The 134086-nt window shown below is 36.9% G+C and overlaps 20 protein-coding genes and 1 pseudogene across 25 annotated transcripts; 7 read left to right on the forward strand and 14 right to left on the reverse strand.

Moving 5' to 3' along the window:
* Positions 1 to 3393: 3393 nt before the first annotated feature.
* LOC137744202 (alpha carbonic anhydrase 1, chloroplastic) lies at positions 3394 to 9480 on the reverse strand. Its single transcript, XM_068484065.1, has 6 exons — positions 9243 to 9480; positions 6429 to 6637; positions 5442 to 5548; positions 5028 to 5130; positions 4007 to 4189; positions 3394 to 3908 (listed from the first exon to the last, which is right to left on the reverse strand). Exons 1-6 carry the CDS (start codon positions 9319 to 9321, stop codon positions 3777 to 3779), a joined length of 813 nt encoding a protein of 270 aa, XP_068340166.1. The 5' UTR covers positions 9322 to 9480; the 3' UTR covers positions 3394 to 3776.
* A 5051-nt stretch (positions 9481 to 14531) lies between these two features.
* LOC137745250 (uncharacterized) lies at positions 14532 to 20828 on the reverse strand. Its single transcript, XM_068485168.1, has 12 exons — positions 20307 to 20828; positions 19541 to 19605; positions 19120 to 19192; positions 18944 to 18962; positions 18124 to 18243; positions 17317 to 17386; positions 16904 to 16947; positions 16742 to 16783; positions 16442 to 16501; positions 16222 to 16289; positions 15275 to 15332; positions 14532 to 15143 (listed from the first exon to the last, which is right to left on the reverse strand). Exons 1-12 carry the CDS (start codon positions 20606 to 20608, stop codon positions 15051 to 15053), a joined length of 1014 nt encoding a protein of 337 aa, XP_068341269.1. The 5' UTR covers positions 20609 to 20828; the 3' UTR covers positions 14532 to 15050.
* A 12019-nt stretch (positions 20829 to 32847) lies between these two features.
* On the forward strand, positions 32848 to 33336 carry LOC137744580 (uncharacterized). The gene has a single exon (XM_068484358.1). It carries the CDS (start codon positions 32848 to 32850, stop codon positions 33334 to 33336), a length of 489 nt encoding a protein of 162 aa, XP_068340459.1.
* A 2480-nt stretch (positions 33337 to 35816) lies between these two features.
* On the reverse strand, positions 35817 to 38303 carry LOC137746116 (heme-binding-like protein At3g10130, chloroplastic). The gene is made up of 8 exons (XM_068486186.1): positions 38037 to 38303; positions 37839 to 37925; positions 37602 to 37672; positions 37376 to 37477; positions 37105 to 37209; positions 36605 to 36740; positions 36192 to 36301; positions 35817 to 36072 (listed from the first exon to the last, which is right to left on the reverse strand). The coding sequence occupies exons 1-8, from the start codon at positions 38257 to 38259 to the stop codon at positions 35998 to 36000; spliced, it is 909 nt and encodes a 302-aa protein (XP_068342287.1). The 5' UTR covers positions 38260 to 38303; the 3' UTR covers positions 35817 to 35997.
* A 2626-nt stretch (positions 38304 to 40929) lies between these two features.
* LOC137745851 (1-(5-phosphoribosyl)-5-[(5-phosphoribosylamino)methylideneamino] imidazole-4-carboxamide isomerase, chloroplastic-like) lies at positions 40930 to 44429 on the reverse strand. The gene is made up of 8 exons (XM_068485882.1): positions 44279 to 44429; positions 44120 to 44184; positions 43772 to 43979; positions 43271 to 43356; positions 43046 to 43147; positions 42565 to 42698; positions 41779 to 41827; positions 40930 to 41308 (listed from the first exon to the last, which is right to left on the reverse strand). The coding sequence occupies exons 1-8, from the start codon at positions 44403 to 44405 to the stop codon at positions 41132 to 41134; spliced, it is 948 nt and encodes a 315-aa protein (XP_068341983.1). The 5' UTR covers positions 44406 to 44429; the 3' UTR covers positions 40930 to 41131.
* A 2237-nt stretch (positions 44430 to 46666) lies between these two features.
* On the forward strand, positions 46667 to 58415 carry LOC137745363 (uncharacterized protein At5g03900, chloroplastic-like). The gene is made up of 14 exons (XM_068485308.1): positions 46667 to 47177; positions 47400 to 47507; positions 47576 to 47679; positions 47766 to 47849; positions 47987 to 48074; positions 48169 to 48234; positions 49180 to 49269; positions 49819 to 49884; positions 55993 to 56135; positions 56229 to 56315; positions 56397 to 56460; positions 56667 to 56810; positions 57359 to 57522; positions 57887 to 58415. Exons 1-13 carry the CDS (start codon positions 46782 to 46784, stop codon positions 57500 to 57502), a joined length of 1584 nt encoding a protein of 527 aa, XP_068341409.1. The 5' UTR covers positions 46667 to 46781; the 3' UTR covers positions 57503 to 57522; positions 57887 to 58415.
* Positions 50689 to 52085, forward strand: LOC137746251 (uncharacterized). The gene is made up of 2 exons (XM_068486327.1): positions 50689 to 51637; positions 51958 to 52085. Exons 1-2 carry the CDS (start codon positions 50689 to 50691, stop codon positions 51990 to 51992), a joined length of 984 nt encoding a protein of 327 aa, XP_068342428.1. The 3' UTR covers positions 51993 to 52085.
* A 93-nt stretch (positions 58416 to 58508) lies between the features above and the next one.
* On the reverse strand, positions 58509 to 61774 carry LOC137745364 (uncharacterized). Of its 3 annotated transcripts, none has more exons than XM_068485310.1 (5): positions 61564 to 61774; positions 60701 to 60750; positions 59800 to 60542; positions 59249 to 59441; positions 58509 to 59017 (listed from the first exon to the last, which is right to left on the reverse strand). In XM_068485310.1, the coding sequence occupies exons 1-5, from the start codon at positions 61638 to 61640 to the stop codon at positions 58992 to 58994; spliced, it is 1089 nt and encodes a 362-aa protein (XP_068341411.1). In that variant the 5' UTR covers positions 61641 to 61774; the 3' UTR covers positions 58509 to 58991. The 3 variants fall into 3 exon arrangements, with proteins under 3 accessions (XP_068341411.1, XP_068341410.1, XP_068341412.1); XM_068485309.1 differs by having other exon boundaries at positions 59800 to 60525; positions 60615 to 60750; XM_068485311.1 differs by having other exon boundaries at positions 59800 to 60525; positions 61564 to 61653.
* Positions 61775 to 64026: 2252 nt separating this feature from the next.
* On the reverse strand, positions 64027 to 65832 carry LOC137744581 (glucosamine 6-phosphate N-acetyltransferase-like). The gene is made up of 2 exons (XM_068484359.1): positions 65720 to 65832; positions 64027 to 64489 (listed from the first exon to the last, which is right to left on the reverse strand). Exons 1-2 carry the CDS (start codon positions 65830 to 65832, stop codon positions 64027 to 64029), a joined length of 576 nt encoding a protein of 191 aa, XP_068340460.1.
* A 109-nt stretch (positions 65833 to 65941) lies between these two features.
* Positions 65942 to 68147, reverse strand: LOC137745344 (large ribosomal subunit protein uL1-like). Its single transcript, XM_068485288.1, has 6 exons — positions 68034 to 68147; positions 67893 to 67935; positions 67132 to 67351; positions 66867 to 67032; positions 66557 to 66762; positions 65942 to 66189 (listed from the first exon to the last, which is right to left on the reverse strand). Exons 2-6 carry the CDS (start codon positions 67895 to 67897, stop codon positions 66136 to 66138), a joined length of 651 nt encoding a protein of 216 aa, XP_068341389.1. The 5' UTR covers positions 67898 to 67935; positions 68034 to 68147; the 3' UTR covers positions 65942 to 66135.
* Positions 68148 to 69180: 1033 nt separating this feature from the next.
* Positions 69181 to 71127, reverse strand: LOC137745346 (cytochrome b-c1 complex subunit 9, mitochondrial-like). Its single transcript, XM_068485289.1, has 3 exons — positions 70912 to 71127; positions 70140 to 70187; positions 69181 to 69462 (listed from the first exon to the last, which is right to left on the reverse strand). Exons 1-3 carry the CDS (start codon positions 71029 to 71031, stop codon positions 69412 to 69414), a joined length of 219 nt encoding a protein of 72 aa, XP_068341390.1. The 5' UTR covers positions 71032 to 71127; the 3' UTR covers positions 69181 to 69411.
* Positions 71128 to 72300: 1173 nt separating this feature from the next.
* Positions 72301 to 76463, forward strand: LOC137745343 (protein CIA1-like). Its single transcript, XM_068485287.1, has 10 exons — positions 72301 to 72736; positions 72824 to 72970; positions 73189 to 73407; positions 73552 to 73616; positions 73980 to 74045; positions 74167 to 74235; positions 74683 to 74745; positions 75029 to 75104; positions 75583 to 75666; positions 76250 to 76463. The coding sequence occupies exons 1-10, from the start codon at positions 72551 to 72553 to the stop codon at positions 76316 to 76318; spliced, it is 1044 nt and encodes a 347-aa protein (XP_068341388.1). The 5' UTR covers positions 72301 to 72550; the 3' UTR covers positions 76319 to 76463.
* Positions 76464 to 79525: 3062 nt separating this feature from the next.
* Positions 79526 to 80291, reverse strand: LOC137746269 (protein BIC1-like). The gene has a single exon (XM_068486344.1). The coding sequence runs from the start codon at positions 80170 to 80172 to the stop codon at positions 79693 to 79695; it is 480 nt and encodes a 159-aa protein (XP_068342445.1). The 5' UTR covers positions 80173 to 80291; the 3' UTR covers positions 79526 to 79692.
* Positions 80292 to 84588: 4297 nt separating this feature from the next.
* Positions 84589 to 86710, forward strand: LOC137744583 (pentatricopeptide repeat-containing protein At4g33170-like). Its single transcript, XM_068484360.1, has 2 exons — positions 84589 to 86505; positions 86603 to 86710. The coding sequence occupies exons 1-2, from the start codon at positions 84589 to 84591 to the stop codon at positions 86708 to 86710; spliced, it is 2025 nt and encodes a 674-aa protein (XP_068340461.1).
* Positions 86711 to 87391: 681 nt separating this feature from the next.
* On the reverse strand, positions 87392 to 91742 carry LOC137745209 (cell division protein FtsZ homolog 2-2, chloroplastic-like). 2 transcript variants are annotated; one of them, XM_068485125.1, is made up of 8 exons: positions 91547 to 91742; positions 89983 to 90718; positions 89591 to 89890; positions 89310 to 89400; positions 88866 to 88990; positions 88168 to 88260; positions 87929 to 87994; positions 87392 to 87842 (listed from the first exon to the last, which is right to left on the reverse strand). In XM_068485125.1, the coding sequence occupies exons 2-8, from the start codon at positions 90634 to 90636 to the stop codon at positions 87723 to 87725; spliced, it is 1449 nt and encodes a 482-aa protein (XP_068341226.1). In that variant the 5' UTR covers positions 90637 to 90718; positions 91547 to 91742; the 3' UTR covers positions 87392 to 87722. The 2 variants fall into 2 exon arrangements, with proteins under 2 accessions (XP_068341226.1, XP_068341225.1); XM_068485124.1 differs by having other exon boundaries at positions 91528 to 91741.
* Positions 91743 to 92754: 1012 nt separating this feature from the next.
* Positions 92755 to 95134, forward strand: LOC137745755 (iron-sulfur assembly protein IscA-like 1, mitochondrial). The gene is made up of 3 exons (XM_068485758.1): positions 92755 to 93094; positions 93205 to 93322; positions 94757 to 95134. Exons 1-3 carry the CDS (start codon positions 92905 to 92907, stop codon positions 94854 to 94856), a joined length of 408 nt encoding a protein of 135 aa, XP_068341859.1. The 5' UTR covers positions 92755 to 92904; the 3' UTR covers positions 94857 to 95134.
* Positions 95135 to 95718: 584 nt separating this feature from the next.
* Positions 95719 to 98304, forward strand: LOC137744063 (F-box/LRR-repeat protein At1g67190-like). Of its 3 annotated transcripts, XM_068483925.1 has the most exons (3): positions 95719 to 96044; positions 96434 to 97571; positions 97662 to 98304. In XM_068483925.1, the coding sequence occupies exons 2-3, from the start codon at positions 96657 to 96659 to the stop codon at positions 97905 to 97907; spliced, it is 1161 nt and encodes a 386-aa protein (XP_068340026.1). In that variant the 5' UTR covers positions 95719 to 96044; positions 96434 to 96656; the 3' UTR covers positions 97908 to 98304. The 3 variants fall into 3 exon arrangements, with proteins under 3 accessions (XP_068340026.1, XP_068340025.1, XP_068340024.1); XM_068483924.1 differs by having other exon boundaries at positions 96523 to 98299; XM_068483923.1 differs by having other exon boundaries at positions 96434 to 98297.
* Positions 98305 to 98498: 194 nt separating this feature from the next.
* LOC137744584 (NDR1/HIN1-like protein 10) lies at positions 98499 to 102643 on the reverse strand. Its single transcript, XM_068484361.1, has 2 exons — positions 102585 to 102643; positions 98499 to 99164 (listed from the first exon to the last, which is right to left on the reverse strand). Exons 1-2 carry the CDS (start codon positions 102641 to 102643, stop codon positions 98513 to 98515), a joined length of 711 nt encoding a protein of 236 aa, XP_068340462.1. The 3' UTR covers positions 98499 to 98512.
* A 4851-nt stretch (positions 102644 to 107494) lies between these two features.
* On the reverse strand, positions 107495 to 108112 carry LOC137744585 (NDR1/HIN1-like protein 3). The gene has a single exon (XM_068484363.1). The coding sequence runs from the start codon at positions 108110 to 108112 to the stop codon at positions 107495 to 107497; it is 618 nt and encodes a 205-aa protein (XP_068340464.1).
* An 11607-nt stretch (positions 108113 to 119719) lies between these two features.
* On the reverse strand, positions 119720 to 122212 carry LOC137744158 (NDR1/HIN1-like protein 3). Its single transcript, XM_068484028.1, has 3 exons — positions 121522 to 122212; positions 120379 to 120451; positions 119720 to 120126 (listed from the first exon to the last, which is right to left on the reverse strand). The coding sequence occupies exons 1-2, from the start codon at positions 122080 to 122082 to the stop codon at positions 120416 to 120418; spliced, it is 597 nt and encodes a 198-aa protein (XP_068340129.1). The 5' UTR covers positions 122083 to 122212; the 3' UTR covers positions 119720 to 120126; positions 120379 to 120415.
* A 1276-nt stretch (positions 122213 to 123488) lies between these two features.
* On the reverse strand, positions 123489 to 125682 carry LOC137744104 (protein ABSCISIC ACID-INSENSITIVE 5-like; annotated as a pseudogene).
* Between the last annotated feature and the right edge of the window lie 8404 nt (positions 125683 to 134086).

Below are 134086 nucleotides of genomic sequence, written 5' to 3' on the forward strand. Positions count from 1 at the left end.
GAAGTTATGCAAGTTTCAAAATTTTCCAGAAAAAAGGGTGAGATTTGAGTTGCAGATGGCGGCGCCGGCGGTGGAGGACAGCGGCGGACAACGGAGATCATCGAAGAAGACAGGGAATATTCCGTCAAAGTCAACATAATATTCTAACAGCGTCAGGTAATGCCGTTAATCTTTGTTAAGTTTTTAATGGAATATTCTTAACGGTGTCAGTCAAACTGATGGCACGTGCCTGCGCTTGGGGTCGCGTCTAGCCGTGCCTTGGCCAGTGCGTGAGGGCGCGTGCATGGTCCAAAAATTTATCTGAAGATTTGTGTAGGTCCTTGACGTCGAGTAGATCGATTTCATGTATTTAAACCCTAGGTTTGAGCAAACTATAGGGGTTTTATTTAAGTTTCCATATATTTGCTTTAAATAATTCTATTATAGTTATTTCACATATAGGGGAAACGTATCCCGAGGACATACGGGGTCAGGTTAGGCATGGGGTCTATGACCCGACGATGTACTTGTGAGTGGGCTGTTTATTTTATACCTATACATATTTATAGTTTCCCTAAATGCGTAGTTACTTCACTTTTACGCTTATATTGCCAAGTATTCATTATTGTGATATAAATTGTGATAAATGATGCTATATGGTTGGGATATTACTGTCATGACATTCATACATATTTGTACATGCTCATCTGCTGCACCCCGGTGTTAGTACTCCGCCCAGGGCCAGGGCCAATCATTTACATGTATGTTCACATCTGCATCATTCGCTCCCCCTTGGATCCAAGTTTTGTGCTAGTCCTGTCGTACAGATTGCATAGGAAATTCTAACTCGTATGTGACTGCGCCTCGACGCCAATCTTCACGTGGTCGTAGTACTAGAGTGTATTGATTACACTCAGTTCTGTCATACAGGTTGCATTATGCAACTCCGACTCATGTGCTAGCATGGATTGATGAGCCATTGATTATACTTGTTTATCACATAATTATATTATTGTGGCATTTGATATATCATGACTTGGCATATTTCTGGTTATAAATGTTGGTGTATTATTGTTTACATACTTACGTAGTATGTTTTAAGGAAACTATACTTGTTTTAAGGCAAGGGGTTAGGATGTTCAAAAATAAAGGTTTTCGTATGACCGTTGTTTTGCTGGTCCACTCAACTTTGTTTTTTGCCCCTCCAGGACCTAGATAGCTGATTTCTTCGTCGCACTTGAGGAACCTTTGGCAGTTCTGACATTATCTTCGATTTAGACATACATCACAGTTGTGTAATAAGTGTACTTTAGCTACTCTGACTACTCTTTGGTAGTCGTATTGTCTTTTAAGCTCTAAATAATTGTAGTGGATTATTCCTACGATTGCGCACTCTTTCAGTGATTAGTATAATTAGTTCAAATTAGTTTTAAATTTATTCACTTTTTCACATCACATACCCTTAGAGCACTTCCATTGGGGGTGGGATAGGCCAGCACATAGCCAAAAAAATGGCCCAGCACCTAGGGAACTCTCTCCAAGCTAGCCCAAAATTGACTTGGGACCGGCCCATCTGACGCCATGCTGATGTCAGTCACTTTTTTTTTTTTTTTTTTTTTTGGACCGGAAAGTGATGGCCCTAGTTTGTTGGAAAATCTGAAGAAGAAAAAATGCACCAACAGCATGTTTGCACCAACACAAAGGTTTCCAACACAATTTATAAGTTAGAAACCATAAGAATAGGATTGAGAACTTACACAGGTGCAATGCAAGATATTTCACCGAGAATTGGACCTTGAACTCGTTGGAGTTTGTCAGTTTTCCTTTGTCATAATCACATGCAAGGAATTAAGCCCTCGAATTAACCACAAAAATTGCAACACAACAGGATTTAAAGCTCAAGAACACAATACCGTGATAGAAACATCACCTGGGTTAGAGATTGAGAGCTCAAGCTCTCGGCTTCAATGGTAGGACCTCGCACCATGCACCGATGCCGCATGCAAGGCCATGGTTGGGTTCCTTGAGCTCCAGGGATTACAAAAATAATATTTTGTGTTTGATTTGTTGAAGGGTTTGAAGAGGAAGGAGAGCTCACGGGAGTGAGCTGGAAAAGAGAGAGAGAGAGAGAGAGAGAGAGAGAGAGAGAGAGAGAGAGAGAGAGAGAGAGAGAGAGAGAGAGAGAGAGAGAGAGAGAGAGAGAGAGAGAGAGAGAGAACCGGTGGGAAAAAGGAAAAAGGAAAAAGTGATGGGGATGTTTGATGGATTGGGTAAGGAAATAGGTTTCTAAAACCTATTAAAATCATTATTTTAAAGGTTTAATTGGAAATGCATTTTATTTAATTATATTTTAATAAACCGGTGGGGAAAAGAGAAAAAGTGATGGGGATGTTTGATGGATTAGGTAAGGAAATAGGTTTTTAAAACCTATTAAAATCATTATTTTAAAGGTCCAATTGGAAATCGATTTTATTTAATTATATTTTAATAAAATGGACTAGGCTGTTTTTTTTTTTTTTTTTTTAGGAGTAAAGATGTAATTGGCATATTACTGTTCATTGGGATCTATTACTATTCACTGAGTGGAAGAATGCACTGGGTGCTGGCACATTTTTGTTAGGGGTGGAATTGCTCTTATGGTTACGTCACCTCACAATGATGGCCAGCACGGCGACCTTCCTAGATCAGGATGTGTCATCCTCTCTAGATCCTCTTTGTGGGAATTTAGAAAATCAATCAATCGTGTCCGTTCATCATACATCTTGCCGTTATAAATTATTTAAAATTTAAAATTGAATATAAATAGTACCTAACAAAAATTGGTTGCACGATGTACATTAAACAGATATGATTAATTAATCTTCATTCCCATAAAAAAAATATCCGAAGAGGATCCTTGTCCATAAAATATAGTGCTAGTTTATCTCATCAACTGTGTTCCTTTGATTATTTATTCTTTTGGAAGCACGTTAATTTAATGATAAATACAGATGATTTAGTAATCTGTAGTTCCTTAATTTGGTAATGAAATTAAGGCGTATATTCCGGAAAAGAATGAAGCAAGTTGGAGCACTCCATCAATCAAATTGAAAGAGATGGTCAATTGACCCAACTATACAATCCACCCATACCATCCATGTGTGTGTGTGTGTGTCCCTTTCTGCTGATGAATCCCTAAAATAAAATATCTTATGGTGCTAATTCCGTAGTTTTGTTAATGATCCAAACATTTGTATTTTAGCATATCATTCATAGGTTATTTTTACAAAAAAATTACACAAATTCAAACCATTATGACATCCCATTATAGTGAAGGATATAGACAAATAATGTTTTCCACAGTCAAATGGTTTCAAATTTGGATGTTTTTTTGGAATAAATGATATTTGAAAAAAGATCTCAAAGATGGACGGTTGAACCGTTGAAATACAATTTGGAGTGTGTAAAGAATCCCTCAATGCAAGGGACTGTTGCATATGTATCCCTCAATGCAAGGGACTGTTGCATATGTATTTATTATCAACTTAAAAAGAAAGGAAAAAAAGGTACACAAACTTTTCTTTCTAGCTAATTACTTTGCCTAACTAGTAACTATAATTGATTCACTGATGCTTCAACATCAGTGGATCATGAATTATTCACACGGGTACAAATCCAAAAACAACGACAATAGACATACGAGGACTCATTTTCCCTACCTACGACTCATGCATGTTCCTTTAATCCAAGCCACTGCCTATGAGTCATCGCGGCTCATTCTAAATGAATGTCACACGTCGACTAAGATGACACATTTACTAGTGCATAAGCTCATCGTAGAGCTCAATCTTGCGTCCATTTGGAGATTGAAGAGGTCTTGAGTTGTTTTTGCAAGATGCATCCAATGGTGCTTTTAGTGCATCTAACTGATGTTTGGAAATAGTCCTCACCTGCATGCATATTCATGAATGTCAAACTTTAGGGTTGTGTATTTATATTTTTATGTGTGCGCGCGCGTAGAAAAATTAATGAAACGAATAATTAGTACCTTTCCGAGAATGCTCCAGACAACATTTTCGGTGCATGGAGGAACGGTGAGAGAGCCAACGTATCTGTAATATTTGCGACTCTTCTTCTGTAACTCGTTCAGATCAACAGTTCCAACGGGAATGATAGCATCTTCATCTTTCTTGCACGCCTCCTTGGCCAGCTCGGCCAGCTTGTTCTTAATCTGTATGATGAATTGTAAGCCTTAGACTTTCGAAGTAATAGATAAGATCGAAACCTTGAAGAGAAGGTAAAGCCCTCTAAGGAGCTGCCCATGCAAATTCCCATTAATTAGTCACTAATAGGTGTTTTGGAGTAATTGTAGCAATGGTCCCTCAATTTTAATCAAATGGAGCAATGGTACCTCAACTAAAAATCCATTATCATTGGTCCCTCAACCCATCAAAACGTGTAGCTATAGTCCTTTTTGTTAACTCTGTCAAAATTATGTCAAAATGAGTTATGTTGGAAGGACCATTGCTACAATTGAGTTAAATTTAAGAGACTGCTTCAATTGGGTTAAAGTTGAGGGGCAATTTCTCCAGTTTGATTAAAGTTGAGGGATCATTGATACAATTTGACTTATTTGATTTTCCATATTTGCCCTTTGATTCAACCTCACGTGCATGACACGTGATTTATTTTGACGGAAGTTCTACCGGAGTTGACGAAAATGACCATAGCTGCACGTTTCGATGAGTTGAGGGACTATTTGTAATAAATTTTTAGTTGAGTGACTATTGCTCCAATTGAGTTAAAGTTAAGGGATTGTTGCTACAATTTACTCTAGGTGTTTTACCTAGCCATTTGTAGACTCTTAACATTTGTGCAACTAACCTAATCTCAAAATGGACAAACACCTCGAGTCGTGAACTTTAACCATGAGCTACAGATTCATGTTCAGGGCCCAGAGCCTTGGGCATGAGTCTTGATTCCTAGACTCAAGCCAATGTTAATCTCCCCCACTCAAACATTGATTCAATTTCTCAACCAAACAAGGGTTTAGGGAAACTCTAACGTACCTGTAAGAGGATGATATCTTCCTTGCCGAAATTTAAGAGGATCGCCACAACTGCGAAGCTTTGATCAGCTGCCTGGTGAACCAGATGAAGCTCCGCTGGAAATCTGTAGCAGTTATTGGCATTGTTATATACCTCTAAGCTGTTGCAGTTTTGCTAATTACAAGGTCCAAAACCTAAAAAGTAAAATTTTCCCAACCCCGTCTAATATTTCGTCTAATTTTGTAAAAACGGTTTCGGTTCTTCATCGCAACAAGTTTACACTTTAGATAGAAACACTTCAAGCCAAATACTTTAGACATAATAATGTTGGTTTGTTGAGAAAACAAGTTACAAGGGCCTATCTCTAACGAACCATTTTCATTTTTTCGCTTCACTCGATTTATTAGATAAAAGAGAGAAGGAGAATGCACATACTGGATTCCATTAAGGCGATGCTCAGAGGGAGTGTGCCAGTGCAACTGCATCAAGTTGTAGTTCTTACCATCCACATCTAGTGTTCCCCCATTTCCTTCGAAACGCAACTTCATAAACAAAATCCATGCATATATAAGTTAATGAGGTAGCGTGGAATTGAACGCATGATCTCGAGTAATGAGAATCTTAATAACTTGAACTACAAACCCGTTGCTTCTTGTTCTAGGCTTCTTGTTCTAGACTAGTTGTAATCTGAGTTCAATTACATAACCCCTTATTGAGCAAGGAATTGAAAGAAAAAAAAAATGTAACCACTTCCAAAATTTTGAGCTCAAACAATTGGAAGTTTCCCAATAAGTTTTTCAAATGGGATGATCACTTACCAAAATAATAAAAACAGAAAAAAAAATTCTAACATATTCTTACCAAAATAATATGGTAAAAGTATGAAAAACAACCCTACAAGATAATCCGACAATAGCTACTGAAAGGTCTTTTATCCACCTATTAATTACTAATAATAGGTTCTATCCATTCGTTGCAACTAGTGTTTAAAATATAGACGAAATTATCAATATTTTCATTAAAATATTTAAAAAATCAAGGATTGATATGGAAAATGGGTGAAATGCAAACTTCACTGTATATTGCCGAGATATAGGAAAACCATTGAAATATTTACCGATTCATTACAGAAAATTTGTCGGAGTCCATTGCAGATTTCGAACTTCTAAATTTTTTTGATAAATTTTTCTCTAATTTCGACCAAATCTGAATGAGTTGATATACTCATCCCATTAAAAAAAAATTTATAATTTATGTTGAAGGCAACCGATGTCGATATCGATATATCAATCGATATTCTCGTAAATTTGCATACCAATTTCTCAACTTATATCGATATTTTAAGCAACTACTATTACTGATTTTTTTTATTTTTTCTTGGACTGCAAGCATCTTAAGAAGGGTGATAGAGGAACAAATTACCCCAAGGTTAAAGCCGTTGTTAAACAATGTGGCATTTGAAGTACGGTAGACTCTGGTCAACGGCATTAGTTTTTTGTTAGGGGTAAGTACGCTCTTGACGACGTCAACCGGAGACTGCATCTTCCCATTTGAGCATGCTGTGTTATTTGGACTCAAGCTTCCCCATTTCTCAGGACCAGTTTGACCAGTGTAGCTAAATGAGAGTGTGTCTGCATGCACGTAGATAAACATCAAACACACAAACAAAAAATTGATCAACAATATATATACACATTCAACCATTTACTAAACAACAATATAATTTTGACACACGAAATTCACCGCACATTGCTAACACACTTTAATAGAGGTCGGCCCTATCATTGCATGCGGGATAAGATCCATTTGTATTAGAGAGTGTGAGTAACATTGTTGGTTTTCTTTGTTTAAAAGAGATTTTTTTTCTGATTTTGATGGCAATGCAGATAACAAACATAATTTGCATTCCTAAAAATCATAACTATGTAACATATATAGATCAGTACATTCAAAAATCAGTGTTTTAAAAGTCGCCTATGCACTACACAGTGGCCAACAGTCGGGATTAACCCGTAGTCGAAAGAAAAATCGTAAAAAGAATTAAGCGGGCCCCAAAATGACTTAGGTGGGGACTGGGTGCCCTAAACGGTCTGGACATTTAAGAAGAGAGGAATAAGAGAAAATGAGTCTCTCACTTCCATTCCCACCTGATGACCACACTCACCCTTTGTTTATTAAAGATATGACTTTAAACCCTAAAACTTAATTTTCTCCACATAAACTCCGACATAAGTTTTTTACTCTAATAAAACTCATTGATTAGATTCCACATCAGCAAATTCATTAATTATATTTGACATTACACATTTAAAAAAATTTGATGCCTAAAATACCCCTATTTGAATGTTTGATGTACACAATTAGTTCTACACGGGTTGTAAGGAAGATTTAATGATTTTACAAAAATAAAAATAATAATAAATTTATTGCCAAATGTATAATAACAATAAAACATGCCTAATATATGTAAACATATATGCTTAGTTTAGTCAATGAAATTATATTTTACAAATAAATGTAGGTAAATTATTTCTCTCTCACACACACACACATATATATATATAACCAAAAAATAAGCATGCCTAATATCGTAAAATTTCATTCGAAATCATTTACCTACAAAAATAAATGTTATTTGATTTAGTGCACCTACTGTTCAAATTTTACAATGTTAGATGCTTAAAAAAAGCAAAATAATTTACCCAATAAATGTAAAGTACATGCAAAATAATTTACCTACATAATAAAGCAAACCCAATAGATGCAAAATAATGTACCTGCATAAAATATAATATATTTTTATTCAATACTAGTTCACCTATTATTTGTACATATAATAATAAAATGTGCCCAATATATGATATACAAAATAAAATACCTACATAAGGAAGAATGTTAGTTGATTCAAAATTAATTTACTTACAAAATAAAGCAATTCTATTTGATTTAAAATTAATTTACCTATTATTTGTACATATATCTTATAATAATAAAATGTGCCAAATATATGTAATAATACATGAAAAATATATTACCTACTAATTAAATAAAAGAACGTTATTTGATTCAATATTAATTTACCTACAAAATATATGTTAGTTGCTCATCATAAATTTACATATAGGTAGATTAATTAGTATAATATGTTTTAACATATATGTAGTACTGCTCATATGTGTGTGTGTGTTGAGCTTATGGTAGTACTATATACATTTGAACATGTGTGTGTATATATATATATATATATTAGGGGTAATAATATGTGTAATAACTATTTGTTCATTGTAATTAAGATGAGTAATTACATTTATTGATTTATTTTGAATATTGTGGCACAAGTTGTAAATATCTTGTAATAATAGGTCAATTATTTTTCTACTTGGCAATCATTTTCAATTTTGGGTTTTGTTTGGAAGTTTATAACTAGAAGAGTATTTGTCTAGAAAATAAAAATTACAAAGGTCTATATCTAAATAACCTTTTTATTTAATATTTTATAAAATTATTGTCCAAACAAGTTGGGACAGCTAGCGTTTTAATAAACATGGTTGAACGTGTATTGAGTATTAGTGTGCCCCACCTCCCTTCTATGCGTCCCAGTATTCCACTTCACCAAGTGCTTACCACCCCGCATACACTTTTATTTCTCTCTAATTTCACCGTAAATTCGTATGATTTCTAAAAAATATTTCGTAAAGTACTACAGACTTCAATCATTTGAACTTTTATTTCATACAATTAAATTTGCTAAAGTACTAAAGATATATAATAAATTTAATTCAATTCACTTAATCTGCTTAGCTCGCCTAGGCGCCTTGATGCCTAAGTGTTAAGCCTTAACATGTTTCCAGACTAGCACCTAGCATCTTTTAGAAGTTTGCCAAAAACAAAATGAAAAGTGGGAGAAACTAATAAAGTATGTTGTGGCAAAGTATTTATGCAGAAAACTAAAATCCTTGGAAAGAAAATGGCAAGAATATTAAGCATGCATCTTAAAAGAAACAGAACCGGCTCTTTTGTTCCGTCACTTGTAAAAGCTAAAAAAATAATGACAGTCGAAGTAGGTTATGAGTTCAAATCTCGTGCACGAAAGTTGCTTAGAAAGAGAGGTAGATAAGATAACATTCAAGAAAACAAATAGGGGAAAGAAAAGCATGGTTCTATATCAGAAAACAAAATCTAAACGCGCAAGAACTGGTTACATATGGATATGTTAGAGGGAGAGAGATTTCGTACCATCTTGGACAGAAGCCGAAGGGCCGAAGACGAGCAGCAAGGCTATCACAAGGAAGGAGAAGGAAACTCTAAGGGCCATAGTTTAGTTCAATCTGTCAATAATACAAATGAAACAAGAGACTTCTGCAGGTGGCTTATGTTTTAATAGCTTGTGGCTTCTTTTGCTGCTAACTTTAGGCGGGCGATCTCTCGCTCTCTCTGCTAAATAGCCGTTGTTTCTCGAGAGTCTTGGAGCACCTTAGCTTTGATGTCTTTGCCTATTTATACACTTGCTGCTACTGCTGCCTTCTGTTGCATATATAACCTGCAGTTTGGGGTTTTTATTTGTATTTAAATAACTAATTATGTCTTTATTTAGAGAGCTTCGATATATTTGTCTGCTTCTTTTTGCTTTAGGGCCCTTGGAATTTAGTGAAAGTGCACATTTGACCTTTCCAGGATTGTGTAACAAAGAGAATTATAATATACTGAGAAATGCTAAGGGACTCTCCATGGACTTTTTGCCACCTCACTCTTTAACGTCAATTCTCATGTCAATATTACAAAACAGGGAAATGTTAAAGACTCTGAAAGTGAGACTCTTCATGGACTCTCTTCCACCTCATATGTTTGACACAAAGTTTTATAATGTTGGCACATGAATTGTGCCAAAAGCATGAGGTGATAAAGAGTCTCACTTTTGAAAATGTCTCCTTAGCATTTCTCAAATAATTTTTTGGTTAAGTAATTAACTATTTCGATACAAGTGATGCTGGGAGAAAAATCCAATACAAAACTTCATGTGTAAAGGTAAATGTTGGGAACCCGCTTGACGTACAATTCATCTGCTCTTGGTAATCAAATTTTACGTTTAAGAGGGGTGGTCTAATGATAAAATAAACAATGTGGAAAGTTATTAAATTTGATTTCTATAAGGCATATAAGCATTCTAATTTACTTGGTACGTGTGATTTGTAAGTGATATTTGTACATATCCAAAATTATCCTATTTCCATCAAAATTATGAAATCGACTTTGAAAAAAAATCTTTATATAGTCCTCAATTTTGATGTTCTACTTGTCTTTGATATTACATGGTCTTTTATTCTTAAGATATGCGGGAAATTTTAGTCTAATATAAAGTAGGAGTGAGGTTCGAATTTGGATACAAAGGAATTTACCGTCTCGATTTTTTAGATGTGTAATTGTTCATCTCTCTCCCATCCACACATTGCATAAACAATAACAATCGTGTTACTGTTAGGGCTTAATAGTGGAAACACAAAATCTGTTGCCCTATTTTAAATTTTAAATTTTCTTCTTGACGCGTGGGTTTAAATTTGAAAAAAAAACAATGTTCTAAGTGCATGGTCACGTATGCCCCAGAGCACCGGGGAACGCCTTAATATTAAACTATAAATAAAATAATTTTTCCACCGCTACCCGTTGTGTTTGTGGACTAATTCTGTAATAATTAAGAAATTATCCTTAAATTATAATTGTTTCTATGCTAATCTATAAGAATGGATCAATTCAATGACCGAAAGATAATCTTAATTTAAGAATTCGAATTCTTTTTGGACTTTAGTGTCTGCAGTTTAAGAACTAAATAATTTGAGTCCTTAGTTTGTGTAAAAGAGAAAGTTGAGCTCTTAGTTTGTGCGAGATAGACTAGCGTAATGAGTTAATGAAGACCGTCAGAATCAATTTGAATGATTCAGATTTTATGGTCCTTGATTTCCGAAAGATCCAAAGTGGATCTCTTTCCTTAATTTGACACCATCTATTTGTAGTTACTTTGGTGTGGTGTTTATAATTTATGTAATGTGCTTATGAATATATAAAGTTGAATGTCTAGAAACAAAACTCAATTTAACAGCCGGCACCATGTGAATTAGTCTTTCATTATCGACAAATGAATTCGGGACATTTTTTAATAGAGAAATACTAATGAAACTTTCTAAAAGTATAACTCTTTATGAATTTTCTGTCACTTTACCATTTAACACAAATTCTCGTACCAATATCAGACAAAAAATATAAGGTAGTAGAGAGGATATGAAAATTTTCGCTTCTAACTTTTAAGAAAGTCTAGGGTTTAGCATTTCTCATTTTAATATTAAAAAAAAATATATTACTAAACTATGAGTTAGTTAAATCAGAGGATGTGACCGACCATGAATAAATGCGTTTTCAACGTGTAAACAACCTTGTCGAATATAGAATTACAAAAAGAAATTGTTTTAAAATATTTGCTGAGTGGGTAATCTTTTGAAATAAATTAAAAGTAGAAAGGGTAAGGAAAAAAGAAACACATAATGTGAAGGCTTTTCTATGGAAAGCTTCAAGACAGACATTATAGACAGCTAGTGGATCCCTGTCATATATATGGGGACCCCACTAACAAATATATATTTTAGTTTCGGTAACTCATTATTTACGAGATTTAAAATTATGATATTTCACTTATTAAAGAAAATATTATTGAACTGTAGTGCTGAGTAGTTAGACAACATTATTTGAAACTAGTGGATTGGACAACGTTCCATGTCAAATTTGTGGGGAACACCATAACCATCTTGGTTCTTTTGATTCTTGAGGTCCAAATCTCTAAGTGGCACATAACCCAAGTTTTAGGATATGTTAATGTTTTAATATACCGTTACAGTAGCGTACGGAGCCTAAACGCAAGTAAAGTTTATCTTCTACTACAGATCAAGCATAAAAGCCAATCACTAATCTCTCAATTACCCAAGTGACGCAAACAAGGAAAAGAAATGAGTAATGGTAAAGCTCTAATTTTCATTAGATTTATTAAACTACGAGAATGAGGATTCGAACTTAAATACAGAAGAGGAAACGCACTGTTCTAACAAACTTAATTGATACCAAACTTACTTACGGCCGCCCTAACATTTCTATTTTTTTTTTTTCCATTAAAAATCACTTGTACAAGGAGGAATACAATACATGCATCAAATGTTAGGAAGGGCTAGTCAAGCTTGGTTTTTTGTTTTAGTCGAAAAACGTCAATTGCATTGAACGAGCCATGCTTGGGTCTTTTTGTAGTATTTTTTTTTTTTTTTTCAAACGACAACCTTCCCCATAAACCCACTCACCACCCCACTAAAAAAAAGGCACCAAGGATGACCATTTCCTCGACAGATTAACCCACACCAGTCTAGAAAGCTCAGATGTAATTTTTTTTAAAACATAAACGAGACTGAAAATTATTTTTCGTATAACAATTTCATTGGCAGATTAACCCGCACCAGTTAGAAAGCTCAAATGTATTTTTAAATATTAATGAGCGTGCGGAAACCATTTTCCGTGTATTTTCATTCAAAACCTTCCCCCCCTAACTTTATTTTGGAGGACAGATACTACCTTACCCAGATACAGATGAATTTTGGTTCCAAATTGGTGTTGGGGTCCCCCAACAGCCACCAATGGCAAACTGTGCACACTTTATATGGGAAGATAATGGGTTTCTGGTCCCCTTTGTTCTGCAGTTTTCTGCTGTGTTATCCAAACAGGTCACTATAATTTTAGCTCCAAATGTCACAAGAACATAGATATCCCATATCCTGCAACAGATGCTCCTTCAAGATATACCATAATCTATTTCTCTTTCAAATCTTTTGAAATATTGTGAAATTTCAAAACCTCATCTATATGCGATTCTACGCCTAAAAAGTTTGAAAGTTTGTTTGACATAAATATTATTGAAACTCCAAAAAAAGTCGATCTACAATCATCCCCTTTCAAAAATTTAAGGAAACTGCATATGAAAAAGAGCACGATGACCTTTAGAATGTCCAGTAATTAAATTCCTTTCTGATAATAGATTTTTTTTTAGTCAAAATGATCCATGCAATTGATATAACTCCTCACTTTAGTCCATAACAATGAAAATCGATAGAAGTAATCCTTGTGTTTGCCCACTATAAATCATTTTGGTTCTTTCGTGAAAAATTTATCAATATCCTCATTAAGTAGAAGGATTAGTTTGACAAAAAATACCCTTCAAAAGGTGATCAAGTGGTTGCTTCCGTGACAATTTAACGAGGATATGACTGATTTTCTTTTAAGGACCAAAATGATTTACATAGAAGGAACAAAATGATTTATGATGGATAAACACAAGGACCACTTCTATCGATTTTCATTGTCAGAGACCAAAATGAAGAATTATGTTAATCACATGGACCATTTTAGCCAAAAAACCTAATAAAATACAACTCATGCTCTTCATGTCCAATAGTTAGAAACAAAACTCATGCAAATCATGATGTATTTGCAAGATTATTGCCATAAAATAAGTACCAATAAATGCAGGAAGACGAACAACCCCATAATTTTAGGAAAACTAATAAAATTGACTTGAAAACTTTGAGTTTTAACGATAAGGACAAAATAAAGAGTAATGTAAATAGTACCGAAATTGACTTTTTAGTGTAAAAAAGTGGTTTTTCGTTAAAGTGAACAGTATCGGAAGCTTTTCGATAAAGTTCCCCATAATTTTGCCTTTGAAACATTTCCAACAGTCATATGCACCATTTGACAGGACCTGCCATTAGAAGTTAGAGGAAGCAAATAGGTGATAAGTGGCATCTGGTAAGTATATTCCCCACTAACAAACATGTAAAAAACATCCCCAGTTGCCACAAAAAAAGTGGCGGATTAGGAGCTCACCTGTTGACAACTCTTTTCTTCTCAGCTTCAGAAACAAAGACACAGAGATTCTCCACCAAAAGTTAAAGAGGATCCACTTTGGATATGCACCATTTGCTTCAGTCCCCACATTGTGAGGATATGTCACATACCTGCAATTTGCTTTTGGTACAAATTTCTTTTGCAGATAACCTTCAAAAATCGTTTATGCTAGGTCGAAAGTTTGATTAATTGGAAGATTAGCGGGATTAGGGGCAGAAGTTATAGCAGAACCAGTTTCTCTAGGAGGGCGACACAACTCAAAATCTGGATTCGATCATTTTGTTAAGGAGTAACAAGATAATGAACTACTCCAGAAACGTTCTGAAGATACTTATTCCTAGGTTCAACAGTGTCTTCACTCATCTACTGTACATTTTCTCTCGGTTGCATAACATTTATCGTCATTCAATCTAGTCGATGAACATATCTACACAACCAACAAGGATCTGCAAACAACTCTCAGATAACAGTGGCAAAACTCTGTCCGAAGGAACTTCGACATGTTTAAGAAAAGCTGTCAAACAAATTCCGGAAGGCAAGGGAAAGACACAAACATCTCTCCCAAATTGTTCGTTCTCTCTTGTATTGACTTACTAAGGAACAACATTGGTGACTTCTGATTTAACGCAATAAGCAGATATAAATTCAACTTCATCAGAAAAAGTTGTGAAAACAACACAACAGCATAACTTTCCTTAAAGCCGGCATTCTTTAATAGCGATTTAACAATGTATGAATAAAAGGGTGAGTAACGTTCATTTTCGATTAAATTTTCAGTATCCAATAAGGAAAATGTAACAGGACAATATCCTTCCCCTTCTATTGCAGTTTTTCTACAAGTAGGAGGGAGCTAAAGTCTAAAATTTACAAAATCATTGATAAACACTACGATAAAACTTCAAGCATACGTACTGCAAGTATCGAAACATAACTCTACTGCATCATGTCACACGACAAAATATTCAAACAGACAGAACACGAAACTAAAGCTATTCAACACAAAATAAGCCGAAGCCATAAAATTTCATAGTAACATAAAAGCGTGACAAAATATACAAAACAAAATTATAAAATATATAAATGAACAAAGTGCGTGCCTTAGGAAAGCATTACTTATTGTAGAGCATACGTTGCTTTTAGATATTCTACAATCTCTGCACTTTCGAACATTTCCACCCCCGTATTTGGATCTTCTAAGTAAGGAGCCTGTCGAACAAAATGTTAAGATTGAGACTGTCAAGTTACCAATCCACGGCATGTCAAACAGAGATGAAATCTTTCATTCTCTTACGATAAAACCACAGCCGCAGGAATTCATTGTAGGTTATTGAAAGTACCTGAAAACGTCCGGTTTTCTCAAACAGTATTTGTCGTTTTGGACTGCCACGAGCACAGCTGAAAAGAGTATTCATAATCTCTCAGTAACATACTTTACATCTTTGTACACAAAAACAGAAACAGATGACATTGAAAGGAAGGCTAAATAAGTTCTTCCAAAACATGATGGGTCGCTTTGCATCAGAAAAACCTTGAAACAGGCAATAATCCTGTACAACACAATGGAAAAATAATGCTCTATACCCGAGTTTAGAAACAACAGAGATATATTCAGAGAGACGTGGATAATAAAAAAACCCCTAAGAGAGTGCGAAAGTGGAAATATTAGAAAAATTAAATTTTCAGAAAACATGTTCAAAATTGACGCCAAAATGTAGCTTCAAATAGATAGAAACATGTTAGATAAATATGAATCATATACACGAGCACACAAATGCAGAATCATAATACCATGTAATTAATAGGGGCTAAAAAGAGTACACAGCAGATAAATGTAACAATAAATCGCATCTTCCCAATACGCAACCTTGGAACGATACAACTGTAAAAGTACATACATTAACATAGATATAACACTGGGATACAAAATACCACAAATTTACGGGGTTTGGATTAGGGTTCTTATGTTCACCTAATGTTTTTGCTTGTGAGTGTATCTGCATGTGCGTGCGTATTCAATCACATTCCTATCAAAAACATTGTGTATGTACAAATGAAGCGTTGTTACTATGGTCTTATAATATTCTTCATGTGCACCAGAGATAGTTTTATCAATATTGTAAGACTTCCTATACAAAAGCCAAAACCAATGCTATCATCACACAACTGCCAACAAAAAAGATAGTTCACAAGTAAAAAGTTCACTTAGAATTGTGTGCTACTTGATGAATTATGAAAATTAATAATAACGCAAGACCTAAACATAATTATTGTTACTCATATTTACCTGCGATATATGTGAGGCAGTTCTAACTCTACAAGTACTTCACGCACAAGTTTGCAAAAAGGAGATCCCTGAAACAGACAAAAATTTCAAACTACAACTTGGCATGTGTGTGATGTATCAATATATATATGTAAAAAAAAAGATCAAGGCATATCTATCTTTATCTTAATAGGGACCTCAAATATGTTAGGACATAAAGTACAGAGCATGACAGTCTAACCTCATATGCCCATACTAAAAGTGGTTTGGGTGGTAGTTTTGATGGAGAATAGCGAGATCCCTGAACGGAATTATCAAACAAGAGATTGATCAATTAAGTTTGTAAAACAAATTACATATAATAGCGAAATCATGAAAATCTAACATGGGCTTTCAATGTGGGCAAACTTTAGTGTTTGATGCATCTTGCAGTTAATGAACTAGGCATATTCTAGGAGGACAAACACCCCCTACTCACAACGAATCAAAAGAGAGAGGTTGTGAAAAGAATTACAGACTTGAAGAATTCAAACAAGCTAACCTTTCCTGCACGACCAATCATAGCAAAGCCTGCAGTCAAAGTCTGCAATCGAGAGTTGAAATAAATAAATAACTAAAAACAACAATTTTACAACCAGAAGAATTAATTAAAAATATACTTGCTAAAGATAAAATGAAAATTTGAGACGAGTCAAATGCTAACCGTTAACAAACCAAGTGACAATGCAAGAGGAACAGTTCCATCACCTGCACAAACATTTGGGGGACCGGGGGTAAGAAATTTTAAAAAGAATTTGGTGTAAAATGGTTGGCATGAATGAATAATATAGTTAGTAGAAGCTCTTATTCAAGAAAGTGTAGCTTCTGTAAAAAGCAAAGAAATAAAAAGCGAAAATGCATTGCGATATAGAAGCATAATTTGTAGAGCCTAGGTATACTGCTTCCATAACAAATAGTTACCATAAACTTAACATATAAAAATGTACCCAAACATCATAGTGCAGTTGTATTATGTATCTATCCCCTATCATGTCTGCATATACTGTAAGATGAAGGTAATACAATAAACATAATGAAATAACGTGATTGTAGCAAGATGAGCGTGACCACACGCACCATATTTCCCAACCAAGTACTTGATTATGTCATCTGATTCATACATTGAAACTCCAGTGTTCGGATCCACCTGCGACCAAACACAAAAATTGCTATGTAGCTGCCACTCAAAGCCATTGTGATATGATAATGAGATGAAACTAAGGTATATGTAACAACAGGCATAAAAACAAAACTAGTGAATGATGCAGAGAAGTAAAAACTAAGATAGCTATTCATATTTCATTGTGTGAAAGATTCTTATCATCATAGCCGAGGAGAAACTTAAGTGTTAGCTTCATGTTGTTAAATGTTCTTTAGTTGACGGAATCATTTAGCTATAATTTCAAAAGGTTATATATAGCACTTATGATCTATTGGGTTTCCTTTTTTATTATAAATATCTGCAAATTCCCTTCTCTTGGAAATTTTCCTATGAGATTCTTAAACAAAAAGTCTTCAAAACAGCACTAAATCGTCCAAACATGGCTGAAATTTTACACCTCTAGGAATAGCCGTAGGTTTGTAATGATACAATGGCAACAAGCAATAATCTCAAAAGTTAAAGAGTACACGAAAAATTGGAGAGAGTTTTGCTAGAGATATTTCATGAAAGACAGAGAAAGCAACTTGATCCATCTTATTGGTAATACATTGGAGCTGCTAAGCACTACATTAATACTTTAACAATTCTGCTTTCTTTTGAATCTAATTATAAGTCTACCATTATTAAGGATTATTTACATTATATCCCTCTCAAGGACAAACGCCCCCCCTGACTGCGATGATAAAAAGGAAAACAATAATTTAAAGAGTACAGTATCTAACCATGTAAGGGAACTGCTGTTTTCCGCCCATCTCAGCAACCTTGCGACGAAAGTTTGGACCACCTTGTGGGCAAGGATAAAATAGAACATCGAGGTCCAATACTGCAACAATTTCCCTAACCTATACATACATAAAATGTCAATTCATAAATAAAGAAAGAACATGTAACGGTAATGTATTCATCAAAATACATAATAATCAATTGAAAAGCCATCGATGACCTTAAGAGCCATTGACGCACATATTTAACCAAAATCTTGACAATTAGAGGATCCCTTAATTGGCCAGGTAGCAATGAAGCTCAAAAAGTGTTTATCTTGGATGAAACAGAAGGTCAATAGCCTGATCCTAAATTACACTACTCAATACCAACATGGCTAAAACTAAATGCCTAAAAGCAAACTAAACACCTAACCTATTCGTGACCGCAGATTTCAACATTACACCCATCAAAGAATGATGATGCACTGGATTAAATGGGACAGTGCAGTAATGATATCATGTGTATGGTTTGTGACATTTGCTCCGTTACTCAAGTCATACAGAGAACACTACGGCAAAAATAAAAAACGACCTTTCATATGGATATGGGAAGTGGTTTTCACACACCCTTTTTAGCCTCTTACACACCCCTGTTTAATCCTAGCCGCTGATTCCGTTTGATTTATTCAACCCGATGGCCATAAATAAAGAGAGGTGCGTGAGAAAACTAAAAAGGGTGTGTGAAAATCACTTCCCTATATATATATATATATATATATATATATATGCGTGCTTGTATATTTATAAACTACATGGAAATTTCAGGGGTTGAAGTTACCTTCCGGCAGAATGGACACCTGTGCATTATCCGTGGAAATCATATATGCCAACAGAAAAAAAAAAAATACATGCAGTCAGTTTTAGAGTGGTATGGATAAAACTCGGGGGGACTAGAAATTTCTACCAAAAAGAATTAAATTACAGAAACAATACAATGGGATGAAAATACAGTACCCTTCAAACTCATATATCTCAATAGGCTTCGCCGGACGGGGGCCTACTTTTGAAGTCTCTTTGACCTTAGAATCTGTTACATCAAAATTGGACAGAAAAAAAAAAAAAATAAATGAAACCTCTTACACTCGGCTACTTGAAATTATCAGATCTCTTGTTTACTGCTAAAAAAACTGTATTAAAACAAACCAAAAATTCGTATTCACAACGACAACAAAATGCTTGATGCCAAAAACAACTTTCATATTACGGAAAAATCATGATGGCCAACATAGGAAAACTTCTTCATAACTTGGAAATAGTTACTTCTTAGTTCTGATTAGACTCAATATACACTAATACCAGCCGTTTAACAACAATTTCTTAAATCATCTTCATTTAATTCATGCCATAAATCATATCAACTCAAACTAACACGTACCATTAAACTCGAGAGCATACTGGTCCGAAGGAATATCATTTTTCGAAACGAAAGAGAAAGAATATCTGCCATTGTACAACCAAAACAAGAAAGCAGAAAAAAAAAATGAAGTCAGAAACTGTCTACTGCCAGCACTATACTGGAATTTGGTACTTAAAATACTCAGTGTAGTTTATTATAACATATCTAATTCAAAATTTCATCTTAGTGGTGCATTAGCATAGTTTGAAAAAACGCGCAATACATATAGCGCTATATATCCCGTCACGTAAGAGATTTTGCAGTATAACACAAAATATCACGATAGTCTAAAAAAATGTTCAATTTTTATGCGATATTCAGCGATATACCACACCAAATGCCTCGTGATCGTATTGCTATGACAATCACAACATCCATCCATTCAATGAAAATGACTATACTACGAGTTTATTATGCATTAATGTGAAATTATTATTAAATTATATGTGTTTTGTTGCAAGTATCAAATAGCTTACGCTATACATTTGTCGAGACTAGGAGTTTATCATATATATTTATCAATACTATTTTACGCTATACAAGTCTCAAATAGCTTACGTGAAACCGCTACGTAGCGCGACATTGCATAGCGAAACCGCTCACGAGAAGCGATTTCACACTATGCTAAACAGCACAAATTTAATGGTAAACAAACCCAAGTGCAAATAAAGCAACAATCTTTAAATTACTGAACAAAAAGATTAATTTAACGAAATTTTTTTTAAAAAATTGAAAATTTGATTACCCAGAAACGAAAACGCCAGTCCCCAAACGGAAGAACAAGGCAAGAGCAGCCCCTAAGACGTCCCAAACTTTGTCAGGCCTGACGCCGAACCGCTTCGGCTCCGGCGGCTTGAAATTGGGCGGAGGAGCAAATGTTAACGGCGGCGATGAAGGTTCTGGTTTGGTTTGAACAGAAGCTGAAGTTTGGGGGGTCTCAGAGGACTCTGTAGTAGCTCTAATAGTACAGAATTTTCTTTTGGGTATTGTGGGGGATAAAAAAGGCGGGAAAATTGAACTGGGAATTAGGTTTAGAGCTTTGGCCATGGCTATTGGGGGTTATGGGGGGGAAGGGGAGGTTTGGAATTGGAGAGATTGAGTTGAGAATTGTGAAGTATGTGACTGTGAATCAGTTCACTTTTGGTGAACACTGGAGAGAGACAAGTACCTGCACTTGCTAGATTTCCAAAGCAAATGATTGGTTGGAACTTGGAACCGAGGGATGATGGGCTCAAGCCATGATTTTGTGTTTTGGAATCCCTATTGGAAGCACTTGGTCATGAACTTATGGAATTCTATACTTTTAATGAGAATTGTTCACATTATTTATCATTATATGTCTTTAGAAACCCAATAAAATATGAGATTGTTTAGAACTCGTTTGAAAGTATTTTTAAAATAATTGAAAGTGTTTTTAGAAAAAAAAAGAAAAAAAAAATTGGGTTCTAAAAGCACTTGAAAGTGTTTCCTACAAAATGTACATAACTTGTGTTTCTTCCAAAAAGTACCTCAAGTGCTTTTACAAGATTCATTTGAGTTTTTATCAAGAATTGGTTCTAAAAACATTTTTGCCAAAAACACTTTCAGTCATTTTAAAAGCACTTCAATCGAGCCTTTTGTCATTTAACTGTACAAAATCAGATGGTTGAAATTGATAAAGCACTAAAAACCGTCTATCTATTTGTTGCAGTTGATTAAATAAAAGACCTTAGTTTTAACTGATTCTTTACAAAAATAATCTTTATTAAATAAACAATCTTAATTTGAACGATTCTTATCATGAGCAGGAAGTTCAGTAAATCGACCACAAAGTATTTTAACAAGAAATTCCTTCACAATTTTCTGAAACCAAACATTGTTGTTTAAAATAAGTTTTTTTTTTTTAATATAAGGTTTAAAACATGTGATTGGATGGCAACAATGCAAAACATGCAACCAAGTTCAGTCATATGCCAATTCTTAAATGAAATATCTCAAACTCATTGAGACAATTGTGAAACTAACTTTTCAATACAACTCCAATATGGGCAATTAGGCATATTACGATTCCAACCATGCATTTCCAATTATAAGGAAAAGATAAATTAAATTAATAAATTTGAGTTTCCTTTGCTTGTGGTGGAGAGATTTTTCTAGTCTGCCCAAAACATTACATATCATTATATAATTGGAGGATTTTTTTTTCTTCTTTTTTTTAGTGTTACTCTCTAATTTTACGATGACATGTGGTGTTCTGTTCTGTATTTTCGATACATTGAAAATCTCTCCTCTCCTTCTTGTGTTGGATGTGAAGTTAATACTGTTTTTTTCAGGTCGTTGCACCACCTCCTTTAGTTTGAAAGTTATTGCTTTTATGTTGTTTGGGATTATTTTTCTAGTAATGCTTGTTAGAGACACAAATTAACATACTTATTAATGTACGTTTATATACAGGTAGGTCTTGTAGACAATGGTAAGGTCTATCTCTATTAGAGATTGTGTCGGCATGTTGTTTTTATGTGTCCAAATAAATTTATTGTTTCTAATTTACCCTATCATGTACCCTACAAAAAGAGTGATAGTTTGTGTCTAACCAAATTCAGCACAAGCACGAAATCGAGTCCTCTTTTTCAAACCCAAACACAGTTTTATTAAACATGTTAATGTTCATAAGTACCAGAACTACTCATAAAATATATTGTATACATCAAATAAACGGGATAAATTTTCATTTCATCATTAGTTTAAATGGGTTATCTCTTGTTATTCAAGTTATATTGATTGTATATGAATTACGTAAACATGTAAGAGTTTGTCATTTTTGAATTAGGCGAGTTGACCTGAAACACAAATTGGTTAGTAATCGTGTTAAACATGTTGACACAATTATGGTGCAGACACGATAATGGCCAACTTGAAAGTGTTTTATTCATATTGTTTTTTAGTCAAGTTGTCATGTTTGTTTCTTAATACTCAAATATGGGAGGTCAACAAAGGACCATTGGTATGATGGCAGTGTAAATGTGAAAACAACAAGATTTAAGTAGTTCTCCCGAATGAACGTGCTATGTCTACTCAAAATGTATGTTATATATTTGTTGGCTGTTACAAAATCTCTCAACACAAAGTAGTAGAAATCTTCCCTTCTCTCTCTCTCTCTCTCTCTCTCTCTCAGGATCCCACCCTTTTCTCGAGTCCCTCTTCAAGGCCGAACGGTCTTGGGCTTTAAGTATCGAATCCCCCCACTTGGTAACACTGATCCCGCTGCAGGCTGTCTCCTGCAAGTAACTAGGGCTGGGTTCGGTTGGCAAACTGTGCCAATTTTTTTATGCCACCTGCCAGTTACATATACATAATTAACGAAAATCAGTTACCGCTAACCAACCGTCTTCTTGCGGTTGTCAAAAATTAGTTTAGCTAAAATTATTGCTGGTTCGGTTGGTAAATGGCGCAACCGGTGGTTTCCACTTCTTCCTCTCTATCTTCCAGTTCCAAGGGCTCAATTTGATTTTCAGATTGGGGTGCTTGTTCGGTTGCATTGTGTGGTTCATTTTGGGTTAATCCATGTTGTGCACTAGCGGTTGATTAGCTAGACTCCATCATCCTAAACATAAGCAACACATATAAATTCAAAATCATATATACGTGTATATATACTATCAGTAATCATCATGCTATCAATTTGGTTAACAATATTTTCTATATTTATTATGCATGGCATGAATCATATACATATACATATATTTTTTAAACCCTAAAACTAAAGAGTCATTTATTTTCTAAATCCTAAAAGTGAGGAGTCAAGCATGTAAAAAATACATAAACTATCTAAATAGAAATATATATATATATATATATATATATTGGTAGGTATGGCATACCGCGGCATACAAAAACAATTACCAAAACCATGCCATTACTTGTCGGTTTGGTAAAATGTCAACTGATATGAAAAAATGCCAAAACTATATCATACCATTATGAACCGACCCGTATGGTATCGGTTTATGGCACAATTTTCCACCCCTACAAGTAACCACGACGTTCACCGGAGTTGATGTCTGAGAATGTCTACTTTTTGTGGTTCCACATCGAAAAGTTGTAAGACGCATCGCTCGTGTATACATTTTCTGAAAATGGTCAAATTGAGCCCTCTTTACGGCTAGTCCTTAGGAAAATATAATATTAGCCATAGCTGAAGCTTTAATTAGGTATAAGAAAAAGGTTTTCTTTTTTGGCACGTTAGAGAAATATGGGATTCCATGTTCCAACAAAAATATGTGGAAACTTACCCAAACTCTCAACAACCTAACGGGATCTTTAGTCTAATGTCAACTCTTTCATTGGGACAGGGAAGATAGCCCCTATTTGGAGGCACTCAAAGATTCAAACTCCAGTACAAATTAACAAAGTCACTTCATCTGCAGTTTTATAGCAACTGCTTCTGAGAGGCCACAGTAATGGGGCGGCTGACTTTGGTTGCCTTCCCCCACCCGTCACCACCATGAGTGTCTCATTCAATTGCTACTCCCCCCTTTTGATTTTCTGGATGGATAAAGAGAATAATAAACAGACTTCCCATTTTTAATTTCCAGTTTCAGCACTATTTTATAGCAGTAGGCTCAGACCACTGGTTATAAGTTATACATAAAACTAGAAAAGCTTGCATGACCTGTGAACGAGAGCTAGCCTACGCGTACGTACGTACGTACATGCATGCGTATGGATATATACCCTGACTTCAAGATACAAGCTTTATGTCTTTTCATCCAAGTAAAATTTATAAAATCCACTATATATCACTTGTACTTGAATAATAAATAGGAATACAGTTATTGCTTTTGAGAGGATCGATATATATTAACCCTAGTGTGATAATACATAGTATAGAAAACTAAGATCGATGAAAAATTTTATGTTCATGGAAGACTTGGTGCAAAATTGAGCATTGTGGCGTTTTAGAATTCATACAACCGACCTCACTTCGTGGGATAAGGCTTGATTGTTGTTGTTGTTGTATAAAAGGGCTTAGGGTTTGGAGGGTTTTGAATCATATCTATAGGTAAGAAATTAGGGTTTATATATATATTTATATATTTATCTATAAGGGAACGTTGGATAACTTTGCTCATGCACCGTCTACAAATATTCAAATGAAATTCAAACGAAGGGGCTAATATCTGTGTAGGTCTGAACTTTACTGCTTCCATGATGAACAATGCAAATTAACACCATTATTTTTAGAAAGTATTTGCCTACTTCTTTTCTCTGGGCAATTTGTACAATTTTTTTTCTTTTATTTAAGAAGGAGGACAACTGGTGACAAGTCATGGTTATCCATCCCTTCAGGGGGTTTTTTCTTTTATTTAAGAAGGAGGACAACTGGTGACAAGTCATGGTTATCCATCCCTTCAGGGGGCCGAGAAGACTCATAGAGGTATTTTAGCATCTCTTTGGCCACAAGTCTACCTTCCACACCAGCAGTAGGTTTCGAACTCGAGACCTCCAGTTTTTAATTTGAAGAAAGCCTTGCAATTCACCTTTTACCATTGGGCCACCAGCTCGTGGTTCAATTTGTACAACTTTCGATTTATTTATCATTTTGGTTGAATATAATATGATATAATTAATTGGTATTAATTAGGCATCAGCGTCCAAGCTGCCATGTGTGCATGTCTCTCAACATATTGAACCCCATTCAAAATTTACATGACATACCAGAACTTACGAAAATGTCGTAAGGAGAATATAGAAACCTTGCCTACACCAGGCGGGGTGAATACTCATTTTTCTCTATATCTCATCGCACGAGAAGAGAAACATAACCACTTGTTAATTCTGCGTAACTCAGTAAGTATGAAGTTTTATACAAAATTCCGATGCAGTTAATAGTGAAATCATGTAACTTCACAGATTACCCTTGCCTCCCAACAAATACATGCGAGATCTGGCAAGGATATATGAATGACACTTGTCATTCTCCAAGTGACTAATCAGACACTTAATTATCAAGTAATCAGGTCAAAAATAACAAGCCAAATGATGGTAATTCTACTAGGGTAGCACCGTCCAACCATTGAGAGGCAAGTGTGGTGCTTTGGGCTGCCATGTAAGCCGACCATGGTCCCCCTCCTTGGAAAGGGATCCTCTTCGGATCTTTTCTTCTTAATCCACCAAATCAAGGAATCTGTGCTATTGAAATTTGATCCAACGGCTACAAATAGGGATCCACTTTAAAACTTATAATAACTTCAGTCATTCAATCAAATTTCAATGACACATATTCTCTGATTTGATGGATTAGGAGGAAGAGATCCAGAGAGGATCTCTTTTCCCCCTCCTTGACCCAATCTAGAAGCCACAAAGTAACAAGAGAAAAGGAGGGAATGTCGGAGGGAAATTAAGCCGAGGAAGCTGCTTTTGTCTAAAAGGAGAAGTGCTTTTAGACTATTTATCAGAGAAGAATGAGAAAGGAATACTACTGTCTCAAATCTAATGAGTAAAGTGCAGTTGCCTTTCCACTTTGGGTTCAGAAAAAGACAATAATTTTCCTATGTGAAGCAATTAAAAGAGGACCTTCCCTCTTTGTCAGATAGGATCATATATAAGGCAGCTCCAGCAGCAGGCATATCTATATAAAATATATATTATGCAAGCCAATTATTCTTTGTTCACAAAGAATGTGCGTGTACTTCATATGCCTTAGAGTCAATACGTATATGTTACAAAGCAAAAGCATGGAAATTTGAAAGAAAAATGATAAAGTTTGTGGAACAGAATCATGCAAAAACATATAAAAACTCGTACCCCTATAAATGGGTTGCTGGAAAATCCCTACTTTTGCAAGGTAGATGGAATTATATAGTAGGTCTTTTTCTAATGCAGGGGTGGCAGAAAGGGATTTGGATCCTCTTCTGAGCTCGGGGGGCTGCAGCCTTCTGAGCAAAGCACGTGAACCGTTAGATTTTGATTCAATGACTACAAATAAAAGGATTCTTTAAAAGTTATAATAATTATAGTCGTTTGATCAAAATTCAACAATCCACATGTTTTGCTCAGGAGGCTCAGTCTCCTGAGCTCAGGAGAGAATCCAAATCCAGCAGAAAGTGCTTTCATTCATCAGGCTGACGTAACAATAAAGGCACCATGCATCTTAACTGTACCAACCCTTATTACAAGAATCAATAGGGCAAAAATTTAATTAAGCTCAAGAGCAAAAGACCAGCGTTGTATTCTTGCGTGCATTCTACGATATCTTCAAGTTTCAAAACTTCTAGGGCTTGGAGTAAACGACAGAGATTTCATGTTGAAAAGCAGCCATTTGCCAAATGTGTACACACACACTATTATATTATTATTATTATTATTATATCTCTACTAATTAATAAAAAACTCATTGTCAACCAAAACCCTATAAAATTATCAGTTTAACACTCTAATTAAAACAGAACATGAATAAGAAATATGGGGCAGAAATGTAGTTTCATACATCCAAATTTTGTTGTTTTTTTTTCAAAGTTTCATCTACATGTAATCCTAACATATCTCTAATTAAAAAAAATATATATATTCCTACTCCTACATTCTCTATCACTCTCTTCGTCTCTCCTTCTATTTCAAAAACAAAAATAAAAAATTTTCTTACGCACTTTGTGTGTGTGTGCCCGTATGCTAGTTATTATTAAGAAAACCCTCATTGTCAACTTTTTTTTCCTATTTTGACCTCACTTTTGATACACACGGTTGACAAAAGGAGGGTAAAATAGTAATTTTGTACCTTTTGACAAAATGACAATCATATCCCTATTTTTCCTATTTTACCCTCTTTTTTTTAGATAATGACAATCATATTTTTCTAATTTTATCCTAACTTTTGATACACAATATTTACATAAGGAGAACAAAAAAGTAATTATGTAATATTAAAAAAAATATGCACTTATTAAAATAAATTGTTCACACACACACAAAATATGTGCTCTCTGCTAATATATATATATATATATATATATATATATATATAATTACTATACATAGTCAGTTTGAACACAGCTCAAACAGTCTTGAGAACGGTTCGAATATTGCTCCAAGGATGTCGATCGAGAGGGCTAGAGTTCTTTTCGATCGACGGGGCAACTATGTTTCTAAATTTTGAAAAAAGTGGCTAGAAAGTCTTTGTCAAATGTATTAAAGAAGAGTGGTGTTATCTATATATTCCATTTTACTTCTTATGAGAAATTTTTAGTATGCTCAAAATACAAAGCGAAAAACATATGTCATTATACAATTCGAGGAAATATTTTTCTTTTCAAGTGTCCCTTCAAGTGTTTAATGACATGTGGTGCTCCGCCCCATGTTTCACTTTACTGAAAAATCTCTCACCTCTCACACACTGCTCTCAACTTCCGATCATCAAATCAAATGAATTGAAGAAGTGAAATAGCACAACCATTAAAGAAACATGTTCTTTTCAACACGAAGAGACATACAAGTTGAGGGATATTAAAACTGGGGGTATATATCGTCAGTGCTTAGGATAGATTTCCATTTTCACTTCTTTATTAATGTTTATGGAAGAAAGATTTTTCCATTTAGAATATAATAAAAGTTCCATGGTTTCTTTTTCACAGTTTCACTATCGAGCTCTTGTGGTCTACTAAGCAATCTTTATCTTCTCTTTGTTAATTTTAATAAACAAATTTAATTATTGAATATAGTCAAAGCTCTTCCATTTTTATAATATAAAAAGTTAGTATTCATCTTTCTAAGTTGAAGCAGAAACGTATCAACTTATGTAAAAAAAATGATCGAATCATATTTTCATATTTCAATATTAGAAAAGATATGAAGTTCCTTCCCAGTAGTGACACGGACACCGTAAATATTTTATACTTTCTCGTAAATTTACCGTCAATTATTATAATTTGTTTTCAAACTTAAGCTACCACTAAAATATTTATCAAGGGATTCTAAAATGAAGTTTAGAAACAAAAATTCATCTTCACTACCATCATCATCATTGCCATTATTTCTACCGCCACCATGGACACCGCCACAACCATTGCTTAGCACTGGCTCTGCCAACTTCCACCACCTCCACCCTAACCCTTACCCCCCTTAACAATGTCCTTGCCACCATCATCACTTTTGCCAGGGACTACCATCGTCACTAGGCCAGAACCCCGAAAGTACCAACACAATCAATTACCCCCGTTATCATAATACTTGAATTAATCAAATGTAACATTAGAAAGCAGGTATTGCTTAATTGGAGAGAAAATAGTTTTTATTGACCTTTAGTTTTAAAGGATAAAATAAAATGATAATTAATTAACCTACGTCGAAATATGAAATTATTTACTGAAAACAAATTTCCTATTATACTAAACATTTTATGCATACATCATTCAAATTAAGTCTTTTTTATGAGAGGAAGAGAACAAAAAACTAAACACATCACCCAAATGAAAGCGACAAGATCAAATCAATGTATTTAAAACTTCTTTAGGGGCATGGATAATGCCATCATCAATATAAGACTTGACTGGGTCAGCTGTGAAATGATTAAATTGTAAGACATAATTATTAAGCGTAAAACATATTAGTATTCGATCTAATACAACATTAAGCACCAACTCTTGAATTGTTAAAAAAATGTTTTTAAATATTGTTTAAACTATATATTCAGAATAACTCAATGGCATAAGCATTAAGCAATTAGTGCAATTCACTCCTACATTTACATGTCTTTTCTGTATCCTTCATTCTTTCTCATTTTTATTCTGAATAAATTCCTGATTTTACAAGAACAACAACCAAGCTTTATACTATTAATTAGTTGTATGAATCTTAAAACACTACTGTGGTTGGTTTTGTCTAGTCTTCCGTTGCTTCAAGTACTACATATCTTTTTTTCTTTTTCTTTTTTATGTGGTTTTTTATTCCAAGTCTTCAAAGACTTTCCTCCATCTCTTTTTTCTCTAAACCCTCCTAAGTTGATGAAGACCTCAGAAGACTTTGAAATATAAACTAAATAAAAACCAAACAAGAAAAAGTTAAAGGCAGCAAAGTGGGCATTTCCCTCATGTTAGATATCAAAGCAGAGAAATCATTGTCATTTTTTGCTTTTCTTGGTATTTCTAAAGTAAAAGATGATAATTTCTTTTTCCACTAGTAAAAAGGTGAACTGCCAAAATTCATATTTCAAGCATGCGTGTTGACAGCATCACTCACCACAACTAAGAAGAAAACTGATGTTACTCTTTTTATCACCATGATTCATGCCATATAGCTCTCATCAAGTGGGTCTCCGTCCCTTGTATAGCTCATCAAGGACTAATTTTATTTCTTTTTCAATTGACCAAATTGTTGTTCCAAATCACAATCCCCACCCTTTTTTGGTGTGAGAGATACTCGACTCCACAAAATCGTGGAGAAAAGCGTGCATAAAAAAATTCGTGACAAATTCACATAACTTTATGGTTATAATCGGAATCGTTCAATTACAAATCATTTATGAAAAAAAAAAAAAATATATATATATATATATATATAATATCATTTAGTTATCGAACTGTATAATATGATCAGAATTAGTAAAGTATTACGAATCTTCTATTTATTTGCTATAGTTGATTAACTAAACAACCTTAATTTCAATTTGATTTTGTATAGAGATAAATCTTTACATAATGTTTTTTAATATGAATAATTCCGATCATAAGTACGAAACTCTACGAATCATCCACGAACTACTTTGAGGAGTTACTCCACAAAGTAGTGGAACCAATTTTCTCTCTTTTTGTTTTACCATTTGATTTTCATAGGAGAAGTCTGTACATGCATTGAGAACAATTATCACGCAATATATCATCCGACGTATCATATAATAACATTAGGTAGCCGTGTTCCGAGCATATGAAAAACTTTCTCGTGTTTGGGGTGAAGCAATCAAGTTGCGGGGCAAGTAGAAAATGTTGCGGTTTTTAGCCAAAATAGTCATTGAGATTTACATAACTTTTCATTTTGATCTCTGAGATCTGAAATCAATAAATTGGTCCATGAGTTTGTCCACAATCAATCATTTTGGTCATTTTATGAAAAATCTCCATAAAATAGGGGTAAAATGACAAAAATATCTTTTTTTTGTCAAATCATTTTGATCTATTGTTTATTAAATTAAGGGTAATTTAGTCATTTTGATCCTTATTTAACATAATTTTTCACCTAAGGACTAAAATGATTGATAGTGGATAGTCTCAGTGATTATTTATATTGATTTCAAATCTCAATGATCAAAATAAATAGTTATGCAAGTCTCACGAACCATTTTTGTTGAAAAAACCAAATGCTACAACAGGCTTAACCTCACTGGGATACCTGAGTGCGCCTCAAATGGTCCAGTGTGAGCCGCGAGCGGCAGAGCAATGCCTAACTGACACGCATTTCTCTTGACAGGGACATTTATTTAGGTAAAAATCGAAAAGCACACAAGCCTTTCCCATCCTATATTGTCTTTGTGGGGACACGCATAACAAATTGGAGATCACATTTTTTGGGGTAAGAAATATTTATTACCCTCCATTTAATTATTTAATCAGCACTCCTAGCGACAGTCGTGTATGAGCGATTCGTGACCACCTATATTGTGTCAACGTTAAGATTTCCTTACAAACGTATAGACAATTAACTGTAGCATTCTTCAACTTTTAGCAATGCCCTAAATTTTGGCATTTCCCACTTTGTTCTTCGAACTTATGCCACTATCCCCAAACCATCGGTTTCAGTTCTGTCACAATTTTACATTAATTCTATCTTGTGCAATGGACGACCAAATGCATCAAGAAAATGCTACTTGGAAGAATTGATTTATTAGAAAAAAAAATATTGAGAAGAATTAAAACTTAAAACACCTGCCACAAATTCAAAAGCTTCTATTGTGCACAATGGACCAAGAGTTAACCTTCAACTTGACGAAATAATTGACAGAACTAACTGCAAGCTTGCAAGCAGGACATTGACACAAATTAAAAGTTCAGGAGGCAAAAAGTAGAACAAGGCTATAATTTATGGCTACAACTAAAAAAAATCTTATTTCCCACAAGAATAGTATCTCATAATTTACGGAAATTTCTTACATGCTACGAGCATTGGATGACTTTGATTGATTTGAATTATTGTTTTTATTGTGATCTCGTGAATACAAGTTATCTAATGTTCGTAGCATTTAATGCACCGATGTGAAGCCCCATAATTAACCACAAAAGCTAGAGTTGGACATGAACCTTAGAATTGCGTTCAAGTAGAGGCTTTTCTGGATTCATTGAACGGACAGAAATGACCATTTATACACATGAAAGATGCCTTCCAGTTTGGCATCCACACCGAGTGAGACACAAAGGGGAAATAGAAAACGGTTTCTGTGATTTCATCATGCGTTCCAGGTTCCAGCCATACCAACCTCAGTGGGGAAAGTTTTAAAGCAACTGCTGGAAGCAGCTATATAAAACATCAAGTGTTGCAAAAACAAAATACGAGTCTAGGAAAGTAGTCAACCACTCAGGTCCTTTTGTTATAGTGGCCCTACACTGGATCTTTTACTGTGTGATGGAGTCTGGTGATAACCCACTCAATTAAACACTGATTTGGCTCGGAATATTAATTATAACTCGGTGAGTCGACTAACACTACATGAAGAAGATAATAGGAGAAACTCTCTTGTAACCCGTGTCACCATGCAGCAAGCATCGTGCACTTATTGAATACATGGATGAACGATGTCATTAGGATTATATTATATCTTGGTTGCAAGAGAGTTTTTTCTTGTATCATGAGGTCTGGTGATAATCGACTCAATATACTTATTTGACGTGTTATCTTATTACTCGGTGAGCCGACTCACACAACAACAAAGAGACAGAAGGATAAATAGATTTTTGCTTTAATCATTGCAGATCTTGCTTAGTACTAATCCTATTCTAAACTACCCATGATGTTTTAATTTATTATTTACTTACCACTTCTTACTCACCAACCATTTCGTCCATCCAAATCAAGTGTGTATCCAACATCTATGATTACTTCACCCACTTGGTCATCAACCTATAGTTTAATGCTCCAAAAAAAAGGTGGGGTCCAGAGAAAAACAAGGCATATTTGTAATATTAAGTAATATAAAGGGGAGGATTGTAGCCATCTCCTTTATATACAACCCATCTATATTCCCAAGTCCCAACGCCCCTCACTCACAATACCCAACTTTTCTAAAGCCAAAATTTTTTTCTTACCAAGTTGTGACAAGCAAAAGTATGGGGAATTGCTTGGTTATGCAAGAAAATATAACAAAGATTATGAGACCAGATGGGAAAATCTTAGAGTACAGAGCAGACATGAAAGTTTACCAGGTGTTATCGGAGTTTTCTGGCCATGCAATATCCGAGACAGCTCCAGTCTACCAGCATCTCCGGCCAGACTCCAAGTTGCTTGGTGGTCACCTCTACCATCTCGTACCTCTCCCTCTGCCACCGCCGAAAAAGGCTTCCCAGAAGAAGGTGAGGTTTTCGGAGCCTGAAGCCGAACCTGAACAAGAAACAAAAGTCGTAAGGATTAAGCTGGTTATAAGTAAGCAAGAACTGCAGGAGATGTTGAGAAAGGGAGGAGTTGCAGTTCTTGATGAAATGGTCTCTCGGCTTCAAAGTGAAAAAGGCGTAGAGCAGAGTAATACCAACAGCTTCAACGACGATGGTAACTGTGAAGGGTGGAAACCCGTTCTAGAAAGCATACCTGAAGTAAACTAGCAATAGTATAAACGTTAGTATGTAGAATTGTATACTAATCTCTCCTTTCAAACAAAATGAAATATGAAAGAAGAAAAGAAAACAAGTATCTCTCCGCATGATCGGTTTTCTGTAACATACATATAAAGTAAACAAAGATCCATGAAAAATACAGTTTAGCTTTTCTTTCCCTTCTCACATTTAAGTTCTTAATACAACAATAACAACAAAGCCTTATCCCACTTAATGGGGTCGGCTGTGAATCTTAAAATATTACTGCGCTCGGTTTTGATACAAGTTCTTAATCTGTTCTCTAATTGGTATGTTGCATCCTAATCGTAGAATCTGCGCGTCATTCAAAACCTTAGTCTCATGCATATCTCTAGTACACAAGAATCACAACCAAGCCCCAACAAGAAGAAGGAAGAAAGCCTTATTTCACTAAGTGAGGTCGGCTGTATGAATCCTAGAACGCCATTGAGCTCGGTTTTGCACCAAGTCTTCCGTTAGCTCCAAGCACTCCATGTCTTTTCTTAAAATTTACGTCCAAGTCTTCTTATGTCTTGATCTACCATTTTGCCCTGAGCCTCTCATAAGTGAAAAAAGAAAAAACAAAACAAAACGTCTAAGAGAAAAAAAACACAAAGTTAGTTATAATATAACGGTTCAAACTACAGAAATGAATTTCCAAGAAATTTCATACAACTTGGTGGTAAAGAGGGGAAGAAACTGTCGCAGCATAATAAATATCAACGCGAGTAAACAGTTTTCTATATCAGGTCGAAATACCAACGAGCATGTAATATGACGAAAGGATGATGTAGCAATACATATGCCTCTATGAGTTGGCCCCTTGAGCCTCCAGCCTCACCTGCCAAATCACAAAAAAGATACCAAAAAAATACAAAGCATATCTTATGTTATTGGCACGCCAAAATAGTTATCCTACACTCCACCTAAATGAAAAAATGAGGAAGGAGTGCCCTTTTAAAGTGTTAATAACAATTCCAGCTATTGACACGTTATCTTTTCTATACATCCAAATTATTACATTTTTGTGGTGGTGGTGGTGGTGCTAGTGCTCCCATATGAAAGCCTCTTGCAACTTCCCATAATGGAATGATAGAATAAGTCAACTAGCTCTAGTTAAATTGCTTGTGTGTGTGTGTGTGTGTGTGTGTATCATGGAAGAATGGCTATAAGTTACCTCTACTATACTTCATATACCAAATATGGTGGTTCCGGTAGCACTTCAAAACTGTTTTACTGCTGCTTAGGAGTATTCTTGACCAATCCAACCTCTTATAAGATCTTGTAAGGTTTCTCCTTTTACCGATGTGGGACTCTTTTATCTTCACATCCTCGCACGCTCCCTCACGTGTAGTGAATTTTCAAGCCAAACATGTGGACAACACAAATTGGGTGATCTGGAGCACGTGTAGCCATTGGGCTTCACACATGGGCCAACCTGCTCTACTACCATAAAGAAAGTTGACGTTCTACCATAAAACCAATTGGCAAATGGGGAGTAACTCAACCTGTTATAAGACCTTGCAAGGTTTCTCATTTCACCGATGTGGGACTCTTTTACCTTCACATCCTCACAATAGATACATAGAGTCCTTGTTGCATCATTCTTACAATCAAGTATGTAACTGAACTCTAGGTAAATGAAAGCCAAAAGCACTTTTCATTCAGTAATTATCTACTTGTTGCGTTCAGTAACACATTCAAATTACTAAGTAAGACACTCTACAGTCTACAAGAAGAACTAGTTGACCATATAATATTGCAAATTATGCAGAAACTTATTAGCCAAGTTGTCCACTGAAACGGTCTCTATCTACCCTTTATTTCCCATATCAGCTTCTCACAGAACAAACACAGGTCCCTCCTTGTTGATAGGAAACCAGATAAGGAAATAAAAGGTCCTACAGAAAAGCACAAGTACTTTAGATTTCTTTACAGCACATGGTTGTGCTATTGGCATTTCAAGTTTGAATTATAGCTACTCTGTTTCGTCATACTAGGACATGTATTCTTATCTAAACTCTAAAGAACAATAAGGAGGCCATGTTCGATCCCTTTTCGATCCCAGTGGGTAGTCATACATTCAAACTTCACTATAAGCACTATAAAGGCTGAGACTGACTAGGTTGCCATTACTTATTTTGGCTTTAATCATAAAGCACTAGGCACACTGGGAGTAGCTTAGTTTTATATGTTGGTGGGCACGTGTGATGCAAGCAAGAAACAATGACGTATGCATATCACATTTCAGTTAAACAACTCTCACTTCTTATGCACCAATAAGTATCTCAAGTCAATTAACAGCATTCCCCCTCCATAATCATCTGAATGAACAATGAATTTATATACCGCTGACTATATGCACGCATAAGCAACAACTTGAAGAGAATGAATGAAAAGGAATAAAAGAGAACCGGATGAACATATTCAATGGCACCAGAAGAATAGGTGAAGAGAGTAACCAATATACATATCAGAAACTGGTATATCACAAACTTTATGTAGTCCCTATTACTATATTTACATACCGTATGACGTTACATAATATATTTGATTAGCAGATATCCAACTCACTTTAGTTTCTACTTTCTTTACAGGAGAAATGGTGTATAGTCGATAACCACAAGATTGTAAATTTCCGTATAGAAACTACTATTCCTCTTTACTTTCAACTTCCAGACTGATCTCATTACGCCGTTGAAATGGAAGTGTAAATGGTGGATTATACTGCATTCATATTGAAAGGGAAAAGTGTAAATGGCATTTTAAAAGACAATGTACATAAAGTACCTTGAAGTTAGATTGTTCTGACATTTTTCTTATTTATAATGCAGTGAAGAACGTACCTGTGCAACTTCCACTGAAGTTCCTTCCTTCACTTGGAACTGTCCATCATTTTTCAGAGCTTCCCTTAGCTTGGATTCTCGTTTCTTAACTTCCTCATTAGTAACAAACCCTGATTTGACATTGCGAGCATAAACTGTCATGATACAGTCGAAAAATCTAGACTAAACAAACCATAAATTACTCTCAGTGAAATTGAAACTGCAATTATTACCACAAGTTTCCTGCAATTAAGTAATACTTAACTAAACTTCAGCTACAATAGCACACCACATGAACTAGATATAACCATGCTTATCAACTAGCGGAATCTTGGACTTGAATGCAATTTACCACATAGAATCATGTACTTTCAATACAATAACCCAAATTCACAAAATATCTACATAGCTGATAATATAAGGAGAAAACAGACCTGAAAAGGCAACAACTGCAACTACTTTCCTAGGGACCTCTTCGATCCTTACAGATGGATCTTTAGGCAATGGCGTATTGGCACTGTATTTCGAGGGAATGACAAAGGACATCTGCCATTTATCTTGATCTCCCAGCTAGATACAATTATAGAGAAAGTAGATCGTGAAAAAAGAAGGATAAAGACTAAATATAACATATTGGGAAAGAGGTCAAAATACCAATCCAGACTTACACCACCAAAACATATATTAAAATTAAATATTCAATTCCAAAATGGACTAACTAAATGAGACAACCATGGCCAACTTCATGAGCTAATATTTTGGTGTCGTGAGTTTCTTGCAACATTTTTGCACGGATAATTATAAGCATTTGAAACTTACACGAAAGAACATGTAATCTCAGCAGAACTTCAGGTATAACATCTTAGTTTGAATCATCAGCAAAATACACATGGTGCCAGATAACATTAACATAAGATGAGTGCATAAGAGTTACCCTCTTTGTTATCACAGGAGTTGTCATTTCCATTTTCTCCCCATCCGATTGAACTTTACGTGTATAAACCGGTGTGGTCATCTCCATTTTCTCCTTGGTGGTATTCTTAACCGGCATAAGAACAAAGTAAGATAGCCAAACAGGGTTAGATGGATAACAAAATCACATTAAGTGGTTAAATAAACAAAATTATATATTAAAGACCAAACCATTGCGAGAAGGAAATAAATAAAAACCCCGACAAGAAAAGGGGGAAGAAATTTCAAAGTACCTTACCAAACAGGTATTCAGCTAAGACATTGAAGGATTGAGATGCACCATTGAAATCAAAACCAGACTTTCCAGGCATTGTTGTCTCTGCTATAATGTAAGCCTGATTCCATACACTCACAATCCCAATTCGTCATTGCTTACATGAGACAGTGAATTACAACTAAACTGAATAATCTCAAGAGGGCGAAAATGGAACCGAAAAAAAATGAAGCTTTTAACAATACCTCAATTTCTCTAATCTCATACTGGTCTCTCCTACTCAGAACTTTGAACTTCACCGTTTCAATGTCCGGAACTACACCAAATATACACCGAAAAATTAATTGAAAATAAATGCCGCATACGTGGTTAGGCCAGTTAGCCAGGGGCAACCTGTTCCCGGCACCCAAGTTCGAATCCCCATTCCCGTCTATTAGAGTACTTTAAAATATCGCTTTTTCAAAAAATGCCCAAAAGATCACCTGCCATGAGGGCTTCTTCGAGAGTACGAGCCTCAAACTGTTTGGGGAAGACATATTTTGCAGTCTCCGTGGCCAACTCGAGCAAAACTGCACGTTAAAGGGCCAAAACGTTGAAACAAAATTGTTACCAGGGATCCAATTTTAAATCTTTGAAAGCTTCGAGTGTGTGTGTGGGAGGAAGTTGATTTGAACATTTACGTCGCTGGGAGAGAGACGACGCTTGAATAGCGAGAGCGGCGACGAGGGAGACTCGGGCTTCTAGAGCGGACATGGTCCTCCTCCGCTGCTGCGGCGGGGAGGGGACTGCGGCCGCTCGGTCCGTCGCCATGGAGATGGTGGTGAGTCGTCTGTAGATGTTAGGGTTTCCGGAGAGGGAAGTGCAGGTTAGGGTTTTGGAAGGGTGCGTGTGAGTGAACGACATTGAAAGCTTTTTTCTTGATTTTTTTGAATTTTCTGTTGCAGAGAGGAAGTGAGAGAGGGAGTAGTGGTTATGATTTTCCCGGGGATGGATGTTACTTTTAATGAAATACCATATTCGCCCCTCACTGTAGAGGGATATTGCAGGTACTGACCCTCAGTTTATTTATTTTATTTTATTTTTTGGTATTGTGACCTTACATGACGACGTGAGTTCAAACCATCTCGGTGACTAATCTAACATTTAACTTACTAACGCTATCGTTCAACTCAGTTTAGTCATTTGAATTGGAGATGGAAAACTATTTCTTTAAAAACTATATTTTTAAGGATAATACTTGTCTACTCACAATGATGAATACTCACTTTTTGATTTTGTCCGAAAATAATTTAACACTTATTTTATTGTTTTTTTTTAAATTGACGACTTATTTAAAAAAAAAATTTTACTTAAAACAAAGAATATGTGATATCTTTTATTGGGCCAACAATAATATAAATTGAAGATAAGAACTCTTAATAAAGATTGAGCTTAGCCTTACAATGGATTAACAATAATTTGAATCGAATATAAAACCTCACTTATAAAGTAAAGAGGAATACTATTAGTACTAAGTGACATGTATTGTTCTATTTTGAATGTGCTATATTTAAGAGTAGTGGCTAAATATAGCACAATCATTGGAGATGGTTAGTAATGAGAGACTTTTCAGTGTATCGGAAACACGTTTTGGTTTACCAAGTGTCATAATAACTTATTGGATACTTGAAAATTATTTTAACCATTTGCATTAGGATACTTATTATACAAGACCGTGTTTTTTAGCACACTAAAAAATTCATCTTTAGTAACCCTGTTTTGACATGATAAACACACGAATAAATTGTAGCAATGGTCCATCAATTAAAAATCCATTATTATTGGTCCCTCAACTTATCAAAATGTGTAACTATAGTCATTTTTATCAATTTCGTCAAAATTTTGTCAAAATAAGTTATGTTGGAATGACCATTTATACAATTAGGATCTCTCAACTCATCAAAGTGTGTAATTATGGTTCTTTTCGTCAACTACGTCAAAATTTTTGTCAAAACGAGTTATGTTGGAAGAACCATTATTACAATTGGGTTAAAGTTAAGGCACCATTTCTCCAGTTGAATTAAAGTTGAGGGACCAATGATAATGAATTTTTAGTTGAGGAACCATAGCTGCACGTTTTGATGAGTTGAGGGATCAATGGTAATGAATTTTTAGTTGAGGAATCATTACTCCAATTGAGTTAAAGTGAAGGGATCATAACTACAATTTACTCTAAACACGCTTATCAACCAAAAAAACTAGTATTTCATGAAAATTGCTTTTTCTCTCTTTTTTTTTTTTTTTTTTTTTTTTCTCAGCTTGTTTACTATTGAATGATTGCTTCACTTGGATAGCCTGACAGTGATACAAACAGAAAATTATTATTGTTGCTACAGAAAATTCTCTTCGTAGCATGTTATTGCATTTTCTTGTACAAATTTTTTTTCTTCTGAACATTTTTGGAGGCTTGAAAAAAATCTTCATGATATTCTTGCCCGTAAGACAATTCATATTGAGCAAGTTTTGTACGACTCTCTTCGCAAAAATTTGCATGGTTTTTGCTATAAAAGATATGAAAGTCTTAGTTGTGCCATAAAATGTGAGAGAAAGTGTATAGTGATGAATGTTAGAGTGTAAGTTGTATATGAGATTTTGGAGGAAATTAAAATTGATTTACCAATTAACGTGGTCATTTTGGGTTGCACCGTTCTATTTTAAAAATATATAATCAATATGTGTAGTACGAAGTAGACGTTATCATTGCTATAAGTGATGATAAATACAAAATAAAAACAAGAATTACAAAATAGTGGATAAGAAATTCACCATGTAGCAAAGCTAGCTAATACCTCTCAAATAGTATCCGTAGATGTAATAACCATAGTTATTCACCCATTCAAGCTTGATGATTACATTTATAAATGAATTATTATAGGTATTACTCGCGAGTACAAATGTATAAAATTAAATCGTTTATTTTGTGTAGCAGAGTTAAAGTTTCTCACGATGAGGCCAGGCTGTGCACTCTCAACCCCAATCTGATAGCTGAAGTAGCAAATTTAGAAAATATTCTTTGGTTTGAGCATCCTACTCGTGTGAAAGATTTAAATTGAAATATTTTTTAATTTTCTTTAGCAAGACCCACCACCAAAAGATGCAAGTTTTTATTCACATTTTTCCAACAAAAATGAATATTTTACATCTCGTCATTGGATGCAAGTTTTTATTTAAATTTTCCAACAAAAATGAATATTTTACCTCTCGTCATTGGAGAGATTTCTGGCCAACTAAAAAATACATCTCTCAAGGTTTTTTGCATCCCATTGGAGATGCATTAATTACTTTATTTTACGAAAAACCTACCTATTAATCCAAAAACTATGTTTCTTTCCCATCACTAACAAACATAAAGAAAATTTTCATTTCCTATCCCCTAGGAAAAGCATGGGAAATCATCTCCCATGAATAAACACAGCCTAGAAGTAATACATGACAAACTCTGAGCTTAATTTTATATCTTAAGGCTCCAATCTTGATCTGTATCTTAAGGCTCCAAACTCAGTTTCGGCACATTATCCAGATGCAAATTTTCACTGACCCAAAAAAATAATAGCTCATAACTTACAACGCGGCATTTGTCGAAGTTACAGAGCTGAACTCTCCTATGCAATGAATTTTCAAAATACATAAACCAGAATAACCTAGATGTCAAAATAGTGCACACATAGAACCGAAACCAGAATAACCTAGATGTCAAAATAGTGCGCGCACAGAACCGAAAGATAATGGAAATGCGCTAAACAGTCAAGGACTCCTGCTGGGCATGCCAAGCAACGACGTCTTTGTATGACAAGTTGCCTCCAAAAACATCCAAAGCGCTGCCAACAGTAACATCTACGTGTCCCAGTCCTGCCACTTTAATCCTCTCTAAATCAGCCATTACAGTCACACCACCAGCATAAGTTACAGGAATCTGGCACCCAAAAACATAGCCTATAAGTAATTTGAACATGTACAATGCATGAACGTAAGAATTTCAAAATGTCTGCTCCCCATGCCTGATTCTCTACCATAACATGAGTGCAGCATGTAGCCCCAAGCCTTCTGGCTTAATCAGAATAATAAAGTCTCATGCTTGACGGCTTTGTACCAATGGGGCATATGCATTTGAATAACCATTCACTATACAAATGATTTAGATCACAACAATCATGGCTCAGTTCTCTGTCTTTCCAAGGTCATCTATGTGCAGAATAAAATAATATTTCGACTCTGTTCAACTGAGCATAAAACAGCCAACAGTAGTCTAAATAGAAATGTGGAATATTTTTTTGGTGAAATGATGAGATGGAGCTACATTTCCAGCAACAACCTATATGATTTTAAAAACCTGTGCAGTTAGCAAAAGACATAAATGTGCCATTTTATTACAAAGTTACCAACCGGTGAATGCTTTCCAAGCAACGTCACAAGCTCCTCATCAATGCCCAGCCTGCGATAAGCAAATATAAGATTTGTTAGAACTCAACAGATAAACATGTTTGCCTTTTTCAAATATTGGATGTCAGGTTGGGGGTTTGGGGATGGTACTCATACTGATATGCAATTGTAAGCTTTCAACAAGTATAGTAATTAACTAAACAAACAAATTAGCAGACCATCTGGAATTGGCAAATGTATTATCAGTATAGTTATTCTAAAAATTTACGGCCAGCAATAAACTTCAAATGAAATTATAGCAGAAGCTAAATTCAAAATTGGATCTTCTTTAAACTCGATCCATCAGAAATGGAAGAAAAATAACACATTATTATAAATTAATCCATCGTTTACTTGAATAGTGGATTTGACTCAAAACTCAAAAGTGATATAGTTTTATCTGTAAATAGGGGGAAAATTCTTGATATCAGAAAAAAGTGTGAATGGGAACAAGAAAGGATATAGGAAAGAAAAAGAAAAGAAAAGCATTTACCAAGAACACGATGCATCAAACTCATGGACCTTTAAAAATTGCATTTCTCAGTTGTCAATACGAGAGCACAGAAAGCTAAAGCCCCAGTTAGATTTCTCAGGCAAGGAGAAATCATTTAATTCCATTATGGAATATCATTTTCCTTTAACTACTAATTATAGTCGAAACCTCTTTTTAAGGCATTAATATTGTAAAATTCGGTTGGACCAGCGTATCTCTTGAAGCAATGGAATAAAATGGCAACATATATGACTTACTTTTTCCCTTCAACATCAACACCATGTACCAGAAATTCATCTGCAAAGTTGGCAAGAAAATTCAATATTTCCTCATCAAGATTCACGTCACTGAACTTCTGCCATCTATCCGTGACGATTGCATATTTACCATCCTGCACATTAAAGCAATTCATATATGAAAATTAAGACCAACATTTAAAAGCCTAGAAAATAGGTAGTCAAAAATACTTAAGGAAAACATTAAGAATAAGAAAAGCTCTAATAATGATTTGATATTTTTAGTGCTGATATGAAGATTTGCAATTGTCTCTGAAAATTGCTACTCTAGTCAAACAACACCAATATGATCTCAGTTTTCATTAAACTCGGATTACAACGAATCAAATACACATAAAAACTGCTTAAGATGAAAGTACATAAATAACTCTGCTTAGCCTTGAAAAGAAAATAAACAAATAGACAATAACAAAGGAGGTATGGTTCTTCGTTAGCTTCATACCCTCTTTCTGCAGCTAAGGTCCAAAACAAGCCTCTCTTTTCCAACAACAAGAACAAGATCTTTAAGCCTTTCAAGGTCCATTTGTCCATTGTTAAATACATACTACAAAAACAAAAAAAAAAACACCATGCCAAATGTAAAGAAATGATTTCGTGACACAAATTGATCTAAATAAATCTTCTTTAATATATAGGTGTAAAAGGTGGAAAAAATGTGGTAACTTACCGAGGTGACGATGACATGGCTAGCCCCTTCTTCTATGTAACGCAAACAATTTTCTGAATTGATCCCACCTCCTACTTGCAAGCCACCTAGATTATACCAGTCCTCGCAGCAAGGTCAGCAGAGGAAAATCTGTAAGTTCCAAACATATCATCAACGATAGAGATTAAGGTGAAATAGCATACTCCCAAGGCACTCAACCAACTTGAAAATCTCAGTATCTGCAATAATAATTAGACGCCGATGTTTTTGCAGAATTGCTAAGTATCTGAAGCTAAGTAACAATCTTTTGATCTAATTTACACTCATCCAGCCAAACTACTATCTCTTGAACTGCACATTGAGATTCGAAACTGATAGATGAATCCGATAAGAATCACTTCTCTAATATTACCAAAATAATTACTAGACGACTAATTTTAATCTTTTGATCCGAAAATTGTTAAATAATATCTAAAACAGCAACAGAATATACAAGAACAAGAAGGCAGGCAATAGACCCACCAGGATAGGCATGCAAAGCTTCAATGGCTGCAGCTCTACTAAAAGGGTCAGCTCCAAGCATGATCACATGACCACCTGTAAGCCCATCTTCTTTATACATCTTTGCATACTCCGCCGCGGACTTATCCGACACAAAATTGGTAACAAGAACCGACCCATCATCCTTCGAATCCGAAAGGGTAGACCCAACAATCTGCTTCACTTTACCCTGAAGTAAAAATCAAATAACAAACTCAGAAATCCCAAAAGAAAGATAATTCAGCTCATCACAAAAACATATATAACCGACTTACAGAAAACCCCAAATGATTCAAAAGAATGAGATTTGATAAACTGAAGTTGCAGTACCTTGTGTATGTCAATGCAAGGCCGGAAGCGAACAGCGCAGCGGATCGAAATCCGCCGGGTGAATCCTGCACCAGATAATGGGAAAATGCGCGTTGAATTACTGTATGAAAAGGGTAAATACCAAAGTAGAAGATGAAACGGAAGCAGAAATATACTTACCGGAGGCCATGGAAGGTCTGGCAGTCAAAATTTTAGGCCTTTTTGCGCCGAAAATTGAAGAGCTCGGAAGCCTGTGAAATGTACGAACATCGGAAGAGAAAGCGGCATTGAAGGTCTCAACTTTCATTCTGCTTCTGTTTCAGTCCAGGTTGAAGGCTTGAAGCAGAAGAGCGTGACTTGGGTTCCGATATGTATCCAAAGGACGGGGTATTTATGTCAAATCACCCAAGGTTGGGTTTTTTTTTTCCTTCCTTCACATTGGCCACCATGTTTTTAATTTTTACAATCCACTCCCGAAAATTTTACAACTGCATCAGTTTATAGGAGGGTTTTGCGCGTATAAGTTTTTAAGCCATTGTTAATATTAAGAGACTTTTTATATTAGCTTCCCACCAAATGTTGAATGCATTCCACATTAAAATTTAGTATTAAATGACTTATTTACCCTATTATGCAATGACAATTTTGACCTTATTAAGCTTAAAAAAAAAAAATCTATATACCAAATCACTTTTAACGTGTTATTTACCTTCTTCAAGTATCAAAACCATTCCAACCCTCTATTGTTGAACAAAACTCTAACTAATGAAACTACAAACATGTTGATTGAGAAAAAAAATTTGATGAATGAAATAAGAAATCGATGTTTCGGCAGCTTCACATGAGGTAAGACTTCATATTTTTTATTGTTTTAGTGATTTTGATGACATCGATAATTATTTTATTTTGCTTTTGATGAGTTATTCAAGCTTCTAAATTTGTAAGATCCCACATCGTCCAGGGAAGTGGATCATGTAAGCTTTATATGTAAATTCCTATCTCTACCTAGCACGAGGCGTTTTGGGAGCTCACTGGCTTCAGGTTTCATCGGAACTCCTAAGTTAAGCGAGTAATGCGCCAAAACAATCCCATAATTGGTGACCCACTGGGAAGTTCTCGTGTGACTTCTCATAAACAAAATCGTGAGAGCGTAGTCGGGACCCAAAGGAGACAATATCATGCCACGATGGAGTCGAGTCTAGGATGTGGTGGGAGCCCGGGCGAGGATGTGACAAAATTCGTATTCATCTTTTAGGGATCAGATGGATTACATGAAGAATGAAACACCAAAAACTACCACTAAATATTAAAAACTGACAACATGGGTTTTAATGATGGAATTGAAAACAATCCACATATGCTTTAAATCTCAGGCGGCATCTTTTGTCAAAATTCTAGTATGAAATTTTTGTTCAAATTAAAAGTTTTATAAGATTTAAGAAATGTGGGGGGGTGTATAGAAAACATGGGGAGCATGTAGAAAATGTAAGGTGTATATTAAGAATGGGGGTTGTGATATGTATTATGGGGAAGTATGTGAGGTATATTAAGATAATTTTAATTGAAAAAAATAAATGTGGGATGTATTAAGTATTTGAGGTTTATTCAACAATTTGTGAGATGTTAATATAATTAGTCATATTAAAAAACACTTCAAACTGAAACACATGATTACAAGTGAACATTTGAGGTGAATGAAGTTGAACTTTTACCGTAAGATTAATAGATATTTTTATTAATTAATGAAATCCTTTTTATCAACCAAAAAGGATGAAAAAACAATTTAGTCTTCTATCACAAAAAAGGCAATAATGTAATTTCACATGTCCAAATTTTATTTTATTTTATATTAAAACCTCATCTACAGGTGATGTTAAAATATCTGTACTATTTAAAATTAAAAAAATAAAAAACAAAAAACCAAAATCCTGTCACTCCCCCCCACATTCTCTCTTTCTCTCATTTATACATACAAAATATGTGACGAATGATAGTATAGAAATTAATCGAACTCTTTATAAGGATCATACTATGCAATGTCCACTTTTCTTTCTGATCGAATATTCATATAAAAACTTATAGTCGTTAGGGTATTTTTAGTTTAAATATGATTTCCAACAAAACTTTTTGTTAAAATACCATAAGTTTAGCTTAGGTACTGAGAGAAAAGTCAAGCAGAACATATTCATAAATACTACTATAATTCAAAATACTTACATGATCGATACTTTATCTAATCGTGTTTTTCTTGACTGGCCAACTTTTTTATGTTGCTGGATGAATCTTTTCATATGTTTCATACTTTTGTTGTATATACATGTGATAAACAATAAATTTACACGATAAAAATAATTTTTTTTAGTAGATCTATATTTTTACACTAAAAAAAAAAGAATTTGACTAAATTATACGACAAACATAATTAAAGATGAAAAAGTTGCACCAATGGCTATATTTTCTATTTCATTTTTCAGTAATGACAGTTTTTAATAAAAATTTTCCGAATTAATATTTTCCAAATTAATATTTGTCTATTTTATTTTATTTTGGTTGGTGAAACTCGATAAGAGTCCAGCAGGTTCAATTCGAAGCTCTGCAATTCTGAGCCACTCGCCAAGAGTTCCATGGCCACAACAACTTAGCAAAAACCCACACAACTTCCGAACCAAAATTCAATCCGTCAATGGCGTCGATTGCCACCTGCTTCACGCTTCCGCAGAAGCCCCACTGTCCTCGCCGTCGCATCTTCAAATCCTCACTCCTCCCCATCCCTCCCAGAACCTTCCGTCTCCACCCGACGCCAGTTTTCCCGGGATTTGGCGCCAAGTTTCGGGAATCTAGGGGTTTGGTGTCGGCGGTGAAGTCGAGCCTCGACGCCGCCAGCGCTGCAATCAGGCCCGGCGGAGCTGTGGAGAGCGATAAGTTGCCTTCGGATGTGAGGAAGCGAGCGATGGAAGCTGTGGACGCTTGTGGAGGGAGAGTGACGATTGGTGACGTGGCTGGCCGGGCTGGGCTCAAGCTTAACGAAGCTCAGAACGCTCTGCAAGCTCTCGCTGCTGACACTGAAGGATTCTTGGAGGTAGTTATTTTCAAAAAAGTTTAGAACTTGGAGTTGTTTCGAAAATGTTTGTGAAGAAAATGAATGGGGTGTGTAGGATTGTTTAGTTATTTTAAAAAATTTATGAACTTGTAGTTGTTTTCCAAAATGTTTGCGAAGAAAATGATGGGGGTTGTAGGTTTGTTTAGTTATTTTTTCGTTTGTGGGTGAGTGCAATTGTTCTTTTCAAGATGGTCCCAACAGGTTTCGGATGAAGGCGACGTGCTCTACGTTTTCCCCAAGGATTATCGGGCGAAGCTTGTGGGAAAATCGCTTAGACTGAGAGTTGAGCCTGTGCTTGAGAAGGCAAAGGTAGTAACTTTGTGGAATTTTTGGCTATAATGTTTGGCAATTGGAACTAACATATTGCGTTTTTGCAGGCTGGGGTTGAGTATGTAGCGAGGGTTTCGTTTGGAACTGCCCTAATTGCTTCCATTGTTCTTGTTTATACTGCAATTGTTGTTGCTCTGTCTTCTGGTAGAAGGTAAGTTTCCAGGGTAAATGTTATTATCTTATTGTTAAATGTTTTCTTTATGGGCAGAATGGTTGACACTAGTATTTTGGTTACAGTGAAGATGACAATCGTGGAAGACGTGGAGGAAGGTCATATGATTCAGGGTTCACTTTTTACATGAATCCCGGTGACCTCTTTTGGTAATACCTTCTTCTATACTTCCTTGTTAAGTACGTTTTTCATAATACTGTGGAATGGTTTCAGATTTAGTTATTTTAGTTGTTGGAACTTGTAAGAGACTTTTGCTCACACCTTGTTTACTATTTATTTCATTAAGGTACTGGGATCCATATTACTACAGGAGGCGACGAGTACAAACAGAACGAGTTCAAACAGATGATAACAAGATGAATTTTGTTGAATCTGTATGTGATGGATTTAATCATCTTTTTTCTATTGTCTCTTTGCTAGTTTTGTATTTGAAGAAGAAAGTATTGACTTTATGATGTTGTCTTTTAGATTTTCTCATTTGTATTTGGCGATGGTGATCCAAACCAAGGAATCGAAGAAGAGAGATGGAAGTTGGTAATAATCGAGCACTGAGTTCAGTGGTTTGTTGCTTTCAACAATTTGTTTCATTTCATTGGTTGTGTTGGTATGCTTTTATATGTAATTAGATTTCTGTCTTGTCAGACTAAACCAGCATATAGGGGTATTTATAACTCTCTCTCTCTCTCTCTCTCTCTCTCTCTCTCTCTCTCTCTCTCTCTTTCTCTCTCCCTCTCCCTCTCTCAATCAAGCTACATTCACATAGTACCCCCTCTTAAAATCTTGCAAGGACCTTGTAGGCTTGACTTTGAAATAGGATATGGTATTTTGTCATAGATTCTTATGCTATCCTTGATTTAATACTTTGAAAGAATATACAGGAATTTATGGCTTTCGTTGAGGTCAAATACAGGAGTTTACGACTTTAATCATCTTTTAAAGCATTATATTTATTTAACAACAATCTCTTTCATGTGTTTATGTAAAATCCAAAACAAGAAAGAAAAAAGGGAATTATTAGGTTAAAGTAGTGCGCTGAATTCGTCTATGACTTCAGTTGGTAAAAATGTGGAAGTTGTAGAAATGGGGATTGTGTAATTGGCGGATAGCTTTTTGACTAGATCAAAACAAGAGAACTGCGCTGGTCTTGTGCTTGGGAATTGTCATGATTGTTTTGAAGCTGTTGTTACATCCCCAAAGCTATATATAAACTATATGATGTGATATTGGAAAATGTAGGATTTTCACAAATACTGAAGGTAATTGGGGATCCTCTCTTTGAAAAAATTGTCGTCCACCTATGGTATAGTCCTAGAACTTCCGTAGTTGTATGACTCTTTGTGTTATTCCTAAAGTTTGATAGTCTGTTGCTACTTATTATCTCAGCACTGTTTTTTTTTTTTTTTTTTCTTGTCATTAAAAATTATGATAGATATGTATGAAAGTATAATGAGAAAATTATCCCTTGAATTGTAAATGCAGATCGGACAATACATATCCTCTAAAGGTGGTGTTGTTGCAGCTGAAGAACTTGCTCCATATCTTGATATAGAATCTTCAGGGGATATTCTGGTAAATATATATATTTTTTTTTCTGTTGTCATGTTCGTTTGAGTTTCCAAACTCTTGTAATGGAGTTTTTCTTGTATTTGGAGAATCTGTTACTTCCAGCTTAGATTAGATTATTTATGGTTAATAGTAAGCACTTGCATCCATTGGTTAGTTAATTTAACACATCAGAATATTGGAGAAGTTCAGCATGCATTGCATTGTATCCGTGCTAAGCACTTTCATCTGTAAAGTCAAATCACGTTTGCATAATTCCTCATAAGAGATTCGAACAAAAATTGTTCAAGTAAATGGTGCTTCAAAACTTCATACTCAATAATGTAGATAATAATCATGATCTTTTATTTGTTTCTTTATAAATGAAAAAGCTTCCAAACAACTGTCGAGTTCACCTATTTTGTTTTTGTGTGGTTGGGCTTTTTATTGAGCACTTCAGTCAGTTCAAACTCTACATGACCTTGAAGTTTTCAGTTTCTTTTACTATATTCAGCATTTTCCTTTTAAATTTTTATTATGCTGCTTGACATTTTTTTTACTTTCTGTTAATTTCAGAATGATGAAACATACATTTTACCTGTTCTGTTAAGGTATGAGGGTCAGCCTATCATAGATGAAGAGGTATGTTTAACGTTGCTGTTTTTAAATAAATGGCTTCTATTTTGTCTTCTTTCTCCATATACATAGGGGTGGGCCATCGACCAATCCAAACCATATTGGTTGGTTTGGTTTGGATTGGTTTTGACCAAGAAAAAAGTCAAACAATTTAAAAACCAAACCGAATCGACCATGTTAACTGAAGCAGCCAGCCATTGTAGACTTGTAGCAGCCAGCCATTGTAGACTTGTTAACTAAATCAGTCATTGTTGACTAAAGAATTAGGAAATCAGACATGTTTTCCATTGTAATTAATAAAGTAGTTGTAAGCTGTAAAGTTAGGTATAGGCAGTAGTTTCATAGCAGTGTTTTTATGACTTCTTGTACTGGTTTCATACCTGATCATCATTGCTTGTATTCCTATATAAATCCTCCGATTGGGAGATGAATAGATCAAGAAATTAACTCTATTTTGGCATGGTATCAGAGCCATTCTGATCCAAAAGGAGTTTCTATTCTGATTAACCTACTGGCACTACTGCCATCTACCCCATAAGACCTGCAGAATAGCAGGCCTTCTACTTTCATACGAATCCAATCTCTCTTTGGCCATATCTGCCAACATCACTACCCATATTGAGCTTGTTAACCATATATATTCCGCTGCATCTCTACCTAAATACTACCCCATACCCTATAAACCATACCTGTTGGAATCACCCAACAAACCCGTGCCATTGCCTCTTCCTCCTTGCATTTTGTTCCTGCATCTCTCTCAGTGAGACTGACTCTCTATTGTTTCAATAAAGAGAATTCGTTGCAGTAGTAATGGGTGACTCCAAGACCACTGTCTCAGCTGCTGTTACACAAAAAGATATGTCTCTGCATATCACCCCAGACAAGTTGGATGGGTCCAACTATTCCTCGTGGTCCCAAAGTGTCCGCATCTACATCACTGGCAGAGGCAAATGGTCTTATGTCAGTGGAAAAAATAAGGCACCAGCAGAAGCCGATGCATTGTATGCTATATGGCTTCTCAACTCCATGACTAGAGATTTGCGGGCCATTTTTCTCCAACTCTCTACTGCAAAAGATGTTTGGGATGCTGTTACCCAAACTTACTCAATTGAAAAAGATGCATCAAAATTATATGAACTTCGCCGTCAAGCACTGGCGACTCGCCAGAATGGTGAGCCTTTATCTGCATATTATGGTAAACTCCAGCAAACATGGCAAGAAATAGATTTCTTACGTCTTGGAAAATTGAAATGTGCTGATGATATTGCTGCTCGAGAGACAGAAATTTCAGAAGAAAGATTGTATGATTTTCTGGCTGGCCTTGATCCTCATTTAGATCATGTTCGCAGTCAAGTTTTGACTCAAACACCTTTGCCATCTGTTCGTGCTGCTTATGCTCTTGTGAATGCTGAAGCAAGTAGGCAAACCATTATGTTGGTTGGCCCACAAGTGGAAGGATCAGCCATGGTAGCTGCTTTGTCTCGATTTCCCCGTGGAGTCTCGAATTCTCGATCAGGTGGATCTAAAGTTACTGATACAAGGAAGTGTACTTATTGTGACAAGGATAAGCATACTAGGGACACTTGTTTTAAGTTGCATGGATATCCTGATTGGTGGGTTCAAAAGAAGGAAAATCAAAAGAAAAGCATTGTTGGATCACAAGCACACCTGTCTACACCAACGCCTTCCGTGCCTCGAGTAGATCAATCTGCTCACTCAGTTTCTCCTACTACTGCTTCCACTTCCTTAGTCGACGCAGGTAACTTTGGTTTTGCCTTGAACACCACATTTGGTGCTCCAAATAAACCTTGGATCATTGATTCGGGGGCTTCTGACCATATGACCAATAACTCTTCATGGTTTGCTTCTCACACTACTCCACCTTTAAATACCGTTAAAGTTGCTAATGGTATTTCCACTCCAGTGCTTAGAGCAGGCTCCATCTCATTAACACCATGCCTATCTCTCTCATCTGTTTTACATGTTCCTAATCTTTCTCACAATTTGCTTTCTATTGGTAAACTCACAAATCAACTAAACTGTCTTGCCATCTTTTCTCCTACTCATTGTTGGTTTCAGGATATTCGAACGAAAGCGTTGATTGGTCATGGTAGAGAGAGGGGAGGTCTATACTACTTGGACTTACCACCAGATTGTGAGAAGACAAGTTACAGTTGTCAAGTGGAAGCTAAACAATTTGAAGCTTCTGAAAAAATTTGGTTATGGCACAAAAGATTGGGACATCCTTCCTTTCAGTACCTGCAATATCTATTCCCTTCTTTATTTTCTAAAGTCAAGGTTTCTAATTTTCATTGTGAAACTTGCATCTTTTCTAAAAATCATCGTGTCTCATTTCCTTTAAGCTCCAATAAAAGTGATGTTCCTTTCTCTCTTATTCATTCTGATGTTTGGGGACCATTTCATATTCCTACTCATACTGGTGCTAAATACTTTGTCTCTTTCATTGATGACTGCACTCGAGTTTCTTGGGTATACTTACTAAAAAATAAGAGTGAGGTTATGTCTGTTTTTCCAATATTTCATCAAATGATTCAAACCCAATTTAATGCTAAAATTCAAGTTGTTCGATCTGACAATGGGAAAGAGTATTTGAATTATGGACTTGGAACATTTTTTCAACAAGAAGGTATCATTCATCAAACATCTTGTCCACATACTCCTCAACAGAACGGTATAGCAGAACGTAAAAATCGTCACCTCTTGGATGTGGCTAGATCTTTATGTTTTGCTATGCATGTTCCTAAACGTTTTTGGGGTGATACCATTCACATAGCTGTTTTTCTTATCAATCGCATGCCATCACGTGTTCTCTAATTTCAAACACCTATCCAAACCCTTTCTCAGTATCATTCTCTTCCTTCACTCCTTCATATTCCTCCAAAAGTGTTTGGTTGTGTCTGCTATGTTCATGTCCACATGCAAAATCGTGATAAGTTGGATCCTCGAGCCATCAAATGTATGTTTATTGGCTATTCTGCTACTCAGAAAGGGTATCGATGTTACTATCCTCCCAATGGGAAAATTTTTGTCTCTATGGATGTTACCTTTCAGGAACAAGAGGCTTATTTTTCAGAGGGAGATTCGGTCACTTCTCTTCAGGGGGAGATGGGGAGTAAGGAGGAAGAGCAGTGGCCACTTGACATTGGTGGTATGCATTTTTCGGATGAACACTTGTCTGATGCCGGTGATGGTCCAAATTTGCCTAATGATGAGGCAAAGAGTGAAAAAATATTGAAGGTATATGAGAGGACAAGAAAAAGGGGAGATAAAGGAAAAGAAAAAGAAAAAGTGGCTGATGAGATAGACCACCCACATATATATCCCCTCATTGACCAACTCTCTGACCAATCAGCTACTACTCATACGAATTATCCTGAGGTAACCACTCATTCTCCTTCTCTTCAGCCTACTATATTTGATGAGTCCAATCATGAGATTTCATTAAGTGCTGATCCAATTGAACCACATCATGAGTCTGTTTCTCGTTATCCTATTCGAGAAAATCGAGGGATACCCCCTGTTCGTTATGGTTATTCTTCTACAAAGGGTATTCAATATCCCATATCTAATTTTGTTTCATCTCATCGCTTGTCAGACTCTTATATAGCTTTTGCAAACCAATTGTCATCAGTCTCAATTCCTAACAAGTTACAGGATGCTCTTAAAAATCCAAAATGGAAAAAAGCTAGGATTGAAGAGATGGAAGCTCTTCGAAAAAACTCCACTTGGGAACTGGTTAAACTTCCTGAAGGCAAGAAACCTGTTGGGTGTAGATGGGTGTTCACAATAAAGCATAAAGTTAATGGTTCAGTGGAGAGGTACAAGGCCAGATTGGTAGCCAAAGGTTATACTCAAACCTATGGCATTGATTATCAAGAGACATTTGCGCCGGTAGCAAAGATCAACACTATTAGGGTTCTTATGTCATTGGCAGCAAATCTGGGGTGGCCTCTACGACAGTTTGATGTGAAAAATGCATTTCTACATGGAGACTTGGATGAAGAGATATACATGGATCTTCCTCCTGGATTCACTACCACTTGTGATATTGGCAAAGTATGTAGGTTGAGAAAGTCCTTGTATGGATTGAAGCAATCACCAAGGGCATGGTTTGGCAGGTTCGCTCAATCCATGAGAAATTATGGGTTCAAGCAAACTCAGGCTGACCATACCTTATTTCTTAAGCATGATAAAGGTAAACTTACAGCCTTAATTGTTTATGTGGATGATATGGTGGTTACAGGTAATGACGTCGAGGGAATTCAAAAACTTCAAATGTATCTAGCCAAGGAATTTGAAATGAAGGACTTGGGTACTTTGAAATATTTCTTGGGTATTGAAGTTGCAAGATCAAAGCATGGCATTTTTCTTTCTCAAAAGAAATATGTAATAGACTTATTAACTGAGACTGGGATGTTAGCTTGTAAACCTGCAGACACACCAATTGAGCAAAACCATAGATTAGGAGACTATCCTGATCAAGTTTCGGCTAACAAGGAAAGATACCAAAGATTAGTTGGGAGGTTGATTTATTTGTCTCATACACGACCTGACATAGCCTATGTTGTAAGTGTGGTGAGTCAATTTATGCATAGGCCAAGTGAAGCCCACATGGATGCTGTACAACGCATTCTCAGGTATTTGAAGTCTGCTCCTGGAAAAGGCTTGATGTTTTCCAATCATGGACATCAAGAAGTTGAAGGATACACTGATGCAGATTGGGCTGGGTCAGTAACTGATCGCAGATCGACTTCTGGATACTTTACATTTGTTGGAGGAAATCTAGTTACTTGGCGCAGTAAGAAGCAACATGTAGTGGCTAGATCTAGTGCTGAAGCTGAATTTAGAGGTATGGCACACGGCGTGCAAGAATTGTTATGGCTCAAGATTTTGTTGAGAGAATTGGGTTTCAATTCTACAAAGCCATCAAATCTTTATTGTGATAACAAAGCCGCCGTTAGCATTGCTCATAATCCAGTTCAACATGATCGTACTAAACATGTTGAAGTGGATAGGCACTTTATTAAGGAAAGGTTGGTTGATGGTACCATTAACTTGCCTTATGTGAAGAGTGATGACCAGCTAGCAGATATTTTAACAAAGGCAGTGTCAAGTAGGATTTTCCATCTTTCACTCAGCAAGTTGGGCATTCGAGATATTTATGCACCAACTTGAGGGGGAGTGTTAACTGAAGCAGTCAGCCATTGTAGACTTGTTAACTAAATCAGCCATTGTTGACTAAAGAATTAGGAAATCAGACATGTTTTCCATTGTAATTAATAAAGTAGTTGTAAGCTGTAAAGTTAGGTATAGGCAGTAGTTTCATAGCAGTGTTTTTATGACTTCTTGTACTGGTTTCATACCTGATCATCATTGCTTGTATTCCTATATAAATCCTCCGATTGGGAGATGAATAGATCAAGAAATTAACTCTATTTTGGCAGACCATGTATCTTTTAATTATTAATTTATTTTCCACATGTCAACGTATTAGGTTATTTGAGACGATATACATATTATAAGTTGTAATGACTATTAACAATTGGGAGATGTATATGTATTTTATGCTTATATGAGTTTGTAATTAGTAAATCGTTTGCTGGCATGAGTTTTTATTTAATTGAAACTTAGTTCTATTTGACTTGATGAACTTTTTATGTTCCAAAAAACTTAATTTTTCAATTGAATTGGAATGGGCGAGATATATGGATGTTTAGAAGATTAAAACTCTTGAAATGTTGAACTTTTTTATTTATGTGTTGGATAGGCTTGAAACAATCGAACCAAACCAAATCAAACCAATTAATAATGGTTTGGTTCGGTTTCAATGGTGGTATTTGTCAAAACCGAACTGTTGAAATCTAGTTGGTTCAGTTATATTTTTGGTGTCAAACCGAATCAAAACCAATCCGTGCCCGCCCCTGCATATACATATAGAAATGAGAACTGTTGGATAAATAATGTTCTGTTTCCTGTGGCCTGGTACATGCTTGCAAATTGTGAAATCGTTCCATTTCTTTATTGGATTTCATTACATAAATGAAACAATATAATATGACTTTGTCATTCATTAAAAAATTGGTTATGATGCAGGGAAACATTCTGTACCAGTTTCCATCTCTACAGCGCACAGCGTCTTCTCAGAGGAGTGGAAGGAAGGAATATGTGGGGAGAAGATGGGCTGATTTTGTTGGAGGTGTTGACAAATTTTTCCAGGAGAAGAAGTGGCAATTCAGGTCATTTATTATGTTTGCTGTTGCCATTTATGTTGTGAATTCATCTGGAATTTAAAATGAAACAATCAAGTTTTCTGTGTTTGCACTTTACAGTAACACTAGCATTTCTGAGAGAGCAATGGTTGCTGGACTTGGTGGACTAAATTTATTTGGGGTTATCATTCTTGGAACCATCTTAAAGTATGTATGACTTGAACTTTGTAATTGCTTGGTTGTTTTTACTCTATATTGCTCTGATGCCCACCGCTTTCTTATTTGAAGGGATACTACAACTGCACCAGCTGGTTTTATTGAGTTTATTAATAGCATATTTCCACTACTTCAGGTATGATTTGATTTCAAACAAATTAAAGTTCCTTACCTGCAATCAAGAATTCATGCTTTTTTGTTAAATGGTTGGGTTCACACGCAATCCTTCTCTTTAATAGTGGATAGGGATTCCTCTTATGAAGCTATTCCTATATGAAGACCTGATTAACTCCTCAGGCACTATTGAGTTGGATTTTATCTTGCCTCACAATTATTTTGCAGATTTATGCTGGTTCTTTCTTTGCAATTCCTTTGTTCCGGTGGTTCCTCCTGCTTAAGACAAACGCTGACATAGAAAAAAGAAATAAAGCAAGACAGCAGTTTGCTCGATCCCTTGAATTGCCGGATATCTCACTTAGAAGAAAGGTAAATTGGTGCTTCTCTAGATTGTCTTGATTAATGGTTTCTATCTGAAACTTCACGTGTGCTTTGTCATTATTTAAATTTTTACTTGCAGTCTCGCACGCTAGTTTGTAGGGGATAGGTATCAGATCTATAAATGAAATTTCACCTAGTGCTGATCAAGCCCTCCCTCCCTCCCACTCTTAATGCATAAGGCCTATACTTGCTTGAGGAAGACAAACTCTCAATGATTGCGTTGCCATTGAAAACATACCAATCTTCTTAACTCAAAATTAAGTTGAACATACTAGTGCAGCAATGCTGCATTTGTTAACTGTTGTAAGATATGAAGTTTCAAACTAAAAAATAGTGGTAGTTTTCTTCACTTGAACGCTCACATGAGGTTGTCTTAGGGTGCAAGGTATAGGATTTTTCATAAGGTAACTGTGTACTTGTTGATGTAAAGACAACTGAAATAAAGAAAAAGGAACAAAGAACGGAAACTAGATGAACTCTGTTCCTTTAATGATAAAAACAATATTTAGTTATATATTTGCTGTATGATGTTTCAGCTCCTCAGTGCGCGGGACATGGCCCAAAAAACAGTCATAGGGCAGGATAGAATTGTATATAGCACGGACAAGGATTTGGTTGAGCAAGACTATGAAGCCCAAGAATGGGATAAGAGGTTTCAAGAAATCGAAAAGTCAGATTGAGAAGAGGATACTGTTACATGGTAAGTATATACATTTCTTGCCTTGGATGAAAATGATATTTGCATTTCTAGGTATCTTGTAAACAAATGCCACTGCAGGTATGGTTGGTTCATTGAGTACCTGAAAATTGAGTGCATTTGGTATATTTATCAGTTGCATGACTCCTTTTGGTAGCCTACGGATCAAAAGAGCAGATGTTCTAGGTTTATTTCTATTTGACGTATGTCTACTTGTTCGAGAACTTGAAACACGGTTCTCTAAAACAAACAGTTATTAGGTCAGGATTCAAGAATGCAAGGGTTACTAAGTTACAGTGAATCTCGTCATTTTTTTTTTTTTTTTTTTTTTCACATGCTGATTAGGCAATTATATTTTTTGTTACAGGGAGAGCTACTAGTGGTCTTCCTCAAGAATATTAGAGCTTCAAGCTGTCGATCGGCAAGCTTACGCACCCTTGGTGGTATTAGCATTTGTTTGAAGTGTACATTGACATTCTGGAGTTCTGGTGGGGTGCAACTGGGAAGAAAGTAAGAAACCTTGTAATATAGATCTCAGGTGGACAAACAAACTATTTTACACACGAAAGAATTTATGGATCACGAGGCTCACGTATATGTTTCTGCATCCCCTTGTGTCTGGAATTTGCAGAATCGGACACAAGTAGCTTTCCGTGGCCGTGAAAGTCACCTGAGAGGGAAAAAGAGGGGCCGATGCTGGCTTCTCACTTGTTAACTTTGTCGAATGAACTAATAGAATACTGAGTGTTAGAAACAAGCGCATCATAGTTGAGAATCCGCTGTTCATCTCGGGATTGTTTCGACTAATACTGTTTTGCATCAGTTATTACGACACTCGATATCCAGGAAACTTGAATAATTGAGAATCCGCTGTTCATCTCAGGTTTCGTTTTCTTTTGTTCTGAGACGTATTTATACTGTTTTTGCACCAGTTGTTATTACGACACTTGATATCCAGGAAACTTGAATAATTGAGAATCGCGATAGCAATGTTATACTATTTCGCGACTATCAATTTTCCTCCAGATCAAGTATTGAAGCGGATCTACCATACCAATCAAAATGTAGCATAGCATGAATTCCGGTTATGGTGACCGGAAAACAATGGATCGACCCCAGTTGACCCCGTTCTGACCAAATACAACATAATAACTCAAGTAAAACACAAATTTACACACTGCTGAAACCAACCCACTATTGACTGGTTCCAACGGCCCCATTCTTGACATAACAATCATGCAGACTGGTAGCCGAATCGACGATCACAAAACCAATACATCTTACAGTCTGAAATCCTCGAGTAATGACGCGATGCCCAATGGTGCACAATTGCTCCAGGTTTGAATAGTGTTTGCATCCGACCATGATAAGCGGGTCAGATGGCGAAAAAGCAGTTCTTCCCACGTTAAAAAGTCTTGAGAAAACCCTTTTGCTGATACAGATTGTAGAGTGTACCCAAACCACGAATGTCTTTAAGCAAGCCTGGAAACCAGTGTGCCTGAGTGATGAGCAGAGTTAAAAAGAAAGCACAGATGAAACTATACTAATATCGACAATTTCAAAGGGGGACATAACGACATGTTTGGTTTTCATATGTAGTTTCCGTCCCAATCAAATTAAAACGAGAGTAATTTCAATCAATCACATAGTTTGAACGACAGCTAAATGCAGTTAATAAAAAGAAACAAACATGCACTGCAGACAATATTACTAAGTAATCTGTCCTCACCTAAAATAATGAGCGTAAGTAGTATTATCAATACCACGTGAATAGAATGCCGCTGAAGTTGAATGTGATGAGGTGATCTTTCATATCTTGCCCTAAATACACCAAGCCAGGTCCGTAAGTACATAACTTTTGTCCGGATCCCCATGCACAACTCTTTAAAATTTCTATACAACCACGTCCCCTGATGCTGAACCTGTCAAGGACAAGCAAACCCATAAGCATCTAGGCTGAAGCATAGAAAGCCAAACCAAGTTTTCCACAATGAAATGATTCAGGATACAGAGCGGAATCAGATATAATCACACAACAATCCTTTTGGAACACTGAAAATTTGATAGAACTTACAAGTATTCCCTTCTTTGATCTCAAGTCACAGCTAATTACTAAGAAGAATATGAACTAATGAACATGCAATACTTAACGGAATTGGAAAATTCAAGAATCTTCTTAATTATCCAAGAAATAAAACGTGATGCTTGAATTACAGATTTAAGAGTAAATAGAAGAGTTGTGAATGGTTAAAAGTTTCGGATTTCTGATTGCCAAATTACCTGGGCGCCATGAGAAACATCAGCAATTGATGGGGAATGACTTTGTTCTTCTCCATCTTTAAATCTCTTTGTATAGCTCCCAGTGACCCTACTCCCATACACACTCCATGCAGTATTCAAGAACCCCAATACGTTTGTTCTGCTGAAGCTTTCGGGTTTGGCTTCATTAGCTTCCAGATCCCGACTCTCACCACCTCCATATCTGTTACAAGAGGTCTGTGGAAAAGAATCTGTAAAATCAGATTTCAACCTTGTATTGCCAATATCCCAACTCCCACCTTCACCGAATCTGTTATAAGAACCAACTTTCCCCAAGTTGTTCTCCTTTCTAGATTCAATAACACGGTCCACATGAACCACTCCATTCGTATTCAAGTCCTCAATTTCTCTGTTTTTGTGCTCAACAATACCAGAAGTACTGTCTTTAGCACTAGATGTGGTTGGATCAAGAAATCTTCTCAAGATACTGCTGTCTTCCACTTCTTGACCATCAGTGGGCTCGGCGTTATTTCCCCCAGAAAGAAACAATGCCAAACCATCTCTATCTTGTTCATTCAAGTTAACCCATTCTGTATTTCGCAGGGGATCGCCTATCGGTGTTCCCTCCAAGATCTTCTCCACATAAAGTATTTGTTCCCTCATGGCTCCGATAAACTGCTTGTGCCTTGAACTTACATCCTCCCGATTTTGAGACCTGCCTGCCACCGCTCTTTCAAAGTCCTCCAACTGGCAGGAGAGAATCACTAAAAACCTAACTAAGCAGAAAATAAAGAAAATGAAAGATAGAAAGAGTTGACATGTACAAAGATTACTACCTGCCACTTTGCCGTTTCAAGTGTAGTAGCAAGATCGCGTTTGCGATAATCTATTGATACATGTAACTTTGGGTCTGGACAGTCACCTTGAACAAGACTGAGCTCATGCAGCAGAGAGCGGAAAACCGATTCCATCCTAAAATTTAAAACATCAAAGCAAAATGAGCACTGGTTTCAGGGAATGCACAACTCATAAGCAACTCAACATAATAAAAACACAGAATAGCAAATACAATAAGCAATCCACCAAAAAAAAAAAAAAAAAAAAAAAAAAAGGTTCCTTACGTTTATACAACAATGAATTATCAATCTGTAAGCTCATTTATATTTCGAAAAAGCGAAATATTGAAGAAAGTAAAAATGGGCGGGTTTACAGTTTATTCGTTACTGGCATTTCTCGAAAGTTGATGTTTCGGACTGTCAAACTTTCAAAGAGACGGGCCAAATGGTCCAACACCAATATTGTCCCCAACTTAACTACCTGCTAGCCCAGCAGGAGTGGGGTTTTATCCTAAAAGGCCTCGGTTCTTCTGTTAAACTCTCGATGTGGGATTTCCAACACACTCCCTCACGTGAGATCATATCTATAGCGGACTTCCACATCGGGAAAGGAAAGACAAGCACATGAATACTACGCACAAGAAAAATCAGCTTTGATGAATATGAAGTCCCATTTGTGATAGACAACATCATTCCCAAACCAAACAAAGATCTTCAACAAAAAAATAAATTCAGATGCCAACATTCTAACACAGCTCAGAAATCAAGTTCATCAAATTAAGCAGTTCAAAAATAATACTTTTCACCTTTTTTTTTATGAACTTTCTTCTTAGCCCAAAAATCAAGTCAAAGTTTTTGCCTTTCTTTCCCCAAAAGCAAGAAAAGCACTTCCAAATTTCCAATACATATTAAAATTAAAAAAGAAGGGGAAAAGGGAGGAGAAATTAACCTGTCAGCGGAATCTTGGACGACTTCGGCTGCGGAAAACAGAGGGTCTGACTCCCATTGGTGCAAGCTCGACGCCATTTTTATTTATTTTCTATTTGTTTTGTTTTCTACGTCCACCACCATATAGAAAAGTTGCAATATTTATTCATATAAAAATAAAAAATTAATTTCAAATGTCGATTTGGAAATTGGGATTTTAGGGTTTAGGGTTGCAGAGATGCCGGAAACGGAGGGGAAAGGTGTTCATTAAAAGTCTAAACGACAAATTTTTTGGTGCGGAGAGTAGGTATTGCACGTGGAGGCGACCACAGTGTCATGATTCGACGTATTCCACCACGTCATTATCTATTATTGAGCATTTGAAATTTGGAAGGAAGGACTGATCTAAAAATTTCATCTTGCAGTTCTTACAAATCTCAAAACTTAAACTAATCGAACATTAATTAATAAGTTGGCTGACATTACCGTTACTTTAGGATAGTGAGTAAAAATGTACTTTTAAATTTGATTTCTACAACTATTGAATTTTTATTTCAATTTCAGCCATATTTTTCATACTACTCAGTACTACATATTATTAATGAAAAATTAGTTAGCACGTTCCGAAAATATTTTTCTTTTTACTTAGAAGGAGTCATGATTTCGTACAGGCAAATTTGATCTTGATATGTGTATGGAAATATTTCTTTTTGTAGTTCTAAGGAGATATATTTTAGTACATGTATCAAATTGTAATTTAAGTTTAACGAGGTATAAGAAGCCAAACAATGTTGTTGAATGTACTATAATGTATAGACAAGTTTGTGTTAAGCGTTATTAATTGGACGGTTCATCAAGGCGTCAATAGTTATTAGTTGTTCCCATGCACACCTAAGAGTATTAATGCTAGCATTATGAATGCACAATAGTTGGTTTGGACATGTTTGTCCATCTATTATGGAATAGTTTATAGTTTAACCTTTGTTTTTATTGATAATATTTAGCTCCTTACACGTAAAAAATTAAAAAAAAAAAACATAATTAGGTTAATGCTTTTTATCCAAAATGGTCCTTGAGATTTGCATAACACATCATTTTGGTCCCTGAGATTGAAAATCAATAGAAATGGTCACTAAGATTGTCCACCATCCATTATTTTGGTCATTCCGTTAAAAACTCCGTTAAGTGTCTTGGAGCTCTTGGCCGAAAGTTTGGGCAATTTTCAAAGCTTCGTAACTCAATCGTTTCTTAACCAAATTCAACCCATAATATACCAAAATAAAGAAAGGAAAGTGTAGAACAAGATTATACCCATTTGGAAGACCAATGATTGCTGGAGATGGTCGGAAAATAGCCTGAAAGGTGATTGGTCTGCCGGAAAACTGGAAAACTCGCAGGAAACTGGGTAATTTTTGAACATTCATAACATCTTCAATACTCAACGAAATCAAGTGATTCAAAAACGAAAATCATACTTCTCGATGAGATGAAGAGAATGATACCTTTCTTGAAGGCTAACTCGCCATTGTTTGGCTGGAAAATGGCTCAAAAGTGGCTGTCTTGGTCACAATCTCAAGGACCATTTCTATTGATTTTCAATCTCAGGAACCAAAGTGATGTATTATGCAAATCTCAGGAACCATTTTGGCTAAAAAGCCGTTCAATGCATGTTTATATAAATAGTCGATGTGTAAGATGGAACGACTCATTGTCTATACGAAGCCAAGTAGTGTTCTTCCACTAAACCTTGTTTCCTTCCAAGTCCAAAACAGCTACTCACCAGCCCACCTGTTGCAGTTTCACAGCAGTATGGAGAGTGCTTTCAAATTTGAAATGGCAGTAAAATCATATGAGCTCGTTTGGTGACTAAAATTAGAAAATAGTGGACAACTCATACAAAAAGAAAAAATAAAAAAGAAGCTTGTATGTTAAGGGTAGAGGTGAATGATATTTTTCATTTGCAGGATTAAGCATGAATGAAACTAAACCCTTCTAATCCTACCATTACGCGGGGATTCAAGGGGAAAAGTTCCCTCAATGAATTATCCATCTTCTACCTTCAAATCAGACATAGTTTCCTCATTCTTTCATTGAACATACCTTTCACACATAGAATTATCTACGCCAATCCAATCTTAGTCACTAGACGAGCCCTATGGAAATTGACAGTATTTTCTTCTGCATGCCAAGGATATAATATTGTCGTGGCAAACAAAAAATGGTTTCGAACAGTCTTTAACTTCTAAGTACGGCTGAAAAAAAAGGGATTGTACTAATTAACTGGGCAGATTTCACTTCTAAGCACTACATAAAACTCCCGATCGAAATTTCAAAGTTGTCATGGCAAGGATTAAATTATGACGGATGAAATATTTCCTCCGAAACTTGTTTATTTAGAACTGGAACACTGACAGTAGAGTTTATACAGCACAAGCGAAAAGAAACAAAAGCAAGAAGCCAACTTACAAGGAATTAAGAATGCTTCTCATATGAAGTACTTCACCATCTGAATTTCCTTCTGCTTGTAGCCACATTTCTCATAGAACGCTTTGTTCTCAACGCTGCAATCGAGAATCACCCTATAACACCCCATCGAATGAGCATAATCCGTAAGGGCGTTAATAATCTTCTTCCCTAACTGCATCCCACGCGCATTGGCATCAACCACAATGTCTTCAATGTGCCCGACTTTGCCACAGTTTCTTATAAACTTCCTCTCAATGAACACACTCCCAGTTGCCACAATCTTCCCGGAGCGAGCTTCTATTACAAAGACCTGATGGTTCTCTGCTCGGGTGCTAAGCTCCTTAAATCGATCTTCAAAGTCCTTATCGGATACAGAATCACAAATGGTCAGTTGTTGCAGCAGTTCTATGAATCCCTTGCCTTTGTCTGAGAGTTCTAGTTTTCTAACTAGGGAATTTTTGTTCTTTGCTGTTTGCCATTTTCTACTCGTTACAAGATGTTAATGAAGTCGGAAATGAGTTTCATCCCATCACAATTGTTAAGTTTAACGAAGTGATTTACACTAGTTTGTTAATTTCCGCCCCTCAATTCTCCTTCGATTTACTCAACCCAAATACCAGAGAAAAACGAAGGAGCATAGCGGTGAAGAAAATGGGCATGCGGAAATCACTTCTCCAAAGTTTGTTCCAACAACCAAGGACTTTTCTTTTGACAACCACACAATACAGTAGAGTGGATGTACATTACAATGTGACAGTAATCCAATCCGAATCCGAATCCGATGCTTATCGGATATAAATTGATGGGTTCAATACGATAATCCAAATACGATCCAAATTACGATAGTTATTGAATCCTACAACACCAATATGTTTGAAAACAATTCTGACTTGTGGGTTTTGTAAGTTTATGATTATATGGACTGTTAAATTCAAGTAACGATTCAAGAAAGTCAACCCATCACACAATTCAATTAGCAGTGATTGAGAAATAAGTAAATCAAAGTTTCCTCAGAATTCTAATCTCAGTGAAGGTTGCTGCTGCTATGGAGTTTCCTCAGATCCGCAGAGAGACTGCTGGTATTTCAGGTTTGGTATGTGATTGGATGTGGGTGCTTTTACAGCAAAATTGTATGCAAGTGGATTATAGCTAAATTCACTAAGAACATCCGCTCTTACAACCAATGTCCCATGTTTGATTTTTTTTACGCGATAATTTAGATGATTTAATGCAGAATATCTTATCGTTCGTTAAAAAAATAAAAGAGAGAAAAATATTACGACTTATAATTTGGTTACCAATTGGCATTACGATGAGAGATTTCAGATTTGACTCTCCACGACATCAAACTAGTATCGTTTACTCATTGATGTGACTTGGACCAAATCCCTCCTATCATAGTAGCAAAACAGAAGAAAGGGCCGAATTTGAGTCTCTTGTTTTGGTTTTTGTATTTTGCATTTTACATGTTTGTCTTATGGTTTCAAGTTTAGACGAGTGCACTAGCCAAATTTCTTTCTTTCAATTCATGGTCAAACAAAAGGTTGGCAAAAGTGCTTTTGTGGACTCCCTACAAAGACAGCTTAAGATGTGTTTGTCCCATAAGTCAATCCAGATATGGTAATCTACATTGTTAACAAATGAATATTATCAGGCAAGATCATCGCCTATCGTTCAAAGTGCGTTTCGACCATTAGAACATGAGATCACACTTCATATCGTCAGACAAGCCCCCGACAGGACTCAGTCGAACAAACGGGAACCCAAACGAAAGAAACCTTTCATCCAGATTCATCGTCGAAGTCCCCATTACAACTGGGTCCATTACGATGGAAGGATTATGGCTTCGGAATACAGGTGAAGAAAAGAAACAAGCATATTCTGAAACCCTAATTCTTTCATCCCAATTGTAACCTTTCACCATCCACTAGACATTAGAGAAAAAGACTTTCCTTCAAAATTTTCCAAAAGCATTCATCTAAAACAACAGAGTACTAATTGTAGTTTAACGACGAAATCAAAGTTAATGAAAACAAAATAGAACACTGAAACATATGCAATAAATGTCTTAGAAAAAAGTTTGCTGATGCTTCCTTCGCTTGGAAAGTCTCTGATAAAGATTATGAACTTAGTAGATACGGATAGCTTTCCCCATCGTACTCTTCAAGTTCAAAGACCTCACCTATTTGATCATACACAGAAAAGGGCAACATACATAAGTACAATTAAAAGGGTAAAAAAGATAAAAGCATGCATCAAATGATACTCAACTAGAAGTCGAGGCTTCAAATGCCAATCCAATCTCATTTCAGAACAAATCACAATTTACAGCTCAAACGCTCGACTAAATGAAATAAAACGACTATCAACATTAATATTCAAGAAAATATAGTAATGCAAATGGTTCAATATAAGATATAATAGCAACAGGATCAATGAAATAAGCATTTAAAGTTTGTTATCCATAAATTTGAAAGCCAAAACTTAGTACAGAGCGGGTATAATTCAAAAATCCAAATGCTGCAAGGACGATCAAGCCAATAACTTACATTCTGCCAATTCTTCTTCAACAGTGAAACTAAGAAATTGACACTGAGTTGCACATTCTGGAAAATCTGCTTCTCCTCCATAGCAAGATTGCCGACAGCAACACCCATGCAAAGAACCTTCTTAAGTTGGAACTTCACCATAGCTTTGGTCTCGTTAAGTTTTGCCTCCAGAGATTCCTGATGACTCACCAGGGTTGGGAACTTACCTGCAAGTTGTACACAAAGCTAGAGTTAGTGTTAGCTGCCACTTCAATAAATCAAAATGTCCAACAACGAGAATACAGAATAGCTAATAATCAGGAATACTTGCCTGCCTTGTTAAGACCAGGGCCAAGAAGACGAGGAATCTGCTTAATGACAGCTTCAGAAGCCAAAAATGCATGGTATTTCTTGGCAAGCTTCTTAACAAGTTTTTTGTTCTTGTTAAGCTTTTTCAAGCTCTCAACGTCCATATAGTCCAAACCCATCTTCTCTGCCTGTGGTAAAGCATGGGATACACAGATTTAGCTTCTACTCCATCACAAATGCATCCAGAGTCAACAAATTCATAAACAGTTCGAGATGTGTCAACTTACCTCTTCAACATGCTGAGCATCTCCAAGCATGCAAACCCTCATCTTAGGGCGAGGGATATGTGGAAGCCTGACAGAACCGCTGAAACGCTTGTCCTTTTGTGGGTCATAGTTTTTCAGACCAATCTGAAGCTCAACCGTCTCAGTGAACTTCCTCTTCTTTGTCTCAGAATTTGTCTTAATCTGAGAAATGGCCTCCCTCAGCCCATCACTTGAAAGCTTACTGTTTTAACAAAGACGGTAAAATCACAAACTTTAGGTAACACGGCCAATGTAAAATAATCCGAAACGGGTTCTTGACTCCTACGATAGAGCTAGGGAACATGTTTCACATCGATCAATTTTAGATACATAATACAATCAATGGTACAAGACATGAATGTAAATTAACTCTAAATCATCTAAAGATTTAGACTATCACTGGCATTTTCGCCCACCACCACCAGAAAACACATAAATTAAAAAAAGCCCCAAAAACAAGTAATCAAAGCACACGCCTTTTTCTGTAAAAGCAATATCAGATTATTCACCCAGACAATAACAGATTCAGGAGTATTAAATCCCTAACCACAATTTCTAGCCGGTAAACTTCGCAAAACCAGATTAAAACAAATAAACAGCAAGGGATTCAAGCAACATGCTAAAACATGAACAAAAATTTGGGATTTTGGTTTCCAAAAATTCAATTAAAATCCAAATCGATCAATAACCCAAAACTAGTTACAATCTGATGAACAAATAACAGGAGGAGAAAATGAAATTACCTCATGGTTAGTTAGATCTTTGTCCTCGCTGCGAAAATACTTCCTACAAATCAGAATAATGAAACGAAAATTTTAGCGAGGCCGCAATACAGAATGCACAGAATGATGAGATGAGAAAACCCTAGTGGCGGCGGAGGCTACCTGAAGAAGGAAACCCTAGAACTGGATTTCTGGACTGCCGCGCTAAATGGTGAAGAGACTTTGGGGCTTTTATAAAACCCTAGCTGCTTGCTACGCTTTTGTCTATTTTTGATATTTTCCTTCGAATCCCTATACTTCTAAGTTTTATCTTTATACGCTGACTTTTACTTATTTCCATCAACATCCCACGATATTTAACTTGTATCACACTTAAGTCCTTGAAATTTAAATTTTGTTATTGTTAAAAGTCAATTAAAATTATTAACGTGACTGTTTGAACCCAATGTTAAACAATTGATCCCGTGTAGTCAAGGTCATTGAACGAACGGAGGACATAGATCATCGATTGAGGATTTGATGAAATTTTACGGATAAAAGTAAAATCCTAGATATTCCAGTTTGTTGGGGGACTTTTAGGCTGAGCTGGACTTGATCTTTCATGAAGACATTTTTTCTTCCATTGGTTTGTTTGTATATCAAGTTTCGGTTACCTCGAAAGAATTAGCGCGTCATAGGAAGTATGTCGACTAAATCAATGGCTCAAAGATAGCGAGGCATAAAACTAAATATAAAAATAAAAAAGAACGCCAAATAATTTAATGCCTGCTTCCAGTTGCCATCGTAAGGGTTTGATATTCTAACCCCAGGGTTAAGGCCGTCCTTAACTTAATTTGACCTCAACGGGAGGTAAAATAGATTTCTCACTTACTTGACTTATCATCCATACAACCAATCAGTGTAATGCCCTGCTTAATTACAAATCCAAACTTGTAACTTGTAGTATTACTAAGACACAATAATAATTCATTAATATTTTTCTTCATTGTTTTCTCTTCTTCCCTATCTTGTGTTGATGTGTCAAAAGGTTAGTTAAAATTGGGAGAAGTAATAGAAAGAAAGCTAAACGGAAAATATAGCTCTGTGTCACTCGTTCATGTACACAAAGCCAAAAGTGAGCAGAACAACCTTAATTACCATCGTGGATTTACATCCCAGTGCACATTTCTTTGTTCCCCTTTCTAGTTTATAATTTCTCCTTTGTTACAGATTGTCGAGTTTTTCGTTTAACTTTGCTAAACTGACTAATCATGATTTTGTTAAACAAAATAACTGGAGATAACACAAATCATAAGGCAAAAGGGATCAAAATCTCAGAAATAAACAATAATCATTGGCAGAATCAAGTCAATGTGGCCGTGCACAACTGATTCGACACTTCAAAAACACTTTCGTTGAATGGAAGAAGGTTGATAGATAAGCTGAATCCGCCCATACTTTATTACAAAAATCAGAAGTCCTACCTAAAGCATAATTTGCATGGTCCAACTTTCCAAGAGTATGAAAACTTTAGAATTGTCGAAGAGAAGCGTTGGTAATCTCATTCTTCCGATTGCCTTGTCCCCAGAACTGAAATATCTTCATATCGTTTCTGCATAAAAGAGAAAATAAACAGTTTCAATGTTAAACTTGTGACATTGTCCAGTAGACCGATCAAAATTGAGAAATTTTACAAGTACATTCAATGTGTACAGAATGTCGTAAACAATTACTACTGACAAAGAATCCCAACTGCACTGAAGACATGAGTAGAACAATATACATGTCTATATAGATGTGGAAAGTGACAATCCATCCCAACTGTGGCCAGCGGCCAGACTCACGAAAATTCCCATCCGTTCGACATAGGTAAGGAAGAGCAACAAATGCCAGATAAACATTCCCTTGAAAAACAAATTACGAAATACATCTATAACCAGCACCACCTAAACTCTCTCCAAAACATGTAGGTCCAGACCCAATGAACAATCCAAACAAGCATACATGCTCAACCAAATGAAGTATACAGAACATCCAGCCATGGGCAAAAGTTTTGTCTTTAGGAAAATAAAAAACCAGCATGTATTTACAGAAGGGAAAATAAGTAAAAGCAATTTACAATTTTGATTTTCCATCGGTGTCTAATATAGAAAATAACACACGGGCACAATCGTACATAGCATTCTTCAAGTGTTTCCATCAAACTGGAAATACATAAATTCTAAAATACACGGAGTAAGTGCACGCAAACCACCATGTGTAGATAAAACTAAAGAAAAGTTCACATACCCCAACATTATTGTACTCCCACAGCTTATGAACTCCATAATCTACAGCCTGAAACCAGCAAATCAAATACATAAGAAACACTATGACGTTCATTCTTCTTTCACAAAACAACATAAATCTAATAGAAGTAAGAGGCGAATCATAAGAAACAAATTCAGCAAGGAATGAAAAAAACTGTTTCAGAAATATGCATACACCCCAAAACTCAGAAGAAGAAAAAAACACCCGAAATGTAAAGTTCCAAGCAATGCAAATCCAGCAATGTCTCCAGTTAGCAACTCTATGTCCTTACGAGCATTGCACATATGAGATAATATGAAATCATAAACCAACGTGCCAAGATTTTGAATCTCGATAGTTCCACTATATATATGACCCTCAACTTGATCAATTTAGCAACTTTTCATCTTTACGAGCGTTGAATATATGAACATATATGAAACCAATTAATGAAATTAGATCTATAAAATTAATTACCAAAAATTTATTACTAAATGGCAATCACAAATATCAAATTTCACCCATTTTTCACCAACACAATAAAAATATAGCCGCTCCCGTTTAATCACAAGATCAATTCAACAAAATACAATAAACACATCTGAAATTCCTGAGCTTTCTGTTAGACTAAATTGACCTAATCGCAAATCAATCCCTTTAATTTCCTCAGATTTTCCTACCAACCAAACAGAAAACAACAGGGAACAAAAATAATCTGAAACGAGAGGTTCAGTGAGGGAAACCCTAATCTAAAAACTTGTAAGATGCTCACCCGCTCGCCGAGGAAGGCGCCGGCGATGACGAAGGTGACGTAGACGGAGTTGCGGCGCATGATGACCCTGTATAGGCCTTCGAAGAGGCCGCCGCCGCTCCTTCGGGCCGCTGAATCCATGGCGATCTGCGCGAATCTGTTTCCGGTTGCTTCTGATCCGAGCTGCGAGGTGGAAGATTTTGGTCAGAGCTCTTGCGTCGTGGAAATGGGAAATGGATTTGGGTTCTGTAATATTGTGTTTGGATTTGAGAACCGGGTTGCTCGGAGCGGTCCGCTAGAGTGTTGGAACGGTTTGGGGCGGGTCGTTCGGACCGGGCTGTGTGGGCTCCGAAGGTACTGGTCCATGTAGGCTTAGAATTTCTATTTTCAATGGAAATTTTGTATCAATTGTTAGAGTTTTCATCTTCAAATCATTGCCTTGTAAGTTTGAATAATTTTTCAATTTAGTATAAATTAGTTTAAAATATCGATTATAATAAAAAAATTCTTATGAAATTCTTTTGTTTGGCACACGCTTAGTGGTGTACCAGCTTTTAAAACAAAAGTTATATTGTGAGCAAAACAATTTAAGTGGTTCATTCCTAAATATAGGTTACGTCCACTGTAGTGATTTAATATATATTTGAAGTGGATTACAAGAGTGCCTTAAAATAATGTAATGTAATTTTCCTCCCGTGGATTCGACAACTTATTAAGGGGTATTCGTCTCCCTTATATATGTCCTAGGTGAGCCCCCAAAGTACTGTCCTCTTAATTCTCTCACTGCCTTATCATTTAATGGGTCGAATGTGTAAGCTCGACCTATAAGCTACTTCTCCACTGTTCATTTAACATGTGGAGAGACAATGACTGCACAAGGCTATTTGCATGGCTTCTTGGATTGACAAGAATTGAATGCAATGTTCGTTCATGAGTGGTTGGCACTTTAGCTGAGTGCTAGCCTGACGATATTTATATCTTTTGATAGACTTCTTTTCCCGTTAATGGCCAACGCGTGGCTTGAAGTTGATGTCTGAGCAGACTTGTCCTTAAAATTCTATGCTAAGAAGTTGTTAGGCTTGCCAACTGTCTTGACCAATGGAAAAGTACTTTAGGTTTTGCGCTCATTCCTTCTTATTACTAGGCAATGCAGGGCCAAGAGTGGTCATCTTCTTCGTTGTTGTGGTAGCGCTCTATCTATCGAGTTTCTTGGGCTGGCTTATAGGCCTAATATCTTGGTCTTCTCATCCTTTAGTTTGCTCTCTTCAGGCCCATCTATTAGGTTCAACAATTATATACACTATTATCTATACTAATGTCGTAGAGGAACAATTATATATTCTTAATGTGTCTTAAAAAACCTTACAGTAACAGGTACCACATAAGGCATCATTGTACTTTTGACTTCCTAAGTCAGATGGTCTGCCAAAACAAAATGGTGGCTTCTAAACATGCAAGTGTGGAGCTCGAACCGAAATTGGAAGTTTACTTGTAATCAAAGTGGAAATGAAATTAAATGAAACTACGTGTTAATTTGTCAGGAGGACTGTTTTGCCCGTGACTAATGTAGTACCCTCCTAGAACACTCAACACAGAGAGCATTCGCACAGTCAAATCCTCTGCCTCGCCGACTCCTCATAGCTCAAAGCCTCACTTGGCCATGGAGTTAGCAAAAGAGCTGCGAGAGATTCAGACGCTAGAGGGCCACACTGATAGGGTCTGGAGCCTCGCCTGGAATCCGGCCACCGGTGTCGCCGGAATTCCCCTTTCCTTCGCTTCCTGCAGCGGCGATAAGACCGTTCGTATTTGGGAACAAAACTCATCCACTTCTTCTTGGGATTGTAAGGTGACCCATCTTTTCATCTAATTTTATTTAATATTTCCATTTTTTGTTAAATGGGTCGGTTCTTAATGGAGTTTTTACGGGTTGCAGGCAGTTCTGGATGAAACGCACACCAGAACTGTCCGATCGTGCGCTTGGTCCCCATCTGGGAAGTTATTGGCCACTGCAAGCTTCGATGCCACCACTGCAATTTGGGAAAATGTTGGAGGCGATTACGAATGTGTTGCCAGTCTGGAGGTATGCAAATAGTGAAAGAATCTTGCTTTAGATAAATTGGTCAATTTTTTTTACAAGTTGGGATCTTTTGATTTTTGTTAGTAAAGATGGTATTTTGTTAATGGCATTGAAAGACTATTGCTTTGCATAAATCGTCGATTTTGCAAGTTGGGTTCTCTTGGTTTTTGTTAGTAAAGTGAAAAGGCATTTTTGTGTGTGTGTGTGTTTGTGTGTATTAGGGTCATGAAAACGAAGTGAAGAGTGTGTGTTGGAATGCATCTGGGTCTATGCTTACGACTTGCGGGCGGGATAAAACTGTATGGGTATGGGAAGCGCTGCCCGGGAATGAGTTCGACTGTGTTTCAGTGTTGCAAGGCCATACACAGGATGTGAAGATGGTCCAGTGGCATCCCACTAGGAATCTTATATTTTCTTGTAGCTATGATAACACTGTCAAGGTAAAAGCATAGAATTTTTAAGTGCTTTTACTACTTTCCCTACCACCGTCCTACAAAAATGGTTACTTTTTTTTTCTTTCATTATGTATCAAGAAGATTGGACTTCCTCAGAGTTTTTATGATTCAGTATAATGTTTCTTGCAGATATGGGCAGATGATGGTGATGATGATGATTGGGCGTGTGTTCAAACATTAGGTGAAGCTAACAAGTAATACGCCTTAGCCTCTTTGCATCTTGAAATTTTCATCATCCTTCTTTCTTCAGAATTGTTCACTTCAAGTAAAATATTCCATAACGTTGTGCGTGTGTTCACTCCTAAGCAGTTTTTCCTTAGATGAGGCCATGTTTCTCTGATTGATTAGATATGGACGACTAGAATGTGCAGCGGATGCAATGCATCTCAGCTGTTCATATATAATTTAAAATAAATATGATCCTATCTTAGGAATGCAGGAGATTTTTTGTTGAATGTAATGCATGGTTCTAAACCAGTTGAGTTTGCAGTATTGCTAGCACTTTTTACTAAAATATACCATTTTACTCTAATTTAGCTCATCGGTTTTCTTGTTAGCGGTCACTCTTCTACCGTCTGGGCTCTATCGTTTAATGCCAGTGGAGACAAAATGGTTACCTGCAGGTATGCAGAAAAGATATCTCATTTTAATGTTTGCCTGGTTTGGATACTAAAACACCATTTGTAAGAACACCTATGAAAAAGAAAAATTGAAGAAATAAATAACAATGTACTGATTTTGCAGTGATGATCTTATTTTAAAGATATGGGGATCAGACGATGCAAAGATGTCTGCTGATGGCTTTGCTCCTTGGTGAGTAGCATTAGGAGTACTTCTTTACTTTTTTAGAATCCATACGTGAAATTGGTTTTTCACTTTTGGGAATTATTTAAAAAAAGTTGAGAATTCTCTCTCTCTCTCTCTCTCTGTGATATTCATTTAGTTCTATAAATCTTTTTGTTTGTTTTATGTACTTTTTACTTTGAGTTCCTCATGTGGTCTTTCTGTACTTTTGAACACTCACGCATCCTGACGCTTACACCATCCACTGCGACTCTTATGTAAACATGCATGAATTTGAAACAGTTTATATTTTCCACAAAAAGAGACCATGTAATTTTGTTTTGTAGCTAGAGAAAGATATTATTATTGAACTTAATTCGTTAATTAGTAATTGGATTAATAGGGTGCTGACAGTTAGCTGTAATTCATTTGTTGTAATTGTACTGACAAGATGCTTCGTTCTTTTTGGTTTTTCAGGCGACATCTTTGCACTCTTTCAGGTTATCATGACCGGACAATATTTTCAGTTCATTGGTCAAGGTATTAAAACCCAAGAAATAGTCCCAACTGTTGAGGGTTTGTAGTCAAGATTATAAAACACGGGAAAGAATCAAGATGAGCCGTTTAATTTGGTAGTTTGCTGAATATTCTCACGATCTTTTATTCGGTATAAGATAGTATAGTAATCTGGGTAAAGTATACACCAAACATGGTCGCATTGATTTGATTGAGTTAACTAGGTTAGTTAATTTATTTTTTTATTCACCAAATAAGATTTGGATTTATCCCAAATATTGATTTATATTTGATTGAAAAATGACAGGGACAATATCATAGCCACTGGAGCTGCTGATGATGCCATAAAATTTTTTGTGGAGAACAATGATCAAGATGGTTTGGTATGTCATAATCTTTAACCCACATTGATTATTTCAGAATTCATTTCGTATGCCTTAATATCTGCGATTCTGCATGCATCTGATGGTAAACTGCTAATAAATATATGTGATGCCACACACCTCTTTTTACCTTACACATACTCCTCTCAATTACGGATGTCGGATGGAATGAATTGAAGAAGACCAAAGGACAGATTAACAGGGGGTGTGTGGGAGTAAAAAGGGGCTGTGGACAGCACCACCCTAAATATATATCTAGAGCTTGATGTGGATCAGTTAATCTAATGCTTTTTAGACATATAGTCCCCTTGCCGAAATCACTCGGCAAGGTTTTCGATCTCTAAATTTGTGTTTACTTCTGATTCGTACGCAGATGCTAGTAGCAAGCTCATCGAGTGCTAGATGATTGGAGTGGCTCTATTATTTGCTTATCTGGTTTGGAGAGTATTAAGTTACCGAATTGTGTGTTTTCATTCAGGTTGATGGACCTTCTTATAAATTGCTTTTGAGGAAGGAGAATGCCCATGACATGGATATCAATTCTGTGCAATGGAGCCCTGGGGTAAGATTTCTTCTTCTGCAACTTATTTAGGTCCTATTCTTTTCCTTGTGAATTGAGGGGGTGCCGACATGGACTCTAGGTTCTTTAACTCGTATCTGCTACCATTACTGCCACCACGACTCAAATGGCTATCACCACCCGTCATTGCTTCTGTCGCTGTAATTTCTGTTGTATCCACTACTACTATCACCAGCACCCCCTTCATAGTCAATACTACCACCCACAATCATCATTGAACCTCGACTGTAATTACAAGCATCACTGTTATCAACACAAACACACAACTACCGCTACCATTTTGAGGACCGTTATTGTTGCTGATACCCTTGAACGGTACCAATATGCACATAGTCCAATCATGATTGTGGGTGGGACACAAAACAGATAATGAGCCGTGTAGACCGTGGTTGTAGCGGCTTAATTGTCTGCTTAGTGTTCCTCCAGTTTTAGTAGTGATTCGAAGTTTTTAACCGGTTTTATTTGTGCATATTTCCCTATATATTTGAAGAAAGGGAGAAGTGAGAGGTTGAACTTTCATACGTATACTAACATTTCCATCGTACACTGCTGTTGAATTCTTTAGGAAGACCGGGTTCTTGCTTCTGCATCCGACGACGGGACGATTAAAATATGGGAGCTGACATCTGAATAGCTGTCGAAAGAAACCCTTTGCTGCTAAAACACTTGTGTAATAGCAAACGTGTTATATATTTCTTTTATCCTGTTGTTAATTTTTGGAAAAACAAAGACATGAAAGATTGTATAGTTAGTGAAATATGGCCTTTTTATTTATTTTATTTTTATGTGCGGGTCGTCAAAAACACAATAGATTTTCTTCTAATGAGGAAGGGGGATCGTATAACTTGTAAGGATTACAAAGTTATATCGGGAGAGAGCTTGGCTAATCAACATCGCTTGTTGGTGATGGATGTACATATCAAAGGAGAGAGTAAAAAGAACAAGACCTTGAAGTGCCCAAGGACTAGATGGTGGAATCTAAAAGAAGAAAAACAAGCCATTTTTAAAGAGAAAGTAATCACCCAATTCGTTTGGAATAGAGAGGGGGAAGCTAGCCAAATGTGGGATTTCATGGCTAGTTGTATCTGAAAAGTAGCAAAAGGGGTATTAGGAGGGTCCAAGCGCTTTGCTCCACACCAAAAGGAATCCTGGTGGTGAAAAGAGGAGGTACAGACAAAGGTTAAGGCTAAGAATGAATGTTGTAAAGCTTTATACAAGGATAAGACCGATGAAAAAGGTGAAATGTATAGAATAGCGAAGAAAGAAGCGAAGAAAGCTGTGAGAGATGCTCAGTTAGCGGCATTTGATGAGCAACTAGATACCAAAGAAGAAGAGTTGGATATCTATAAACAAGCTAGAGCAAGGGAAAAGAAAATAGGGGACCTAAACCAAGTGAGGTGCATCAAGGATGAGAATGGAAAGGTTTTTGCTACAGAGAACACAGTCAAAGATAGATGGAGAGGTTATTTTCATAATCTTTTCAATGAAGGACATGAAAGAAGTACTTCTTTTCTTTTGGGGGGGGGGGTGGTGTTGAGTATCTTAGAAGAGTGTAGAAACCACTCATTTTACCGTTGAATTAGGAAGGAAGAAGTAGGTGTAGCATTGAAAAAGATTAAGCATAGAAATGCAGTGGGACTAGATGATATACCGATCGAAGTGTGGAAAGTCTTGGGAGAGACGGGTATAGCATGGCTCACAAACCTTTTCAATAGGATTTTGAAAACGAAAAATATGCCAAATGAGTGGTGAAAGAGCACTTTGGTGCCTATCTACAAAATTGCATGAACTATAGGGGTATTCTGTTAATGAGTCATACAATGAAGCTCTGGGAGAGAGTAGTTGAGCATAGACTGATGCAAGAGACACGGGTCTTGGATAACCAATTCAGGTTCATGACAGTGCGCTTAACCATGGAGACAATCTATCTCTTACGAAGATCGATGAAAAGATATAGAGATATGAAAAAGGATTTGCACATGGTCTTTATAGATTTGGAAAAAGAGCATGATAGGGTCCCAAGAGACATTATTTGGAGAATTTTAAGGGACAAAAAAGTACAAGTAGCATATATCCAAGCTATAAAGGATATGTATGATGGAGCAAGGACTGTCGTAAGAACTCATGAAGGACAAACTGAAAGCTTCTCCATAACTATGGGGTTACATCAAGGCTCATTTTTAAGTCCTTTACCTTTTTGCATTAGTAATGGATGAGTTAACGAGACATATTTAAAGTGATATTCCTTGGTGTATGTTTTTCGTAGATGATATAACGTTGATAGATGAAACTCAGGAAGGAGTAAATGCGAAGCCTAACCTTTGGAGAAAAATGTTGGAATCTAAAGGTTTTCGCCTAAATTGGTCAAAGACAAAGTATATGGAGTGCAAGTTCAGTGCAAACGGAGACTCAAATGAGTTAGGGGTGAGGATTGGAGATCAGGAAGTACCAAAGAGTGACAGTTTTCGCTACCTAGGATTTATCTTGCAAAAGAACAGAGAGTTGGACGGAGACTTCAACTATAGAATACAAGCTAGATGGATGAAGTGGAAGAGTGCATCCAGCGTGTTGTGTGACCGTCGTATGCCACTGAATCTCAAGGGATTTATAGGATGTCAATAAGGCCAACAATGCTTTATGGCATGAAATGTTAGGCGGTGAAGCATCAACATGTACATAAAATGGGTGTTGTGGAGATGAGAATGCTTTATTTGATGTGTGGGCACACGAGAAATGATAAGATTAGGAATGAGAATATACGAGATAAAGTAGGAGTAGCCGAAATTTAAGGAAAGATAAAAGAAAATCGGTTATGGTGGTTTGGACATATGAAACGAAAGCCTATTGACGTTCCGGTTAGAATATGCAATTACGGGACAGAGGTTCAGGCCCGAAGGGGTAGAGAAAGACTTTAGAAGAAACTCTAAGAAAAGACTTAGAGTACTTGGATCTAATAGGAGACATGAGACAGAATGGAGCGCAGTTGTTGTTGTTAAGCAGATGTAATCATGTAGTGAATATTTATGAGAAAGAAGATGGCTTACAATATTAACAAATTTGCTTTCAAACATCGACTTCTATTCTGTCTTTCGACTTTTACTCTCCCGAGAGAAACTTACCAACGATAAGATGTCATTGTGACGATAATTGAAGTTTCCAACCCAAGTCATGGATTGTTATGCATTTCATCTTTTTCACATGGCAATGGGTGATAGGCTTGAGATATTGCCACATTAGGATTCCCGTCGCATCTGAGTCCTCAGATGGTAGATTGATTCTTCATCAACTGCAAGTGGCTCTTTATCACAATGGTGGAAATGAGTTGAACTTTTGCATAACGGCATGAGTTCGAACTTCGTCGGTGGCTAATCTGATATCTAATCTATGATAAAAAAAGAAAAAGAAAAAAAAAAAAAGGAAAAAAAGGGATCGAATTTTTCATCATCCTCTCCCCCCATTTCACAATGATTGCTCACATTTTGTTCCAAAATATATAATCTGGCTTAAATTTGTTTGCTCACTGGCATTCAACCAATATCATCTCAAGGGAAAAGCGAAGCGATCCTCCTTTTAATCAAACTGAAAAAGGAAATTATCTTCCATTTTTGGAGAGGAATTCAAACTCGAAATTTCTTCCGATTATGCACCGGTGATAAATGGATCCTATATTTTCTAACCATATTTTAATACAAAGTTGAACACAAAATTTTAATACAAGTTGCGCATGCCGTTATTTTGAAAATGTATTCTTTAGAGATTTAGATTTAGCTGAGTTGGTTACAACAGTACACGTATACCTAAGTTCGAATTCCCTTTCAATAATTTAAATTAGACAATAATATCGCCTAAATTTTTTTTTATCATTATTACTAAAATCATTCTCACAGTATGTAAACTCATTGTTTCAACAATCATTTGTATATGATCATAATAATATAATTAAAAAAACGAAGATAAAAGATCTTATAAAACTAATAAAAAGAAGATTAAATTATCATTAATGAATATTCAACACCTGTTTTCTATCCTTAATCTGCCGGAGTTTTCCCTCCCCTCCTCAACCAAAGCAGACCGAGCAGTCATAATCCCACTCGGAAACAAAGAAGCATCAAAAGCTGAACAATCTATCCAATCCTGCAGCAACTCCTCCTGCCCCCATATCTCCGGAATCCAAACCTGTCCGGCCACCTCCATTCTATGCTTCTTTAACCTCTCAAGTCCACTCTCTTCTTCTTCCGCCGCTGCCACCGTAGGCACTTGATCTACCACAACATCATCATCACCTTCTACAGCAGCCGAATCCTGACCGTCCACTGTTGAAAGTTCCTCGTCCTTTTCATGCATCTTAGGTGACGTGCTTCCTTGCTGCTCCATAAAACTGTCATTTTTCTTTGAGAATTGCTCACCATTTTCTTCCATATTTGGTAGAACTGGAGTGTTTTGGATGATGGGTTTCTGCAGAGAGATTTGAGATGGTTTTCTTCTCATTTGGATTCAGAAATGGTGATAAAAATGTGTGCTTGCCAGAGCTTGCTGCTGCTTCTTCTTCCTCTGGATGGAGTTGTTCGAACTTTGTGAAATCAAATGGTGGTAGTATAGTAGGTTAGGGGAGGATTTATGTGTGTGTTAATAAATAATAATGCAGGCTAGAATGGGTGGGGAGTTAGTGTTACACGTCAACTCAAAAGGTTTTGGTTTTTGTGTATGGTACGTGGCTTGGCTGAGATTGAAGTCCATTTTATGTGGCTTAGTTCTTGTTTGAATATAATAAAAAAAGGGAAGGAAAGGAAAATGAGACTCTGGTAATAAAGTACAATACTTGAGTCGCGATAACTCAACTTTTTAAAAGTACATTAAAGTTTTTAAATTTTGACTTGAGATTTATGCATTCATGTTTTCAGTATGCCACATGTTGGGTAATGTAAATGTACGTGTACCGTTAGCTTAACATGTAAACAATATGCTCTAATATCATGAAGAAATGAGAAGTTTTACCTTATAAAACAAGTGGTAGTGTTGGCCAGATTAAGCTTAATTTCTTATAAAGCACATGCAAAATTTCTTACTTTCTCATTGTAGGATTCTTGCTCTCAACAACATGTGCATTTCTTATACAATCCGCTAATACTACGGTTTGTTAATATTTCTTTGTATTTATAAATGAGAGGTCTTTTATTCGACTTTTGATGAGATATATGATGAGTTTGATTCCAATCTCACACCTTAATGTAAATATCAAAATTTTTAACTTCTATAAGAAAAAATAATCAAATTTGTCGAACCATTCTAAATATTTGTACTGTAACTTTCCAAAGGAGATGTCAAAACTAACACATACACAAGCAACACTAAAAAATGGCAATAAACTCTCTCCAACCGAGCCTTCAGTTTCTTGCGTGACGCCAAGTCAATTGAAGGCAAAGCCTTCTATTGTCAAATTCATTTAATAATTTTTAAATAAGATGTGGTGCAATATATAATAAATGTTGTCGTGTGTTTTAAGTATTTGATTGGTTGTTTCAATAATTGAACTCATAAAAGATAAAAAAAAGTATAAAATAACATTATTATTGAAAATATCAGATAAAATAAAAAATTATAAAAAATATCAAATTGCCATATAAACCATCAATATCATTTTAATGAGTTAAAATTGACAACTTCTTCGACCTAGTTGCAACCAAGTAGCAAGTTGCATAACCCGCAGCTGGAAAGTAACAGAACCGTGGGCTGCTCTCAAATTGACAATACCATGCATGTTTTAAAGGCATAGCGTCCATATCCTTCCCATGCATAATTGCCATATTCAATGAAACTTCGCATACTATTCAATTTCCAAATAGATATTTTCTGATGCACATAAGCTAGCAGCCTTTGGTTTGTTTTGGCTCTCCTATGAAATTTAAGAACTCATCTTATCCAAAAATAATAATAATAATTTAAGCTTAGCAAGAGGCTGTAGATCTTGCTTCGTCAGCAACTCGTGCTGCTTTATTTTTGGACTATGTTGACTTGTCTGACTATTACTTCTTAAATTAATGTGCATCTTGACATCCAGGTTTGTCTTACTTTCTTGTTTTTTTCTTAACTTTGTGGTATTGTTCAGATCGTTTTGCAAGTATAGACCTGTAGGTTTGGTTTTAGGGTTTAAAGTTTACATGCATATATATATTTCTCATATTCACACGAAGAATACTTTCAGAGTTTCAAACAAGAGCACAACCCTGAAGCAACAATTAGATAATACACAACTAAAAACATTATAAATCATTCACTAGTTTACCAACTTTTGAATAGATAGAATCATAAACAAATTTCATTGCATAGAATACAAGAATCCAATTTGAAGTCAATTTGTAATGAGTGGAAGCGACAGTTAACGAAAGACTTTCATCTTCAATATGAGATATTCTTGACAACAATAACAAACAACTTTTATTTTTCGATGTGTGAAGAGAGATACAAAGTACTACATAGCTATATATATATATATAATTACTCGTGCATAGTCAAGCACGTACTAGTGTAAAATCTAAGGAGAAACGATAAGGTTTTAGACAAATTGATTCTGTAGTATCCAAATGGTGGTGTATTATGCACATTGGCATCTTTCTCTTCGATGCCCCATGTTGTCATGTCTTTCTTATTTTTGCCTCCTTATGGGAGGAGCACTATCAACATAAAATGCATTGCAAAAGAAGAGGGCAAGTAATACTTCCTCATGTATATATTCTTGTTTTACAAGAAGTTGCAACACTTGAATATCTACTTATAAGACACACACACACACACACACACATTTCTTCAAAATATTGTACAAATATTACCGGAACTATTAGATATACGTGCAATTGCTACCCGTCACGTATTTTTTACAATGGGACTAGTAGCAAAGTCACATGGAGGCTATAGGCCCATGCCCGTCAAGGAATTTCATCAATAAATATGTATTGTCTGCTTGTTTTAACCATAAAGAGTATGTGATCTATTGTTTTGACCAAGGAGTGATGGGTTAGAAACCTGTTGGAGCCAACAACCTTATGTTTTTTGTTTAAACCCAACCTTACAACTAGCCTTTTGTTTTACCATATAAAAATCAATTATTTTTTTTTTGGCCACTTCATGTAAAAGAAGGTCTATACAATTTAGAGGAATATCCAATTATGTTAAAAGTTTTTTTTTTTATTTTTTATTTAGCCTAATGTATTAATTAGTTTTTTTTTTTTTCAACAAAACTCGTAAAGAAGTTATGTTCTTATGATATAATCTTCTTAATACCAAAATTTTCATACAAATTTTAAAGCTCTATCACATTTGTTTCATAAAAAAATTTCCATGCCAATAGAAACAAAGGAAAACTAATGAAAAATGCTTGAAAACTTTGAGTTTTAATGAAAATGACAAAAATATGTTGTAAGTGAATAGTACCAGGAGTGACTTTTTAGAGTAAAAATATGATTTTTCGTTACAGTGAATAATATGGGCAGCTTTTCGTTAAAGTTCCCTAGAAAGAACTTTAATTTTTCTCCAACTAATTGTGTTGCTATATTTTGTCCAAATATATTTAGAAAAAAATCGAAAAGGTTCCTCTACATATATTACATGTGGACTATAAGGTATTTTAAGAAGGTTTATTTTTATACGAACGATATTCTATTTTTAAAATTAAAAAAATAGAAGAAATCGAGCTCAAGTGAACAACATAACTTTAACCAAGATAGTCACGTCTGCATTGCCATTATTCTTTATGGAATGAAAGGTGATATTAGTCCATCCACACGTTATATGTAATGAAATGTTGAACCCGATGTGATATTTGAGGTGAAGTGTGTTTTGTAAACATCACCAAAATACACAATCCAAGCATATGTGGATGGCTATAGCTCTCGAGGAATTCGACAACTAGAAATTTAACATCTATGTCCATAACCACATGATTTGCCAAGTCTTGCCCCCTTGGTAATGTTGAAAAAGATTGACAAAATGTAGCCACCAACCATAACAGCACTTATAAAAAGGATTGGCAATCACTTTTTTTTTTCCTTCTTCCTACTCGCGCATCTATATTTCTGATTATTAGATTCAATAAACAAAATAAAAATTAACAAACAAGAATAAATATGGGTATTTCGATAAGATATAAATGTGTTGTTATCATTTTCTTAAGAGATGCTGGTCAATTTTATTTCCAAACTTGTAAGGAGCTGCCAATTTTCCTCCTGGACTTTTATAATCGGCAAATTTCTCTCCTAAACCCTAAACCTTAAAATTCAAACAAAAAGTATACGGATTGAATTAGTAGAAGAGAAGAAGATATTGTCTACATTAGGGATAAAATTACCTTTTTTTGCAATTATAAAATTAAAGTTCAAGAGGGAATTGATCAATTATAAAACTTTAAGGGGTATTCAAAATTAAAGTTTAGAGAGGAAACTAACTAATTATAACTAAGATTAATTTCAAAAACATTTTCACCAAAAGTGTTTTAAACCATTTTCAAAGAACTTCCAAATCAACTCATACTCTTCTCAGGGTTAAAAAGGCAATAACTAGCAAATCCAACATCTAAAGAAGAATGTCCAATTCATTTGATCATGTTATTAACATTTATTTTCTAAGATATTCTATTTTTACCACATAATTTCATTTTAAGGAAAAATAATGAAAAAAGTTTGAAAACTTTAAGTTTTAATGATAAGGATAAAATAAAAGGTAAAATAAATAGTACCAGATTTGATTTTTTTATGTATAAATATGATTTTTCGTTAAAGTGAACAGTAATGCATACTTTTCGTTAAAACTCCCTTCATTTTATTTGTGCATTTTGTAAAACATTTCCACAAAATTTCTATTTACATCCCCTTCCTGATGAATTTTCAACAAGCGTGCCGTTTTGGCGGGTACATGTTCAAGGACTCCACCAGCTTGGCGCAAACCATCCAAACCTACGCCCGGACCAAGCAGCTGCACCGAGGCAAAGAGCTCCACGCTCAGCTCCTCCGCAACGAGTACCCACTTTGCATCTTTCTCGCCAACCATCTTCTGAACATGTATTCCAAATGCGGGGAGGTCGACTATGCACTCAAATTGTTCGACACAATGCGGCAGAGAAACTTGGTTTCTTGGACGGCAATGATAACTGGGTTTTCTCAGAACTTGAGGTTCTCGGAGACTTTAGAAACGTTTTCCCAGATGAGGGTTGCCGGAGAGAAACCAACCCAGTTTGCATTTGCAAGTGTTATAAGAGCTTGTGTGTTTCTCGGGTCGATTGAGATCGGGAGGATGATGCATTCTCTTACTTTGAAGTTCGGGTTGGCTTGTGAGTTGTTTGTGGGTAGTAATTTGGCGGATATGTATTGGAAGTGTGGGGTGACGGTTGATGCTTGTAAGGTTTTTGAGGAGATGCCGTTTAAGGATGCGGTATCATGGACGTCGATGATTGATGGGTATGCAAAGAGTGGTGATTCTGAGGCAGCTTTACTAACTTATAAAAGGATGATTGTTGATGGGATTGTTATAGATCAGCATGTTCTTTGTACTGCCTTAAATGCTTGTTCTGCGTTGAAGGATTGTAAGTTCGGAAAGTGTCTTCATTCGACCGTTCTAAAGTTAGGACTTCAAACGGAGGTTTCAGTGGGCAACGCTCTGACTGATATGTACGCGAAAGCAGGAGATATGGAAAGTGCTTCAGATGTGTTCCGGATTGACTCTGAGTGTAGAAACATTGTGTCTTCTACCTCTCTGATCAATGGTTACGTTGAGATGGATGAAATCGAGAAGGCTTTTAGTTTGTTTGTTGACTTACATAGTTGGGGAGTTGAGCCTAATGAGTTCACTTTCTCTAGCTTGATCAAGGCTTGTGCCAACCAAGCTGCACTTGATCAAGGAATCCAGCTTCACGCTCAGGCAATTAAACTTAATCTCGATAGACACCCTTTCATTTCTACTGTTCTTGTTGATATGTATGGAAAATGTGGGTTGCTTGATGATTCGACCCAAGTGTTTCATGAGATAGCAAACCCGAATGAAGTTGCATGGAATTCATTGTTAGGTGTGCTTGCTCTTCATGGATTAGGAAAAGAAGCCTCGGAAACATTTAGTAGAATGGTACAAAGAGGAGTGAAGCCGAACGCAATAACATTTATCAGTCTTTTAATAGGGTGTAGCCATGCTGGATTGGTAAAGGATGGTTTAAATTACTTTTATTCTATGGAGAAAACATATGGAATAGTTCCTAGAGATGAACATTACTCTTGTGTTATTGACTTGCTTGGCCGGGCTGGAAGGCTTAAAGACGCTGAAGAATTCATAAACAGCATGCCAATTCAACCAAATGCTTTCGGGTGGTGCTCTTTCCTTGGAGCCTGCAGGATTCACGGTGATAAGGAGAGGGGAAAACTGGCAGCAGAAAAACTGATGCAGTTAGAACCTGAGAACATCGGAGCACATATTCTGCTGTCGAATATATATGCCAAGGAGCAGCAATGGGAAGATGTGAGGAGTGTAAGGAAGATGTTGAGAGATGGCACCATGAAGAAATTGCCAGGGTATAGTTGGGTTGACGTTGGAAACAAAATGCATATCTTTGGAGCCGAAGATTGGTCCCATCCTCAGAAGAAAGAAATTTATGAAAAGCTTGATACTCTTCTTGATCAGATAAAGAAAGCTGGATATGATCCACAAACAGATTCGATTCCACATGATATGGATGATAATGAGAAGGAAAGGGTTCTTCACCATCACAGCGAGAGGATAGCGATTGCATTTGCGTTAATAAGTATGCCGGCTGGGAAGCCGATCATTGTGAAGAAAAATATAAGGGTGTGCTTGGATTGCCATTCTGCAATCAAGTACATCTCCAAGGTGGTAGGGAGAAAGATTATCGTTAGGGATAATAGTCGGTTTCACCATTTCGCAGGCGGGCAGTGTTCATGTGGAGATTACTGGTAGTGTATTGGAAGCTGAAGCATTAGTCAAGGGATTTACTGGGCAGAAGCCAGAGCTTCAAAAGCTAACTGCAGGGTGAGGAAGAAGGGTTATAGATGACTTGGGACCCATTTGGCAAGGAATTTAGAAAGGCCAAGACTGCTTTCAAATAATCAAAAGCACTTCTGACAACGTTTATCAGAAAAATTTAGTGCTTATGGAATATAAAAAGCACTTGAAGCAAACACTTACCGCACGAAGCACGAAAAAAACTTGAAGATTTGCTGCTTCTAACAAATGCACTTCCAACGGAAGCGCTTATGACCGTAAGTGTTCTCTTCGGAAGCTCCGTTGCCAAACGAGCCCTTTCTCATCAAGAAGGAAGAAGGCGATTTTAAGATGGAAGCATGCAAGAAGACAACCCTTGGCCATCATCTTCAACTTGGAACACAACTACCCTTCCACTAAGATGGGAACAAATTGTGGGTGATTAATTATGTTTTTGACACCAGACAATTAAAATCGAGTGGTAATTTCTATGTGGACTTTTCTTCGCCTACACACTTATGTTCATTTATGCTATATTTGGTATGAAGCGAAGAATAAAAAAAAGGGAATTTTTACGAAAAGCTCACGGTACTGTTCACTTTAACGAAAAACCATATTTTTACACTAAAAAGTCAATTATAGTAGTATTTACTTTACTCTTTATTTTATCCTTATTATTAAAACTCAAAATTTTGAAGCTTTTTTCATTAGTTTTCCTATATAAAAAAAGGAATTGCGGAAATTATTTCCCTCTAATTCAAGAGTATAAACATAAAGAAGAATTTTCTCTGAACGAATCCATTCATGATTTCTCCACAAGTTGTATCTCACTTTCAAAAGGGAAAACTGTACATGCCAATGGCGTTTATTCAAATCTTCCGGCGAAAAACTCGCCAGATCTAAATGTCTTGAAACGGGAAACATGCACTCGGACGAGGATGTACTAATCTAATAGCAAAGCTAGAAACTGCTAATGGCATATGGATGATCTATCATCTAGTATCTACGGAGGCATACTTAAATCCCTCGGATGGATGCTGAGGTGGAGGTCGGGAGGCATGAGATCAAACTCTTGGATAACGGGAGCGTCCTTTTTTCTTCAAGAAATCAGGAATCTCGACTGCACTACCTTCCATGAAAGAGGATGGCCGTCGATTGATTCCAAGGGTGACATCTCCTTGTGCCTGCATATAGGTAGATTTAACAAAATTGTTTGAAAGAGAGAGTTAGTGCATGTGTGCGCGTGAGCGGGGGCACGTTAAGGAATTACCTGGAGTGGCCTTCCTTCATTTTCTTCTTGGCGTTTGAATCCAGTAGCAATAAGGGTTATACTGACCTGAATGAAAAACGAAGACAAGCAACATTGCATTTTAAGATGCAGCCATCCAATTCCTTTATGATAATCCCATGATATCCGGTTTGGCAAATTTACCATGTTCAACAAGAAACCAGGAAGCTCTTGGACATATTTTTTACCACGTTCATTTTAGAGAAAGCAAAAATACTTACTTGACCACTGAGAGATGGATCTGTCACTGCCCCAAATATTAAATTTGCTGTTGGATCGACAAGATCATATATAACCTCAGCTGCAGCATTTACCTACGAGAATTGCTCATTTGAAATTAGAGAGTAAGAGAGGAAAAATACAACGCCATATCAACTGTGAGTCAAAACTACCATTTATAATTCAGTAAAGGATATCAAGCGGAAAGGCAGTGAGGGTTCACGTGCGGCAAGTAGTAAGAAGCAGGAAGCACAGGAAGCAGCAGTAAGCGCAATAATGGAGTTATTACATTGTGAACATAGCACAGTTCTGGGCCAACTAAATGATTCTTTTATGAGAAAATTGTTAAAAGAGATTTTAGGCCAATCATAGTAGTAGTTCATTTCTCCAGAATAAGATCAATATACAGATTGCAGAGTAACGTCATCCTCACAGTCAAGATTTAAGGGAGAAATCTCGATTTCAATAAGCCTAGTACCCTCTCTGCAGCATTTTCAGACTATTGAATGCAATGGTGAAATCATAAGCATAATTCCTAAAGATAGCTTTGTCTCACAGAAAACGGTAAACCACACTTCAAGTTGGAACAGATTTTCTTTTACAGAAATGGTACATGGAAGACTTTCATACTGAAGAAAAGAAATATGTCAACTTCATGATCCCATGAGTACGATCAAAACAGAGAGTAAGAGAGAAGTACCTCATAAAGGGTCAAATCAGCTCCCCCAGTTATGTTCCAAACAATTCCAGTTGCCCTCTCAATACCAATATCTAGTAAAGGTGATTGGATGGCATTTAATGCAGCATCCCTTGCCCTCGTCTTCCCTGTTCCGAGGAAATACAAAAATCAGAAAAAAAGTTTCAGCATATTATTATAAAAAAAAAATGCAGAATTTATAATATATTAACTTGAGACCATGTCTTCTTTCAGACCTTTCCTTCTCATGTTCTAACAAAAAGACTGAAATTTTAGATGCCATTTATTCTATATTAACTTCACAAGGACGTTAGCCACAATGGTGTCATAAGGGAAGGCAATACGGAAATTTTGGGACCACAAAAATCAAGTCCAAAATTATAAGTGAAGCCTCTGATATGATATAAACACTCTAAACACCCTAGTAGTATGCAGCTAAAACATTACCAGTTGCAGTTCCTATCCCCATCAATGAAGAACCCGCATTGGCCATTATAGCCCGTACGTCAGCAAAATCCACATTTACCAATCCTGGTATCTGCAATGAAGATGATGGTCCATCAATTATAGTAACAAATATGGCCCAAAAAGGGAAACACATCGATCCACAAACAAATAAAAAAACCCCCATTGACCAAATGAAGGCCCTTGAAAGGCTCTATGAATGGTTTAAACAGCCAGAAGTTAAGATTACACTTCATTACACAATATTTTTAAAGACGACATACCGTGATTATATCAGAGATGCCACGAACACCTTGTCGTAGAATATCATCGGCCAGATTAAATGCTTCTGTTACTGGGGTAGACGGGGAAACTGCAGTCAATAATTTGTCATTTGGAATGACTATCAGTGTGTCAACATTTTCTCTCAGAGCCGCAATTCCTTCCTGGGCTTGAACTGCCCTTTTCCGTCCCTCAAAAGAGAAAGGGGTTGTCACGACACCAACAGTCAATATACCCATTGACTTTGCAACACCTGCAACTATAGGAGCTCCACCAGTCCCAGTTCCTCCACCCATTCCCGCCTGCATATGAAGATATTTAATGTCAGGGTGCAGAAATGCATGAAATAGGCAAATGTTGGAAGTCATGACAGAGGAATAGCATTTGAACCTACCGTAACGAAGACCATGTCTGATCCATAAAGTGCTTCTTCTATTGATTCTTTGCTTTCCTTGGCAGCATTCATACCAATATCTGGGTTTCCACCAGCTCCAAGACCCCTGGTAAGTTCTTGACCAATTTGTAAACGGTTTTCGGGAAAGACAGGAGACATTCTCATGGCTTGAACATCGGTATTCACAATCCAGAACTCCACACCCTTCATTGCACTCTCTATCATGCGATTAACTGCATTTGACCCTCCACCGCCAACACCAATAACTTTGATTTTTGCTTCACCGTTGTTACTAGGAGAAGATTTGTCACTTAAGCTCTCAGTGACACCTCCACCTGAAATATCTTTTCTCGGGTTGTTAACCCTATCGTTTCCCTCTCCTCTAAGCAATGAAACTTCAGGGTGTAGATTCAGAAAAGGGTCTCTATTCTGATATGAACCGACACTCTGAGAATTGGTTGAGCACTTAACTTGAGGCAAACTTGACTTATAGGTTACACCCATAAAACCGTACTTCTCCTCAGACACTTTTAAGCTGCTAACTCTTCCCAAGTGATTCTCCATTCCTAAGCGACCCCCAAGCCTTGTCAGTACCCCCACCGGGTTTCGAGTATCAGGAAGGGTAACATAATTCGATGCATAAGTCGCCATCATGTAAACGCTGAGACTTTAAATCTCAGAGACAGGTAAGCTGATGAATGCCAATCTTTTAGAAACCCACTTTCTCTCCCAACACCTAATTTTCAAAAAAAACCAGATAATTCTAAGAAACCATATAACATAGCAGATGGGTAAAATATCGACGTTTAACTAAAAGCATATCGAACAGAAACCACACAAGCTTCATAGCGCACATTACAATCCCAGACAAATAATTACAACCCGAAATGCAAAACCCAACAATATTATACAAAATTCACTGTAACTATGAGTTTAAACAGCAAGCAAGCAGAAACGCAGAACAAATGGAAACCCAATTTTCAGAGAAACAAGAAAGGTACTGAAAATGGCAGCTGTTTACCAAAAAACCAGATAATTCTAAGAAACCACTAAACATAGCAGATTAATTACAAACACTCAGAGACCAGCAAATGCTAAAACGTCAATAGTCAACTAAACCAAATCAAACACATACGCACAAACTTCATAGCACGCATTACAATCCCAATCCCAGAAATAATTACAACCCGAAAAGTGAAACCCAACAACGACTATGCAAAATTAAATGTAACCATGAAGTAAAACAGCAGCAAGCAAGCAGAAAACAATGAGAAAGAAGCAAACCAGAGAAATGTAAAACCCCACAAACTTCGTATCGCACATTACAACCCCCAGACAAAAATCACAACCCGAAAACCGAAACCCAACAACAATTCTACAAAATTCAACGTAACCATGAAGTAAAACAGCATCAAGCAAGCAGAAAACAATGAGAAATGAACAAACCAGAGAAATGCATTACAAAGGGAGACCCTCTTTCCAGAAAAAAAAAACAAGAAGGAAACAGAGAAATGGGCAGCTGGGGTTTCAGAGGAAGCTACAAACCAGAGAAATCCCAAGAGACCTTGGATGCAGAAACAAAAGAACCCAAGGGAGCATCTGGGGGCGCCGAGCCCAAAGAGTCAGAAATTCAGTCTCTTTAAAACCCTCAGTCGGATTTGGACTAATGATTGCGAGCTGTTTGTGATAGAGAGGCGGGGGAAGTGGTAAAGGAAGCAACAAACCTACTAGAAAATTAAGGAATCTGGTTGATTGGGGAACCAAATTGTTTTGGCTTTTTTCAGGTGAAAGGCATGTGGGTGTGGGCTCTTCTGAAAGCAACACACGGTTTACACAGAGTCTTGCAATAGCCCTTATCGTTCCGGGACGAGGGTTTAATTGATGGGCTTTGTTTCTTACTGCTTTAAGTTCTTCTGTTCATTAGTTGGGCCCAATTGTAGAGTCTAAGTGAGCATAGGAAATGAGGAGATAATCTTTGTTTTAGGCTACTTGATCATCTGCTATGTTCGATCACCTAATATTGATACGTTATTAGTATAAACATGTTATTTATATTTTGATTATCGATACCTCAATGATATACTTGTCCATGAAAATCTACATGGGACGACATGAAATCCTCCTATTAACTTGATGAGTTATTATTAAATTTTAAATCATAACCGTTCAACTTTCAGTACGCTCATTGGTTTTAGATAAAAAACTTGTAGGATGTTATGTTCAGTAATGTCGGTCACTAGTTAACCACATTGTTAGGTTTCACATTAAGTGCGCCACAATGATGACACATAAGGCTACTTACAGTAGATCGAAAATTTTGAATTTAATTCTTGTTTTTTATTTTTTATTTTTTTTTTATGGAATAAAAATTCAAATTTAATTCTTATGAGTTGAATGAAACTCATATTATATAAGAATCAAAATCAAAGTGTCTAAGCGTACTAACTCATATACCACACAAATCGCTATGGAAGGCCTAACGAAACCACAAAAATGTTATTTACCACTTTTACTCGTTACGTTGTTCATTAAGCACAGTAAGAAGAATCTCGCTTAATGGAATAAATTATGTTCAAAACCGACTCAACCTTTTCCGTTACGGGGAGTTCCAATCTTTCCAATTTTGTATGTGACCTTTATGTGACTTCTATCATTAATTGACACGTATTTATAAATTTAACTTACTTTAACATATTACACGTATCAATCAACGATTGAGACTACATGAGCCACACACATAAAATGAGTGCAGCCTATTTTCCGTCGATCAGCGTGTCCACGGAAACATCCAGAATCTCGTTCAGCCGCAACGTGGAGGGGTGCGAAACGACGAAACTACCCCGGCACGAGTTCACCACGGGTTTGTCTTTAGATCGCAGAGAGACATATCTGGGAAGAAGAACAGTCGTTACAATCTCACCGATGGCTTCGCAAATTCTGGCGGCGGCAGCCGAGAGGGTCGGACCGGCGGCAAGGCGACAGGCCGTGAGCTTGACAGACGCGGCGGCGAATCGTATACGGCAGCTCCTAGAGCAGCGCCGGCGGCCATATCTCAAGCTCGGAGTCAAGGCCCGCGGCTGCAACGGCTTGTCCTACACTCTCAATTACGCAGGTACGGCGGCGTTTTGATCCTGATCGTTAAATTTTCTTCTTTTTCTTCAATTTTGATGAGTTGAATTATGAATTTCGTGAATTTATTTGCTCCAATTTGTTCCTGTGTAGATGATAAGGGGAAGTTCGACGAATTGGTGGAGGATAAAGGTGTGAAGGTTTTGATTGATCCGAAGGCTCTGATGCACGTCATAGGAACGAAGATGGATTTTATAGATGATAAACTCAGGTAACTCATCTCTTCCTCTCTCTTTTTTCCCCAATTTTTCCTTTTTTTTTTTTGGGTGGATTTGTGGGAAACTTATTAGCATGTTTGGATTCTGAGAAATTGTTGGGTTTTGATTTGAATTGGGCGTGTGTAAATCTTTGTTTTTTTTAAGGTAGAGAAAATGACCTTGTGCTGTGTTAGAAATGGATTCGTTTTCCATTTTTGTAATTACTTCCAGTGTCAATTTAATATTAGGATGTTAAAATTGCGCATCGTAAGGATAATGGGTCGTCGAATTTCGGATTGAATTTTGTGGAGAATATAGAGTATTTTTTCACTTTGAGATGAACCAAGAGTCTTCGAAAGAGCCAAAAGTGCTTTTGACTACGTTTGGCAGAAAAGCTTCAAAGCGTTTTTTGGGTTGTAGAAGCACTCTTTAGTGCTTTTACTTAAGAGCAGAAGTCGTTCCTACATAGCAATCCCAAATGAGCGCTTGGAACCATATGACAATCAGTAAGCCAATGTGCTGCAATTGACCATTTTTTGGGGGGTGGAAATTTCATATTTATGGTGGGTGTATTGCCATTTATCAACTTTAACATCATCCCAATGGAGCCCCGCTACCTTATACAAGACCTAGACTGATGCTGCTTAGCACTGCTATAAACAACATCAGCTTTAGGTCTTCACCCTCCTTAACTAAGAATATTAAATTTGCCCATAATGTCGCCTTCGCCGATGGTCAGCTTTCCATTCCTGTCCGGACTACTACTGTATGACCATTTCATTGAGACCGACAGATGACCGTGATTTAGGGCACCATCACCTCCACCACTGCTGCCATTAGTACTTCAACCTCTGTTTACTGTTGGATGCGTGTGTTGTGCGCATTCAATGACAAATTGAATGTGCAGTTTAGAAGGGTTTTAGTAAATGCTTCAAGTGGCTTTCCGTGTGCGTGTTAGGAGAGATAATGGTGCATGTTAGAAGGGTTTTAGTGAATGCTTCCAGTGGCTTTCCATGTGCGTGTTAGGAAAGATAATGGTGCACGTTAGAAGGGTTTTAGTGAATGCTTCAAGTGGCTTTTCATGTGCATGTTTAGGAGAGATAAGGGTGCATGTGTGTCCATTTTTACATGAGCAGAAACCAAACCATGAAGAAAGATGATCTGCTAATATTATTTTGCTTGTGTTTTTATCTCGGTATATTTTGTTTGCTTGAAGTTGGGAACCTTAAGCAGCCAAATGGCATGGCATTTATGCCCCTTGTCGATCTGATGATTCGTTGTAAATTTAACCACCTTTCATTTGTTCGTGGGGCAATGGTACAATATGACATGACATGCTTTGGGCATTCTTCTGTTGGTGTTTATGCCGTTGGTTTCACAACTTGCTTTTGCCTTCTTACTCTCACCTTCCTGGTTCCGCTCACACCTAATTTATTTTCTTTTGGCAGGTCTGAGTTCGTATTCATCAATCCCAACTCTAAAGGACAGTGTGGCTGTGGGGAATCTTTCATGACAACAGACGGTAGCGGAGCTACCAAGAAGGTATAAAGAATCGTGTGGCCAGCTTGTGATGAACCAACACTTTGACTGACTAATTATTCGTGTTGGCGCTGGCGTGAGTCATAGTAGCCTCTGCTAACTCGGGTCGTTAAGTTTGCATTCTTCTGTAAAGATGTTCCAATTTTGTTTGGAAGAACACAATGTATATCAATACAATTATGTGCTTCTTGAAATTTTATGAACTTTTGTAATGTCAACATGTAGAAGCTGCTGAATTGTGGAAATTGTGTCGGCGAGATTATCAATATTTTCCCGAACTTTTTTTTACCATTCTTTACTTAATACGTGAAATGGCTTAGATTTGAATTTCATAAATGGCGACTTTGATATCAATTTAATCTCCTACTCTTCGGTGTAATTCTGTCGTTGAATAAAAAAAGGTTATGGATCTTACTTTGCTTTTTTAATATCGATTATAATTTTCTTCGCACTATGAAGCATTTTGTTTTTTAGTGATATGAGCCATGTCGATTATAATTTTCTTCACACTACTAGGCATTTCTATTAATATTGTGTACGAGTTGTTTGTCGTCCACATTCGTTTAATTTTTAATCTCCATGTAGAATATGCTGTCAAATTCCGATATTTTTTCAATTTTCAAACAATTAATAGAATTATGTTAATTATCAGTTGTCTATCGTTCACATTCGTTTAGTTTTTTAATTTTTCTATAGATTATGTTTTGAAATTCTGCTTTTTTTTCAATTCTCCAACAATCAACAGTTGTTAGTCGTCCACGTTTGTCGACAATAACACAGATTGCTGATCTCCTTATGGAATGCAACTTTTTTCGCATTTGTAAGAAGGTGAGGTAGGATATAGGATTCATGTCATGGGGACTCATGTAGCATATTGGATTGGGAAAAAAAATGTAGCATATTTGCATTCCAATTTCAGAAATTAAATTTCCATATTCTCACGCGTAATTACTCTCCACTTTCCCGCACGTGCTAGAAGAAGACCTGGCGGCTTCCCTCTCTTCTCATCGCAGACTCTTCTTCGTCTTCTCCGCGGTCTCGTCTTTCAGACCAAGCAGCTTTTGGCTGGTTCGTTTCTCCACTCGTTTTTCCAAAAGCATCGAATCCTGCATTCAAGTTTCTCCCTTTCTCTGATGAATGGGATGGTAGTGATCCCGTTGACACTTGGAAATTTTGGATTTTGATTTGCTTCCACAGGTAATGCCGCCCTAATTTTCTCTCTGTTTTACCCATTGATTATCTCTGTATTGAGATCATTTTTATTTAATTCCGTTTTTATAGATTTTTGGGTTCTATGTGTTTTTACTCGATTTTTAGTAGATTGATGATAAGCTGTTGAAATTTGTTTGAATAATTGAATTGGGTTTAATTTATTGAGTTTGTTTGCATGGTTTTCCATTGAATTGATGTTGATCCGGTGCAAAATCTGCCAACTTTGGAAATTGTTGACTTGTTTGTAATGCCCAAAGTACTGGATTTTTCCAGTTTCTACTAGCTAATCTTTGCTTTCCATGCTTAATTGTAGTGGCAATTACTGATTGATTAGTGAAAATCCAAAATATTGATCTGAATTTTTACTTGTATAGATGATGTCGTGACAAATCCCGAAAAGATGGCAGATTGGTGTTTGACATGGATGGATCTTGGTTTTTCTTCTGTTTTGTGATAAACCCAGATGGAAGGTTTAACAATTCTGGATGGCTAATTGTGTGGTGAGGATTTCTTTAAAGTTGGCTTCTTAATTTTCATGGGGTACTTTGAACTTTGAGAACAAGAGCTTTCCTCGGTTTTCGTTAATTTATTGGGTATATGGAGCACCTTCCCGTTGAAGTCATAGGTAACATTCTATCCCGGCTAAAAGCTGCCCGAGATGTTGTGATTGCATCTGCGACGTGCAAGAAATGGAGAGAGGCTTGGCGGAATCACCTCCACACTCTTTCTTTCAATTCCAATGATTGGTCCGTCTATCATGATCTGACAACAAGTAGATTGGAAATTCTTATAACTCAAACAATATTCCAAACCACAGCATTGCAGTGTTTGTCAATTTTTATGGATGATGTTGATGAATTTTCAGCCGCCCCAGTGATTGCTTGGCTCATGTATACCCGGGACACCTTGCGGCAACTACATTATAATGTGAGGACTACTCCGAATGTGAATATCATTGAGAAATGCAGTCGGCAGAAGCTTGAAGTCTTGGCATTGGCTCATAATTCTGTAACAGGTGTTGAACCCAGTTATCAGAAATTTCCATGCTTGAAGTCACTTTCGCTAAGTTATGTCAGTATCTCAGCATTGGATTTGAGCCTTTTGCTTACCGCATGTCCAAAACTTCAGAATTTGGCTCTTATTAATCCTGATATTGCCATGTCAGATGCACAGGCAACTATGGAACTTAATAGTCCTTCACTGAAAAATATCTACTTGGAAGCTGTCAGTTTGGATAAGTTCATACTAGAGGCCGATAGCATTGAGAATCTGCACCTGAAAGATTGTACCCTTGAGGTTTTTGAGCTTATTGGTAAGGGGTCACTGAGTGTTTTGAAGATCGATGATGTTAGCGTCCTCCATCTCGATATTGGGGATAACACAGAGAATCTTCAGATTGTGGATGTTAGCAGCTTCACGATCATGTGGCCAAAGTTCTATAACATGATCTCAAAATCATCAAATTTAAAGAGGCTTCGGCTCTGGGGTGTTGTATTTGATGATGAGGATGAGGTGGTGGATTTGGAGACTGTTTCTGTTTGCTTCCCTCAGTTAACCCACTTATCATTAAGTTATGATTTAAGAGATGTTTGTGGCTTGCAGGGGTCATCTTCTTTGGAGAACGTGGTTGTGTTAGAACTCGGATGGACTATAATCAGCGAGCTCTTCTCCGACTGGGTAGCAGGACTTCTAGAAAGATGCCCTAATTTGAAGAAGTTGGTCATTTATGGGCTGGTCTCAGAAGCCAAATCCCATGAAGAGTGCCAAGTTTTAGCAAGCTTCACCTCGTCCATCGTCCGGCTGATGAGAAAATATCTGCATGTAGAGGTTCAGTTTGAATATGAATAAAAGTCCTGCTGACTGCATTGGTGTCTATTCAAATATTGGTTGCACATGATTGTACAATAAGGTACATGGCAGAACTTCACAAGAACACAGATTCTATCATCCTCATATTAATCTGAAAATGGAGACCCCTTAATTTCGTACAAGATTATGCGTGCAGCGTGGTGAGAAAATGTAAATTTACAGATTAATTTTGAAATCAATTTGTCTGTTTATCTCTGGCTTGTGTTTGTTTCATAATATTCAAATGGAAATTTCATATGTTGAAGATTATTTTGGGTTGAAGCCGTTTATGGTACTCTATATGGCTACATTCCTGAATATGGTGCGTAGGTTTGGTATGATCTTGTCGCCCCCTTGCTTGAACAGGTGAGCTCCTCTACTTCCATAATTCAATGTCGGGTTGAGTTTTAATCACTACATGATTGAGTATGAAAAGTATACTTCATCACCTGTTTAGTCGAGATTAGAATAGAGATCCTCATACTGTGGATTGAATTTGTACTTTATATTGTTTGTTTGAATTATGATTTCTTGTATTAATCTCTTTTTAGTTATCTCATAGTATGACTATGTAAAAAACGGGGTCATTTTTTGGACCGAAAATCTCAAATCCGTGCGTAGTCGCTTGGATTTGTGAGGACATGAACATTCCTGCACTTTGTGGCATTGAAACCACTCGGCAATGTTTCGCTTAAACTCAAGGGAACCTTCAGGTTGCAGTTGATGTTGCTAGGACCATAATCTGGTGTCTTGATCTTTCCGAACCTGGCTCTTACCCGAAGAGAAATCTTCACATCAATACTGTAAACACCAGCAGCAGTGTCCAAGTTAAACTGAGAGAGGTCACGTTCTCCAAATACCGCCAACTGCTGACCTTCAACGAGTACATGATTTAAAATGGTCGTGTTCTTATGCCCTTGGTAAAATGGCGCCCAAGGCAGTGTCACATTAGCACACCTCTTTTTCCTATAGTTGGCAAAGACTTGGATGTGGCGGTAATATGTGCCAACCCTTTTGTTGGGGTTTCGGATGGTGATGTTGAGTGCGAGATTGTAGTCGAGAGAATTGTCACTGTTGGTGAAATTGAATTGGGTTAGAGAGGCATTGGAGACGGTGAATTGAGGCTTTTTGGGAAGGAAGATCAACCAGAATATGCACATGGTTAGGACGAGGCAGAGTAAGGCGTTGCAGGGGAAGTAGAGGCAGCGGGGAAAACAAGAAAAATGGTACCAGATGGAGTTGCAGATGAGGTATTGTCTTGTATATAAGACGAAAGGGTGGATTTCGGCTTTTTACTTATGAAAAAGCTTAATCGAGTGCTGACAGCCATTGACAGAAGGTATGTATATCTAGCAATTGACTTTGTTGGAAATGTCAAGAGGAACATCCAAAGAGTCCTTCTGGTCTGGGGGAACTTCCAAAGTTGTTCAATCCGGGTCTCGCCTGATCACCAAAAGAATCGAAATACCTTCTGTTTTGTTGATATAATTAGCTAAACAAATTTATGCAGACGCACTTGGAGGAAAAGGACTTTCGATACTTGCTTGAAGTAGTTCCTTGTAGTTCCCAACCCCTTTAACTTCTCTGCTTGTTTTTCTTTTCTCTGTTTTCTTCACCCATTAACTTATGGTGGACGGACACTCCAGTCGCAGTTGAATATGGCGGATGAGACGAGGGGGAAGGTATGGGAGACTGCAATTTCAGAGTGAGTTGTGACGACTTTTGGTCCCTAGAATAGCATAACGTTTCTAAACTGTAGTTTTATGGGCAGTTTTGACACACCAAGTCGAGTAATTTTTCGGCGTGCAGTAACACCACATTGGCAATGTAAGATGCTCGTCCCTTGATGTTCGCACGTGAATTATTATTTAGTTAAATTTACTCGTGATGTATTGTAAACAAGCTAGATCTCTACAAATGATCATCGCTCCTGGCACTAAAAACTCCTAGTGTCGTTGTTGTGTACATTTTCGGCATTGAAGTATCAGAGTCGGACAAGATTTTAACACTCCCACACTCTGTAGTATTGAAACCACCGGCAGAGGTTTGATTAACAATCAAAGGGACCTTCAGCTTGCACTTGATTTTCCAGTGACGGGCCTGACGGCGTGTAATAGCCTTTCTTGAACTTGCCAAACCTGATTCTTACCGTAACAGCAAGCTGTATATCGATGTTGTATACAGCAGTATCCGAGTTAAAGTTGGAAATGTCGTTTTGCCCAAACACCAACTCGCCTTGCGCTTCAAGAAGTACTTGTTTTTAGACGGTTCAATTTGGGGTCGGGCTGATCACATCCATGATGGTGGTAAGTGTTGGTTCTAACTTGGGCCCTCACTCATCACGCCCTATGTAGGAACTCATAGGGTAAGTATGTTACTCTACGCCCTAGTAGTAGACATGTAAACTGGTCAGTTTTATTGGGTTTGGGTTGGTTTCAATCTGACTCGAGTTAATAGTTTCATTGCTATTTGAAATGTTACTCTTGCATGATCCTGAAAATAGTGGCTTATAGATCGATCTAGGTAAACGTACTAGCAAAGTAATTGTGTGGTCAAGCAAACTAATTGTGTAGTCAAACGATGGAAAGAAAAATAAATTTGTAGACAATTTTGTAAATTAAATGAAATGAAAGTTGATGATTAGATTATTACTTAAGTTTTGATAAACGTGCTTATTTCCTATTGGTGACACATCATTTGGTTTGCAAAATTTGTGTATAAATTTAGTCTTCATAACATTCCTCTCTATAGAATAGAGGTGTGTATGTATTCATAAGAAAAAAGTACTTAATTGAGATGTGTTGAACCTAAAAACTACCAAGCCTACGTGGCGCGCATGGCGAGTAATTAATAAGCTAATTACGTCATTCGGTTGTGTGAGGGACGTGCCAACTCGTCGGTCGAATTTGGCCAGGGAGTAAAATATGTCGATGTGGAGTTGGATGCGCTATTGACTTCTTGATCTTACGACTGTGGCACGTCTCGGCCTTCAGGTTCTAGAGCCTGAAGACAAGGTTGCTAGTTCTGCGAAGTTCAATATCAAATTCGACTTTCAATGTGTCGAATATAGTAACCTAGTAACACCTCAATTCGCCAAGAAGGCTAATGAGATGACTTCTACCAACAATGACTCGAAAATTCTTGTTGATCGAGATTTGGATAAATAACCAGTCGGTCTCGAAGCAGTGCTGTTTATCCAAACTAAAAGTGTTCCTAGGTCGGTTGATTTTACGGCTCTAGTGTTGTTTATCTAAACTGAAGGTGCTCCTCAGTTGGCTGATTCTACGACTCTAGTGCTGTCTATCCAAACTGAAGATGTCACCGGTTGCCTTCATAGTGCTGTCTATCCAAACTGAAGATGTGTCGGCGAGAAGAAAGGGGGAGAGGAAAAAATCTCAGGGATGTTGAGAAGCTTTGCGTATGGAAATTTGTGTGATGATTTGAAGATGCCCTTTCCATTGCCATTGCCTCTGTATTTATGGGAACGCAAAAGTTCAATGACCACATAACAAACTGTTGCCGTAAATCCACATTCACTATAATATTCCTGAGAATATTGTATTTGAAAGCGACCTTATCCACGTACAAGCCATCTTTATCTCCTTATTTTGTTCAAATCAATCCTAATCCAAGTATTTGATGGCCTCCACGTGCTGGAACCAAGGCATGCACTTTTATCTTCTAGCCATGCATCTCAACCAAGGCATCTTGATCTTTCTACCAAGTCTTTCATCTCACTGACCACATCCTGATCCTTATCCAAACAAGAGACTACACACAGCTGATTACTTCACAATTAGATGGATTCCAAATCTTTTAATTAATTCCCACCAAAAAGAGTTTGATTAACTTAACATCCCTCTGATGACATGGTTATCATCCCAATTGCAGTCACGTACAGTTAGAATTTCCATCTTTATCCTATGCAATCTGGAGAGCAATCAAGACTCAATTAAATAATACACATAACAATGTATATTAACACTCATTGCAGCTCTTGGACTCTTTGGTAACCCGCCATGCAACTGATAATTTTTCAATATTGTCACGGTAATTCAACCAAGATAACATTAATCTTCAATATCAAATCCAACGAGCTCATAATTCTACTCATTCTACGGTCTCGATTACTTGGGCCGATAGTGTAAAATTTGGTCTAAACAAGTGTTAGATGAAGTCAACATGTAGTTCCATCCACCGTGCTTTGAGGAGTCCATCGAGATTTAAGGAGTTCAGTTTAGTTTGAAAGTGCTACCTGATTAGGTTCCTTGTTTGTAGGATATATTTTTTGAATATATGTAATCTGTTACTTTTCTGATTTGTATTATTTGATTTTCAAACTTCCTTGTAAATAGGGTTTTCAAACCCTCAGATGTAATCGTGAACCTCTTTTAAATACAAGCATCCCACAGTTGAATGGGTATGGAATCACAATGGAAAACCGGAGTTCTTAAAGTCTTATATGGTTTCTAGAGCTTTTTTTGTCTAACGAAAAATATCCTAGTCATTCTTCTTCCCATCCACGCTTCCATGGCTGAAAATAATATTTCCACTGTTAACGCCAACATTCAAAACACCACCTTTCACCCCTTCTCCACTGTCGTGAATATCAAACTAGATAGAACCAACTACCCACTGTGGTTGACTCAAATGCTTCCTATTTTGAAAAGTAGGAACCTGATGAGGTATGTTGATGGCACGTTGTTGTGTCCCCCAAAACATGTTGATAACTCCATCACTGTGAACTCTGCGTACACAACTTGGGTTCAATAGGATCAAATGATCCTAAGCTGGATAAATGGATCCTTGAATGCATTAGTTTTGTCCGTGGTGGCAAGTAAAATAACTACTCGAGCTACTTGGGAAGCTCTTGAGCAAAGGTATGCATCCACCTCTCAAAATCAAATTTTGTTTCTCAAAAATGAATTAATGCAGAGCAAGAAAGGTGATTTATATGTGGCTGATTACCTAGATCGCATGAATGTGATAGCTGACAACCTAGCTCTTGCCAGGCAATCTGTGTCTGTTGAAGAACTTGTTCAGATTGTGTTGAATAATCTGGGACCATCATTTGAGATAACCATAAGTGCTGCACAAGCTCGGGATACTCCTATTACGTATTCAACTCTTGAATCACTGTTGCTGACTACATAACGTAGAATGACTGAACATCATGTTCCTATTGTGCAAAGTGCTACTGTCAACTCATGTGTGGCTTCCAAAGGCCGTGGTGGTCGTCCTTGTGGTGGTGGGCGAGACAACTCTTTGAACCGTGGTACACCTCAAAGAGGATACAATCCTCGAAACAACAACAATACTCAAAATAACCACGGTAATGGTGAAATGGTGGCTTCATGTGGTGATAGAATTATTTGTCAAATTTGTGGCAAATCAGGTCATCCTGCACTTGGCTGCTACTAGTGAATGAATACTGCTTTTGAAGGAAGGATTCCTGCCAAACGTCACTCAGCCATGACTTCTTCTTCCATCACCCTTAATAAGTAGCATAATGGTTCTTGGCTACTCGACACATGTGCCAACACACATATCACTCTAGAAATTCAGAATTTGGCCAATCCTAAAGAGTATAATGGTAATGATGGTGTGGGAGGTGTAGCTAATAATTTTGGTATTTCTATTGCACATTATGTCTCATATCAACTTGATACTAATGCTTGCTCATTTGCTTGACATGATATTCTCCATTATCCTTCTGCATTAACTAATATCCTCTATGCCTATAGATTTACCTTAGATAATTACCTACTAATTTTTTCACATTTTTTTTCCTTGTTAAGGACCTCAAGACATGGAAGATGCTTTTCCAAGGGAGATGTGAGAATGGGTTGTACCCATTTCCAAATGGCTGTGGACATCTCAAGCATACTGTTTCTGCATTTGTGGGAGTTAGGGTGTCAGTTCAAAGGTGGCATGCTCGTCTTGGCCATCGTGCTAAACCAATAATAAATTTTTTAGTTTCAAATAAGTTGGCACAGATTCATGGTACCTCTAATGTAAGCTTTTGTGAGTCATGTCCTTTAGGTAAAAGCACTAGGCTTCCTTTCAATGTGTCCAATTCTAGGTCTCAATTTCCTTTGCAACTTATCCATTTTGGTGTGTGGTGTTCTCCAAGTAATTCTAATGAAGGTTTTCACTATTATTTGTTATTTGTCGATGACTATTCACTCTTTCTTGGATTTTTCCGATGAAAAACAAATCTGAAGTTTTTGAAATATTTGTGAAATTTAAAGCAAAAGTTGAGAACATGTTTAATCCATTAAAACTCTTCAATGTGATGGAGGTGGTGAATACAAGAGTCATGCTTTCTAACGGTTCTTGGATGTTCATGGCATCTCACAACGTTTTTCTTGCCCTAAACATCCTAAACAAAATGGTTTAGCCGAATGAAAACATCGACACATTGTTGAAACTGAGTCATGCTTTCTCACTCCTTTATGCCAACTAAATTTTGGTTTGATGCATGCTTAACTGCAACTTATCTAATAAACTGGTTACCAACTCATGTACTGTCCAACACATCACCTTTCGAAAAATTATTTCAAAGAAAACCAAAGTATGAGTTGTTAAAAGTTTTTGGTTGTCGTTGTTTTCCTTGGTTAACACCAAACACTCAAAACAAATTGCAACAAAAATCAAAGTCATGTGTTTTCTTGGATATTCATTGAACCATTAAGGATACAAATGCTTAGATATGTCCACGAGACGAATTTATTTGTCTCGCCATGTTCTATTCGATGAGGACTTTTTCCCTTTTAAGGGACTCACATCTTCTTCTAAAAGCGTGGCATTTCCAGGTAACAATTATTTGCTTCACTTATTGTTTACATTTCCATTATCTACCACTTCTCCCGTGACTAATCCTCCAACTAATATTTGTCCACCTCAACAAATATCTTCTCCCTCTAATGTCGTTGATCCCATGGAGTCCCATCCCGATGCTACCACTTCTCACCATATCAAATTCTCACCTGATGTTGTATCTCAGTCCGTCCTATCTTTAGGCCCTACTATGCCCTTAGAACCCTCACTACAATCAAATGAGCAAGTTTAGAAAGTTCTCAACCTGTGCAAGCCATTGTGCCTAGTAATACTAGACATTCTATGACTACACGCTCCAAATGGGGTGAATCCAAAATATGCTACGCATGTTGCAGTTGATAAATTTCTTGTTGAGCCTACATGTTTTAGTCAAGCAGTCAAGCATCAGGAGTGGAGGGACGCTATGATGCAGGAGTTTAATGCCCTACAACGGTGTGGAACCTGGAGTCTAGTTCCATATTGTCCTCATATGAACGTGTTGCCAAATAAATGGGTGTTCAAGCTTAAATGATGAGCAGATGACACTATTGAACGTCATAAAGCTCGATTAATGGCTAATGGATTTCACCAAAAGGCTGGTGTGGATTACACCAAGACTTTTAGTCCAGTGGTTAAACATAGCACCATTCGACTTGTCTTGAGTCTTGCTGTGTCCAAGAAGTGGCTTGTACGCCAGCTTGATGTTTAGAATGTGTTTCTGCATGGTTACTTAAATGAACAGGTTTACATGCGTCAACCATCGGGGTTCACTGACAAACAATTTCCAAATCATGTTTGTAAGTTGCAACGTTCTATTTACGGTCTCAAACAAGCACCTAGGGCTTGGTTCCAATGTTTCTTTGATTTTTTGCTTCAACTGGGGTTTGAAGAGTCTACACCTGATTATAGTTTATTTATGTTCAATAAACGAGGTGTCTATCTTATTCTGTTAATCTATGTAGACGACATTTTAATCATAGGGAACAGTTCTCGTCAAATGGCTCATTTGATTAAGAAACTTGGTAGTTTGTTTGCAATGAAGGATTTGGGGCCCCTGAGTTATTTCCTGGGTATTGAAGTAAAGTATAAAGGTGATTCCATGCATCTTTGTCAGTCTAAATATGCATTGGACCTCATCTCTCGCACTAAATTCACAGAAGCAAAGCCTATTTCTACTCCGGTGTCGTCTCGTCAGAAGTTGAGCGCTTATGTTGGTGATCCTTATGACAATCCTGAGTTGTATCGTAGTATTGTGGGGGCCGATAGTGTAAAATTAGGTCCAAACAAGATGTCAATAATCATACTTTTGGTGACGGGGGTCAATCAACCACCGAAGTCTATGGAAGTTCTATCAGAAATGAAAGGGATTTGTTTCCAAACAGCATAACATACTAACTATGATGCATGGACATGGGGGAAGACCAACGTATCCCGTATCTGACATGCGGGGATACGAATATGTGGGGAGATATGTACGGATACGTGACCGATATGTATTCGAGTCAACAGATACGTTGTTGATTGATGGGATATGCGTATCTTAGTGTTGAGATACGAGTATCCTACTTTTCTTATACGTTTAAACTATAATAAGAGGATAATCACACAAAAAAAATCAAGATAATTACACTTAATCAGCACAGAATCATGATAACTGACAGCTGATTGAGATTAGCTGAGCCGAAACGATTTTGTGTATAAAATTGGGATCAACCTGTTTTTCCTCACTCGAACCTCAGAATCGTCATCGGTAACTGCTCCTGTTGTCTCCGTTTGCAAGTGCTGCATCGTATCTTATGCATCTGCTGGTGAGAACTGGTAATTGGGTTTCGAATTCTATGTTTTCCTGAAGCTTTCTTTTTCTTTTTGTTAATAATATTGATGCTTTTCTACTCGGATGCCTTAACTTTACTTTTCTGTTTTTCTGAAGCCAAACGAAAAGCTTCTTTGCTTTTCTGTTTGCTTATTATAATAATATTATTGTTAGTGGTCTAGAATAATATTATTGCTTTTATTTTTCAATGCAACTATTGTCAAAAGATTTTCAAAGGATCCTACTCTCGGGTCAAGTTTCATTTGTTAAAAATGTTTGAAAATGGGATCGTCTCTTGCAACAAGGTTATTGATGAAGCTCTTGCAGAAATGAAAAAGCTAGTTCGAGAATGAGGGACTCTTTATTTTTATTTTTAAGTCGTTTGGATGTTTTTTTAGTTTTTCAAGTTTGAAGATTAATTTAGTTGTTTAGTGAATTATCTTTTAAAATTTTTGAAGTTTATCGAAATAAATTTGAACTTGAATAGTATATTTGAATGCTTATTTTATAATATTTAGATATATATATATATATATATTTATTTATTTATATTTATATTTATATTATTTTTAATTGCCGTATCCTTGCCGTATCGTGTCTTCATTTTTAGAAATTTGACGTATCTCCGTGTCCTGTTGTATCGTATCGTATCCGCGTATCCGTGTCCGTGTCCATGCATCATAGCATACTAAATACTTCTACTGGAAACTGAATTCTTATTCCAACCAAACAACTGCGGCCTAGTAGTATCTCTGATATGTTTTTATTATCATTCTGTGAGACTATTTCATCGCACACGGTCGTCAGTGATCGCTAAATTCATTTTTTCTTGTTGTGCTTTGTGCTACATATGTACTAAATTGTTTGGCAGTATGGTGAATACTTGTATTATTAATTGAGTTGTTTCATGGAATTTTCATACAATTTTGGGGTAAAAGATCAGAAAATAAAGCGACTAATCACCGGGATTTGAAAAGAGATAAACATTCCAGCACTGTGTAGCCTCGAATGCACTTGGAGATGTTTCATTTGAACTGAAAGGAACCTTCAGCGAGCAGTCAATCTTGTAATATGGCTTGTAATTGGGTGACTTGAACTTTCCGTACCTGGCTCTTACCCGAAGAGCAAGCTTCAAATCAATACTGTAAAGGCCGGCAGCAGCCTCTGAGTTAAACTCCCCAAACACCACCAACTGTTGCCCTTCAACTAGTACATGATTTAAAATTGTTGTGTTCTTATGGCCTTGGTAAAATGGCGCCGAAGGTAATGTCACCATAGCAAACCGCTTTTTTCTATAGTTGGCTATGACCTGGATGCGGCGGTAGTATATGCCAACCCTTCTGTTAGGGTTTCGGATGGTGATGTTGAGCGCGAGGTTGTAGTGGAGGGTGTTGTTATCGTTGGTGAAATTGAATCGGGTAAGAGAGGCATCAGTGACAGTGAATTTCGGCTCTTGAGGATTGAAGATGAAGACGAATATGAGGAGGGCAAGGACGGAGCATAAGATGGTGTTGTAGAATATGCAGAAGCAACATACAACGTTACAGCAGCATCCACCACTCCTTCCAAACATAGCTGAGGACAAAAAAGAAAAGCAAGAAATTTGGGTTATGAGATTACGAGCGGATTATGAAATATATAGCTGAAGATGATCAAGAAAATCGGTGCGGCCAGAAGCTAAAGTCAAGGTCGAACTTGCCAAGTTAATGAAGGAGTGGTACTAGGTAATTAGGTAGCTAGCTTCCGATCCGCTGACTTTGGCAAAGGCTCTCCTGAAGGCCTAGCTAATAATTATAATCTTTGGAACGAGTAATGTCAACTCCGAAGTAATATTATTCCTTGCATCACACGGTTTTGCATTTATTATATTTTTTTGCTTGTTTGTTTGTTTGATGTCTTTCTTTGAAAACTTCCTTAATAATATTGTTTTCTGCATAACATGTAAGGGGCTTGTAATTCTGAGAGAAGACCTAGGAAACATGCTCAATTTCATTTGATCGCATAGTTGACCCACCCCGCCTCATATTGCGCTGGAATGGTACGTATCTCCTCCGATCCATGCCGTTGGACAGCAAGTGCGTGTATTTCCCTATCAAAGCCCTTGAACTAACCTTTTAAGCATGAAGAGCATTCTGAGGGTGTGGATTTAGCCATATATCATTATATTGATTTATTGAAAGCAGCTTCTTCGGCTACCGACTACCGCTATTTGCTACAATCATGCTTGCCGATATGATAATATTAGAAAATTTAAATATTTGATGGTTAGAGCGAAAAATGATCTTAATAGCGAACAATATGAAGTTGATGAAATAGAAAAGAAAAAGAATCAGGATTGGCATAATGCATTTTCAGCACAAATAAATTTTATTGAGATAATTTCAATGGCATCGAACAAAAAAGTTCAACACACAAAATTAAGTATCTTGTAGTGTGAATTTTGGGTACATAATTTCAGAACAAATTTACACATATAGCTAGTCCTCATCATCAGGATTTGAAAAGAAATAAACATCTCCGCACTTCGTGGCCTTGAAATTACTCGCAGATGTTTCATTAAAACTCAACGGAACCTTCATCCTGCAGTCGACCTTGCGAATACGCTGTAATTTCTTGTCTCGAAGAGCGAGCTTCACTTGAATGCTCGTCTCGGAGTTAACATGGAAATTTCGCGTTTACCAAAACCAACCGAACCAACTGCTGCCCTTCAACAACTACATGATTCAAAATAGTGGTGTTTTTGGGACCTTGGTAAAATGGCGTCGAAGCCAAAGTCACCAGAGCAAACCTCTTCTTTCTGTAGTTGGTGATGACTTGGATGCGGCGGTAGTATATTCCAACCCTTTTGTTCTAATTTCTGATGGTGATGTCGAACGAAAGGTTGTAAGAAAGAGTATTGTTGTTGGTGTTATTGAAATTGAATTGGGTTAGAGAGGCATTGGTGATGGTGAATTTTGGTTCTTGGGGAAGGAAGATTAAAGAATACTAAGGGCCCGTATTCAATTAGGATTTTGAGGGATTTTAATTCTTTTAATGAATCCAGGTATTCAATCAGGATTTTAAGTGATTATCTGAAATTCAATGTGTATTCAATCATGATTTTAAAATAGTTCATTAAAATCTTTAGAAATCCGGATGTATTCAATTAGAATTTTAAGTTAATAACATTCCAGGTGTATTCAGTTAGAATTAGAATTTAAAGAATTTGAAAAAGTTGAGGAATTAGAGGGAATTAGAGAGATTTTGTAGTGTACTTTAAGCATCCACAAATCTCACATCTCTCATGAGATTTCGAGAGAATTGAATTAAAATTTTATATAGAATGTCTATAAATCAGTTAAACTCCATAAAAATCCGTGAATTTATAAATCCATTAAAATCTTTCAAATTTTTAATTGAATACACCTCCTTAAGGCAGCTATCGCTAAACTGACGAGAACGCATCCGATGCAGAGGTAGAAGTTGTCAAACAAACAGTTTCTTGTTCGAAACATGGCTGAGAGAAAGCAAGAATGACGGTGGTGATCAGACTGGTCGAGTTGTTTATAAGAAGAGTTGAAGTTAATAACCGTAAGTTACAAACAAAATGGAGTGTGCCCAGAAGCTCAAAGTCAAAAGTCGAAGGATTGTTTAGGGAGAGGATGTAAGATTATTGAAGGAATTAAAAGTTGCTGTTTTTTAGCTTCCAAGTCGCTGACTTTTGAATTTAGAATTCATAAAATTGAAATATTCTCCCTGTCAGATTTTAGAAATACAGGCTAGCGGCTTCTAACCACATGATTCACATCGAGGCTCTCATAGGTAAGGAATACAATATTGTCATATCCCAGTTTTAACTCTGCCGTAGTACGATATTGTCCGCTTTGGGCCACACCCTCACGGTTTTGTTTATGGGAACTCACGAGCAACTTCCTAGTGGGTCACCCATCCTGGGATTGCTCTAGCCTAAACTCGCTTAACTTCAGAGTTCCGATGGAATACGAAGCTAGTAAGTTCCCAAAATGCCTCGTGTTATATGGAGGTGGGCATGTACATATAAGGCGCATCACCCTCTCTTTGTTGGTCGATGTGGGATGTTACAATCCACCCCCTTAGGGGCCCGACGTTCTCATCGGCACACTCACACCACACGGCAGAGTGACTCTGATACCATTATGTCACATCCTTATATTTTAGACGTGATTGTACTGGTTCAAAAATTCATAAGCCAGGCTTTTAGGGTAACTACTGTTTACCAAATTATTAGCCTTGATTTTGCCATAGTCAGCGGGCAGGAAGCTAGCTCCCTAATTACCAAGAAGTGATGTGCCCTTCAATTATTCGGGATTGTTCTTTAATTTCTCATATTAGTAAGGGAAGAAGCTAGGGTATTTTCACCCTACATTCTTTCTTAACGACAAACAAACAAACATGCAAACTCTGCTCTTAAGCCAGATTTGCATCCAAAAGCTGAAATCAACCCAGATTCAGTTATTTTTAACGACAAGCTATCTCTTGTCCAGTTTAAAGCTTTGTTATCTCCCTCAATGACATAGTATCGATTCCATTGTGTAAACTTGTTTACCATCCATCCCTTTTTAGCACATAAACCCCATTTAATTCAAAAAGAAGTGATTGCAAGAGGTTCAACCTTGCCAGACAAGGTGAAATCTTGCATGAGGCTCTTTGTTTATTTTCTAAATTTGTAGATCTATTACTTAATGCATTCTCCAGTATGTATTCAAGTTATTTTCATCAGTTTTCCTATCTTAAGAGTTCCATTTGCATCTGGATCTGGTTAGTTTAATGGATATGTTATCATTAAAATCAATCAAGAACCACGTAAATGGCTTAAAGGGGGCATGAACTCCCTTCATCTGAACATACAAGACTATGAACTAAAAGTCCTTATTTACAAGGCAAGAAAAAAACTTAATGTGGACTTAACCTATTCACGATAATCCTTTGATAACGAGAAGTCTGAGTAACTTGGGGCTCAAGTATCGACTAAAAACACACTTGTTCTACATCTGCTATATTGAGATAGCAGTGGCACGCCTAGCACTTAGTTTTGATTGCGAGCTTCAAGGCCTACACTTAAGGCCCCACAAAGGCACTTTGTAGAACTAACTTTGTCCTCTTCTTGTAGCACATCGACAAGCAAGAGCCCGACTACACATCCAAAGTGCCAATCCCTTGGGGAGCTGTGCTGAGGTCCGAGGATCATTCTCCAGAGAAATCTTTGCCCGAACATATTTTTGGCATGCCCGGTGGGACATTCATAGTCTTGTATACCAAGAAAAAGAAGGAAGAAGAAAACCTTCAGGTGGAACACAAAATATGGGCCACCTCATTGTCTACCAAGATCTAGCATGACAAATCATCTAGAGGATTTTCCTTCCCTGCAAGGACCAGCTATTCTAGAAAGCATGACTTCATTCGAGAAGTCAGGAGAGAAGGTAACCAATGAAGATTTGCAAGACACCATGGTACAAGTGCTTAAAAGTATGGAGAATATCACTCTAGAAACCAGAGGAGAAGTAAGTAGACTATGTTCCTTAACATGGAGTCTGCAAAGAAGATTAGATCTGGAGTATTCTACTCTAAAGAATGGTTATGCCACGTAAATGATGAGGGAAGAGAGCCTTGAGAAAGAACCAGTTATCCCTCTATTTCATGTGCTTGAGGAAAAGAGGGATAAAGGAAAAAACAAGGAAAGATCTAGAGCTAGTTAGCCAATATTAGAGGAGATCTTGGAAACAGAGTTGCCCGACCCCCTATTATTTTCACTAGATAGTAAATGGTAGAGTGGGCAAGAAAGAAAGAAGTATGGGATGACTCAATTAATTGGAGAATCTAGTGGAAAAAACAAGCCTACCAAGGCAGACAAGCCTTCTCCTTATAGGTCCCCACTATTGGCCAGTAAGGGAAGGGATGCCAAGTGGAGATAGCCCGACCTAAAGAAGGAAACATTCTCAGGCAATAATCACAGCTCGAAATGGGGAGTCCCACATGCCCCACACAACAATACAGTTAACCAGTAGCTCAGAGATGAGTTAGCTGAGTTAAGAATGATGGTGGCCCAGAATACTCAACCTCAAGCTCGCCCGTTGTTCAGGATCATTTACCAGAAGCCATACCAAGAGTATATTGATGAGTAAAATCCTTTTCCACTCAACTTCAAGATGCCCGCGTTTCCCACTTTTAATGGGGAGGATGGTAGTGTATCATCTAGAGATCACATCTTCACTCAATCATTGCATGGCATTTGAAAACAATTCTAATTATAAGTTAAGATTGTTTGGGAACTCATTGGTTGGCCTAGCATCTCAATGGTATTCACTGTTGCCCCCCAATTCTATTGCTAACTGGGGGCAAATGGAGATGGCTTTCTATGAGCAGTTCTATAGGATGAAGTCCGAGATGTCTATTAATGACCTAGTGGAGGTGAAGTAATACGAACATGAGTCTACAGAAGACTGTGTGATGAAGTTCAGAAGGACAAGAATGAGGTGCCAATTCCCTACCAATCATGCCTAACTCATATCTATTCCTCAGAAGGCTTTGAGGCTGCCTTTGAGGAAAAAGTTTTATGATGTATAGTTCAATGAGTTATAAGAGTTGGTAATTGTTGCCACAAAGTACAAAAAGTTGTTGCTTGAGGAACAATAAATGAATCACTCATCTAAGGCTCCTCATTTTTACAAAAATAAAGCTGCAATTCACCAAGTGGAGTTTGAAAGAGCTGAGCCAGAACAAAATGATGGCCATGGAAGAGAATGGATGAACATGTGTGCGGTAGAGATGACTGCCCCCTTTAAAACTTTAATAGTGAAGGGTTTATTTCAACAAGTCAAGGATTAGAAAGTGGTGATGAATGATGGTGGATTTGTCCCTATGAAGCCCCCTAAATACCAGAGTTATTCTTTTGATCTAACCAAGGCCTCGGAGACCTATGAAGAGTTGGTGCGGGCAAGAGTGATTGTGCCCGACAACACCAAAAAGATGCCTAAACCAGAAGACCTTAGAGGAAAGAAGTATTGCAAGCTGCACTATACCTTTAATCACTCCATAACCAACCGTGTCCAGTTCAGGGATTAGATACAAGACCTAATAGTGAAAGGAAAGTTGCTGTTAGAAAAACCACATGCCAATATGATGATTGACATGGATCCCTTCCCAGAAGCCCCAATAAACATGATCAACCTAACTTGGGCTGAAAAAAAGGAAATGAAAAGCCACCTGGGAAGTGAAAGCAGAAAGAAGGCAAGTTGACAAACCAATAGAAGGAACTATCAATCTGTCTGAGAAACCCAAAACAGCTATAGTTAAAGGGTTAGTGTTGTGTAGTAAGTGCCAATGTGAATGTGAGTTAGAAGTGCTAGCATCATGAGCTATTATTGATCAAAAATTGATGAGAAGAAGAAAGAAAGAGGAACAAGAAGTCCGCATAAGTATCATGCACGTAGTTGAGAAAGAAACTTCCAGAAATGTTTTCCAAAGGTTGGGGGGAAGATTATCCGCCCAAGGGCTTATCAGAGGTATTCAGAAATTATGAAGCCTCCGAAAAGGTGGAAGACATAGAAGTCAAAATACCAAAATGGGTGGATGCAAGCCCTCCCCAACCAAGTTACAATGATGTCAGAATGAAGGGAAGAACAAAGAGTATTATATCTTCATTCACCAAGAAAGATTCTGCTCGACTCGGGCGAAAATAGTACGTAGTAGGAAAAGATGGGAGACATGTCAAGGAAATAGGAGCCTCTATGACCAGGAGAGTTCAGAGGCAGAACAAAGCTCACATGAACTCATTAAAAGTCCTCACTGCCTCAGAAACCTCTGAAAATGTGAAGTTTGAGAAAGTACCTCATGGGGGAAGAAATCAACTTTATTGGAGAAGTAAAAAGGAGGTAGAAAAGGCAAATAGCAAGACTGAGGGGGAAGGAGATCATGTGCCACATAATGAATTAGAGAATGAGCCTTATATGCTTGGAAGCTATGAATGTCTATTTTCTGGAGCATTTCACTGATTGCTAATATCATTTTTCTAGAAGAAGTTATGGCCGTTCTAACACTGAAAGGTTCTCAAGAGGCTGAGCAGTTAGTAACTGACAAGAAAGCAATGAAAGCAATAAATCTAGCAGCCAAAACTGATGCAACCAAGAACAAGCCAGCTGACACCTATTTAAATATCAAAGGAAATGGAATTAAAGATGAGGATTAAGTGGGAGTAATGGGCATAAAGGCTACCTAAAGAGTTACAATTGTTTTACCATTTCCTCTCACTTATTATCATCACACTAAATGGCTGTTAGTGGGGGTGAGTTATGGAGAAGAAACTAAGGCAGCAAGCAAGAACAAAAAGGTTGCATGTTGTAGCGGCAAAGGAGGAAAAAAAGAAAAAAAAAATGGAAAGGTGCAGTTGACGAAAACAGGAGGGAAGAAAGCAAAGCAGCAAGAAGTTGGACGAATAAGAGGGAAGCAATAGAGGAAGGAGGAAATCTTGGCATTCTCTTCTTTCGGTTTTATCTTCTCAAACCCATGTCTTTCTTTTGGTTTAATTTGAGAATAATGTGTAACTAAATTTTTAGTAGTTAGGGGCTGTTTTGAACCCGAATATGATTGCAAATGTGTTATGACATTTCATTTGAATTACTTTTATGAATGGATGAAAATTGGTTCACTACTTATGTTAGTGATGAATTCTTTATGTGTTTTCTACGGATGCATACTTAGTAAGCATATCTAGAATTCTAATGCTATGAATATTTGTGTGTCTGCCCTTGTCGAATGAGGATCTACATATGTTCTAGAGTAGTACTTGTTAATTGTGATTAACATGTGAACCAAAATCTAGGATAAGTAAGACAACGTTAGTAGTTACGATACCTTGTGATGACTCAAACTCTTTTCGTTCTTAATGATTTCTACTTGTTAAATCTATGAACACGGCATCCTAGATTGCATGCTAGGGACTAAGTTAAGTTGAAAACGTCATTCTCTTAACATACTACATAAGAAAGAGTAATAGGTTGAGTTCTAACAGTGAGCCAAACTTGAGCATCTTCATCCAGAAATAAAAGGAATTTGAATGAAACATAACATGTTTGCATGATTATTTGGTGGTGGATAACAATTCCCCTAACTCGTTTTTCTTAATTTGTGAACTACTTAAAATCTGTTTCTGTTCTATTTTTGTTCAATTTAATTTAAATAGCAAATCAACTCCAAAAATCCCAAAAATTTGTGTGAGTCTAGCTCTGTGTGTCTAGTGTCTGCATATAAATTTTCATAAACTTTAGATAAGTGTAAGTTGGTCTAATAATTATTTTTCGATGGCTGGTCAGTAGGGGCAGCAACCCAGTTTTTGTGACATTTTAAGTAGTTACATAAAACAATCTTCTGCGAGAAAAACCCTTATATTCATATGCTACATTTGTATGCTACTTTGTGATGTGCTTTTAATTCTATCACGTTTGCAGCAGGAAAACTGGTGCTGACAGCGGCAATTGAAAAATTTTGCCAATTCAATTTTTTTGGAACGAGCGTATGACCAAGATTATCTGAATGATGAACATAGTGTGGGTTTGATGAATCCATACCAATATTGCTATTGGTTTAGTTGTTTTGTGGTGGTGGTTGAACTAATGTGTCTGACATAATGTTTATGATGATTGGAAAAAAAAAATGATGAGGGTTGAAAACGTAGGCTATCAGGCACCAGGACCTTATGCTCTGCATACCAGGTTAAAATGGCTGAATGAAGAGGAGTGTCAGATTGAATGATTTTGTGTATATCATTGACAGAGTACATCGTACAATATATATGCAACTAAGTCAACTAATCAACCCTACATTAATGGCTAGGAAACAATGACCCACATTTAGTGGGATTTGACTCAAACCAGTTTAGGTAAATATATTACAAAATGTATTACATATAATATCGTATAATATTTCCTAATAGACTTTTACCCGAAGAGGAAGCCACACATTAATACTGTAAACACCAGCAGCAGTCTCCGAGTTAAAACATGGAAATGTCGCTTTCCCCAATGACCACCGATCCCTGACCTTCGACAAGGACACTATGCAAAATGGTAGTGTTCTTGTGACCTTGGACAAACAGCGTCGAATTCAAAGTCACTTGGGCAAACGTCTTCTTTCTGTAGTCAGGAACGACTGGGATGCGGCAGTAGTATATCCCAACCGTTTTGTTGGGATTTCTGATGGTGATGTTGAACGAAAGATTGTACGAGAGAGTGTTGGTGTCGTTAGTGAAACTGAATTGCGTTAGGTAATCATTGGTGATGGTGAATTTTGGCTCTTCGGGATGGAAGACGAGCCAAGATATGACAACGGCTAGCCCTAAGTAGATAATTATATAGGAGCACCAGCATGTGGTGATGTCGACCAGACCGGTCGAGTAGTTGTTTATAAGAAAGAAGTTGAAATTAATAAGCAAATATCCTAATTATATCATTATATTAAAAAAAAAAAAATTATAAAACAATTAAAGTGTAACAAAATAATGATAAAAAAAAAGAAAAAATTCCAGTCGGCAACCAAGGACGGATCCACATAGGGACCAGGGAGGTCCCAGGACCCGTCGGCAATCCTAAATCGTTGCTATAAATTTTCCGGGGACCCCTCGTACTCGAGCATGAGGTCTGTGTAGGTTGCAGTGGCTGTCTTCTTCTCGGAGAAGATGACCGCGCACAGAGAAGAAAGAAATAGGGACCATTCCTGCCTCTCTCCTCCTTGCTTCTACCATGGTCTCATCTGTCGGTGCCACCCACTTCTCCTCCAACCTTTCTCTGTTGTCTGGCGGGGGTAGTACATAAGCCCAAACTTTCCCAAATTATTTCAACCATCTTAGTAGTTTTTCTTATGGGTGAAATTTCCTTCATAAGGTTAGTAAGATGGATATGATCTGTCATGGGTTGGTGATATTTGGTGGTGGAGCTACCATGGCTTTGGGAGAATGGGGAGGGAGGCGGTTGGTGGAGGTATGGCAGCTTTGTTCTTAGTGAGAGAGAAGGTGGATGTTTGGAAACTAGTAAAAGAGAAAAATGGTGTGTTTGGTTAGAAAGATAGTGGGAGTTTAGGGAGAGTTTTATTTGACTGGTGTTTTAAATTGGGGTGTGCTATCCACACACCCCTTTTTACTTCATACATACCCTCTTAATTTGCTGTCGTCGGATCGACTGAATTAAAGAAGATCAAATGACAGAAATAAACAAAGGGTGTGTGAGAAGCAAAAAGGGGTGTGTGAATAGCACATCCCTTTAAATTTAGTGGTTCATATTAGATAATCAATAACTTAGGTACTCCCTAGTAACTTATGAAACCTCACAATGGACACTTGAATTATGATTTTATAATTTGTAATATTGTTTTGCATATGATTTTTGAATGAAATGTATTATATTTAAATTTTCAATGTTATTTTTGTCTATAAATTTTTTGACCTTTATAATTGGGACCCCCAGAGTTTAAAATCTTGGATCCGCCACTGTCGGCAACCACCAGCCGATCTCCTTGTACCCACCATTACCACCTCCTCCCACCCTTGAGACCCATCAACCACCATATCCGGTCCTCCCCCTCCCCACACACAGAGACTCCTCCTTCCCCTCTCTCTTTGTTATTCTAAAATCCCAACAATGCAAGGAACGAAGAAACAAAAAGAAAGTTTGCAGAGTAAACTGATAATAAAAGAAACGCTTCTCTGATGCAGAATATGGGGGGAGAGAGAAAGAGAGATTTGTGATGCTGGAAGAGGGTTAGGTCATTGGGGTAGTAGAGGGTGGGGCCAAATCTGGGGGTTGGGTTACGGTTGAGGGAGATGAGGTTAGGGGGAGGATATCGTAGGGGTGGGTGATAGGGTGCGGAAAGGAAGTGGTGGTGGCTGGGGTTTTTTTTTTATTCTTTTCTTCGATCTGTTTTTGTTTAATCATTTTTTTTATATAGTAGATTACATTTTACCATCTCAAGTTTAAGGTCTATTGCAACCTTATACAACATCTTCAAAACATTTCACTTTTATACCTCACGTACTATTTTATTTCAGTATAATACATCTGTAACATTTTTCATCCATTGATCCGCTAAGAGCTGACGTGGCTATCATATTTATGCCACGTGGCAATTTATTTTTATACATTAAAAATATTATAATATTTACCCTATTAAAAAAAACAAAACAAAACGAAAACCAGAAATCGTCTTCCCCAGTCATCACCCACCCCCAAAAAACCCACTAGAGCCCATCCCCTTCTCTCATCCCCCATCACCCCTCCCAAAAATCCCCTTCTCAGTCCTCTCCTCACTCACCATTTTTGATAGCTTCTCCGCTCTTTTTCTTTTTCTCTCTCTAGGAGATGAGCTTCTCTGCGAAGCCTCAAACCCCAACCGTAATCTCATGCACTCCTCTCTCTTCTTCTTCTTCTTCTTCTTCTTCTTCCTCTTCCTCTTCCTATCACCGATCGATTCGTAAAGACGCTCACCGGTGGTCTCCGCTCCCACAGAAAATGCATGCGCTTGGACGAAAAGGGTGGGCTCGGGTGGGATTTTTAGGCGTGGCGAAGGTTCGGGAAGGAGTTTAAGGAGATAGGATGAGGGAGGGGGTTAAGGGATGTGAGGTCGCCAACGTGATCGAATTCAAGGGATTCGGGGAGCGAGTAGTTTAGGGTTAGGTCTCCGGGGAGGTAGGGGTGGGGTGGGTTTTTGGATGGGAGGGGAGGTGAAGAGAGTGGAGGAGAGGAGATGGGTTGGGGGGAATGGGTTTCAGTTTTCTTATTTTATTTTATTTTTATTTTTTTTAATAGGGTAAATTATTATAATATTTTAAATACATAAAAAATTAATTTTTTGCCACGTGGCACGAATTTGGCAACCATGTCAACTCTTAACTGACCAATGGATGGAAAATATAACGAATGTATTATATTGAAATAAAATAGTACGTGAGGTATGAAAGTAAAATGTTTTGAAGATGTTGTATGAGGTTGCAATAGACCTCAAACCTGAGGTGGTAAAGTGTAATTTACCTTTTTTTTATTTAATATGTAAAATTACTAGAATGTTCATGCCAAGTCAGCAAGTTAACAGTTTATGTGACGAAGTTTAACGGAACAAGGTAAAATGAGACACGAAGTATAAATACAAGGAGTAAAGTTAAACAAAATGGAGTGCATGAGATAAAATAAAATGTTGTGAAATGTACAAGTGTCATAGAGAGCTAAAAATAAGTGTTTTTAACAATATAAACTTTAGAGAGAATAGTAAAATATTTCTATACTCTTTATCAGAAGAGAACAACGAGCCTTGAAGTACAAAAGCCTGATCGAGGGAGAGATACATATATAACACAAATATAGGGAAGACGTTGTCATGATCAGAGCCTTCAAATTTGGGAAGAAACACATGAAAACTGCGAAATAATTGTCTAAAACCCAAGTCATTTCTGCCGTTGTAACATTGTGTCCGGGCTCCATATCCTACCTTAGTGGAAGATCTTGTCATTGTCACTTGGATTTTCCATTGAAACCACAAAAGACTAGAAATCAGTTCTCGAATGCTGATCGAAAAAATTCTCTACCCAATCTGCATCAAAATAGGCATTAAGTTACATTATTTTTTGTCATGTATTTCTAAGAGTTGAGTAACATATGATGTGATATAGAGGGATATGCATGGATGAATTTCAGTTTAGATTTAGTTTTTAAATTAGTAGTTGATTAATTACTGTTCTTGCCTCAATATATATTAGGGTTTTCTCATTTAACGTAAGTGTGAATATAGACAGAATTGGAACTTCGTAAGAGAAACGTAGAAACGTATATTCATGTACATTACCTTTTATACGTGGTCCTCGATGACTCCAATCTACAAATTACATCTTTATTCCTTTACTAGTGCTTCCAGAAACCTGCACAAATCATCATATACTTGGTTAAATAAAAGTTTAGAAGTCCATAGAATAATCATATTTAGTTAGTTTAGGGACGTTCAAAAACTTGGAGCCAACCCTACAGAGAAAGGGCAACAACAGAGAAACTTTCTTTAGGAACTGTTAATGGACACCTAAAAAAGTCATCATGCAATCATCTCGAGAAAATTTCTCTCCTATATTTTTCATAAACGGCGAGTGCATATAATGACTTTAGAACATTTTTTTTAAATTTATTATTAAGGAGAAAGGGAACAATGGCGTAGCCAGGAATTATTCGGTAGATGGGTTAAGCTAAAATTAATACTACGAAATTAAATTTTTAATCTTTTGTTGCCTACATAATGTTATATAATAGTAAACCTGAAAGTAATAGTTTGAAGCACGGAATTTATACTATGTTTTCTAGGCTTCTAGCCTCAAAACTTTTAAGTAAATAAAAAAAGGAACTATTTTTTTATATGGAAGTTTTAATTTATTATTATTAAATTATAATATTGGTTAAAGTGATGAGCTTATTTAACATTTATAATTTATTAGCTCTTATTTTTCTTAAAAACAGCCTTAAGATTCAAAATTTTCATTTGCAAAGTGAAATATAACAATTAAAAATCACAAAACATCCCAAAAGATTAATACTTTTAAGCTTAAAGAATTAAAACTATCCTATGCTATAGCCTAGGTGAGCCTTGTACTTGGCTCCCCCAGTGAGAGGGAAGGGTTCGAAACTACAACAATAAGTAGAGGAGGGGAAAGTTTCGAACTCAAGATGCATGGATAGAAGTCTAACATCCTAACTATAAGGATATTAGACCACATGAGACTTTAGAAAATAAATTGTAATAGTGAGGGACCAATTACAACTAATTTTTCTTTTCTAGACATTTGCATACCAGAAAGGTGCATACTCATGATATCTGTAGAACATATTTCTCTACAATTTTTAGATTAGCACCCGTTACCAGCCAATTGCGACATTTCTTGTTAATAGCCTGTTGGTCGTAGCATTTAAAAGTTAGAAATGGAAAGAGGAATAGACAGATGCAAACCTTTTCGCAATCGGTACTCTCAAATTTGTCAGAAGATTTTCCCTTGGAATTTATCAAGGGAACCTTCAACTTGCATTCCACCTTATACTCGTTAAAAATATCTACCTTAGTAAACCTGGACAGAACCTTAATTTTGATCTTCAAAACGATATCAAAACTCGTACCACCCTTAATTTTTGAAGCCACATCCCCCTTAAGAGACTTCTGGCCCTTGAACACTAGTGGAGTCACTGCACTTGTCTTCGTGCTGGCTACATCGAATGTGCTCAAACTAACTGCACTTAAATCCTTGTCATCATAAGTAGCAACAGCTTCAAATTTGTCATACTTGTAGTCAAAATTTTTTTCACGATTTTCGACGGTTATGTTGGCAACTAGGTTGTATTCGAGGGTTTTTCCAGACCCCGTACCAAACTGCGTCAATGCGGCATCAGTCACCTTGTAGCTCGCTTCTAATGAAGGGCCTAGTTTATCCCGAAACACGAACAGAACAGCGATGCCGATGAAGAAAAGACCCAAGAAAAGGAGGCAGCAGCAGCAACAACATTGTTTAGAACCCATAGCTGATCGAGATCCAAGGGACAGATTTTGAATTAATTTAAATTTTGAACGAAGTGCAAAAATATTCTTTTCTATTTCGTTGATCTTCCGGCAAACACCAACCCGCAAAATTTAACCACCAAGACGAGAAGGCCTGCTAACCGGACATTTTATTTTTACATGCCAAAGTATAAATATGGCATTGAGGATATTATACGCGGATACTACGAGTATTTTGAAAACTCATCCCGTTTTAGTGTATCTAATTTGAGGAATGGCTAGTTTTGAGGCCGACCATACAATTTAATTAGTTTTAGTACCTTATCTTGAAAATGCCAAAGTAGGCTATTGAAAATCTCTTAAATGTAATAATTACTTGTTCTTTAAACTTCATGTCATCCACACCCTCAAGGAGAGACAAGCTCTGATGGACTCTCGAGAAATACTTACATAAACAAAATCGGTGATTGCTAGTTGTTGAAATCGATGATTGCTAGTCGTTGATGTATTTGACTAGTTTCTAAATAAGATGACTCTTGAAAAATACTTTTTGTTGGGATAATTATGATATTCCTCTAAGAAGCACGTAGATGAGCATCTCCAATGGAGATATAAAAAGATACATTTCAAATGTTAATTTGATAGCTGATGTGGATGTCATATTTTGTTTTCCTCCAACTCATATGTTTTTTTGTTATAATTAATATTTGTAGGATCACATTAAAAAAAAAATTTAAGATTTATAATTGGTACATTAATAGGACCAACGACACAATAAAATAATTAAAGAATTAATTGGCAACACCTGTTTATTATGTTAAATTTGACAGCCAATGACTCATACGTCAGTATACCTAGGATAGATATATTAGTTGGAGCTTCTTTTTACCTTTAATTTGATTGCATGAGTACTACTATTGTACAGCTGTTGATACATATAAATTCTCAAATCGATAGCATGCATATTAACATTACTAAATAATTTTTGTTCATATTCTAGAAAAATTCCAATTCGAAAGATGGTAAGTTGAAATCTACAAAAACTACAACAAATTAATGCATAACCATGCCTAGTACATAACTCAAATTTAATATTCAACTGGACTCTACACATTTGACCTATTTGAATCATTCATGTTCTCATAGTCACATAATCTTAACTTGCAGTGGAGCACTCTTAATCATTTGCTTCACCTTGTATCCATTTCAACATCGAGCTGAGCTTGCGCAGTTTCGACATCCCTGGGTAGCGCTTCAGTTCTGTCGAGTCCTAATGACCTACATGGAAGCTCTTTCTTTAAGCATAGGAAGCTACTCAAAAGTAAGGAAGTTACGCATAAGTAACGTATTCGGAAAATGAAAGAAAGGTACAAAGACGGACTAAAAATTTGAAATATGCCTGCATTTACCGTTTCTCAGATAGCATATCACAAACCACAACTATGACTCCTCCTCAACATCCTTAGCTTCTCCTTCACTTTCTGGGCCCTGTTCTGCTCTCATCTTCATTTCCTCGAAATACTGTAAAAAAGTATTTCAGTTATGGATGCGTAATGTGATCAATTAACTCATCGGGTGTGGCAGAACACAGGAATTTACTTGCAGTTGCAGACACGGTTTCCAACAGTCTCACTTGTTTTGTTGGACAGACTATGAATCAAGATCGCTTGTAACACTAAAAGCATTCTTTTTTTGTGTTACTTATAGATTTTTAAAGCAAGAATTACCTGTTGCTTTCGTTTCCTCTCGAGCTCTGCCTGTTCATTTAACTCCATCAGCAGGAGAAATAATTATAAGCAATATCACCACAAGAAACAAAAAGAGTCGGAAAGCTTTCGACACATCGAAATGTTTTTCATGTCATTACCAGCGCCTGTTTAAGGTGTGAGTTCTCTTCTCGCAATTGGTTCAGTTCTGCTTCCAGTTCAACTGTGTATGCCTGTAAAAGCAGCACATATCACTCAAATAAAAATTACTGTCATGATCCTTTAAGAAAATGTGATGAGAAATTCTACTATTTACTTTCACTTGGGTATCCACATAATTTTACATGATTCAAAATTTCAAAGTACCAGTTCAACTCTTGCCTAGCAGCTATTGAACTTTTCTGCGAATAACATTCAGACTAGCTGCCCGGACTACTCTATTAAGAGCTTGGCAAAGATCATTTCCTAGCAGCGTTGCACTATAAACCGACAACGTTGGATAAGTTTAAAAAAAACAAATTGACGCCACTGATCAATCCATCTATAATAACGGTGGCAATGCAACTCTGTTTATTGATCGAGCAACCAAACAAAGGGAACATTTTGCTACCATATGACTAAACCATTGATGATCAATACACTTCAGTGAATATATAGTCTACTAAAATGGCATCACAAAAAGATATTTAAATTCGACCATTCAAGGCAGCTGAATCATCATAACCAGAAATTAATTAGAATAAACAATTCAGTAGTAGGACCTGAATTGTTAGAAGAGAATGAAATAATGCACCTGTTTTCGGGCTCTAGACCTTGCTGCAGACTCTCTATTCTTAATCATCCTTCTCTGCCTCCTCTCTACGACTTTTTCGACCGCTCCATCTAAACCCCGCTTCCTTCCTCTTAGTCCACCCATTTCCAAACCAAATTGACCCCCAGAGTTATCAACCTGACTAGTACCCATCCCATCAGAAGACACCGGACTCACAGGAGCCACCATCCCAATTGTCTGCCCTGCAGCATATCCACCACCACCAGTCACCACTCTCCCGCCAAAACAAACCGACTGTGGAGGTGGCACTGTTGGGTAAGCCCCATTCCTCTTAGCATTCGCAGCATACGCAGAGGACTCTCCCACAACCGCAGACCCACTTTGTGGTATAGTTTGGTAATTAGGAATAACGGCAGCAGTGCTAGTACCTGCTGCACCAGCAGTCCCCATTCCCATCACAGGCCTATTAACAAAACTGGGTACCACTGCCTGGTTGCCGTTCTGATACATCCCATATTGCTGCTGCTGCTGAGGTCGAGGAGGCACCACCGTGGCGGCCATTGAATCCTGTTCCCGAACTACCCCTGCTTTAACCAAAAAATCCTCCAATGTCATCTCCCCAAAAGTAGGCTGGCGAGGGGCAAACTCAGAACTTTGAACACCGCCATCGCCATCGATGCTGCTGTTGTGATTGTTCTGCTGCTTTGCCTGCTGCCCTTTGTGTATCTCGGACCAAACTTCATCCACCGTTTTCCTACACAGTGGCGCAGGCAGCGTGAGTGAGCCTTGACGCGGCAAGCTGGGTTGCGTCGCAATGCGCTTCTCTGCAGAGGCATCGGCTAAAGGCATGTGCACCTCAATGTTGTTCGTGTTGTTGTTAGTAGTAGAAGTGTTGGTGTGATTGGAATTAATGGCTTGGTTTTCTTCGGCTGTCCAAATGCTTGTGAGGAACTCATCCATATTCATCGACCCAAAATTCTTGCCACTCTCGCAGAGGGTGTGCTGAAACTCATCAAGAGTGAGAGAGTAGATTGATGATTGTCTTCCTAATGAGGAGAGTAACTGGTTCTTCTCTTGTTCGTCCGATAACAAAGGCGAATCCACCTTGCCTTGGGAGATGATTTCCGACTCTGAAACACCCATGTTTGTGTGATCTACACCTGATTGATGATGGGTTTCCAAATTGAAGCACATAGGGTAAAGTTATGCAGTAGTTGTCGGTGTTGCAGAGAATAAAGATTTTAGTATTTTGAAGTGTAGACAACTGTGTGACATTAAACGGTTCCTTCAATAAATAAATAAGTCCAATTAAATGTCCCTTTTTTGCTAAGAAACAAAGAAGAAATTATTGACTTCAAATAATGTCAACAAAGCAGAGTACTCAGAATGAATTTAATTGGTTCGTACAGAAAGTACATGACAATTTCATTCATGCAATAGCAACAAAACTATGTGCAACGCTCTTTCAGCTCAGGTGAGTAAGAATATTGCATTGAACCTCTCATGCTCATGTGATTGAGAACATTTACCTTGCATGTGCTTGAGATGTTCTATCCACGCGATTAAGAACATTTATATTACACAATGTTCAAGAGGTTTCGTGTTCAAGTCTCTCAAACCAATATAACTTGCATTTTAAAAAATCACGATGAATCTCTGTGGCCCCTATGATTATATTTTAAGGATAAATATGCTTGGCAACACCAACCAAAATTAACCAAGGATTAATTAGTGTTGTGCTATTAAAGCATGGGATTAGTGAACAATTGGAGGTTTATATTCACATGACGCATACAAGATAGGTTGGTCCGTATCAAATTATGCATTTCCTAAATAGGAAACCGGAATAGAATGTATGCGGGGTAGGTAGCTAAAGCAAAGAGAATCTTTCTTGTTTTATTACTATTGCACTTCATTTTAGAGTGGTCAATTTTCTATTTCAATTATAAACACCAAAAAAGCCACCAAACATAATATAAAAAAGCCAGAAAGAAGTTGCACTAATTATCTACTTATTAACAATGAGAGAAGTGTTCTTTTACTACAGTGATGGAAAGGTGTTGAGCTCTACATGACCGCATCATTTCGAACCCCGTAAGTGACTACTCCAATATTTAATCTAATAAAATCTATTGTTTGTCAAAAAAAAAAAAAAAAACAATGAGAGACTCTTCAACGTGCCTGAAAGGCGGTACACCACATGTTTATAGAAGTGTTGAAATTTATTTTTCAATTGTACTCCATTCAATTGTGTAATGACATATGACGTATGTGACTTTGTTTCAAGCACACTGAACAATCTCACATTAACAATAAACTAAAAAGCAGATTGCATGAAAACTAAAATCACTAACCCCTACTTAGCCAACCAATAAGATAACAAATTAATCTTCAAGAAACAGATCCCAGAACAAACACATAAAAATCAACAAACGCATACAAACACAGATCAAAGCAAGAAGAAATATAAAAAAGAAACATATTTAGTTTAACTTATATAAACTACTGGAAAGAAAGCTCGAACTTGAGTACATAAGAGAGACTCTACACCGTTTTAGCCAACAAAACATGCAGACTATTGCATAAGAAAACTATTTAAGCTGAAACCCTAAAACCCATGAAAAGAAAAGTACCTTGAGTGAATGTAAATATTGACTGGGAAGCTGAAGATGAAGACTAAGAACTCAAAAATGCCAGAAACCCAATACTCCAGGCCACTGTTTAATTTACTCTTGGACAGATCTACTTCAAACTTTTGGTATATTATATATATAATATCAGCAGCTAAAACATCAGCAAGTTCATGGGGGTGGTGCTTTATTTTATATTTTTTATATTTATTTTTGGTTATTAGTTAGAGAGAGAGAGAGAGAGAGCGAGAGCCGCGCGCGCCCTAAGGGTGGCTGTGCAGTCTTATACAGGAGGGACTTTGAGGAGGAGAGAGTCGATCGAACAATTACATGACCATACCTCTATCTTTCCGGCGTGGTGTGGGGCCACTTTTTTGGCGTACAAGTCAATCTAATCAATCTCTAGTCTCCACTGCTTTTTTTTTCTATAAAAAAACATGCTCCCAGTCGTAAATTAGATCCATTAATGCTTGGAAACCTTGACACCTGTTAGCTAGGTGGCTGATGGAGAAGAGGTCTTTGTTGATGTTGCAACACGTGTAATGTTTGTGCCAGAAAATAATAGAATTAATGTCTCACATCATCCCATACATATAAAGGTTTTATAGAGTAACTGCGTTTTTACATGTACAGTTAAAAATAATCAACAGGCAATACGTGGATTTTTAGGTGAAGAAGATAAAATTACTCTTGAGATACATTAGATTTCCTACACGCGAGTAGTGGAGAATCATCCATCAATCGAGTCAAGAGTGCCCAAAATAGGTAACAAGCTCAAATTTATCTCATCCATCTTTACTCCATATTCTGTACAAGAAAATCATTTCATAACCTTCAAAAACCTTCCCTATAAATTAAATTAATTAGGCTAATTAATGGATTAATTACTAATTAATCCATTAATTACCAAATTAATCACCATTACACCCCAAAAAACATCCAAGGCCCGGCCACTCTCTCTTCCAAAGAGGGCCGACCATGGTCTATAAATAGGACTCCATTTTCTTTGAAAGAAAAAGTCCACACTCTTGCAAAACTCCCAAAAACTCTCTAAACACTTTTCTCTCTAAATTCTAACTTTGGCATCGGAGGTTCTTCGGCCAAAAGCCCCCCCTCAAAATTCATCGTGGGCGTGTGAGGCTTTTGGCCTTGACCTAAGGTGTTAATTGTTTTGTAGGTGCAATTTTGTCCAAAATCAAGAAGGCGGAAATTTGCATCCACAAATTGGTGCTTTCATTGAGAGTTGATTCCCACACTCGTAGAAGACTCTCGCATCCAAGGTTTTCTATTTTTCTTGTCCATTTGTAGATTTTTCATGCGTTCTTATTATTAGAATTTTTTATTTGTAAAAATTATTTAATAAAACGTAAAAGAGAAGTAAAATGGCTAGAAATTTAGAAAATTCAACAAATGAAAATTTCAACATTCAAGAGATGAGACCACGATGATCCACGAGGCTAAATGTGACAATAGGTGGAGCGGCACCACCACCACGAGTTTTCACCACAGGAAGCACTGTGGTGGCTACTACGATAGCTACCCGCGCCGAGGTCCATAGTGTCACCACCACGACCCGACCCGTGCCATCCAAGACGGTTCACGGCACTAAGGCCATTGCCCAAGCCATGTTACTCCACGTCTAACACATTGCCAAGCAGAGCCCAAGCCTTATACCCGCATGCATCACACGCCGAGTAGCCCATTCTAGTGGCCTAGCCTGCTCCTGCCGAGCAGCCCACTCTTATGGCCCAGCCTACTCTTGTGGCCTAGCCCACTTTCGTGGACTAGCCTGCTCTCGCTGAGTAGCCCACTCTCGTGGTCCAGCCTGCTCCTGCCGAGCAGCCTACTCTCGTGGCCCAGCCTGCTCTTGTGGCCTAGCCCACTCCCGTGGCCCAGCCTGTTCTCGCCGAACAGCCCATTTTCGTGGCCTAGCCTGCTCTTGCCGAGCATCCCACTCCCATGGCCTCCCAAGCAGCCCAAGTCGGCCCAAGACTATCTTAATTGATGTCTCCAACAACTGCTAAGAATCCTTTCAGGGTATGTTCCAAAGTGCGAGAGGATAACTAATTGCTCTTCAGTGCGAGAGGGTAAACCAATTCCCCGACACCCATATGGGTCTACTCTCTAGTGCGAGAGGATAAACTAATTGCTCTCTAGTGCAAGAGGGTAAACTAATTGCTCTCCAGTGCGAGAGGGTAAACTAATTCCCCGACACCCATATGAGTCTGCTTTCCAGTGCGAGAAGATAAACTAATTGCTCTCCAGTGCGAGAGGGTAAACCAATTCCCTGACACCCATATGGGTCTACTCTCTGATGCAAGAGGATAAACTAATTGCTCTCCATTGCAAGAGGGTAAACTAATTGCTCTCCAGTACGAGAGGGTAAACTAATTCCCTGACACCCATATGGGTCTGCTCTTCAGTGCGAGAGGATAAACTAATTGCTCTCCAGTGCGAGAGGGTAAACCAATTCCCCGACACCCATATGGGTCTACTCTTCAGCGCGAGAGGATAAACTAATTACTCTCTAGTACGAGAGGGTAAACCAATTCCTTGACACCTATATGAGTTTACTCTCCAGTGCGAGAGGAAAAACTAATTGCTCTCCAGTGCGAGAGGGTAAACTAATTGCTCTCCAATGCGATAGGGTAAACTAAATCCCCGACACCCATCTGGGTAAGCTCTTCAGTGAGTGAAAGCCACATAGCTCAAAAGATCGAATGTTTGATGATCAACTAGGCAACAAATGGTTAGGGGGCAGCATCCACTTTTACACTTAATAGTTCGCTCATCCGACACTTCATCTTCAGTAAACTTCGATCTTAGCAGCTTTATCCTTGACTATTCCATCTACAACAGCTAAGAAATAAAACTCAAGCAGTTTTCTCATTTTTGGCAAGCAGCCCTGACGTGGCAGCCCAAACCGTTGCCCATGTCACGCCACTTCCTCGGTCCATGCAGAGCCAATCCTTGGCTTCAATCAAGCCGAGCAGCACAAGCAATGGCCCCTGCCAAACCACCTCCTTGGGCTATGCCAAGCCGACTCCTGGCCCCTGCCAGCCGACGTTCCGCACCACCTCGACGACCGCCCCATGGTAGTACCTCCCAAGAAAAAGACAAGGAGAATTAAGTTTTCTTTACATCAGTACGGCGCGGAAAAGACGAAGAAAGCAACGAAAGACAGTCCTTTGCACGGGCAAGTGTAGAAGATTGCTAGGGGAGGGGGTTCAAATATCCTCCAAGCTTTCTCTCTCTTGTAGGGTAGAATCAATCGCTATCCAAAGTTGATTTAACAACCCACTTAAGGTGGACTTAAATAGGCTTTGAAAGAAATTTATTTCCCTTTCCTAGAAAGATTTAATTTCATATTAAAGAGGGAATCTACATCAAAATATGAAGCATTCCTACGTTTCTTAGAGCAAGAAGATCTCTACACCTTTTGCCTTTTCCTATGAGCAGCCCAGCAGGTGTGGGGGCATTGTGGAGCCAAAAATAATCAAGAAGCGACATGTGGATTTTTAAGTGAATAAGACAAAATTACCCTCGAGACACACCGGGTTTCCTACATGCGAGTAGTGGAGAATCATCCATCAACCGAGTCAAGAGTGCCCAAAATAGGTAACAGGCTCAAATTTATCTCATCCATCTTTACTCCATATCCTCTACAAGGAAATCATTCCATAACCTTCAAAAACATTTCCTATAAATTAAATTAATTAGGCTAATTAATGGATTAATTACTAATTAATCCATTAATCACCAAATTAATCACCATTACACCCCAAAAAACATCCAAGGGCCGGCCACTCTCTCTTCCAAAGAGGGCCGGCCATGCTCTATAAATATGACTTCATTTTCTTTGAAAGAAAAAGTCCATACTCTTGCAAAACTCCCAAAAACTCTCTAAACATTTTTCTCTCTAAATTCTAACTTTGGCATTGGAGGTTCTTCGGCCAAAGCCCCCCCCCCCCCCCCCCCGCCAATTGATTTTACAATATAACCTTAACTTTCTTCATAATATCAAAGCAAATTGAACCAACATGTGATACCCAATGACTACACGTGCTCCATGTTGCCCACTTCGTGTTGTCCACGTGTTTGACTTGAAAATTCGCCAAACATGTGGGTGATGTGAGGATGTGATGGTACAAGAGTCCTACATTAGTGAAAAAGAAACTTTGGAAAGAGCTTCTAAGAGATTGGATTACTTCTTATATTGTCGGTTGGTAACATAGTGGAATCTAAACTTTCTTTAATGCTATCTACGCCCTTTTTTATTTTTCACTCGCTATAATTTTTGTATTTGATTTTTTTAATTCATTTGTCGCCTATCGAAAATTGAGAGGAATGTGAATAATGTAAAAAGAGATATGAGAAATACTAAGAGGAATCTCTCAAAAATGAAACTCTTTGCCACTTCATATTTTTGGCACAATGTTTTATAATATTGACAAGAGAATTGACGTTAAACTGTAAAGTGACAAATAATTTATGAAAATCACACTTTTGAGAAAGTTCCGATAACATTTCTCATAAAAATATATAAATATATAGCACCACCTTTTATATAATCCCCTTAGCATTTCTCAAAGAAATGTATGAATAACACCACCTTTTATATATGAATTGCTGGTTTTTCTAAATTCTGACAATCTTACTTTTGTTGCATAATCATTTTGGTTATGAATAAGGAGATTATATTCACACACCTCAAATTACTTCTCTTGTGCCTTTTTAATTTTTAAATATTTATTTATCAAGTGCTAATGGTGTGTAGAAAATATTAAAAAATAAAAAGGTGTGAAAGAAATAATTTGAGATGTGTGAATATTGTAAGTGGTAATCAAGCAAATCTTTCTATTTGTTTGAGTTTGGGCATTCAATCAAATCTAACAATGAATTTGACAAATGTGAGAGATTTGATCTTACATGTTCAGGCGTATGATTTGAGACTCTGGATTTGAAATTTATATTCTCATCATTCAGGCTCATTTGTGGGATACATGGTATTGTAAATCCAATACTCGAAATCTAAGAATCAGATCAATTAAAGCCTAGTTCTCATTGGTTGTTTCTTCTTTCTCTTCTTCAATTTGTAGTTTTTCCTATTTCAAATACGCATGACAAAAATTCCCGTAAATATATATGACTAACCTTGGAGATTCGCACCTTTAAAATTCAATCTGGCGAATGCTAATAGCACTCCCACTCAAACCCACCTTGCATGCTCATTTAAAATAGTTTAATATACCAAAGATATGGTTTATCAAGAATTTTTCTTTCTCTTCATCACTCAAATTTAAAGTCATTTTTTGAGTATTTAATGTTGCTTATAGTATTATGTGGTTTGTTTATTATGTTTTCTGGTTCAGGACGTAGCCGCTGATTTAGGGTTGGCATCTCACCATATCCTCTATACTTGTTCTTGTTGAAACAGTGCAGCAGTCGAAGTGATCCAATCTTTTTGTAGGTATTGGGACACTACTCATCCCAGCTACTTCCCACAATTCATGTAATTATTGTAGCAATTTTGGAAGCCTGCAAACGTGCAAAAGAGAAACCTTTGGGAACAATCCATCCAAAATCTCGTAAAGAAGATGCGATTAATTATGACATAGATACCCATCGCATGTAAAATGGTAGATGACCAAAGAAGACTTAGAAAGAGACTTTAAGAAAAGACATAGAGTACTTGGAGCTAATAAAAGACTTGACATAAAACCAATCGCAGTAGCATTCTAGGATTTATACCTTAGTGGAATAAAACTTTGTTGTTGTAAGTAAACAGGGATCCAACTTTTCTTTCTCAATATAGTTAAAGGTAATTCTATATAATCCCAAATATGGGTAATTATCGAAAGATCTAAATTACATTTATCAGATAAGCCGAGTGTTTTTCATACTAGACTGATTGTTTTTTCAAACTAAATTTTGCACCCTTTCAAATTATAGAACTGAAATTATGTGACAGCGTACGTCGTCAAGAAAAATATGAAATTGAAATTGAGCATAGTCATGTTTGTTAAAGTTAATTTAATGTAATGTTTCAAAATATCCACCAATTTCTGAGTGGAAGTGCTAGTCTAGAACCTTATCCAGATCTTCTTAATTGGTCAGCGTTGTTTCTCATTCTTCAAGTTAATGATCGGGATGAATTCTGTGTGTTTTTGGAGTGATATGACCTATTCACAAGTGACTTGTAAAGAGAAAGTCACAAAGTATATTTCAACTCAAACGTATTAAAATTAGAGTGATTTCGAAGGGTTCATAAGTCGGACCAGTGAAAGTGTGATGGATATATATATATATATATTGTTTTCTTAATGTGTGTGTAGAGAAAACGGGATTCGTAATTGATTAAATAAATTACGTTGAGTGGCATAAGAAGATTCCTCATCGCTTGGACAAGGTGGGGCGAAATTGGTTCAGTCAGAAAACATTATAGATGTTACAGATTCCGCTCAGGTTGATGCATACGCTCAACAGAGATAAAAGATCTTTGTGCGCGAATCATCATGCATGTTGGATAATATGAATCTGGAATACGGAGAGTAGTCTAATTTATTTATAAGTTCATGTTAGATCAATCTTTTCATTAATGTAGGATTCTTTCTTAACATGTCATTTCATGTGTGACGAATTTTCAAGTATAGCACGTAGACAACAAATAATGTGATGCGGAACACGTGTGGCCATTAGGCTTCTCACGTGTGACAACCTGTTTTGATACCATGAAGAAAGTTAAGGTTCCATCATAAAATCAATTAGCAATCTAGGAAGTCGCACAACTTACTTATAAACTCATCCAAAGTCTCTCCTTCCATTAATGTGGAGTTCATTCTTAATACACTGTGAAATACGTGACGGCTAGACAAATTAACTACTCTATAGAGATACTTTATATAGGAATAAAGTCA

The sequence above is a fragment of the Pyrus communis genome, chromosome 9, assembly GCF_963583255.1.
Source record: "Pyrus communis chromosome 9, drPyrComm1.1, whole genome shotgun sequence".
NCBI lineage: Eukaryota > Viridiplantae > Streptophyta > Magnoliopsida > Rosales > Rosaceae > Pyrus > Pyrus communis.

Bases quoted from the DNA above. Each gene is read 5' to 3' on its own strand.
- LOC137746116 (XM_068486186.1), bottom strand. From the start codon at position 38,259: ATGTCGTTCACTCACACGCACCCTTCCAAAACCCTAACCTGCACTTCC. The intron at 37,210-37,375 runs GTACTTTGAAAT...ATGCCGGTTAAG, and splicing joins CTGAATACCTGTTTGGTAAG to AATACCACCAAGGAGAAAAT. The intron at 36,741-37,104 runs GTAACTCTTATG...AATTGTATCTAG, and splicing joins CTCCTGTGATAACAAAGAGG to CTGGGAGATCAAGATAAATG.
- LOC137744202 (XM_068484065.1), bottom strand. From the start codon at position 9,321: ATGGCCCTTAGAGTTTCCTTCTCCTTCCTTGTGATAGCCTTGCTGCTC. The intron at 5,549-6,428 runs GTAATTTGTTCC...TTGTTTATGAAG, and splicing joins ACAACGGCTTTAACCTTGGG to TTGCGTTTCGAAGGAAATGG. The intron at 3,909-4,006 runs GTACTAATTATT...ATATGCATGCAG, and splicing joins TCTGGAGCATTCTCGGAAAG to GTGAGGACTATTTCCAAACA.
- LOC137745343 (XM_068485287.1), top strand. From the start codon at position 72,551: ATGGAGTTAGCAAAAGAGCTGCGAGAGATTCAGACGCTAGAGGGCCAC. The intron at 74,746-75,028 runs GTATTAAAACCC...GAAAAATGACAG, and splicing joins TTTTCAGTTCATTGGTCAAG to GGACAATATCATAGCCACTG. The intron at 75,667-76,249 runs GTAAGATTTCTT...TGAATTCTTTAG, and splicing joins CTGTGCAATGGAGCCCTGGG to GAAGACCGGGTTCTTGCTTC.
- LOC137745344 (XM_068485288.1), bottom strand. The intron at 67,033-67,131 runs GTAAGTTGACAC...GCTTTACCACAG, and splicing joins ATGCTCAGCATGTTGAAGAG to GCAGAGAAGATGGGTTTGGA. The intron at 66,190-66,556 runs GTAAGTTATTGG...ATGATCAAATAG, and splicing joins TGAAGAAGAATTGGCAGAAT to GTGAGGTCTTTGAACTTGAA.
- LOC137745364 (XM_068485309.1), bottom strand. From the start codon at position 61,640: ATGGCGTCGAGCTTGCACCAATGGGAGTCAGACCCTCTGTTTTCCGCA. The intron at 60,526-60,614 runs GTAGTAATCTTT...CTCTCCTGCCAG, and splicing joins TTGAAACGGCAAAGTGGCAG to TTGGAGGACTTTGAAAGAGC. The intron at 59,018-59,248 runs GTGAGGACAGAT...CTCATCACTCAG, and splicing joins ACTTACGCTCATTATTTTAG to GCACACTGGTTTCCAGGCTT.
- LOC137744584 (XM_068484361.1), bottom strand. From the start codon at position 102,643: ATGGAGTTATCAACATGTTTTGGGGGACACAACAACGTGCCATCAACA. The intron at 99,165-102,584 runs GTTCCTACTTTT...CTTATATACAAG, and splicing joins CCATCAACATACCTCATCAG to ACAATACCTCATCTGCAACT.
- LOC137745346 (XM_068485289.1), bottom strand. From the start codon at position 71,031: ATGGATTCAGCGGCCCGAAGGAGCGGCGGCGGCCTCTTCGAAGGCCTA. The intron at 70,188-70,911 runs GTGAGCATCTTA...TGCTGGTTTCAG, and splicing joins GCGCCTTCCTCGGCGAGCGG to GCTGTAGATTATGGAGTTCA. The intron at 69,463-70,139 runs GTATGTGAACTT...TCTTTTATGCAG, and splicing joins GGGAGTACAATAATGTTGGG to AAACGATATGAAGATATTTC.
- LOC137744585 (XM_068484363.1), bottom strand. From the start codon at position 108,112: ATGTTTGGAAGGAGTGGTGGATGCTGCTGTAACGTTGTATGTTGCTTC.
- LOC137746269 (XM_068486344.1), bottom strand. From the start codon at position 80,172: ATGAGAAGAAAACCATCTCAAATCTCTCTGCAGAAACCCATCATCCAA.
- LOC137746251 (XM_068486327.1), top strand. From the start codon at position 50,689: ATGGGTGACTCCAAGACCACTGTCTCAGCTGCTGTTACACAAAAAGAT. The intron at 51,638-51,957 runs GTAACTTTGGTT...TGTTGGTTTCAG, and splicing joins CACTTCCTTAGTCGACGCAG to GATATTCGAACGAAAGCGTT.
- LOC137744581 (XM_068484359.1), bottom strand. From the start codon at position 65,832: ATGGACCCAGTTGTAATGGGGACTTCGACGATGAATCTGGATGAAAGG. The intron at 64,490-65,719 runs GTGTGATCTCAT...TGTAACGAGTAG, and splicing joins GGCTTGTCTGACGATATGAA to AAAATGGCAAACAGCAAAGA.
- LOC137744583 (XM_068484360.1), top strand. From the start codon at position 84,589: ATGTTCAAGGACTCCACCAGCTTGGCGCAAACCATCCAAACCTACGCC. The intron at 86,506-86,602 runs GTGTGCTTGGAT...ACCATTTCGCAG, and splicing joins TTGTGAAGAAAAATATAAGG to GCGGGCAGTGTTCATGTGGA.
- LOC137745755 (XM_068485758.1), top strand. From the start codon at position 92,905: ATGGCTTCGCAAATTCTGGCGGCGGCAGCCGAGAGGGTCGGACCGGCG. The intron at 93,095-93,204 runs GTACGGCGGCGT...GTTCCTGTGTAG, and splicing joins CTACACTCTCAATTACGCAG to ATGATAAGGGGAAGTTCGAC. The intron at 93,323-94,756 runs GTAACTCATCTC...TTCTTTTGGCAG, and splicing joins TTTATAGATGATAAACTCAG to GTCTGAGTTCGTATTCATCA.
- LOC137744063 (XM_068483924.1), top strand. From the start codon at position 96,657: ATGGAGCACCTTCCCGTTGAAGTCATAGGTAACATTCTATCCCGGCTA.
- LOC137744158 (XM_068484028.1), bottom strand. From the start codon at position 122,082: ATGGGTTCTAAACAATGTTGTTGCTGCTGCTGCCTCCTTTTCTTGGGT. The intron at 120,452-121,521 runs GTTTGCATCTGT...TGATTTGTGCAG, and splicing joins AGAGTACCGATTGCGAAAAG to GTTTCTGGAAGCACTAGTAA.
- LOC137745363 (XM_068485308.1), top strand. From the start codon at position 46,782: ATGGCGTCGATTGCCACCTGCTTCACGCTTCCGCAGAAGCCCCACTGT. The intron at 48,075-48,168 runs GTATGTGATGGA...GTTGTCTTTTAG, and splicing joins AGATGAATTTTGTTGAATCT to ATTTTCTCATTTGTATTTGG. The intron at 56,316-56,396 runs GTATGTATGACT...TCTTATTTGAAG, and splicing joins ATTCTTGGAACCATCTTAAA to GGATACTACAACTGCACCAG.
- LOC137744580 (XM_068484358.1), top strand. From the start codon at position 32,848: ATGGGGAATTGCTTGGTTATGCAAGAAAATATAACAAAGATTATGAGA.
- LOC137745209 (XM_068485125.1), bottom strand. From the start codon at position 90,636: ATGATGGCGACTTATGCATCGAATTATGTTACCCTTCCTGATACTCGA. The intron at 89,401-89,590 runs GTATGTCGTCTT...TCTTCATTGCAG, and splicing joins GCATCTCTGATATAATCACG to ATACCAGGATTGGTAAATGT. The intron at 87,843-87,928 runs GTAATTCCTTAA...ACCTATATGCAG, and splicing joins ATGAAGGAAGGCCACTCCAG to GCACAAGGAGATGTCACCCT.
- LOC137745851 (XM_068485882.1), bottom strand. From the start codon at position 44,405: ATGAAAGTTGAGACCTTCAATGCCGCTTTCTCTTCCGATGTTCGTACA. The intron at 43,980-44,119 runs GTACTGCAACTT...TTTTTACTTCAG, and splicing joins CTTGCATTGACATACACAAG to GGTAAAGTGAAGCAGATTGT. The intron at 41,828-42,564 runs GTAAGTCATATA...TGCTTATCGCAG, and splicing joins GTTGATGTTGAAGGGAAAAA to GCTGGGCATTGATGAGGAGC.
- LOC137745250 (XM_068485168.1), bottom strand. From the start codon at position 20,608: ATGGCCAAAGCTCTAAACCTAATTCCCAGTTCAATTTTCCCGCCTTTT. The intron at 19,193-19,540 runs GTACGTGTTAGT...TTGATGTAACAG, and splicing joins GTATGCTCTCGAGTTTAATG to ATTCTAAGGTCAAAGAGACT. The intron at 16,502-16,741 runs GTTAGCTTGTTT...AATTCCGTTCAG, and splicing joins TGATTGGTCGTGCAGGAAAG to GGATCTCGCTATTCTCCATC.